At 48.5% G+C, this 136,800-nt stretch overlaps 3 protein-coding genes across 3 annotated transcripts in view; all 3 read left to right on the forward strand.

Moving 5' to 3' along the window:
• DDX56 (DEAD-box helicase 56) overlaps positions 1-11,002 on the forward strand; it is a 13,511-nt gene extending 2,509 nt beyond the window's left edge. Inside the window, exons 6-14 of the mRNA XM_055421099.2 lie at positions 134-378; positions 691-810; positions 1,290-1,403; positions 1,501-1,595; positions 2,013-2,086; positions 2,223-2,312; positions 3,054-3,159; positions 5,681-5,754; positions 6,158-11,002. Coding sequence (XP_055277074.1) covers positions 134-378; positions 691-810; positions 1,290-1,403; positions 1,501-1,595; positions 2,013-2,086; positions 2,223-2,312; positions 3,054-3,159; positions 5,681-5,754; positions 6,158-6,235 — 996 coding nt within the window. The 3' untranslated portion in view covers positions 6,236-11,002. The remainder of the gene's footprint in view (positions 1-133; positions 379-690; positions 811-1,289; positions 1,404-1,500; positions 1,596-2,012; positions 2,087-2,222; positions 2,313-3,053; positions 3,160-5,680; positions 5,755-6,157) is intronic.
• A 13,805-nt stretch (positions 11,003-24,807) lies between these two features.
• NPC1L1 (NPC1 like intracellular cholesterol transporter 1) lies at positions 24,808-47,264 on the forward strand. Its single transcript, XM_055420258.2, has 19 exons — positions 24,808-24,861; positions 25,834-27,365; positions 29,888-29,988; positions 30,398-30,570; positions 30,814-30,942; positions 31,355-31,537; positions 32,622-32,736; positions 32,870-32,997; positions 33,457-33,594; positions 33,879-33,968; positions 40,353-40,543; positions 40,710-40,834; positions 41,426-41,552; positions 41,724-41,779; positions 42,705-42,855; positions 43,029-43,260; positions 43,387-43,500; positions 43,578-43,740; positions 45,924-47,264. The coding sequence occupies exons 1-19, from the start codon at positions 24,808-24,810 to the stop codon at positions 46,121-46,123; spliced, it is 4,002 nt and encodes a 1,333-aa protein (XP_055276233.2). The 3' UTR covers positions 46,124-47,264.
• A 4,019-nt stretch (positions 47,265-51,283) lies between these two features.
• On the forward strand, positions 51,284-120,089 carry NUDCD3 (NudC domain containing 3). The gene is made up of 6 exons (XM_055421102.2): positions 51,284-51,701; positions 57,124-57,434; positions 94,654-94,786; positions 105,418-105,561; positions 115,198-115,386; positions 118,325-120,089. The coding sequence occupies exons 1-6, from the start codon at positions 51,510-51,512 to the stop codon at positions 118,433-118,435; spliced, it is 1,080 nt and encodes a 359-aa protein (XP_055277077.1). The 5' UTR covers positions 51,284-51,509; the 3' UTR covers positions 118,436-120,089.
• The last annotated feature ends 16,711 nt before the right edge of the window (positions 120,090-136,800 follow it).

The following is a 136,800-nucleotide window of genomic DNA, read 5'->3' on the forward strand; positions in this document are numbered from 1 at the left end:
CTGACATTACACGGTTGGAAGGGACCCAGGGCACCCTCCACTAACACATTAGCACTGTGGTTGGCGAGCCAGCGGCTTGCAGTAGCGTTTCTGTCTTCTTTTCTTTCCTGACCACAGGCCTGTCCTCCCCTAGGTTACCCTCAAGTTACAGGAGTCCCAGCTACCAGGGCCAGACCAGTTACAGCAGTTTCAGGTGGTCTGTGACACTGAGGAAGACAAATTTCTGTTGCTGTATGCCCTGCTCAAGCTGTCGTTGATTCGGGGGAAGTCTCTGCTCTTTGTCAACACTCTGGAGCGAAGTTACCGGCTGCGCCTATTCCTGGAGCAATTCAGCATCCCTGCCTGTGTGCTCAATGGAGAACTTCCACTACGCTCCAGGTGTGCTGCTTCCCATGTCTCGGTTGAAGATGAGGATGGGAAAGGGGAGCCACAGTCGCTCTTCCTGTTTCTTAAGTGCTTAGTGGACTGAGGGCTCCGGGCTTGACTGATCCTCAGTGACTGTCTCTCAAAACTGTGCAATACGAACTATAATTCCATCTTCACTTGACGAGGTTGATGCACAAAGATTAAGTTGGGGAAGAATTGAAGAAGAGGGAAGAGTCAGAAAGGATGACCGTTATGACCAGGCGAGGGTGGAGGAGAGGCCTCCAGTGCTCTTAGGTCTGACTTTCGTCTGCTCTTGGGCCACAGGTGCCACATCATCTCGCAGTTCAACCAAGGCTTCTATGACTGCGTCATAGCAACAGATGCTGAAGTCCTGGGGCCTCCAGTCAAGGGCAAGCATCGGGGCAAAGGACCCAAGCGGGACAAGTGAGTTCACTTTTATCTCCTCTCAGCCCTTGCCACGGAGACCCACCTTTCAGAAGGTGCTAGTTAGCATGTGGGGGCAGGGAGTGAAGGGCGCACAGGCCTGTGCTTCATGGGCAGCATGAACGGCCATACTGCCTGACTTGTTGGCGTGCTGTCATCCTTTGAGGAAGGTGGCCCAGCCTCCACTAGCTGTGACTTGCAGGAAGGATCTTTCTTTGGGGGAAAGGAAGCCCCCAGTCTCTGCCTCTTGGGTGGGCTGGCTTGGAGTGGTTCTTGGGTTGCCCTGTGGACAGTGAGTTCCAGGGTTTGGCTGCCCCTACTACCCTAGCTCCTGGAATAGTTATGACGTTTAAGAATCTTACTCAGGGCAGTGTCTTTGTAATTCCATACCAGGCTTTGTTTAGCGATCATGCTAAACATAAGAACATGGCCTCTGAGGAGAGGAGGGCTCAGTCTGAGGTTGGCATGTTTTCTTACAGGGCTTCTGATCCGGAGGCAGGCGTGGCCCGGGGCATAGACTTCCATCACGTATGTGCTGTGCTCAACTTTGATCTCCCCCCCACCTCCGAGGCCTACATACATAGGGCTGGCAGGTAGGAGAACTGAGGCATAGCGGACAGGGCACCTGGACTGTGGGCACACTGTGGGACACACAGCCAGAGACACGGGCTGGGTTGTGTCTCCTTGCAGGACGGCACGTGCCAACAACCCTGGCATAGCCTTGACCTTCGTGCTGCCCACAGAGCAATCTCAGCTGGGCAAGATTGAGGAGCTTCTCAGTGGAGGTAAGAACCCCGCCCTCACTGACCTGAGAAAGGACCAGGCTTCTGTTGTGACACTTTAAACTTCAAGGTCTGGTGTTCCTTAGTGCTCCGTGGCTGTCACTGCACATACTTTGTGGCTAGAGTGGCCTCAGAGTAGGAGAGTAGGCGAGTGGGCAGGTCCCAAGGCTGAGAGCTGTGACAGGACCCGGGACGTGGGCACAGGAAACTGCCCTGGCTGCAGCAGGGTGGATCCCCTGTCGTGAACTCTCCATGAGACCCAGGTTTTTTGCTGCACATCTGCATTGTGGTGAAAGAGTGGGCTGGATCCCCGGCTGCCTCACCCCAGGGAGCAGACGTGGGAGGTTCTGAGCAGAAGGCCTGCATAGACCCTGCCCAAGCCTTCAGTCTGCCGGACGCTCACTGATGTCTTCTCCGCAGACAGTGGGACCCCTGTCCTGCTTCCTTACCAATTCCACATGGAGGAGATTGAGGGCTTCCGCTACCGCTGCAGGGTGAGTGGGGCCCTGTGGGGATGTGGGTTCTTGGGACTCCTCTAGGACCCAGAGTCAGGCCCTTGTTGCTCAGCACCCTGGCAGGAGCGCAGGCTCAGGCAGCCCTGCCATGTTGACCTTTGATGTTTGCCTCCAGGATGCCATGCGCTCAGTGACTAAACAAGCCATCCGCGAGGCAAGGCTGAAGGAGATCAAAGAGGAGCTCCTGCACTCAGAGAAGCTCAAGGTAAGAGGCTGTGTTGGGGGGCGCAAAGGGGAGGCTTCAGGGCATGGCCCTTCCTGGAGGCCCATGGCAAAGCTGTGAGTGTGAGAGGCAGTGAACTGGGCAGCAGACTGTGCCTTTAGCAGTCATGGGGAGGAAGCAGGCCAAGAGTGAGAAAGGATGCCAGCTGTCCTGCTGGGAGGTGAATCGGCCGAGTCTCTGAGGTGGACAGTGGCTGTGTCCATCAGAAGCAAGGCTTCTAGGGTTTATTCTCTTGACACAGTAGTAAGAGTTGTGTGAGCTCACAGCTGTATGGGTGTCTACGTTCTGTTATGATTCCCAAGGTGGAAACACCAGGGAGTCCACCCTGGGGATGCAGTAAACCAAGTCAGGTGCGTTCACACAGTGCACATTACACAGAAAAGGAGGAGGCAGCTGTTTATGTGTCAGTTAGAAGGTGCACGGCCGTGGAGTGATTCCCAGTGAGGAGGGTGTGGCGTGCTCCTAACTGCCCCCACCGAATCAGGAGTGAGAACAGGGACACATGCCTTCCTGCATGTGCAGAGTACTTGAGGGCATATGAGCAACCAGAAACAGAGCTGCCTCTGGGAGGGGGCCCCAGGGACAAGGCAGTGGGAAATCTCAGCCTAAACAGTTGGAACACGGGCTACCTGTTCAAAAACTTCCTCGTTAAAAAAAAAAAAAAAACCATGAAATTACAAAAGGAGGACTGACCATGCAGTGCCTGCTTTTCTCCCCTCCCAGACATACTTTGAAGACAATCCCAGGGACCTCCAGTTGCTGCGGCACGACCTGCCCTTACACCCCGCTGTGGTGAAGCCTCATCTGGGCAACGTCCCTGACTACCTGGGTGAGCAGGGCTGGGGGCGGGCTGTGTATTCATCCCTGGGCTGCCGTGCACTGGGGTGACACAGAACCATGGGAACTGGGCAGCGAGCGTGTGCACAGACATAACTCTGCACAGTTCCCCTGGGTAGGCATTGCTCTCTCTGTTGGAGAGACAGGAAACCAGGGCAGCACTCTGCCTTCAAGGCCAGTGGTGTCACATCTAGAGCCCGGTCCTATGAACTGGCCAAGCAGCCTCCTGTGTGTAGAAGGGAGTGACCAGGTGTGGTGTGGGAGTCGCAGGTAGGAGGCAGTGCTACTCGTGCTGGAGGCGACTTGGGGTTAGTGACCAGGCCAAGCTGGCCCTGGGTGTCTTGAGTCCAGAACATTTGACCGGGGAAACGGGGGGTGGGAGATAGAGAATAGACCTGCTTGAGCCTTGTGGGGATGAGGGCTATCGAGACCACAGTTATGAGGTCAAGGATGGACCACAAGAGGGACTTCCCTGGTGGTCCAGTGGTTAAGACTTTGGGGAACATGGGTTTGATGTTTAATCTCTGGCCAGGGAACTAAGATCCCACATCCCGCATGCTGCATGGCACAGCCAAGAAAAGAATGGATCCTGAAAGTGGTTTCTATGTAGTAGATGAGGCCCAAGCCCAGCTGATGTGTTCAGGAGCCTTGCTCCCTTTGCACCTGGTAATGCTACTCCTCGTTTGTTTGGTAATGGGTATGTGTTACTTCTATGCTGAAGATGCTTCAAGTGGATTAAGGAAGCAGAGGGGTGAATGGAGACCACTTTCCTAGCTACCCCTGTGGATTAGTGTAAGCTGGTGAATGTGGCAAGGAGAACCCCAAGCAAGTGAATGGGAAAGATCCAGGAGAGATGGGAAAATGCCAGAGAGATGGGGCCAGGTTCCCCAGGAAGTGAGCTGTAAGGGATACCAACCAAGGTCCTGGTCAGAGGGGGGCGGGGAGGAGGGAGTGGGTGTGATCTTGGGTGGCTTTTGGGTGGTCTGTGTGGCAGCTTGAAGTGGGATCCCAGTTCCCTGAGTGGGAATTGAACTTAGACCACAGCGGTGAGGGCGCTGTATCCTAACCATATTAGACCACCCAGAGACTTGTGGCTGGGAGCAGGGTCCTGGCTCTTGCCTGGTTTGAAGAAAGAATTTGGGAAAAAGTTAAACAAAAAAAAAAGGTAAGTGAAGTGTTTATTAGGAGAGAAGAGAGATGTGGAGAAAGGATGGGTGGACTGAGAGAGAAGTAGCCATGAGCTTTTTTTTTGTTTGTTTATTTATTCTCAGTTGCTCTGAGTCTTCATTGCGTTTTCTTGGGCTTTCTCTAGTTGCAGCGAGTGGGGGCTACTCTTCGTTTCAGTGTGTGGCCTTCTCGTTGCCATGGCTTCTCTTGTTGTCAAGCACCATGGACTTAGTTGCCTCACGGTCCATGGGATCTTTCAGAACCAGGGATCGAACCTGTGTCCCCTGTATTGGCAGGTGGATTCTAAACCACTGGACCACCAGGGAAGTCCCTTTTGGGATGGTTTAGACCACTTACATGGAGGCAGTTTTGTGATTTTCATCTGGCCAGTCACCTTGCCTTATGTGGCCCCAAATCCACATCAGGTCTGACTCAGGGCCCTCCTGGATGTGCAAGCGCATCTTTTAGACAAGGTGAATTCCAGTGCAAGGCTTTTAGGGAGGTTGGCAGACCTTATGGTCTAGTGCCCCCTCCCCTGAGGAACCTTTTGTGCTTGCATAGTCTGGGAGGTCTGCTTGACCCCATGAGTGAAGAATACGTGGTCTCCTTAAATTTCCCGTAGGCAGGGCTTGCTTAGCTCCCTCCTGTTACTGCTGTTCCCATTGTCTTGAAGCGTCCGCAGGAGACAAAGTCCAGCTACTTACACTGTTCCTGTTGTTATTTTTATTTTCAAAGTGTAAACAGGAAGCTACTTGTAAATGTTTAACTTGGGGCCCATCTGTCTCCTGCCTCAGAAGGGAATCCCATTCTCTCTGTCACACAGGAGGAGAGTCATTGCCCCAAACCTTTGGCCCTTAGGTGTTGGGGTGACGTGGGAGGGTGTGGCGGTACGGTGCTCAGAGGCTTGTCAGGCCCTGTGTGGCCCGGGTGGATGGGACCCTGAGCTATGCCCTGGGTCGGTGAGAGGACAGAGGCCAGGGGTCATGTAGCAGGTCAGAGCAGCGATGGTGGCAGCGACAGATGAGGAAGGGTTTGGGAGGAAGGGCCACATAGGAAGGAATTACGTGAAGGCTGCTTTGCTATTTTAGCAGCATTTTCTTTCCTTTTTGTTTCACACTTACCAGGACACGTACTGTAGAGACATGTTTTAGAGGACATCCCTGGGGACAGTGGTGTGACACTAGATAGTAGTGTGTTCTTAGGATTGCAGTGAGGATCGGAGTGCCAGGCCCTGGGTCAGGCAGGGAGAGCACGCTGGGAGCCACTGGAGGTGGAGCCGGCGGGAGAGGGGGTGGGAGCAGGCACACAGGGCGGCGGGGCAGCCGCTGAGCCGCCGTCTCTTCCAGTTCCTCCTGCTCTGCGCGGCCTCGTCCACCCTCACAAGAAGCGGAAGAAGCCCCCCACCTCTAAGAAGGCCAAGGTATGTCCCCTGGGGCATTGGTGATGGCTGCAGGGCTCCCCCCCCAAATCTGGTTCCCTTGTCACCAGGGTGTGCTTGCCCCTTCTCAGGAGGGAGGAAAGAGACCCGGCCCCAGACCCCCGATCACTGGCCAGAGTTGTAGGGGCCAGGGCTTTCCCTTGGCCACCATGAGCAGCTTCCAGAGCAAAGGAGGACTTGCTGTCCTGTCCCCACCGCCCTCCTCCTCCTCCACGCTGCAGGAGGAGGAAGGTGGGCGCCTGCAGTGCCAGAAGCAGCACCTGTCCTTGGCTCACAGCCTGCAGGGCCTGCCAAATAACAGTACCACCCACTTCTCTGAGTCTGTCTCGTTATGTGCAGACAGACGTCTGCTTCCCACAGTTAATCGGTAACTTTGCCCCCGCAGAAGGCAAAGACACAGAACCCACTGCGAAGCTTCAAGCACAGAGGAGAGAAACACAGACCCACAGCAGCACCCTCCTGAGGTTGTTCAGGCAGCCTTGGCTGCCTTCCCAAGCCTCTCCCAGGGCTGGAGTGTGGATCAGGCCTCCCTGCTGGAGGAAGCTTGATTCTCAGACTGGATGGACTGGATTCGGGGCAGGCAGAACTGTGGCCCTCCAGATGGATGGCCAGGATGGTGCTTTGCCTATAACAACAGAATAAAGATTCTAGCTGCCCTAGTTTGTGCCTCTGGCCTGTAGGAAGGGGCCATTGAAACCTTGGGAATCGGAAACCACTTCCAGGAAGCAGCACCTGGCTGTTTGCCTGCTGTGTGCAGTGCCTCCTTGGCCAGAAGAGGTCAGCCTTGCAGCGCTGCAACCTGGCAGCCTTCAGGCCAGGAGACACCCGCTTGCATCTGGCTCTCTGGCCTTACCTCCAGCTGCTCCTGTGGCCTTCCCCTCTAGGATCAGGCTGACGCCTTCCTTCTCTGAAGCTTGGGAATGACTTTTTGCCTCCTGGAAAGATGAGCCTGCCTGATGACACCTCTTTCTCCATGGCACGTTGTAAATTCAGCCTTCTACTCCCTCAGGCAGCCAGGGACAGCTGTCTCTGCTCCTGAACTGCTCTGCTCTGTTTGGCACATTTTGTGTGTGTGTGTGTGTGTTAATTAATTAATTTGGCTGCAACGAATCTTAGTTGCAGCACGTGTGATCTTTTTTAATTGTGGCATGTGGGACCTAGTTCTTCCTGACCAGGTATCAAACCTGGACCCCCTGCATTGGGAACATGGAGTCTTAGCCACTGGACCACCAGAAAAGTCCCACCTGGGTGTGTTTTAAGTGCATAAGTGACAGTGTGACACACCTATGCCCTGTCCATTTGCTCTCAGCCCACCTGCAAGGTTCTGACAGGGGAGAGTCCCGCCTTATATTTTGGCCTCCCAGCTGCTGTCTGGAGGAGGGGGATGCTGCTGATGACTGTGTCCTTTATTGTGCCTGCTTATCATAGTGTCACGGTCACCCACTTATCAGGCCTCACAAAGCCCAGCTGGTGAGAATACTTAGTGGAAGAGGATCAGCAGGGTTGGCAGGGGAGCTTGGAGAAAATTGGGAAGAGAGTTGAAAGTGCTTGGGTATTCCATTCTGACAGAAAACCAGGTAGTGGTACCAGCACAAGCTGGTCTGCACAGTGAGGGGAGCCTGGGTCTCTGGCTGCTCTTAGGGGCTCTCAGGGTTAGGGTCTCCATGTTTCTGCCATTCTGAGGATTTCTAGGGAGTCAAGGTGCACATGGTGGGGGTTGCTGCTCAGGTGGGATTATCAGTGAGTGAAACAGCAGCCAGTACACTGCCACCGGGTTCCTGAGGCCTGCCGTGACTCGGGCACCTTAGGAGATGAGATAATGGAGCTGAACAAAGATGGCAACTTAGCATTTGTGGGGTCCCAGAACTGCACCAAGAACCTCATGAGTGTCACTGCCTTGTTGAAGGGGCCAAGCTTGGAGAGCTTCCTGTACCCCTGCCTGGCTGCTGGCTGCAGACCTCCCCACCTGCTGCGTGAGGCAGGCCTGGCCCTGGGGACCCAAGAGCCTGGGACATTGAGGTGGCAGTCTGCTCAAATGGTGTGCCAACCTTGTTCCTCTGAGCCTGCCACCTCCAGGCGTCCCAGCCAATGAACTTAACAGACGCAGAAGAGTGGGCACCTTGGGTTTCTCCAGTTTATTTTCAGAGGGGCCTCTGCTGGTGGGGTGCATTCCTGTCTAGGAACAGAGCTGGGGCCTGTTGGCCACATGCTAGATGCAAGCTATGTGCTGAGACCTGCACTGAGTGTTCTACCAACATAGGGGCTACTCCCAAGTTGTGGGTTGGGGGCTGAGGCTCAGAACTCACCTGGCAACAGGTCACAGGGTGGGTGAAGAGGACAGAATTTGGACATCAGCACAGGCCTGCTCTGGTGCCCCAGGCTGGCCCACTGTCCACCCCCGTGAAGGAGTAGCCTGCTCTCACCAGCTTGGGAGCAGGTGCCATCCTAGGCACTTTACGTAACCTTGGGCTGTGCTTATATAACCCATGCTTGGCTGGAACAGGCCCTGGTACTCGGTGGAACCTGAATTGGGCGGGGTCAAGAGAGTGGTGTGTTCCTGTGGCCTGGACCTGCAGAGGGAAGGTATGTAGACGTCTCATACAATTAGCCTTGGGTGGAGGCTCTGCTGTCCACTTACACACAGGGAAACAGGCTCTCAGGAGTTGAACTTGTCTATCTGATACCAAAACCTCTGCCCTTGATAAGTGTGTCCAAAATAGAACGGAACAGGCCCTGAGATGGGCATGCACGCGATAAGTGAACTGGGTTTGGAAGGAAAGAGGTCACTGAACAATAGATAAGCTCTGCAGGTTTCCAGCAGGTTCCAGGCTGGCTGAGGTACAGGGATCATGGCAAAGGGGTCAGCAGAATGCAGGGGAATTCCACACCTCTGGCTGGCACAATCCCACCCACACATAGGCTTGAATGGGTACCCTTGTGTTTCTGACTCTCTGCTCAGACCTAGGGGAGATAGACAGAGCTTAGTCCCTGAATGTGAGAAGCTTCAGAGGGGTTGAAAACCAAACTTTCAGTGCATCCCAACTTCCCCAAGTTGCAGACTCCATGAAGCATCTGTCTGCTCTGCCATCACTTGTTGGGGCTGCCAGGTGTAGGTGCTGGGCTGGAGGCGGGAGGGAGTGGGTAGTGCCCTCTGGCTGGGCGCACTGCTGGCTAGATCATCTCCCTTCTGGGACACCCAGGTGCCAGGAGAGTTACCTGGGGCCTCACTCTATTGGAGGAGTCAGGTGAGACTGGAAGGGGGGTTGGGAACAGAGTGAAAGTGCTCCAGCGGGGAGGGTGCCTGGCACATTTGAGGATAAAAAGAAAACCAACAAGATCATCACTGAAACAGGCAAAAACTGAAAAACTAAACTGATGTCTTTTATTTAAAATTTTTTTATGTTTTGGCTGTGCCATGCAGCACATGGGATCTCAGTTTCCCAGTCAGGAATCGAACCCACATCGCTTGCATTGAAAGTGTGCAGTCTTAACCACTAGACGACTAGACTGAATTATTTTTAAAGAATGATACATCTACATATTAAGCATTCAAAAGGTGCTGGTGGATTTGAAGCAGGGGAGCACCCTGATCAGATAGCTGAGTAACCATGGTGATAACGCACGGGCAACAGAGTGTCCCTAGAAACCTCTGGCTCCAGAGCACAAACCAATTCAAGTGCATTTCCTATTTCAGCTAATTCTCTCCCCCATCTGTTGAGGATCAGTGACTCAGCATTTGGGGAGTTAGTTGGTCTCGGGACTTTGGTCTGTAGGTGCAGTTTCTCCTGGAGGCAATGCCAATTAAGTTGAATTTGTGCCAGGAGGTGCCCCTGCCAAATGCCATCCTCTTTCCCCCAGAAAAAAGCCTTGGGGTGTCCTGGCTGTCAGTGGGGCTGGAGGCTGCTTCTTGTTTGTTTGCCACAGTGATTTTTATGTGGAAAAGGAAGTGATCTTTCTGGGCAGGAACAGGTGCCTCTGCCCATCCTCCCATGGTGTGCCAGGCACCTCGCTGGACAGACTCAACCTCACTGAACCTCAGAACCTCTTCAGAGCTTGAACGACTGTCCATTTGTCCATCCACAAGGCCACTGAGAAGCAGCGAGATTAACATGGCATTACTGAGCTGGAGAGCGTGGTCACATCGAAGGTCTTCAACCTTAAGAACTGCCTTTGCAGCACCTGAGCTGGGCCAGCCTGACCTCCAGGGAGGCATCTTACCTTTCTTGGCCTCTTCTGGGGTCTCAACTGTAAGTGCAGGTAAAAAGTATCCCCTCTGAGTGTCTGTGTGTGTGAGATGTACCAAGGAAGCCAGGCAGCCTGGGAGCCCTCCCCGCACCACTGTGCCTGGCTCTGTGTCAGCCCCTGGGTTCCATGGGGTGGCTCTGCCCACAGTACCCTCAAACTTAAATGCACACCTGGATCACAGAGTCTGCTTCTCAGAAGGCAGGTTTCATCCAGCAGGTTGGGGTAGGGCCAGAGATTCTGTATTTCTAACAACCTCCCTCCTGAGGGAGCCTGATGCTGTGGGATCCAAGACCAGCCCTTCAGAGGAAAGCTTTAATGTCCACACACCCATCCCATTTTACAGATTGGAAAACAGGTTCAGAGAGAATAAGTAGGCAGCCTAGGGGTGCCCAGTTAAGTGGCAGAGTAGGAGGGTGCTCAGATCAGGGGGCTCTACTCTAGAACCCAAGGCTTAGCCCTGCCCTATCCCTTCTCTGAGTCTGACCTTGATCTGTGAGGTGCAGTGATGAAGCCTATAACTTTCTAACCTAAGTATATCCCATGCAATGTTTATGACATACTAAAACATTATTAGCTGCTTCTTTAAAATTTAAATCTCACTGGTCAGGACTTCCCTGGGGGGTCCCAGGACTTCCCTAGGGGTCCAGCTGTTAAGACTCTGTGCTTCCAATGCAGGGATGTAGGGGGCTTGGTTTCTATCCCTGGTCGGGGAACTAAGATTCCACATGCTGTGTGGCCTGGTCGAAGGAAAAAAAAATCTCCCTGGGTGTCTTCCTCCATATTTACTAAATTTGACAGCCCTGGAGTGTGAAACCTTTCTGGCCTGGACACAGCCTCCTCCAGGAAGACTGTCTGACTTCCGGCCTGGGCTGGGCATCTTTTTCTCAGTATGTCTCTAATACTGCCCTTGAGCTCATTAGGGTTTTCTCTGGCCCCTTGTCTCTACCCTGGCCTGGGAGCTCTTGGAGGCAGGCATCATGCTGAGTTGTCAGTGGGTTCCTGGGCTCAGGAACTGGGACTCACAGGTGTTGATAAAAGCTTTCCCCTGAGAGTGTCCCTGGCCCCTTGGGGTCATTCATTTTCATAACCCTCTCTCCTCTCCAACTGAGGCTCTTGAGCACCATTTCCGTTTAAAAGTGAAAGGAAGGATGTGCCAAGCAGGCTGGACTCTGCTCCCTGACCCAAAGGGCTGGACACTCCCTTCGAGTCACCTCTGTGACTCAAGGTGGAGACTGGGCTGTGGGCCCGGGCCATCCTTTGTGTGAACCTGCAGGCCTTCCCTGCCTCAGCAGTGGGCTGTGGTAGCAGGCTCCCAAGATGCTGATGGCTTCCCCACAGGGGATGGGGACAAAGGACCGCAGCCTTGAGCTTTCTGGCTTCCACACCAGTGAATCCAGACTACAACTGAGTTCCAGGGAAAGAGTCTCATATGGTCACTGAAATGCATAGATTGGACCCTTATATGTGCAGTATCTTCCAGGAACCAGGAACTCAGCTTCCAAGAACAAAACACAAACATAAGGCAACAGAGAAGCCAAGTGGTGTGATGGCTGGAGCATGGCGAGCCTGCATGGTCCGGGGATTGTGGGCAAAGTCCTCACTGCGATGGAGAATTCCATGTGAGCTGTGAAGGACAGGCAGGTTTGGGGAGGACTTGGAGGGGGTTTTGCGGCATCACAGCTGAGCTGGGGGAAAGGGACCCACAGCACATTTGCAGAGCAGTGAGCAGGTTAGCTGGCTTGGCAAAGGCTGCATAGGGCCATAGTTCTCAACTGGGGTGATTTGCCTCAACGGGGCCTCTGGCAAGGAGTGGAGACAGTTTAAATCATCAAAGGTGAGAGTGGTGGATGCTCCTGGTGTCTAGGGGGTTGCAGCTAGGAATGCTGCTAAATCCTACAGTGCCCAGGGTAGCTCCTACACTGAAGAGTTATCAGGCTGAAAATGTCAGTGGAGTCTTGGAAGCAACAATAAGGGAGGGCATGCTGAGAACCAGGCGGGAGACAGCAGGGGCTTCCAGGCATGTTACTCAGGAGTGCATGTAGCTGAGGTAAGCGAAACTCCACGATAAGGATGTGAATGAACAGGGAGGGGTCAGAATAACTGAATGACTGCGGACTTAGAGCAACGTCACTGCAGCACCATTAGGGATCCAGATTCTTCCATCATCCTGCCCTGCCATCTTTTTTTTGTAAATTGTGGGAAAGGATACATAACATAAACCTGATCACTTAATCATTTTAAGTGTATGATCCACATTGCTGAAAGGTGAAGTATATGAAGTAAATTCACATTGTTGTGGATTCACTACTATCCATCTCCAGAACTTTTTCACCTCCCCAAAATGAAACTCTATACCCATTAAATGATAACTTTCAACCCACTCTAGGAGCCCCTGGCAACCACCATTCTATTTTTTGTCTCTTGGATTTTGACCACTCTAGGGTCCTCATATATGTGGAATCATACAGTGTTTGTCCTTTTGTGTCTGGCTTATTTCATTTAGCTTAATATCTTTGAGTTTCATCCATGTAGTAGCATGTATCAGAATTTCATTTCTTTTTTGTGGCTGAATCCGTCTAGTCAAGGCAATGGTTTTTCCCGTGGTCATGTATGGATGTGAGAGTTGGACTGTGAAGAAAGCTGATCGCCGAAGAATCGATGCTTTTGAACTGTGGTGTTGGAGAAGACTCTTGAGAGTCCCTTATACTGCAAGGAGATCCAACCAGTCCATTCTAAAGGAGATCAATCCTGGATGTTCATTGGAGGGACTGATGCTAAAGCTGAAACTCCAATACTTTGGCCACCTCATGAGACGAGTTGACTCACTGGAAAAGACTCTGATGCTGGGAAAGGTTGGGGGCGGGAGGAGAAGGGGACGACGGAGAGTGGGATGGCTGGATGGCATCACCGATTCTGTGGACATGAGTTTGAGTGAACTCCGGGAGTTGGTGATGGACAGGGAGGCCTGGCGTGCTGTGATTCATGGGGTCGCGGAGAGTCGGACACGACTGAGCGACTGAACTGAACTGAACTGAACTGAATAATATTCCAAACATGTATGGATGTGAGAGTTGGACTGTGAAGAAAGCTGATGGCCAAAGAATTGATGCTTTTGAACTGTGGTGTTGGAGAAGACTCTTGAGAGTCCCTTGTACTGCAAGGAGATCCAACCAGTCCATTCTAAAGGAGATCAATCCTGGGTGTTCATTGGAAGGACTGATGCTAAAGCTGAAACTCCAATACTTTGGCCACCTCATGTGATGAGTTGACTCACTGGAAAAGACTCTGATGCTGGGAAAGGTTGGGGGCGGGAGGAGAAGGGGACGACCGAGAATGAGATGGCTGGATGGCATCACCGACTCTGTGGACATGAGTTTGAGTGAACTCCGGGAGTTGGTGATGGACAGGGAGGCCTGGAGTGCGTGATTCATGGGGTCGCAGAGAGTCGGACACGACTGAGCGACTGAACTGAACTGAATATTCCAAGCCTGTATATGTCACATTTTATCCATCCATCTGTTGATGGATGGTTGTTTCCACCTTTGGGCTATTGTGAATAGTGCAGCAATGAACATTGGTGTATAGCTATTCCTGCTTTCAATTCTGAGTTGATTTTTTTGTAATGACACATTTTGATTCTGTTCTTGTTTTCTCTTGTTTATAGTGTATAGCTGTGTTTTTTGGTAGGTACCATGGACATTACATATAAATCCTAAAATCAGCCAGTTCAGTCGCTCAGTTGTGTCCGACTTTTTGCGACCCCATGAACTGCAGCATGCCAGGCCTCCCTGTCCATCACCGACTCCTGGAGTCCACCCAAACCCATTTCCATTGAGTCAGTGATGCCATCCAACCATCTCATCCTCTGTCGTCCCTTTCTCCTCCTGCCCTCAATCTTTCCCAGCATCAGGGTCTTTTCAAATGAGTCAGCTCTCAAATCCTAAAATTCAGCTATCTAATCTGAATTGATGATAACAATGTCAAAGAATACAAAACTCTATTCCTATACAACTTCATCTTCACTTTATATTACTGATGTCACAAATAACATCTTCTTACAGTGTTTGACCAATAAAATCAGATTATAATTTTCATGAATTTGTCTTTTAAATCATGTAGCAAATTTAAAAATATAGGTACAAACCAAAGTGGCAATAATACTGGCTTTTATATTTGCACATATATTTACTTTACCAGAGACCTATATTTCTTTAAGTATTTTTGAGTTCTGGCCTGTGTCCTTTTATTTCAACCTGAAGAACTCCCTTTAGTATTTCATGTAGGGCAGATCTAGTGGTAATGAACGCTCTCCGCTTTTGTTTATTTAGGAATTTCTTAATTTCTTCCTTATTATTGAAGGATAATTATGATATATATAAGTATTATCGATGTTCCTTTCCTTCAGGACTTTAAACAAGTAATACCTACTGCCTCTGGCTTCCAAAGTTTCTGATGAGAAATCACTTTATAATCTTATTGAAGCAAATTTATACATGATACGTCACTTCTCTCTTGCTGCTTTCAATGTTATCTCTTTTTTTCTGACCTTTGACAGTTGATTATAATGTGCCCTGGTGTGGGTCTCTTTGTGTTTATTCTACTTGAAGCAATGATTTATATCTTTCAGAAAATCTAGGAAGTTTTTGGCCATTATTTCTTCAAATAATCTTTCTTCCCTTTTCTGTCTCTACTCTTCCTTGGACTCCCATGATGTATATGTTGCTTTGCTTGATAGTGTCCTAAAGTGTCATAGTCTTGTCATTTTTGTTTCATGCTTTTTTATTTCAGCTCTATATTCAAGTTCACTGATTATTTCTTCTGCTTACTCACATCTGCTGTTGAACCCTTCTAGTGGATTTTTCATTTCAGTTATTATACTTCGAGTTCCAGAATTTCCTTTTGGTTTCTTTTTAGATTTTCTCTTTGTTGACATTATAATTTTGTTAATATATTTTTTCCTAATTTCCTTTAATTCTTTGTACCTTCACCTGCCACCCACCACCATTGCCTTCTTGAGTATATTTTTTAAGAAACTAAACATTTAAAAATATTTAATTATTTGGCTGCACTGGATCTTAGTTGTAGGATGCAGGATCTTTGATCTTTGTTGCAGCATGCAAAATGTTTAGTTGCACCATTTGAACTCTTAGTTATGACATGTGGGACCTACTTTCTTGATCAGAGATCGAACCCAGGCTCTCTTCTTTGGGAGCATGGAGTTTTAACTGCAGGTTCACCAGAAATTCCCCAAAATAGACTTTAAATAAAAAAGTTTACAGGAGACAAAGAAGAACCTTGTATATTAATAAAAGATTCAATACAACAAAAATAACTGTATATAAACATTTATGGCAGACCATCAAAATCTATGAAGCAAAACTTGACAGAAATGAGAAACAGAAAGTTCTACAATAATAGCAGGAGAGTTCAATATCTCACTCTCAATAGTAAGGAAATAGAAGACTTGAACAACACATTAAACCAACTATATCTAACAGACAAATACAGCACACTCTGCCCAACAATAACAAAATACACGTTCTTTAAAATATACAGTCTTTTCAAATATAATGGAATTAGGTCACAAAGTCTCAACATTTGAAAAGATAGATATGATGTGATATATATCCTCTGATCAAAACTGAATGAATTTAGAAATAAATAATAGAAGGAAAACTGGAAAATTTGTAAACTTGTGGAAACTATACATTAATTTTTAAACTATTAAACAGTCACTCAAAAAACAAATCACAAGAAATTAGAAAATAATTAGAGATGAATGAAATGAAAACACAATAAACTAAAACCCATGTGATGCAGTGAAAGTGGTGTTAAACAGGTATTTATAGTTGTAAACACTAACATTAAAAAACAAGAGAGATTGCAAATTGATAGTCTAACTTTACAACAGAAAGAATTAGAGAAAGAGGAACAAACTAAACCCAAAGCTAGCAGGAGGGAGGAAATAATGAAGATTAGAGCAGAGATAAATAAAATGAAGAATAGAAAAACTGTATAGAAAATTAATGAAATCATAAATTGGTTCTTTAAAAGCATCAACAAAATTGACAAACCTTAGTTAGAATCAAGAAAAGGAAGAGGGAAGACTCCAGTTACAGAAATAAAGTATTATAAGAGGGTACAGTGAACAACTGCATGCCAACAAATTAGATAAACATAAAATGAACAAATTCCTAGAAACACAAAATTTACCAAGAACTGAATTATAAAGAAACAGATAATCTGAATAGACCTAAAACTAGTAAGCAGATTAAGGCAGAATAAAATATCTCCCAATAAAGAAAAGTTCTGGACCTGGCAGCTTCACTGGTGAATTCTACCAGACATTTTAAGAATGAACACTGCTGCTGCTGTTGCTAAGTCACTTCAGTCGTGGTCCAACTCTGTGCGACCCCACAGACGGCAGCCCACCAGCCTCCCCCGTCCTTGGGATTCTCCAGGCAAGAACACTGGAGTGGGTTGCCATTTCCTTCTCCAATGCATGAAAGTGAAAAGTGAAAGTGAAGTCACTCAGTCATGTCCAACTCTTTGCGACCCCATGGACTGCAGCCTACTAGGCTCCTCCATCCTTGGGATTTTCCAGGCAAGAGTATTAGAGTGGGTTGCCATTGCCTTCTCCAAGTATGAACACTAATACTCCTCAAATTCTTCCAAAAAATCAAAGAGGAAGGAACACTTTCCAATTCATTCTATGAGAACAGCATTGCCCTGACACCAAAGCCAGACAAAGGTACAAGATAAAACTACAGAACAATATCCCTCATGAAAACTTATGCAAAAGTCATCAATGAAATATGAGCAAACAGAATTCAGCAGCATGTTAAAAAAAATTATACAGCATGACCAAGTGAGTTATTTGTTAAATGGAAAAACATTTCAACATACTAAAATCAATCAATTTAATATGCATATCAACAAAATGGAGGGAAATAAACCCACTGTATCATCTCAATTGATGCAGAAAAGGATTTCACAAAATCCAATATGTTTTCACGATTTAAAAAGAAAACACTCAATAAACGAGGACTAGAAGGAATACTTCATCACAGTGAAGTTCATATATGGAAAAACCCACAGCCAACAGGGTACTCAGTGATGAAAGACTGAAAGCTTTTTCTCTAAGATCAGAAACATGGCAAGGATACCCACTTTAATCACTTCTTTTCAACATAGTTCTGGCAGTTCTAATCAAAGTAATTAGGCAAGAAAAAGAAATAAAAGGCATTCAAATTGGAAAGGAAGAAGTAAAATGATCACTGTTTGCAGATAATATGATCTTATATGTAGAAAACCCTAAAGATTCCACAAAAATACTTGTTAGAGCTTAATAAATGAATTCCATAAAGTTGCAGTATACAAATTCAACCCATAATGTCCATACATGACACAATTCTGCACACACAATTCAGAAAACAATTCCATCTACAATGTCATCAAAAAGAATGCAATACCAAGGAATTATCTCCCTTAGTAAAAAGGAGGTGAAAGACTCATACACCGAAAACAACAAAACATCACTGAAAGAAATTGAAGATGATGTAAATAAACTGAAAAACTTCCACTGTTCATGGTTGGAAGACAATATTGTTAAGATGTTGATACTATCCAGAGCAATGTACAGATCCAGTGCAATTTGTATTAAAATCCCAATGATAGCTTTCATAGAAAGAGAAAAATACACCCTAAAATTTATACTGTAACCTCAATAGCTAAAACAATTTTGACAAAGAACAAAGACAGAGCACTCACACTTCCTGATTTAAAGAATTATCTCAAAAATTATGTAAGCAAAACAACATAGTATTGGCATAAAGCCAGAGAATAGAATAGAATAGAAAGCTCAGAAATAAACACCTGCATGTATGGTCAAATGATTTTTTGATAAGAATACCAAGACCATTCAATGGGGGAATGGACAGTCTTTTCAACACGTGCTGGGAAAATTAGATATCCCCTTACAAAAGAAAGACCTCAGACCCATGCTAATACCATACACACAAGAGACCAAAGACCTAAACTTAAGAGCTGAAACTATAAAACTCTTATAATAAAATATAGGACAAAGTTTTTATAACGGATTTGGCAATGATTCCTTGGGTGTGACACCAGCAGCACACTTAGCAAAAGGAAAAGTAAACGAATTTGACTTCATGAAAATTAACTTTTTGCATCAAAAGTCACTGTCAACGTAGTAAAAATACAACCCACAGAATGGGATAAAACATGTGCAAATGATACATCTGACAAAAGATTAATATGCAGAATATAGAAAGAGCTCTTAAAACTCAACATCAAAAAACAAAACCAAAAAACCTATTTAAAAATTGGTGAAGGACTTGAATAGACGTTTCTCCAAAGAAAATATATGAATGACTAATTAGCATATGAAAAGATGCTCATTGGGGAATTGAAAATCAAAACTACAATGGGATACCTCCTCACACCCATTAGGATGGGTGCTATCAAAAAATCAGAAAATCACCTGTGTTGGCAAAGAAATGGAGAAATTAGAACACTTGTGCGCTGTTGGTGGTAACATAAAATGGTATAGCTGCTGTGGAAAAAGTTATGGTGATTCCTCCAAAAATTAAAAATAGAACTGCCATATGGTCCCATAATTCCACACCTAGGTATAGTGTGAACTGAAGCAGAGTCTGGAAGAGATATTGTACATTTGTGTTCATAGTAGCATTATTCACAATAGTCCGAAAAGTGGAAGCAAGTATCCTTTGACGGATGGATAAGCAAAATACGGGTGTATACATACAATGACTGTTATTCAGTCTTCATAGGCAATTTTGCAATATGTTATAAGATAGAAGAATCTTGAGGACATTATGTTAAGTAAAATAGACCAGTAACAAAAAGACCAACACTGTATGATTCTACTTATATAAGGTAGTTAGAGTAGTCAAATTTATAGAGGCAGAAAGAGTGGTGGTTGCCAGAGGCTGGGAGGAGGGGAAGATTGGGTGCCCGTGTTTCATGATATCGAAGTTCAGTTTTACAGGGTGAAATGAGTTAAGAGGATAAATGATGTTGATGGTAGCACTTATTTATATTTAATGTATTTAATACCTCTGAACTGTACACTTAAAAATGGTTAGATGGTAAATTTTGTTATTCGTATTTTATGAACATAAAAACGGTATACCTACTACTTGGCCATGAAAAAAGAAGGAAGTCATGCCATTTGCAGCAACATGGATGCAACTAGAGATTATCATACTAATTGAAGTCAGAAAGACAAATATCATATGCTATCACTTAAATGTGGAATCTAAAATAATGGCACACATGAACCTATGTACAAAATAGAAATAGATTCACAGACATAGAGAACAAACTTGTGGTGGCCAAGGGGGAGAGGGAGAGGGATGGACTGGGAGTTCGGGGTTAGCAGATGCAAACATTTAAAATGGATAAACAACAAGGTTCTAATGTATAGCACAGGGAACCATATCTAATCTCCTGTGATAAGCCATAATGGAGAAGAATATACATATGTGTATAACTGAGTCACTTTGCCATACAGCAGAGATTGTCACAACATTGCAAATCAACTATACTTCAGTAAGAAAAATGTATGCACAAAGAGCTGTGGTTTTCAGCAATTTGGATTTGGGGAGAGGGAAGGATGAATAGCTGGAGCACACCAAGGGGATTTTTAGGCCGAGACACTATTCTGTATAATATTATGATGGTGGATGCATGTCATTATGCATTTGTCAAATCCCATAGAATGTGCAACACCAAGAGGGACCTTGAATGTGAACTATGGACTTCAGTGAATAATAATGTGTCAATATTAGCTCATTGATTGCCACAACTGTGCCATTCATTAATGCTGGATGTTGATAATGAAACTTTTGAAGGGATAAAGGGGCATCTGGGAACTGTATACCTTCTGCTCAGTTAAAAACATTATTTTTTTAATTAAAATATTTACAAGGCATGTTTGCTCAGTTTTTCTGTAAACATAAGACTACTCAAAAATTAATTTTTTTTTTAAAGAAGTCTTCACATTGGGCCAAACAGGATCATGGGACCACTGCTGGTTGCAAAGGAGGCTGGGAGAGCAGGGAAGAGCATCTTTCACCTGGACTGTAAACACAGTCCTTCACCAAATAGAATCAGGATCTGATGGCAAAGATGAAACTTCCACTAGGTGACCAGGCTTGAAATCTTAACCTGCAGGCTTGTTAACCCCCAGGAGCCAGAAATTGCCAGAGGCTGTTCATATTCCTGCTAGTCAGAGCATAGCACACATACCTAGCCAGGTGCCACGGCCTGGACCAGTGACCAGCAGAACATCGCAGTCATACCCTGACCGCTCAGCCCAGACTGCAGACACTCTGCAGGCTCCTGGGGTGAACAGCGGCCAGTCAGGGAGCGGAGCTGAGTCTGCCAGGCATCCCTGATTACAGGCGGGCCCTCCTTGCCACCTCCTGAGCTTAGGGAAGGTGTTCAGTTCCAGTCCTCTCTCTGCTACTGCTTCAGTTCAGTTCAGTCGCTCAGTCGTGTCCGACTCTCTGTGACCCCATGAATCACAGCACGCCAGGCTTCCCTGTCCATCACCAACTCCCGGAGTTCACTCAAACTCATGTCCATCGAGTCGGTGATGCCATCCAGCCATCTCATTCTCTGTCGTCCCCGTCTCCTCCCACCCCCAATCCCTCCCAGCATCAGACTCTTTTCCAGTGAGTCAACTCGTCGCATGAGGTGGCCAAAGTATTGGAGTTTCAGCTTTAGCATCAGTCCTTCCAGTGAACACCCAGGATTGATCTCCTTTAGAATGGACTGGTTAGATCTCCTTGCAGTCCAAGGGACTCTCAAGAGTCTTCTCCAGAACCACAGTTCAAAAGCATCAGTTCTTTGGCACTCAGATTTCTTCACAGTCCAACTCTCACATCCATACATGACCACTGGAAAAACCATAGCCTTGACTAGACGCACCTTTGTTGGCAAAGTAATGTATCTGCTTTTTAATACGCTATCTAGGTTGGTCATAACTTTCCTTCCAAGGAGCAAGCGTCTTTTAATTTCATGGCTGCAATCAGCATCTGCAGTGATTTTGGAGCCCCCAAAAAATAAAGTCTGACACTGTTTCCACTGTTTCCCCATCTATTTCCCACGAAGTGATGGGACCAGGTGCCATGATCTTAGTTTTCTGAATGTTGAGCTTCAAGCCAACCTTTTCACTCTCCTCTTTCACTGTCATCAAGAGGCTTTTTAGTTCCTCTTCACCTTCTGCCATAAGGGTGGTGTCATCTGCATATCTGAGGTTATTTATGTTTCTCCCAGCAATCTTGATTCTAGCTTGTGCTTCTTCCAGCCCAGCGTTCCTCATGATGTACTCTGCATATAAGTTAAATAAGCAGGGTGACAATATACAGCCTTGACGTACTCCTTTTCCTATTTGGAGCCAGTCTGTTGTTCCATGTCCAGTTCTAACTGTTGCTTCCTGACCTGCATACAGGTTTCTCAAGAGGCAGGTCAGGTGGTCTGGTATTCCCATCTCTTTCAGAATGTTCCACAGTTTATTGTGATCCACACAGTCAAAGGCTTCGGCATAGTCAATCAAGCAGAAATAGATGTTTTTCTGGAACAATCAGAGGATGTTGGCAATTTGATCTCTGGTGCCTCTGCCTTTTCTAAAACCTGCTTGAACATCTGGGAGTTCACGGTTCACATATTGCTGAAGCCTGGCTTGGAGAATTTTGAGCATGACTTTACTAGCGTGTGAGATGAGTGCAATTGTGCGGTAGTTTGAGCGTTCTTTGGTATTGCCTTTCTTTGGGATTGGAATGAAGACTGACTTTTTCTAGTCCTGTGGCCACTGCTGAGTTTTCCAAATTTGCTGGCATACTGAGTGCAGCACTTTCACAGCATCATCTTTCAGGATTTGAAATAGCTCAACTGGAATTCCATCACCTCCACTAGCTTTGTTCATAGTGATGCTTTCTAAGGCCCACTTGACTTCACATTCCAGGATGTCTGGCTCTAGGTGAGTGATCACGCCATCAGGATTATCTTGGTCATGAAGATCTTTTTTGTACAGTTCTTCTGTGTATTCTTGCCACCTCTTCTTAAATATCTTATGCTTCTGTTAGGTCCATACCATTTCTGTCCTTTATCGAGCCCATCTTTGCATGAAATGTTCCCTTGGTATCTAATTTTCTTGAAGAGATCTCTAGTCTTTCCCTGCTACTGCTTAAGCATATTCAATCCCATTAGTAATAAAAGAAAATTGAAAATGAGGCATCTTTTTACAGTTATTAAATTTGTAAATCTTGATTACAGATCGAACACACTGTGAAGATGAGGCTAGTGATTTGGCATTTTTGATTTTTGCTGGTGTCAGTGAGAAGAGTCACAGACCTTGGAAAATTCATGGGTGTCTACCATCACCAGACACCAATCAGCACCAATCAGTAATTATCAAGATAATTAGTCAATATATCCTAGATTAGATTAGCCCAAGGAGAGAGTTGATGAACTATGTGAACTTAGGGTTGTAAACCTGGTACTCTTTAACACTCCAATCTCATCTCTAGAATCCTGGGTTAAGAAAGGTAAACATGAAATAGAGGAAACAGAGTTAGGCAAGAAGATAGTAACCAAAAACTTGTTTATTGGAAGCAGCCTGACCTTTGGCACTAGGAAAGCAGACGATCCATCACTTTGTGGGACACAACCCAGTGACACATGTGCTAGTCAGAGAGGAAAGGAAGCGTTGAGTCTGTGTGAAAAGTCAGGAGATAAAGTGGGATACAGGAGTGTACAGAAACTGTAATCACAACCAAAGTCTGTGCCCCAGGGCGTGACCTCAGAGACCCTACATGTGCAGGGAGCCAGGTGGTTAGTCTGTGGATGAGCATCTTCCTCTGTAACTCAGAAGTGGGTGGTACGGCTCTCACCCTGTGTGTGACTCAGAGAAGGCAGCAGACACCATACATCTGAGCTCCGTCTCTATGGGCCTCCCCTGGAAACAAACTGGATCAAGGGGATGTGCCTGGGGGCTCCACACATGGCAGGGGGGCCCTAAGACTGAATCTTCAGGGAGCATTCTCAACCAGCAACCGAAGAAAATGATGGACAAGCCCCCACCCCCTGAGGCAGGCTCCCCACCATTTCCCGGCGGATCTCTGTAGGCATACAGATGCCCACATGGGAACCTATTCTTTTTTTTTTTTTTTTTACTGTAAAGCACAGCATTTGGGATCTTAGTTCCTGATTAGGGATTGAACCTATGGCCCCTGCAATGGATGTGCAGAGTCTTAACCATTGGACCACGAGGGAAGTCTCAAGAGCCTTCAATGTACCCTGGTCGATTCTTTCCATGTCCTGGCTCATCCCTGCTTTCTGGTACTGTCCTCTGGGATTACCTTCCAAATCAACTATTCACACTGGAATCCCTGTCTCAGCATCTGCTTCTCAGGGAAGACATCTAGGAAAGAGAACAGAGCTCATAGCTGTGGGCTGGAGTCCTCAGCATCTGCCAGTCAGGGTGTGTGAGGGCAGGGCCAGGGAGATGCCAGAGGGAAGTCACTGCACAGAGGCAGGCCCTGGGCCACTGACTCTCCTCTCCATTGTGGCTGATTCCAGGTTTAGGGACTGTCTGCTCCTGCCCCGGCATCCCTCCTTGGCGTCTGGTTCCCTTCCTCTTGGCTTCTGTCTTCCCCTATATATGTTGGGTAGCTCCCTCTGAGTCAGGCCAGGGTCCATGAAACAAACACAAGACCAGGGAGACAGAAGGTTCCTTCCTGCAACTGCCTCTGGCAGGTGGCCACAGGGGAGATAGTCTCCATAGGCTGCCCTTATCAGCTCAGCCTTGGCATGGGGGCCAAGGTCTGGCCCATTCTGGTGATAGGGAGCCCAAGGAAGGCTTCAGAGATCCCTATCTGGAGGGAGCAGGGGTGAGTGCAGAGTACCTGGACCCATGGGTGGGTGGAGCTGCTCCCTGGGTCTCCCAGCAACACTCAGTCCCCTCCACGGTGGGTGGGGACAGACCCAGGCAAGGGACATAAGGGAGGGGGCCAGGGCTGAAGAGCGAGGCTGTGGCTCTCAGCCCTAGGGGCTCTGTGCGCTGTCAGACACCAGCGAGCTGGGCCGTCCCCTCTACCGGCAGGAGGAGACTATTGTCCCTGCGTCACTCCACCCCCCCCCCCACTGCCCCCTCTGTTATTGGATTGTTAATATTAATTAACAACAGTTGCTAAGGATGACAGTGCAAGGGTGTGCCCCAGCCAGAGCTGGCCTGGACCCAAGAGGGCACTGGGGAGAGTAGGGGTCTGAGGCTTGGGATCTGGGGGTGGGGGGTAGAGGCAGTAGAGTTTCACAGGGCCCGTGTCCAGACCCACCTGAGTCTCCCTCTTCTCCTGGGCCTGGTAGCTCCTGCAGCCGAGGCTGTGTGGGAAACTCTCGGCAGGTCGCTGGTTGGCCCAGCCCTCCGGCCTTGGTCACTTTGGCAAGTGGGTAAAGGGGACACCCTGAGAGGCTCATCTGAGAGGGTGGGACCAAAGGTGGGAGGGACAAATGATCCATTGATCATTAACTAGCTGAGAGCCCTGGGAGGCACAGGGCTCAGCCCCATTGGTCCCCAACACAGTCAGGTGATGCTGTCCCTGGTAGGGAAGCTGCCCTGTAGTCCGTCCCCAGTTTCAGTATATGTACGGCTGAAGTGGGCTCTGGCATTGTCAGGAGCTGGCCCTTGGCTGTCCCCAAGGCCTGGCCTCACTTACCCTCTGACCCCTGCCCAGTGCCAGGATGGTGGAGACTGGCCTGAAGGGCTGGTTGCTCTGGGCCCTGCTCCTGCACTCGGTGAGTCCCAGTCCCTGTATCCGCTCCGGGCAAGGGCTGCTTGGCAACTGTGAGAGAGGGCAGGGGTCTGCAGATGGGGGCAATTTCTACATAGATGAGGGATGCCAGGCTCCCCAGAGAAGGGGTGCAGGTCGGGGGTCTTGGGCTGCTCAAGTCTCCAGATCATGGGGTCAGATGGACACAAGCATGGGGGATGGGACAGCTGGCTTGGGTGTGACCAAGTTCTTCCCATCCCTGATCCGCTGTGGGTGTCCTGGCCTAAGGTAGCTGGTGGGAGGTTAAAGGAAGATCCAGTCCCGGGGTGCTGATTAGGTGGATTCAAGGGGAGAATCATCCACAGAGGATTTGGCATCCAGGGAGGAGGTCCGAGGTTCTTGCCTTTCAAGTTTCCTGCTCATTTCCACGTCTGAGGAGGTGGGTGAAGGTTTTCAGCCCCCAGCAGGTGAAGGCAGGGGAAGATCTGCTCAGAATCTCTAGGAGGGGCCCCAGCCTCTGGGTGTGGTCCGCAGTTCGGGCATGGTGGTGGCTGACTGCAATGGCAATGATGCCTGAGGCACACAGGGCCTGCATCCACACAGCCCCTGGGAGTCAGCCCCTAGACTTGTCCAGGGGCCACTGTTTCTCAGGAGGACCACACAGCGGTCCAGGGGTCTCCTGGGTGACCCTGTTCTCTCCCAGATATGTCAGGTCACCTCTTTCTTCAGTGACCCTGTCACTCAGGGTCAACCAGGCCTTCCCCCATCTGCTCACCATCCTTAGACACTGCCGAGGGCCCTATGTGCTACTTGGGCACCCCATCTGCCCCAGTGCTCCCCTGGACCCCCTGGCATCCTGGGGCTGCCCGATGTCCACCCCTCACCCGCCCTGTTTGGCATCATTCCCCACGCCCTCCCTGGCTGCCCACTGCCCCATCAGCTACCCAGAGGTGCTGGCCAGCGCTGGGGCTGGTGGTGACACTGCCCTGTTCCACAGGCCCAGAGTGAGGTGTACACACCCATACACCAGCCTGGCTACTGCGCTTTCTACGACGAGTGTGGGAAGAACCCGGAGCTGTCCGGAAGCCTGGCTTCACTGTCCAACGTGTCCTGTCTGGATAACTCGCCTGCTCGCCACATCACAGGGGACCACCTGGCCCTCCTACAAAGCATCTGTCCCCGTCTCTACACTGGCCCCAACACCACCTATGCCTGCTGCTCCTCCAAGCAGCTAGTGGCCCTGGACATGAGCCTGCGGGTCACCAAGGCCCTCCTCACCCGCTGTCCCGCCTGCTCTGACAATTTCGTGAGCCTGCATTGCCACAACACCTGCAGCCCCAACCAGAGCCTCTTCATCAACGTGACCCGAGTGGTCACGCAGGCCGACAACCAGTCCCAGGCCGTGGTGGCCTACGAGGCCTTCTACCAGCGCAGCTTTGCCGAGCAGACCTACAACTCCTGCAGCCGTGTGCGCATCCCTGCAGCTGCCACACTGGCGGTGGGCTCCATGTGTGGCGTCTATGGCTCTGCCCTCTGCAACGCCCAGCGCTGGCTCAATTTCCAGGGGGATACGAGCAATGGCCTGGCACCCCTGGACATCACCTTCCACCTGTGGGAGCCTAGCCAGGCTGAGGGGAGTGTGATACAGCCTCTAAATGATGAGGTCGTGCCCTGCAACCAGTCCCAGGGGGACGGTGCAGCAGCCTGTTCCTGCCAGGACTGTGCCGCCTCCTGCCCCGTGATTGCCCAGCCCCAGGCCCTGGACCCCACCTTCCGCCTGGGCCGGATGGAAGGGAGCCTGGTCCTCATCATCATCCTCTGCTCTCTCTTTGTCTTACTCACGGCCTTCCTCCTGCGGCCCCGCCTGGCCAGGTGGTGCAGGGGCAAGCGCAAGACGCCCAAACCCAAGGCAAGCATCAGCCTGGCCCACAGGCTTAGCCTCTCCACCCACACCCTCCTCAGCCGCTGCTTCCAGTGCTGGGGCACTTGGGTGGCCTCGTGGCCACTGACCATCCTGGCGGTATCTGTGGTCGTGGTGGCGGCCATGGCAGGGGGCCTGGGTTTTATAGAACTGACCACGGAACCTGTGGAGCTGTGGTCAGCTCCCAACAGCCTAGCCCGACGTGAGAAGGCATTCCACGACAAGTATTTCGGCCCCTTCTTCCGAACTAGCCAGGTGTTCATGACGGCACCTCACCGGCCCAGCTATAGGTATGACTCCCTGCTGCTGGGGCCCAAGAACTTCAGCGGGATCCTGTCCTCGGATCTGCTGCTGGAGGTGCTGGAACTGCAGGAGAGGCTGCGGCATCTGCAGGTGTGGTCGCCAGAGGAGCAGCGGAACGTCTCCCTGCAGGACACCTGCTACGCCCCCCTCAACCCACATAATGCCAGTCTGTCCGATTGCTGCGTCAACAGCCTCCTGCAGTACTTCCAGAACAACCGCACTCAGCTGCTGCTCACAGCCAACCAGACGCTGTCAGGGCAGACCGCCCAGGTGGACTGGAGGGACCACTTCCTCTATTGCGCCAAGTGAGTCCTCGTGGGACCAGGCTCTGGGGTCAGCGTGGGCCTCCTGGGGCCCAGGCCGGGTACTCATCTTGTACCTGGTCGAGGTGCTCTGCATCTCGGTCACATGGGCTGTGATGTACCGTGTCTCTCCAAGTTCCTTCTTAGGCTCCCCATCCTCAGTGGAGTGCACGCTCACCAGAGCTGATTCACACTTAACCATCCTGGCCTCCACACGGTCTTTCTGTAGTGCTCCGGATGTAGCTGGACTCATCCTTGCATGCTCTTGGTTTAAGGATCACAGAGCAATCTGAAGGCCCTGCTCACTGGTGTGCTTTGTAGTTTCCCTTTTTTGCTTCTATGGCCGGCCTGGGTGCAGGCCAGTAGGGCCATGGGCAGCCCATGAGGTGCCCCAGGCCTGGGCAGGGGCCTGGGCCTGGGCCAGGTGCCCAGTGCAGGTTGCAGACACACCCCTTCAAGCTGTTTGGGGCTTAGTCCCCAGCTGCGTCCACTTGGCTGTGGTGCAAACAGGAAGCCAGTGAAGTTTATGGGTCTTGGAACCAAGACTGGAGGTTTGAGAGCTCCCAAGCCTGGAAGAGAGCAGGCTGGCTAGCAGCACTGAGGCCCCTGGAGTTGGAGCGGGCAGAGGTCTTCAAATGCCTGGTCTCAGGGTCCCTTCACTCTTGACAAGAGACCGAGCACCCCAGAGATCTGGGGCGAGGGTAGAGGTTATATTCACTGACATTTACCACATGAGAAAGTAAAACTGAGAAATGACAAAATAGTTAACTAATTCTGTGACAGTAGCTATAATAGGCCCATTATATGCTGACACAAACAACATTTTTTATTTATCTATATTTTTAAAGGAAATTATTAATTTTTTTTTCCCTGTGCTGGGTCCTTGTTACAGCACGCAGGCTCTTTGCTGTGGTACCCAAGCTTCTCATTGTGGTGGTTTGTCTCGTTGTGGAGCACAGGCTCAAAGGCACGCAGGCTTCAGTAGTCATGGTTCATGGGCTCATTAGTTGTGGTACGTGCACGGGCCCAGCCGTCCTACAGCATGTTGGATCCTCATGGACCAGGGATTGAACCTGCGTCCCTCACACCAGTAGGCATACTCTCAACCACTGGGCCACCAGGGAAGTCCCACAACATATTTTTATGAAAATAATCGTACTTTCTGTACTGAAAATATCAGGAGTGATCACAGTAACATTGTTTTACATCTTTTGCAAATCTCTTTGGGGTCTGGCTTAGCAGAACATGCTGGATTTTGGGATCTGGTTCTGCATTTGGCCTGTTGGTTGAAGCGCAGCGAGAATGCTTGGCCACACACCCATCCGTGTAGCCAGTGGAGGGAAGTGTGTTGTCAAAGCCTTTCCAGAGAATTGTGGGTTTTCTTTACTACTTCATCAAAATGCAGCAAGTGATGCTTTCTTAAATGTTAGCTGCAATATGAAACTAAAGCCATGTCAGTGAACTGTTTGTATGCCACAGACTTGAGATCAAAGAAGGGTGAAAACAGAATGGCATCTTAGTGTTATTATGGAAATAGTTTTGACTTTGTAGACCTTGAAAGGGTCTCTAGGGCTCCTGAGACCCTGGGTCACCCTGAATACCTCTGGATTAGAGAGTCAGGGCTCCCACCCCTCAGGCGAACCAAGTGTGGGCTGCTTTTTCTGTGCCTCAGCCCCAGGGCTGGCCCTCGGAACTGGCAGGTCAGGGGAGGAAGCTCTGACTCCGGGTTTCCAGTCCTTTGTTGTTGTTCAGTTGCTCAGTCGTGTTTGACTCTTTGAGACCTGATGAACTGCAGCACGCCAGGCTTTCCTGTCCTTCAATATCTCCTGGAGTTGCTCAAACTCATGTCCATTGAGTTGATGATGCCGTCCAACCATCTCATCCATTCCAGTCCTTGAGTTGCCTTTATTTTGATTTTGGATGCTCACAATAACTCTTGGGTGGCCTGATTATCCCCATTTCAGAGACAGGGAAACTGAAGTGCAGAGGGGTATAGTCAACTGCGCGTAGTCACACAGCAACCAGCACTCCCAGCCAGCTGGTGGCTCACAGATGCACTCAAAATGAGTGCTTTGTCCAGGCACCTGTGACCCGTTTACAGAAAGGCCTTGGTGGAAGGCATAGAGACCTGCCCACAGTTACAGGACTGGAACACCTCAGGACCTGGAGCGTTCTGGGCTGGTGGGAGGAGACCGCTGAGGGCAGTGTGAGGCCTGTGTGTCTCTGTTGGTGGTTAGGACTCAGGGAGGGGCTTGTACCAGAATCCAGCCGCCACTGCAGGGGAGTGTGTGTGATGCTTACCCCTCTGCCAGTCTGGAAGGAGATGATGGTGGAACCAGGAGCATGAGGCTGGTGTCAAGGGAAAGAGAACTCGAGGTCCTGCTCAGAGAGCTCCAGTTCACTCTGGATTGGACCAAAAAATGTTCTGATCGGGGGTCAGGTGATTGTGCTGGGGGTCTGGGGTGAGGCACAGGGGCCATAGTGGTCAGAGTGGCATCAGAAAAGGTCCTTTCCTCTCCCACCAGTGCCCCCCTCACCTACAAAGATGGCACGGCCCTGGCCCTGAGCTGCATGGCTGACTATGGGGCACCCATCTTCCCCTTCCTCGCCGTGGGGGGCTACAAAGGTAAGCTCTGACCTCCCCGGGAGGCCAATGAGCGGACATATGGGGCAGGAGTCATGGACAGAAGGATGGGAGTGGCCGTGGGGGCTTCCCGCTGCCTGGCAGTGGCCGGGTTGGTGGGGGGCTCATGGGGACGGCACACCCGCCCATCCTGCATCATTTCTCTGTCACTTACTGCATCTTCTGCCAACCCTGCTCAGGGTCTCTGGTTCTGTGCCTGGAACCACAGGTTTTGCCTTTGACTGAGAGAGGGAAGTGGGATGGAGAATTACACAATGACTTGGATGAGGAGGGTGGGGGAGGAGAGGCAGGGGTGTGGCTACAGTTGGGGGTGGGGAGGCAGGGGTGAGGCTGGAGCAGGAGGAGGAAAGCAGAGGTGTGGTTGGAGGTAGCCGAGCATTTCTCCTTCCAGGAAAGGACTATTCTGAGGCAGAGGCCCTGATCATGACCTTCTCCCTCAACAATTACCCTCCTGGGGACCCCAAACTGGCCCAGGCTAAGCTCTGGGAGGGGGCCTTCTTGGAGGAGATGCGAGCCTTTCAGCGTCGGACGGCTGGTGTGTTCCAGGTCACATTCATGGCGGAGGTAGGGGCTGCAGGGTCCCTGGCTCTGGGGCAGACAGTTCAGGTGGTTTTGGTGGGGTCCTGTATCCCCGCCCTGCCCTTACCCCTCCAGAGTGACCCTGAGCTAATGGGTGCCTGCCCAGGAGGATGGGGTGATGCTACAGCTGTTCTTGCAGCCATGTCAGAGCTCACAGGGGCTCACATACATGGTGCCCTCTGGCCAAGCTCTTGGGTCAGTGGGATCTGGTCGGGTATGTGTCCACAGCGTTCCCTGGAGGATGAGATCAACAGCACCACGGCCGAGGACCTGCCTATCTTTGCAGTTAGCTACCTTGTCATCTTCCTGTACATCTCCCTGGCCCTGGGCAGCTACTCCAGCTGGCGTCGGGTACCGGTGAGAAGTGAGAGGGGAGCTGTGAGGGTGAGCTGGCCCACCATCAGGGTGCCTAGAACCTTCCCAACCTACTTTCTAGAGCACTTCAAAACAGCAAAGTGGACAATCCCAGGGTGGCTCCTCCAAGGGGTGATGCTTCTTGAAGTGTTCTGTTTCGAAAGTCCATGCGAGTTTTCACTCCACTCATGACAACCCTCCCTCAACTTGTGCAAATGCAAAGTTGGTATTTACATTGTCTTACAATGCATGGTCGAGGAAGAAGTGGTCAGGCTCACAGGGCCTGCTCGTGGGAGGACGGTGCTGCAGAGTGGCCAAAGTGCAGAAGCTCAGAGCACGCAGCTCTCCTCTAACTGGGGTTGGGGGCACATCGGGCAGCCCTGAAGCCAGGAGGCTGAGCCTGGTCCCATTGCAGGTGGACTCCAAGGCCACGCTGGGCCTGGGCGGGGTGGCCGTGGTGCTGGGAGCTGTCGTGGCCTCTATGGGCTTCTTCTCCTACCTGGGTGTCCCTTCCTCACTGGTGATCCTTCAAGTGGTGCCCTTCCTGGTGCTTGCTGTGGGGGCTGACAACATCTTCATCTTCGTTCTTGAGTACCAGGTAAGAGGTCAGGAGTTCTGCACACCCTCAGCTGCCCCTACACGTCCAGGCATGGCCCCATGGGTTTGCTGGGCTTATTTCAGCCTCTTCCTAAGCACTGATGTCCATGTGTACAGTTCCTGTAGAAAACAGTGCTCTGTGTTTATCTTTCACATAAATGCATTCATACCTCACATGTCTCCTGAACTTGCTCTCAGTTAGCCCCACATTGTGTCTGGCAAGAGTGTCACACAGCACATATGTTACTGAGTCCAAGCTCATATTGCTCACTGCATGACAGGCCAATAAATCGAGAGATGAGATGCTGGGGAAAGGAATAGTGACTTTCTTTGAAAAGTCAGCAGACTGAGAAGACAGTGAACTAGTGTCCCAAAGAACCACCTTACCTGAGTTAGAATTTAGACTTCTTTTATACAAAAAGGGGAAGTGGTGTGGTTGGTTGTTGCAAACCTTTTGGTGCCAGAATCTTTTGTTCTTGCAGCTGTCAAAGTAGGTCCTAAGCCCCTCCAACAAGGCAAATGTTAGATTCTGTTCTGCAACCTTTTAATCTCTATATGAATGGAAAAGTGTTATACCTTTAAAGGTCAGAGCCTTGGCAATGGGTTATCATGTATATTCCAGGCTCTGGACAACATCCTTTTACAAAAGATCCAGAGACAACAAGACGAAGCACAGGCAACAGAGCACAAAGGTTAGAGGTCCAATATGGAGTCATGTCTGTTCTTCTCTGTCCTACATAGAGCCACCTCTGTCTTTGTAGTGTAGGTAGCATTCCAAGGAAAGACAAGTGGAGTCTTTAGCCTCTCTTGTTAGTGATGAGTCAGAGGAAGGATGCTATGGACATCCCAAAATACACCATGCGTTTCTCTGGGCCAGACCCTGAGAAATGGAAGATGTGGCAGGGCAGAGTGTCACTGCCCCACTGTCCCCACTGGGGAAGGTGTGGGCGGTTCCTTGGGCCTGGCTGCATCTCCAGGCAATGCCCATGCCTTGGGGAGTGAGGGTATGTGGCAGCTCCCTGCTGGCCTGAGAGGGACAGAGCCCTTGGTCAGATCTTGACCCTGTCCCTGCTGTCCCCACGCAGAGGCTACCTCGGAGGCCTGGGGAAGAACGGGAGGCCCATATCGGCCGAGCCCTGGGCAGAGTGGCCCCCAGCATGCTTCTCTGCAGCCTCTCTGAGGCCATCTGCTTCTTCTTAGGTGAGCCCGAGCAACCCCTCCCCACCAGGCACTGGGAGTTCTTGGAGGCTGGTGGCCCTCTTTCCCTCTATTCCCATCTGAGTAGATGCCAGGCCCTGAGATTCACTCTTGACCCCCTCCTCCCATCCCCCAGGAGCCCTGACCCCCATGCCAGCTGTACGGACCTTTGCCCTGACCTCCGGCTTTGCAGTGCTTCTTGACTTCCTGCTACAGATGTCAGCCTTCGTGGCCCTGCTCTCCCTCGACAGCAGGAGGCAAGAGGTAGGGATGGAGGCAAGGCCCAGGGCCTCACCCTTGGTCCCCATCTTGGCCGGGAATGGAGTGGTTTCACTTTGCACAGAAGGCTCAGAGCATGGGGACTGAGTGTGGGAACAGCGTGCTGGAATGTTTAGGCCATGAAGTCCCTGATGTCCCATGGAAAATTAACTTTGTTTTGGTCATTTGGGGGAATATGATCAAACCAGCTAAAGTCCTTGAGGTCGTGAAATAAAATATACGTGAGAGACTGACAGGGAGGGAGCTCTTGTTTTGGTGATGGTGCAAAGTTCAAAGGTATTTTATCAAGGCAGAAAATGAAGATAAAGAAAAGAGCACACTGGTATGTCCCCACCATGCGGTGCTGGCACAGTCCACCTGTGGAAGGTGACTCTCCCACTCCACGGGAGGGAAGTGGTCCCCAGGGTCTGTTTTAGGGCCATCTTGAGTGCCTCCTCCTTCTAGGCCTCCCGGATGGACATCTGCTGTTGCAAGACAGCCCGGAAGCTGCCCCCACCGAGCCAGGATGAGGGGCTCCTGCTCCGATTCTTCCGCAAGTTCTACGTCCCATTCCTGTTGCACTGGCTCACCCGCGTGGTAGTGGTGAGTGGGCGGGAGGGGCAGCAGGGGGAGCTCATGCCACCCAGGGTTGAGGGGGCGCCTGGCATTGTCTGGGGTGGGAGGGTCTGCTTAGACTTGACCCTTGCCCGTGGTCATCAGAGGGGTCTGGAGCTTGCCCAGGTCCAGGGGCTGAAGCCGTGGCAGAGTCGGGAGGGTGCTGAGATTCAAGTTGGCCCAACTCCAGAATGTTTCCTATAAGACCCTGTCCAGACCCAGACTGGGGAACTGCTGAGTGGGAGGCCTTCATGTGACGCTTCCCTTCCCAGGTGATTCTCTTCCTGGCCCTGTTCGGAGCAAGTCTGTATTTCATGTGCTACATTAATGTGGGGCTGGACCAGCAGCTGGCTCTGCCCAAGGTGGGTGCCCTCCCTCCCCTCTCCTCGGTCCCCAGTCAGCAACACAGAGCGGATGGGTTGACCTGAACCAGGGGTGTGGTAGGGGTGGGGAACAATCCATCATACGGAGTTGGGAAGAGAAGCCACATTCTGCATGGAAAGTGCCTGAGTTCGGTCCAGCCCCAGGCCACCAGAGGGAGACAACCAGGCAGCCGAGGGACTGGCCGTGGGATACGATCGTCTGGGCAGAATGACCAACACCTCAGTGAATGCCTGCCTACTGCCAGGCACTCTGTGTCCTCAGGCCTGGGCTCCGCATAGCAAATGTCCCTGGACTGTCCTTGGAAACACAGGGAGGGTTGGGGGTCCTGCGGAAGAAAAGACCTCAATGGGCTTGAGGGTTCTGGATGGAGGAGAGGCTTGAGGGGTGTCTGAGCATGAGTGGGATTTGCCGAGGAAGGAGGCAAGGGTCACAGCACTGACCCATGGGAGGCTGGGGTGCACCGAGGCTCATTTACAGTGTGCAGGGGTGACTGTAGGTGTGGGGAGGAGAGGCAGTAAGGCTGGGAGCCGGAGGCGCTGGAGGTGAGGGGTGGGGAAAGGTGCTGACCAGGACCAGCAAGCATGTGAGATTGACAGGAATCGTACATTGAAGAGGCCAGGGACCTGAGGTTTGTCTGGACATGCAGCCAGAGGTGGGCTGGTAGCTGGGGGAAGCAAGTCTGCATACCTGGGCTCTAGGGGAGAGAGAGCACATCATGAGGGCTTGGACATCCAGGGCCACTGTAGGGGTGGTGAGGAGGGTCTAGGTATGGGCAGGAATCTTGGATCCAGTGGCCTGGTAGCCATCTGCTGGTGGTGCTGGTCTTGGAAGCAAGATGAGGCGGGAGGAGAGCAGACAGGCAGGACAGCACCTTCGAGCGAGAAAGAAGAGGCTGCAAAGCCAGCAAGGGTCCAGAATGACTTTGCCACTCATGGTGGCCCTGGGGGCTGCTCACACAGCTGAAGAGCAGAGGGTCCCCAGTGACCCCAGAATGGGTATCAGTGGCCTGGTAGGCCAAACCAGTGAGAAGGAAGGTGGTACTGGGCTGTAAGACCAGCTGAGGGGTTTTTTTTTTGGCTGCGTTGGCTCTTAGTTGGGGTGTTCAGATCCTTTTAGTCGTGGCATGGGAAATCTTTAGTTGTGGCATATGGGATATAGTTCCCTGACCAGAGATCAAACCCAGGCCTCGTGTACTGGGAGCAGGGAGTCTTAGCCACTGGACCACCAGGGAAGTCCCCCAGTTGAGGTTTTGTTAATGCTGTTTGTTTATTTTTCTTCAGGGGAGATTTGTTTCTTATGGCTATATAAAGTGTATTTCTTTCAATTTTTTTCTGGTAAAATATAATGTAAAATTTGCCATTTAACCATTTTCTAAGTGGCATTAAGGATGTTGTACAATCTTCACCACCATCCATCTCCATAGCGCTTTCATCCTCCAAAGCTGAGACTCTGTCCCTATTAAACGCTAACTCCCCATTCCTCCTCCCCCAGTCCCTGGCACCTCCCCTGCCCCTCTCCTTTGTGTGTCTGCATTTGTCTATTCCAGGTCCCTTACGTATGTGGAATCATACCTGTGTCCTTTTGTGATGGGCTTGTTTCATTTAGCACGATGTCCTCAAGGTTTGGTCATGGTGTAACATGTATCAGAATTTCCTTCCTTTTTAAGCTGAATGATATTCCTGTATGTGTGAGTGCATATATATCACATTTTGCTTAACTATTTTTCTGTTGATGGATATGGGTTTCACCATGTTTTGGCTATTGTGAAATAATGCTGCTGTGCACATGAGTTTACAAATATCTCTTTGAAACCCTGCTTTCAATTATTTTGGGTATAAACCCAGAAGTGGAATTGTTAAATCATATGGCAATTCTATTTTTAATTTTTTGAGGAACCTCATACTGATTTCTATATAGCTGTACCATTTTACATTCCTACCAACACTGCACAGGGTTCTAGTTTCTCCATGTCCTCACCAGCACTTATTTTCTGGGTTTTGTTTGTTTGTTTTTTGACAACAGCCATCATTATAGGTATGAGGTGGTATCTCATTGTGGTTTATCTGTGTTTCCCTAATGATTAGTGAAGTTAAGCATTTACTTATTGGCCATTTGTATATTTCCTTTGGAGAAATGTCTATTTTTGAATTGGGCTGGATTTTGTTGTTGTTTAAAGAGTTCTTTAGATATCTTGTATAATTATTCCTTATCAGATATGTGGGATTAATATCTGATTAATTAATAACAGATATCAGATATGTGATCTGTGAATATTTTCATTTTTGTTGGTTGCTTTTTTACTCTATTGGTAGTATCTTTTGATGCAGTCAAGTTTTTAATCTTCATGAAGTCTAATTTGTCTATTTTTTTGTTGTTAACTGTGCCTTTGGTGTCATATTCAAGATAAATCATTGCTGGGATGTATAATTTTTAAAGCTTTGTGAATTTTTCAATTTTCCTTCTGTCAATAATTTCTAACCATGTAGTCAGGGAATATACATAATATGACATCTATCTTTTTAAATGTTGAGATTTAATATGTGGCCCAATACCTAGTTTATCTTGCAGAAATTTCCATGTGTATTTGAGAGGAATATGTATTTTGTTGTTGTTGGGCAGAGTTTCTGTATAAACTTGCTAGATTTAGTTGGTTTTGTGTTGTTCAAGTCCTCCATTTCCTTACTTATCTTCTGTCTGGGTGTCCTACCCATTACTGACAGTGGAGTATTGAACTCATTGTAGAACTTCCTATTTCTCCCTTCAGTTCTGTCAAGTTTCACTTCATAGCTTTTGATGGTCATTCATTAGGTGTGGAACTGTTTATACACACTTACCCCTGCTATACTGAATCTTTTAATAATATATAATATTCTTCTTTATCTTTTGTAAACTTTTTTTATTTAAAGCCTATTTTACTTGGTAGGATAGCTTACTATTGCATGGAATATCTTTGCATTCTTTGCAAACTATCTACTATTTGCATGGAATATCTTTTTCTATACTTTCATTTTCAACCCGTGGGTGTTTCTGGATCTCAACTGACTCTTATAGCATATTGTTGGATCCTATTTCTCTAACCCATTCTGTCAACTTCTGACTTCTTTTTGGAGAGAGTAGTCTATTTACATGTAAAGTAATTACTGATGAGGAGAGACTTGTTACTGTGCTATTTGTTTTCTATGTACTTTGTAGCTGTTTTGTTTCTCATTTCCTGCATTGCCATCTTCTTTTGTGTTTAGTTGATGGTGAAATGTTTAAGTTATTTTTTCACTTCCTTTTGGGTATACTATATGACTATTTCCTTTGTGGTTACCAGGGAAATTACATTAAATATCCTACAATGTGTTGAATTTATCCTAGGTTATCATGGACTGCCTACAAAAAACATGTTCCTATACTGCTCCTTTCCATTTCCTTTCAGTTATTACTATCACAGAATTACATCTTTATACATTGTGTATTCAAAAATCAATACATTTTTATGTATTAATCTCTTAAGATATGTAGAAATTAAAAATGGAATTACAAACCAAAGTTATAATAAAACTAGCTTTTATAATTTCCCATGTATTTACTTTTACCAGTGATCTTTATTTAATTACATGGCTTTGAGTTATACTTTAGCATCATTTCACTTCAACTTGAAGAACTCACTTTATAGCTTCTTGCAGGACAGGTCTTGTGGCAACAGACTTCTTCTGTAGTTATTCATATGGGAATGCTTTAATTTTTTCTCTCATTTTTGAAGGACAGTTTTGTCAAAAATAGGACTCCTGGTTGAGAGTTTTTTCCCACTTAAGTACTTTTATTTATTTATTTATTTTATTGGAGGCAAATTACCTTACTTTATTATATTGGTTGGTTCTGCCATACATTGACACGAATCTGCCCCGGGTGTACATGAGTTCCCCTTTCTGAACCCCGCTCCCACCTCCCTCTTCCCCATATCCTCCCTCCAGGTCATCCCTGTGCGCCAGCCCCAAGCATCCTGTATCATGCGTCAAACCTGGACTGGTGATTCATTTCACATATGATAATATACATGCCACAATGCCATTCTCCCAAATCATCCCACATTCACCCTCTCCCACAGAGTCCCAAAGACTATTCTATACACCTATGTCTCTTTTGCAGTCTCGTTTACAGGGTTAAGGTTACCATCTTTCTAAATTCCATATATATGCGTTAGTATACTGTATTGATGTTTTTCTTTCTGGCTTACTTCACTCTGTATAATAGGCTCCAATTTCATCCACTTAAGTACTTTAAATATACAAATCCACTGCCTTCTGGCCTCCAAGTTTTCTGATAGGAACTATGCTTATAATCTTTATATATAACAAGCCTCTTCTTTCTTGTTGCTTTCAGAATTCTCTTTTTGTCCTTATTGTTCAACACTTGAATTGTAATGTGCCTTGGTTCTGGGTCTCTTTGAGTTTTCCTACTTAGGGTTTGCTCAGGTTCTATGGATTTTTATACTCATATCTTTCATCAGATTTATGAAATGTTGGCCATTGTTTCTTCAAATAATCTTTTTTCCTCTTTCTCTCTCTTTTCTTTCTGGGATTCTTATGATGTGTGTGTTGGTCTGCTTGGTGATGCCGCACAATCCCTTAGTCTCTGTTCATTTTCTTTATTCTTTTTTCTTTCTGTTCTTTATTTGATAATTTCAGTTGTCCTGTCTTCATGTGTGGCCGTTCTTCTTCTGACTGCTCAAATATGTTTTTGAATCCCTCTAGTTATTTCTTTATTCATTGTACATTTCAGCTCCAGAACTTTTTGGTTCTGTCTTATGTTTTCTCTTTATGATCATTCCACTGTGTGTGTGTTGTGTGTGTTTTGGCTGTGCTGGGTCTTCATTGCGGTGCACAGGCTTAGTTGCCCGAAGGCATGTGGAATCTCAGTTCCCTGACCAGGGACTGAACCTGTGTCCCCTGCATTGGAAGGCAGATTCTTAACCACTGGATCACCAGGGAAGTCCCTCTGTTTTGTTCGTACATTGTTTTATTGACTGTGTCCAGAAAACAATGTTATTTTGGTTCTTTGAGCATCTCTAAGATAGTCGTTTTAAAGTCTCTATCTAATATATCCATTGTCTGATCTTTCTCAAGGATAGTGTTGATTCATTTTTGTCCCCAGGTATGGGCCATATCTTTCTGAGTCATTGCATGCTTTATGATGTTGCTATTTTTGAAAAATGGACATATGAGTCCGAAATAACTCCAGAAATCAGATTCTCTCCCTTCCCCAGAATTTGCTCATTTATTTTAAAAATTTAATTGTTGCGGATGTCTCTGTCCAGGAGATCAGCTTGAGATGTAAAGTCTTTACAGATCTTTTCTGAGTCTCCGCTTTTCCCTGGGCATGTGCAGTGACTATCTACTTTTCCTTGTATTAGTGGTTGCTTTTGAGTGTCATGTTTCTTAAATGTCTGGCTCTCAAGAGGAGAAAAAGGGAAATATGAAGGGGGAAGACAAATTTAGCACTTGCCCTTTAAATATCTTGGCAGTCACTTCAGTTTGAGGTGAAGGTTCTAACGGCACCTGACTTTGTGTCTGCTGTACTGAGATTAGAAGCAGCAATGAGTGATGAGAACACAGATCCTTGATATTTAAGAGATGGGTCTGCAAGCTGTGTGCAGACTGTTCCTGGAATGCACTCGTGGCTGCCTGCCACAGGTCCGGGAGGATAAACGATGACTAGCTAGTAGCATGCTAAGAGCTGAAGTAGATCACATTAACCACAATCTACCATCCAGGCCTTTCTCTGGAAACTTGAAGCCCTCAATAGACCCCAGAGTACCAAAATAGTTACATCAGGCAGATTCTGCACGTGCAGTTATTGTCTAGATGGGGAGGTGGAATCCTGGTACTTCCTACTCCGCCATCACTCCTGATGTCACTTTGAAGTTTTATGTTGCAGGAGAAGGGAATGAGCCATGAAGATGCCTGACATACAGCCTTGAGGGTGTACACGAGGGTGTTTATATGTGTGCATCCATGTGGGCTGTGGTCACAGGCTAACTTGCTAGACTGCGGCTGTGCCAAACAGGGGATAATAGGAAGGGGTAAAATTATGTGTATGTGTTTGTATGTGTGTGTCAGAGAGCGTGGTCATGCAGGGGGGTATGTGATGCCCTGTGCTTGTACCTCTGTGAGTGTGTTCTGTGTAGGTTCCTGTGATTATACATAGATAGGTGTACCTTGGAGTGTGTGTGTGCCTCTGTGGGTATACTTACGACCATGTACCTCTGTAGTGGAACTGTACACATGACCCTGTGAGCCTGTACCTCTGTGTGTATCTCTTGAGTGTATGCTGGAGGTGTGTCTGGCCGTGGGCTCACTGACCGTCTTCCATTACAGGACTCGTACCTGATCGACTATTTCCTCTTTATGAACCGCTACTTTGAGGTGGGGGCCCCGGTCTATTTTGTCACCACTGGCGGCTACAACTTCTCCACTGAGGAAGGAATGAATGCTATCTGCTCCAGTGCAGGCTGCAACAACTTCTCCTTAACCCAGAAGATCCAGTACGCCACCGACTTCCCTGATGTGTGAGTGTCCCAGCCTACCTCTGTCTCTCTCTCTCCCTCCTGCCCTGCTGCCCACCTGCTGCCATGTGCCTGAGGGGAGCCAGCGTGGAGGTTGGACTGTAGGAAGGACCCCACCACAGCCTGCCTTTCCAGTCCTGTCCCGACTTTCCTCTCCCCTGACATTCAGGTCTTACCTGGCCATCCCTGCCTCCTCCTGGGTGGACGACTTCATTGACTGGTTGACTTCATCTTCCTGCTGCCGCCTTTATATCTCTGGTCCCAATAAAGATGAGTTCTGCCCCTCGACTGTCAGTGAGTATGGGGCCTCTAGGAGTTCAGGGTCCACCATAGCTTGGGAAAACTGAGACTAGAAGGACAGGACCAGTGGAGGATTTCTTAACCCTTCCTGCCTCCTACAGGGTCAGTTTGGGGCAGGGGCCCTGTCTAGGAGCACAGGTGGGGGTGCTACACCTATATATATAGGTGTCCAGCTGGCTTGCCATGCAATCGCGCCCTCCTGGCCCTGCTGAGTTGTGCCCACGCCCACTGAGCAGGCTGGTGCTCAAGTGCCATGGGAGTGGAGTGAGAGTTGAGGTTGGTGCATGATCCTGTCTCAGCAGCTGCGTTTGTAGGTGGAGTGGGGAGGCCCTGTGGAGGCTGTTTCTTTGCCCCGAACTTTGCTTCTTCCCCTGCTTGAAGGTACCAGCAGTTTCCATATATGAGAGGGGCACTCCTCCCATCTGCAGAGACAAACACATATCCCTTCAGAGTAACCATGCTTGTTACAGCAATGGGAATGCGTGGGGATCCTGATGGGAAAGGAGCACAAGGTGGGGCAGGGCATTGTCTGCCTGGCCTTGGTGGGGGGGTGCTGCTGCCTAGAGCCCCCCACTCTCTTTGTAGACTCCCTGGCCTGCTTGAAGACCTGTGTGAGCCCCACAGCGGGCTCTGCCCGGCCATCCGTGGAGCAGTTCCACAAATATCTTCCCTGGTTTCTGAGTGACGAGCCCAACATCAAATGTCCCAAAGGGTAGGCAATGGGCGGTGGTGGTGGTAATGCACTGAGGAGGACAGCTGTGTGGGTGCCCACGGTGGGATCACAGGGGGCAGAAGGCAGTCCGGGGCCTCTGGGGGTAGCCATAGGCCAAACTCACGGAGGGGACAGATCCTTGGCTAATCTGTTCTGGTCCTTCACCTGCAGTGGCCTGGCAGCATACAGCACCTCAGTGAATATGAGCTCAGATGGCCGGATTTTAGGTAAGCCTGGTCTCGACTGGAGGGGAAGAGCAGAGTCAGCTGCCTCGGGGGCCCCACGAGTCCCAGGAGACAGATTCTCCATCTTGAACCTTCCCTCCTTCTTCCTTCCTGGGGGACTTCTAACTGTCCTCATAAGTCATGTCACCCAGTTCCATGTCCTCGGACTCCACCCCATGTCTGCCTGCTTCCTTCTCCCCATCCCCTAAATTCATAGTCAGTGTGACATTCGTGGAATTCTCAGTGGCTGATGCTGCACTTGGGAGCCACCTACTTCCTCTTCTCTCAGGCACAAGTCACACCCAGATGTGGGCAGTGGGCAGCTGGTTCAATGAATGACTCTTCTACTTACCCAGGGGGTCCGCCAACCCACAGCTCTGTTAAGTCAACTGCTGCATTTTTTGTCTCCCTTTCTGGTCCTTTCTTATAGGAAAATGTGCATTGGAAAAATAATGAAATTAATGCTAAGAATCCATTGCATGTTTTGAAACCATACAGAGCAGTGTTTGGGTTCATCCAGGATCTCTCTCTCTTTCTTTAAAAAATATATTTATTTATTTGGGTGCATTGGGTCTTAGTTATGGCATGAGGGCTCTTAGTTGTGGCTTGTGGGATCTAGTTCCCCAATTAGGAATTGAACCCAGGCCTCCTGCATTGGGATCCTGGAGTCTTGGCCACTGGACCACCAGTGAAGTCCCTCAGGAGAACTCTTTAAGTTCCATCCATCAGAGGCAGGGCCAGGACTTGAGTCTGGCACAGCGGTAGGACCAGCTGCAGAGCTTGCAGGGCTGGGGGAAAATCAAAATGCAGGGCCCTTTGCTCAGCATGTTTTAAGAGTTCCCAAATGGTGCAGCAGAGCCCTGAACTCAGCTGGGCACTGCCTCTTGGGGGTTCTGAGGGTATCTGACACAGGCTCTGGCTTTCACAGCCTCGCGGTTCATGGCCTACAACAAGCCGCTGAAGAACTCGCAGGATTTCACAGAGGCTCTGCGGGCAACTCGGGCACTGGCAGCCAACATCACCGCCGACCTGCGGAAGGTGCCAGGCACTGACCCAGATTTTGAGGTCTTCCCTTACTCGTGAGTGTGTGTGCTCCAGAGAGGGGTGTGGGTGAGGGTGCTGGGTTGGCGAGGGTGGCCGCGAGGGGGGGGTGGGCTCCAGCAGGCAGACTTCAGCTGAACCTGGACCCAGTGTTCATCTGGAAGTGGGCATGGGAGGCTGCGGAGCGGTGACTGTGCTCTGTGCCCCACAGGGTCACCAACGTGTTCTATGAGCAGTACCTGACCATAGTCCCTGAAGGGCTCTTTATGCTCACCATCTGCCTGGTGCCCACCTTTGTTGTTTGCTGCTTCCTGCTGGGCATGGACGTCCGCTCCGGCCTCCTCAACCTCTTCTCCATCATCATGATCCTGGTGGACACTGTGGGCTTCATGATGCTCTGGGACATCAGCTACAATGCTGTGTCCCTCATCAACCTGGTCACGGTAACCTGCTGGCTGGAGTGTCAGGGCTCTAGTGCAGGAAATGAGGCTCCCAGTTCTTTCTAGAACTGCTGGGTGGAGACCCCTGCCCCTGCCCTTGGGTGGCTGAAGCCCCCTTTCTTCCCTCAGGCGGTGGGCATCTCTGTGGAGTTTGTATCCCACATCACCCGCTCCTTTGCCATCAGTACCAAGCCTACCCGGCTGGAGAGGGCTAAGGAGGCCACCATCTCCATGGGCAGTGCGGTGAGTAGATGGGCTGCCTTGCATGGTCCTTGGCCAGCCACCCTGTGCCCAGTCTGACACTTGCGTGTGACCCCCAGGTGTTTGCAGGAGTGGCCATGACCAACCTGCCTGGCATCCTCGTCCTGGGCCTGGCCAAGGCACAGCTCATCCAGATCTTCTTCTTCCGTCTCAACCTCCTCATCACTGTGCTGGGCCTGCTGCATGGCCTGGTCTTCCTGCCCGTCATCCTCAGCTACCTGGGTGAGTGCCAGGCCCCTCCCGCAAAACTTCAAGCCACAGGCAAAATGCCAGGAACACTCACAGCCCCTCCTAACCTGGGACAGGCACTGCCCCAAATTGTGGGCACACAGTTCCTCCTGGTACAGGAGGAAGCTACAAATTTTTCATTTAGCATATGAAAACATCTTTTTTGGGTCAGATGTGTGTTTTAAACACATTCAGTGGCCATATGGTTCTCTGCTGCATGCCATTGAACTTTTGATCATGAAAAAATAGATTTTCACATTGAGAGGTGATGTGTACAGGTATGGACATGGACATGCAGAATAGAACAGGCCTTTCACAAAATAACACTGCCTAAGAAGCCTCAGGTATTTTCTGTTCTATCATTGATTTTTTAAAAAATTCTGGTGTTATCTGAGAAATTGATTTCATGACTCGTTCATGGGTGACAACTTGCAGTTGAATAATATATCCTTTGTATGGATTGGCCACAGTGCATTTAGCCAACTCCCAGTTGCTGGACATTAGGCTGTTTCTGGCATCACCGACTTGATGGACATGACTTTGAGCAAGCTCTGGGAGTTGGTGATGGACAGGGAAGCCTGGCGTGCTGCGGTCCATGGGGTAGCAAAGAGTCGGACACGACTGAGCGACTGGACTAGAACTAGAACTAGACTATTTCTGACTGTATCTTATTGCCAGTGCTGTGATGACTATCCTTTGTGGCTGAATCTTTGACCTCATTCTCCAATATATCCGAGAGAAAGTTCAGTCCATGAATACTGATTGTTCATTCCAACTGTTAACACCCTCCAAGAAGTTTTACCATTTAAACTCCTACTAGCAACATGCACATTTCTGTTTCCTCACTGGAGAGCATTCAGTTCAGTTTAGTCGCTCAGTCATGTGTGACTCTTTGCTACCCCATGGACTGCAGCATGCCGGGCTTCCCTGTCCATCACCAACTCCCGGAGCTTACTGTAGAGCACAGTTATTCTTTTTTGAAGAATTGTTTATTTATTGGCTGCTCTGGGTCTCTGTTGCTGTGGGCTTTCTCTGGTGCAGCGAGCAGGGGTTCCTCTCCTGTTGTGGTGCGTGGTCTCTTGTGGAGCACAGGCTCTAGAGTACACGGGCTTCAGGGGTTGCGGTGCATGAGCTTAGTTACCCCGAGACGTGTGGGATCTTAGTTCTTGGACCAGGGGTCAAACCTGTGTCCCCAGCATTGTCAGGCTGACTCCCAACCAGTGGACCACTAGAAAAGTCCCCATTGAGCACAGTTATTTACACATCCATCCCTCCACAGAGGTTTAAACGGGTGAAGCATTCCCCCATAGGGTAGGCAAGCTGAGAGCAGTTCAATTTTGCACTATTCCCTGACACCAGGAATAATAATAATGGTAATTTTAGATGGAACATATTAATAGAAAGGTGTGTTTGTGTGCTGTGCTAATAAATATATATTAATTTTGTTATCATCCCTGGAGGTAGGTGATGTTTTCATCCCCATTTCACAGATGAGGAACCTGAGACCCTTCCACCCCCGTAATAGAGCTGGTTACATGCAGTGTATTTGGAGGCCACATAGCACCAGCACCCCTATGCAAGGCACCCCAGTCTTGTAGAAACATCCTGACCCGCTTTGGAAGAGGACAGTGTGGTTGTTGGGGACCTCCCCAGAGGCTACCTGGCTGGGGAGCCACAGGTCCCACAGGTCATGGCCACCCCTTGGAGATTCTGAGTGGCCCGCCCCCTGCAGAGTGGCTGGGATCCTGACAGAGAGGCAAGTGGCAGGCGCAGGGGTCCTGGGTCCCCTCTCTGACCTGAGTCTGATGACAGTGAGGAATGGCTTCTCTCAGTAAGGAATGCTTGCACAGCATGTCCAAGGAAGACAGTAGGGGGAGGAAGTCACTGGCTATGGGTGGCTTGGGACTTCCCCTGCTAGACCCTGGATGGCAGGGACCTGCACGGGAAAGCAGGGGGGACCAGGGGCTGGGTGTGGGTGGCAACTGATGGTCACCAGCTTTTGGGGGGTATGGTGAAATGAGGGCTGGGGTGAAGGGCAGTGATGGCAGGTGGGGGGCTTAGGACTTAGCTCTCCCTCCCTCTCTGGAACTTCCATTTGAGGCTCCCACACACGCCTGCATCCCGCACCCAGCACGCCGCCTCCCTGACCGTGTTGCTCTGTGTCTGTCCCTCTACAGGGCCCGATGTCAACCCAGCTCTGGTGCAGCAGCAGAAGCAGGAGGAGGAGGCAGCTGTGGCCAAGGAGACCTCTTGCTCAAAGCACCCCGCCCCGATGAGCACTGATGATGGTGTCTACGTCAACTACAGCTTTGAACATCCTGTCAAGAGTGCAGGAGGCCTCGAGAGCTCTCCATCAGAGAATAGGCAGAAGTTCTGATGGGGCCAGAGCCACTGTCCAAGCTCATTGGCCATGACCTGAGGGGCCACAAAGGCTCCTCCTGGGGGTCCTTTGACCTATCCTTCCCCAAGCTCCTGAGAGATGCTGTCTCCATAGGACCGCCCACCATCGGTCACCCTCTGGCCACCAGATCTCACCCATAAGGACACCAATTGTGATGGAGGTGGCACGTGATGGCTTGGGTGTGACCTGGTCCAAATCCATCTCTTAAATTTGACACATGTCCTCCTCATGCAAGTTTTAAAACTTTAGTTCCATATATGTGAACAACATATTCATTCACATTTAAAATTTTCCTTGATACCATATGTGACCTATGCTTTTGCAATGAGGTTTTTTTTTTATGCAGCATACATTTTTTCGATTTATTCATGTCGATACATGGAGATCTAGTCCAATCATTTTAACTGCAACACAGCTTTCCATTGTGTGAATGAACAGGATGTTTTTTATCCATTCCCCTGCTAGTGGGCAAGCACATTGTCCTCAATTATTTTTCTGCTATAAGTCCACAGTCACTTATGTGGAATTTCAGAACCACCAGAACTCTGAAAACCTAGTGCGTTTGTCTTTTTCTTTTGTAAGTTTGGGACAAACTCATTTTGTAGCAAAGACTGATCAGACACAATATATCTATTTATACTCTTTATAAATAGGCTTCCCTGGTGCCTCAGATGGTAAAGAATTTGCCTGCAATGCAGGAGATTCAGGTTCTATCCTTGGGATGGGAAGATTCCCTGGAGAAGGAAATGGCAACCCACTCCAGTATTCCTGCCTGGAGAATTCCATGGACAGAGGAGCCTGGCAGGCTATAGCCCATGGGGTTGCAAAGAGTCAGACACAACTGAGCGACTAACACTTCTCTCTCTTTTTTTCATAAATAGGATACTTACACTCTTCAACCAACTTGATGTGAATAGTCATATATTTCAGCACATTAACAAGTTTGATTTCATGTTGCTACCCCAGATCCTGATGAGGTCTAATATCTAATGTACTGTAAGCATCAAATTACCTTTCTAAAAAAATGTTCTAAATTCTGAAATTCAGCTCGCGTATGGGATTTCAGGTATGGAACCATGGACCTGTGTGATGGACAGGTATTTACAAGTCTCCTGTCTATGTGTGGGGAGCTACCATCGCTGTAGCACTGAATGGATACAGACTAGTGCCTTCCAGGGCATCTGCCCTATTCACACCTCCACCAGCAGGGGATAAGGGTGCCTCTTTCCCTGCACCAATACCAACACAACGCTCCACTTGTTTCTGGGAGGGAGGGGAGTGGGGTTATAGATTGTTATCCCTTTTTAAAAAATACTTTTTAAAAAGAAACCTTTTTTATTTTAGAATAGTTTTACAGAAAAATTACAAAGATAATACAGAGAGTTCCTGTATGACCCCTGCCCGCCCCTCAAAATTTACTCGAGTAACACATTAGTGTGATACACTTGTCAGTGTACCATGAATGACCCAGTACTGATAATTACTACTAACCAAAATCCGTATTTTGTTTAGATTTCCATAAATTTTACCCAGGGTCCTTTTTCTGAGCCAGGATCCTGTCCAGGACACTCCACAACACTCAGCTGTTATGTCTACTTAGGCTCCTTTCATTTCTGACAGTGTCTCAGGCTCCCCTTTGTTTTTGGTGACCTGGACAGCTGAAGACTGGTCAGGTGTTTTAAAGAATGTCCTTCAAGTGGGGTTTGTCTAGTGTTTCTCCCGATTAGACAAAGGTGATGGGTTTTTCAGAGGGAGACCACGAGGCAGAGAGCCGGTCTCAGCCCATCGTGTCAAGGGTGCCTGCAGTCACCATAACTTGTCGCTGACATGCTGACCCTGACCATCTGGCTGAGGTTGTCGGCCAGGCGTCTCCTCTGTACACTTATCTTGCACCTGTTTGCATGCTGCACTCTTTGGAGGGAAGTTGCTATGCACAGCCCACACTTAATGGTGAGTGGTTATGCTCTACTTCCTGGAGGGTGGAGTATTTACATAAATTATCTGGAACTCTGCTGAACAGGAAAATTGTTCTCCTCCATTTATTATTTATTCAGTATGCTATCTTTATCAGTATGGAACCAAGGATGCTCATTTTTCACTTTGGGTTTTAATATAGTGACTATTTGCTCCACATTTGGCCATTGGGAACTCTTATAGTTGGCTCCTAGGTCCCTTTGACATATTCTCTTCACTGTGGGTTTTTTCCCCACTTTTGAGCACTTCCGTACTTCCTGGAATTATAAGATGGTACAGGCTCAACTTGTATATTTCTGTCCCAGTCCTAGAGTCAGCCATTTCTCCCAGGAGTTCCAGCCCTTCATCTGGAGATAACATTAGAAATCAGGATCTGGGCGTTCAGTGCGTGTTGCAGCTGGGGCTTTGTTGCTTCTGATCCTCTCAGCTGAGAGAGCAAGGGCATACATATGTGAATACTGACCTGTATATAGACACATTTCTAGAAATATTTCTATGAAAAGCCATCTGTATCTACACTAAGCTAAACAGGAGTTTATGCTAATGCCTCCAGTTCTAACCCATAACCACATGAATCATTCTGGACTGCTTTCTTGCTTCTCTGTAGCCTCTCATGCCACTAAGGAGAAGCCGGGCTCCACCACCCTCACCATTTACTTAGTTGTTGATTACCTTTATACATATGTAGGAGTCTCAGAAATGATAACCTGCACTCCTGTGGAAAACAACTTTAGAATTTAGTATTTATGTGCAATTCCTTTTGCCTTTAGTCTTACAGACACCATTCTTTCCCAAAGTTACTTGGGTTAGCATCTTTCAGATGGGGTCAGTATCCCTTTCAGAGAAGCTGCTTCATACATTACAAAAATATTTATTTATTTATTTTTGGCTGAGCTAGGCCTTTGTTTCTGCCTTCAGGCATTCTCTAGTTGCGGAGATCGGGGGCGAATTTTTAGTTGTGTTGCATGGGCTTCTCATTGCAGTGGCTTCTGTTGTTGTAGAGCACAGGCTCTAGGTGTGTGGGTTCAGTAGTTGTGGGGCACGGGTTTAGTTGTTCTGCAGCATGTGGAATATTCCCAGACCAGGGGTTGAACTCGTTTCTCCTGCACTGGCAGGATTCTTAACCCCTGGACCACTAGGGAAGCCCTTATACATTTTTAATATAGTTAGATTCTTGCATCACATTCTTTATTCCATTCTGATTTTATAAAATCACGTGTGTAAAAGTTTCTTGGGGGTATTCAGGAGAACACGATCCCTGGTTGATCCTCTAGCTAGACCCAGGCGATGGGAGACTCCTCACCCTTTCCTCTATCCTTGTAATGTATGCTCTGCCTACCATCCCCACAGCGAGAATTGTTTTCAACAACATCTTCCTCTCAACACCTTGAGAGAGGAAGGTGCTTTTGAGACCATCTGGACAGTGTATGTGATTGAACCCATTTAAGGTGTTTGTATAAATGTTTAAGATTCTGGCAAAGTGGACGTGAAAATATACTGGTCTTGTGGCTGCCCAGGACAAGTCTTGTAACTTTCCTTGCTTATTAAACCTCCTACCTACCAGTCTGAAGTGACCTGCCTCTTTCTTCCATCTCTCCTTGCTCTGTGTATACAGAGACTAGATTGTGAACAAAGATCCACTCAAAGTATTAGGACAGACCAATGGATATTAATGTGACAAAGTAGGAGACATTTATTGATACAGTTTCAGATTTCACAGTGCAACTAATCTTTAAGAAACTACAATTTGTTGAATGTTGGTGTGTTTCCAAGAATAATATTCACATTTATTTGAAAAGGCAATTAAACAGCTATTTGTATAAGACTGGGTTTCTCATACTTCAATCAAAACACCATACTGCAATGCAGTGAACGCAGCAGATGTGAGAATCTGGCTGCTGTCTTCAATTCAATTAAGCTAGATAGTAAAGAGATTTGCAACAATTTAAAAGGATGCTTTGCTTCTCATAAACTTTTACTGCTCTGAAGAATATTACTTTTTTACAAAAAATGTTAACATGTTTTTATTATGTTAAAATGCATATTTAAACATTTTCTGTTTTTATGTCCAATATGGTAACTATCAATAAACATAATACACATAAAATTTATGGAAGACTCCAAAGAGTCTTTGATATATTTTAAGAATGAAAATGGGTCTTTTTGTTTTTCTCTTTTTGGTCATGGCGACACTTGTGGGATCTTAATTTCCGGACCAGGGATTGAACCTGGGCACTCTGATGTGAGAGTGCAGAGTCCTAACCACTGGACCCTCAGGGAATCCCCTGTAAATAGGTCCTAAGTCCAAAAAGTTTCAGAACTGCTGCTCTAGAGCAATTTATCTGAGTTTGACTTTGTTTACAATTCATCAGAGTCCATACACTATGAAGATACATGTTAACTTGTAGATTTTAGGCCAACAGAGATGCAAATCATTTCTACCCACTAGGAAAGATAATCTACATCATTTTATAGGACACCAGTCAGCTTTGTATCCAATCTAGCCATCTTACTCTGTTTTCTGAAAGAGTTACAAATACCCAGTTTCTCGAAAAGCTTCTCCAAACTAGCTTTATCATATCATTGGTTACTGTTAATTAAAATGGATAAATCTCTTACGTGTTCATTATATATTTGAATAAGTGTTATGTTTTGAGTTTCAGATTATGCTTTGACAGACCCTTAGAACACGTATACATGCTATGTGTATATATACATACACTATACGTACATATGTATATACTACATACACATATATATACGTATATGTATATTTCACAGGATGGCACACCAGATTCTCTATTCTGCATCTAGCTCTTTCCATTTAATACTGGTACATGCACTCACTTGACAATCTTGTCTTCTTTTATTTATGCACATCACTTTGCATTTCACCCAAGCCTACGTTAATAACGGGAAACACACCAACAAAAAGGTCGCATTTTCCTCTTTGGACTCGCAAGCAAAAGGTTCCCGCTGTCCTGCCTTGTTTCTGGACATCCATTCTGGAACACAGCCCACACACCACGTGACAACAGCGTGTCTCACGTAACAGTTGTTGCCCGCGCTACAACTCTTCCGCCAGTTTCCAACATGGCCACTAGGCGCCCTCAATGCCGCAGCCCCGGGCCCTTTTCCGCTTCGGGGCCCACTTCTGCTCCTCAGCGAGACCGCCCGAGAAGCCCGGGGGCAGTAGGGGCGGTACCCGGGTCCAGTCGGCTCCAGCGCAGTCCAGCGCAGCTCCACCGCGGGGGCGAACAAGCCCGGACCGGAAGTTTTCCGGGCGCGCTAGCGGCCGGGGCCGTTACTGCAGAGCACCGGAAGTGGCCATAGGCCAGCGTCCGGGCCGCGCCCGCAGTGAGTGAGCTTTCCTCCGGCCGGCGACGCCATGGAGCCCGGGGCGGCCGAGCTGTACGATCAGGCCCTGCTGGGCATCTTGCAGCACGTGGGCAACGTTCAGGACTTTCTGCGTGTGCTTTTCGGCTTCCTCTACCGCAAAACGGACTTCTACCGCCTGCTGCGCCACCCGTCGGACCGCATGGGCTTTCCCCCGGGGGCCGCGCAGGCGCTGGTGCTGCAGGTAATGCGCGGCGGGGCGGGAAGCTCTGGGTGAGGTGGGGAAAGATCGTGGGAGCCACGACCCCCGCGAGCCCACTCCCGTAGTCCCCGACTCTCTGGGAGCTCAGGCTCCTGCGAGCCCGCCGCTTCCTCCGCTGCCGACCTCAGTTCATCCTCTGGCGCTTTCCCCGACCCGCCTCCTGCGGCCGCGGCTTCTGCCGAGATGCTGGTCTGTTATCAGTTTACTTCTGTGCGAGAGATGCCGGCTCTAGAGCAGCCTGGTCCGATAGGGTGCATTTGGATATCAGAAGCTTAGGGCCTCGGTCAGCTCCAGCAGCGCGTAACCCTTCGAGTGACAGGGCCGGCCAGTCAGAGAATGAAAACAGTGCAGGCTAGACTGAGGAAGGGGCGGCGGCAGCCCGGACACCTGCACACCCCAGAACTGCAACTATTGGACGAGGGGGAGGCTGTGTGATGGGTGTCATTCTCTTATTTGAACTGTGACTTTTCACGTCAAAGACAGTCAGAGTATAATAGTACTTAATAAGTTTACATATGAGCATATATCTGTGCATCCCAGGTTAAGCTTATGTTGGAGGCTATCATTCACTGAAGTTGACGGGGTATTTGAAATGAGTTCACAGTCTCAGCCGCCGCAGGCATTGGAGATATACTGGTTATGCGGATGGTTAAATAACGGTTTCTCTGCTTGGGACACTTACGCTATATTTAAAGAGATGAAATACGGTAGCAGGGACCTTTGCCTGTTACCTGACAGAGCCATTGGAAGGAATGGAATAGAAATGATCTTTTGGAAATGAAGACAAGTTTTGTAGAGTAGGTGGAATTTTGATGGGATCAAAGGAGGATATTCAGTCAAGCATTGAGCCAGGAACCTGAGAAGGTAGAAATGCTGGCGATACCTCTCACTGTCATCTAGCACTTTACAGTTTATGAAGTGATTTCAAAGGTTCACCTCGTGAAGTCTTGCTACTCGCTTCAGGTTGGTCCGATATTACTTTCCTAAGTGCCTGCCTGAAGAAACAAAAGCTTAGAATGTTTGAATAACTACCAGAGATAATATGGTCAAATGAAGAGTGAGGTTGGTATTCATTTTGAAAACTTAAGGCTGTTCCTCATCCTTGTAGTGGTTAAGTACCATTCAAGTGATCAGAGAACTGTGTGTCAGAGATGGTTTTTAGCAAATCCTTTGGCAAATTAATAATTTCACGGAAGTCTGTGAAATAGATAAGGTTGAATTTTATGTGGCAAATGAGGGTGCCAGTTCAAGCAGATCAGGTGGTTTGAGCTCTATGACCTCATCATAGAGCTAGAGCTCTAAACTTCATTTTTCCAATTCCATATCTTTCTGTTCTGTTATTTAACCAGTCCATTGTAGAGTGGCAACACTTTTGTCTAGGGTGATCTTTTGCAGAAAAAAGAAAGGAACATTTACTGAGCACCTAGTATGTACTAGCTGTTATGTAATTTTTTTTCTAGGTTGTCATTTGTTCCTAACCTGAAAAGGTTGATCTTTCTCCTTGTTTTACAGGTGAACAGACAGAGGTAATTCATGAATCTGGTAACAGTATGTAAGACACCTACTATGTTTTAGACACTCTCAAAGGTTAAGACTTGGTGAACAGGTTAATAAAGTGGAGGTGGGGAACAAGGCAGAGAGAGGGGTGGGATGGGCCAGAGGTGACCCAAGGTTTCAGACCAGGGCACTGTAATATCCGTAATACATTCACTGTACTGTCACCTGAGTATAGGGGAAGAAGCTTAGTTTTAGACAAGTTGAATTGGAGATTGCAGACAAAAAGTCTCTGTCCATAGGCTGTTGAATTGTGGGACTGAATCTCATGGGAGGTAGAAGAATCTGAGTGGTTTGAAGGAAAGGAGCTGAAGGTGGAGGAGCAGGCCAGAGAGAAGGTGCCTTTGGAGGGAAGGTCCCCAGAGAAGAAACTGGAGAACCTAGGGGCTGTGGGAGTGGGAGGGGGATGGAGGGAAGTGGGCAGGGCAGTAAGTTCCTTGGAAACGAGAAGGGTCAATTTCTAACAGGTAGTTAAGAGGAGTGTAGTGTTTTTTGAAAGTGGTTCTCAATCGTCAGCATTGCTCAAGGAACTTTAAAAGGGCAGATCAGTTCAGTTCAGTTCAGTCGCTCAGTCGTGTCCGACTCTCCGCGACCCCATGAATCACAGCACGCCAGGCCTCCCTGTCCATCACCAACTCCCGGAGTTCACTCAAACTCATGTCCACAGAGTCCGTGATGCCATCCAGCCATCTCATTCTCCGTCGTCCCCTTCTCCTCCCGCCCCCAACCTTTCCCAGCATCAGAGTCTTTTATCCCCTGGTTATTTTGGTTGAGTAGATCAGGGTAAATCCTGGGGACATGTTCTTTTATTCACAGAGGCATTGGGCAGTGGGGTGCTTGGGGGTCTCTTCAGAACTCAGGCAAAGAGAGTTTGGATGGGAGTATTGTAGTGCTGCATTCTGGAACTCCTGATTTCCCCTGATATTTTGGGGTATGGGATGTTTGTGTGGTTTAAACCTTCTTCAGCTTTTCCCCCCAGTTCTAAAGGCTTGCACAGCCTGGCTGTACAGTTTGAAGGACCTTCAGCAGGAAAGATGCATGTGGAAATTGTATTACACTCCCTTATTTATTAGTATATTTTAAGAAAACAGTAATTTAGACTGACATTTTGTTCATTTCAGTTGAACCTGTGTTTATTCTGGAGTTCAGTTTGGGAAGCCTGCTTAAAAGGTTCCCCCCCACCCCACCACCCCATGAGAGTTAGGAAAACAAGCTCTTTTTGCTCCTCCCTGTGCTTCTTGGGGAGTCTTGGGAGAATCACTCTCCTCTCTGTCAGTTGAGAAGGTTGATTGGAGGTCAGGGACACGTCTTCCAGCTCCGCAATCCAGGATTCTGAAATGAGTGCTGAGGTCAGCGGCGATGTGAGAGGTGAAGCAGGTGTCATCTTAGAGGAGGCGGGGGTGCTGAGTAAGCAAGGGCAGTGGGGGCCACGGTTTCATCAGGAGTATGAGGCCTGGGGTCCAAGCGAGGTCCCCAGCGTTTGGAGAGAGCCCTTGCCGTTATTTCTTTTCTGGAGTTAAGATGGTGTGGTGTGTCAGGAAGACGATCGGCTCTGAGGGCAGTGGGTCTGGTGTCTGGTGTCATCGACATAGGTGTGAGAGGTGTGAGTCGGGCTCAGGTTCTCTGGAGAAGCAGAGATAGGTACTGTTTCTAGTTTTTAACCTTAGGATTTCCCTTGCCTTCCTCTGCCTACATTTCCTTTCAGTGTTTAGTGTGCTTCCTGTATAATTTTTTGCTTTCTTCTTTCATTGGCAGGATCTTGGGCAAGTTACGCTCTGAGTGTAGTTTTCCCTCTTCTTTGAAACATCAGTGCTGTCTTCCTAACAGCATTGTCCCGAGGGTCGTGAGAGAATGTTTATAAAAACACTGACATTGTAACTTCTCTTGTTCTGTCTTCTGGCCCAGTGCACACAGCAGTTATTTAGCCCTTGTCTGCATTCTGCTGCTGCTGCTGCTGAGTCACTTCAGTCGTGTCCGACTCTGTGTGACCCCATAGACGGCAGCCCACCAGGCTCCCCCGTCTCTGGGATTCTCCAGGCAAGAACACTGGAGTGGGTTGCCATTTCCTTCTCCAGTGTGTGAAAGTGAAAAGTGACAGTGAAGTCACTCGGACTCCTACACACTTTATTTTGTTAAGACTACTTTTTAGAGTAGTTTTAGGTTCAGAACAAAATTGAGGGTAAAGTACAGCGATTTCTCGTTTACCCCCTGCCACCCCTACCCCTACAGCTTCCCCTGTTGTCAATATCCCCCACCAGAGTGGTGCATTTCTTACAATGGATGGACCTGCACTGACATATCATAGTCACCCAAACCCAGACTTTACTTTGGAGATCATTCTTAGTGTTGTTCACTTTATGGGCTTTGGACAAATGTATGATGACATGTATCCCTCATTATGACATCACACAGAGTATTTTCACTGCCCTAAAAAAATCCTGTGTAGTCTTACCTGTTGATTCCTTCCTCCCCTCAACCTCTGGCAGTGACTGGTCTTTTTGTTGTCTCTAAAGTTTTGCCTTTTCCACAGTGTCATATAGTTGGAATCACACATTGTGTAGCATTTTCAAATTGGCTTCTTTTACTGATATGCATTTAAATAACCTCCATGTCTCTTCATGGCTGATAGCTCATTCTTTTTATGGCAGAATAATATTCCATTGTCTGGATTTACCAGTTTGTTTATCCCATCATTTATTGAAGGATATCTTGGTTGCTTCCAAGTTTTGGCTATTATGAATAAAGTTGCTATAAACATCCGTGTACAGGTTTTTGTTGGTACATGTTTTCAACTTCTTTGGGTAAATACCAAGGAGCATGGTTGCTGGATTGAATGTAAGGGTCTCCTCCCACCCACTTTTCAAGGTGGATCTTCTGGCTTTCCTGTCTTCAGCTTCCATAAGAGATGTTTCTTGATGAACCCACCTCTTGGCGCTGTGACGTTTCCTCCTGTCATCCCTCTGGAAGAGGTACCTTTCATTCAAGGTCTGATTCAGACCCCCTTCTTCTAAGAGATGTCCTTAGCTCTCTCTCACCAGAATGCTTGTTTGCACCCACATTCCGATGGCATCACACGTATCTATCACAGCCTCTCCTGTCAGACTTGTCACTTATGGGTCTGTCCTGGCCACACTTCAGGGTCATGTGCACCCTTGAATAGTGCATGCAAAATGCTGCTTTCCTGTGCACTTTTTGGATGGACAGTTGCAGCACCTTTTTGGGTGTGACTGTGTCCCAGGGAAGATTAATGACTGATCCACGTGCCAGAAAATTGAGTTCTTCAAGGGTGGGAGCTGTCATTGGATTTTTGGTGCTCCTGGCAAGTTGTAGGCACATTGTGACTATCTTTTGAATTCCCAGGGTAAGACTTGCACTGTCCCTCCTCCCATGCAGTGTAGGAAAATAGCAGCAGTCCAGTGAGCCGGCCTGTATTGTGGATTGAAATTCAGCTAATTCCCCATCTTCCCTTTTTGCATCTGAGTTGTTGGTGCCTTTATAGCTCTCAGCACCAGACAATGGGTTCTGGGTCTGTAGAAGTAATGACGGATGAGACCATTTAGTTATGCATCCTTTTGACGTAATTGTTGGGCTCATAGACGTGTAAATATTGTGAGCCTTGGCTTGTAAGAGTTTCACATTTTCATTGATTTTGGAACTCCCCTGTTAAAGATTGTTTTCCTAGTGGCTTTTGGTGAAGCTGAAGTGCATTTCCATTTTGCCAGTGGGAAGATTTTCTTATCTATTGCTTTCTCATTCTTTTTTTTTTAAACCAGATTTTGCTATATTTCTACAGAATGTGTGATACAGTACTGGCAGATGAACTCAACACTGAATTGCTGTTTGATTTTAGGTATTCAAAACCTTTGACCACATGGCCCGTCAGGATGATGAAAAGAGGAGAAAAGAGCTGGAGGAGAAAATCAGGAGGAAGGAAGAAGAGGAGGCCACGGTGGTGGCAGCTGCCACAGCGGAGCAGGAGCCAGTCCCAGCCCCAGTTCAGGAGGTGGAGGTAGACTCCACCACAGACTCAGGTGGGCCTCAGGAGCCCCTAGGCCCACAGGGCGCCCTGCCGAAAGTGGCTGTTGACTCTGGGGAGGCAGAGCCACCAGGAGCAGATGCTGGCGCTGCTGAAGTCCCCAAGGAACCACCAGCTCTTCCCAAGTAAGAATTTCTACTTGGCTGCTTCTTTCTTTTTCTTTCCCCCCATCATGGTTTATTACGAGATACTGAGTATAGTTCCTTGTGCCATACAGTAGGATCTTGTTGTTCATCCATTTTATACATAGTAGTATGTGTCTGATAATTTAAACTTATAACTTATCTTCCCTTTTCTCTTTGTTAACTGTAAGTTTGTTTTCTGTGTCTGTGGGTCTGTTTCTGCTCCGTGTATAAGTTCATTTGTATCTTTTTTAGGTTTCACATTTGAGTGATATATTTGTTTTTTTCTCTGTCTGGCTTACCTCACTTGGTACAATAATCTCTAGGTCTATCCGTGTTGCTGAAGATGGCACTATTTCCTTCTTTTTTTTTTTAATAGCCCAATAGCATTCCAGTGCGTGTGTGTGTGTGTATCACATCTTCTTTATCCACTCATCTGTTGATGGACACATATTGCTATCATATCTTGGCTATTGTAAACTGGGGTGCATATGTCTCTTCAGATTAGAATTTTCTCTGGGTGTATGCTCTGGATATAGGAGTGGTATTGCTCGATTTTGTGGTAACTCTATTTTTAGTTTTTTAAGAAACCTGCATGGTGGCTGTTCCAATTTACATTTTCACCAACAGTGTAGGAGGCTGGCCTTTTCTCTACATCCTCTCCAGCATGCATTGTTTGTAGGGTTTTTAGTGATGGCCATTCTGACCAGTGTGAGGTGATACTTCATGGCAGTTTTGATTTGCATTTGTCTAATAGTGATTTGATCATCTTTTCATGTGCCTGTTGGCCATCTGTATGTCTTCTTTGGAGAAATGTCTGTTTAGGTCTCCTGTCCATTTTTTGTTTCGGTTCTTTGTTTTTTTGTTACTGAGTTGTATATTATTTGTATATTTTGAAATCTATAGGTCAACTAGTTCAATCTTCTTCCTTTTTCTCTCTGTAAGGTAAGGTAATAGTCTGCCCACAGTCATACAGCCAGTTAAGAGCTTGAGCCAAAGTTAGAGCACTGGGTTCATAGAGTTAATGCTTTCCCATGAGACCTGCTTATCCGTGTGGAAGTTTCTCCTCAGAGTCTTGATTCTTTTCTTCCCCTGCAGAAGTAAGTGCTGAGATGCAGGCCTACGATCCTCTTGGTCTGATGGACACGTGAAGAGGTTGTCTGATATGGGGGACTGTGGACCCAGAGCTCCCCCCAAAGTCTGCCATTTAGTAAATGTATTATCTTGGGCAAGCAGGGTCACTTTTCTGTGTCTCAGTTTTCGCCCTTGCAATGCAAAGGTGGTAATTACAGCACCTGCCTCGCTGGCTGTCGTGACTATTGAATGAGCCAAGGATCATACAGCTACTGAGTGGGAGGGCTTCAGTCAGGCCCTGTGTTGGTACTTGTCTTCACTTCTCAGAGGTTCCGTTTGCTGGTGCTTCCCTGCCCTCGTTTGGGTGAGAAGAGCTGTTACCTCCTTGTGTATGAGCTGAGGCAGTGTCTGAAAGAGCATGCCGCTTCTGGCCTGTTTCTGTTTTTAGGCAAATCTGCTTTCTTCTCTCTTTAATAGGACCACTCCCTCCCCTCTCCTGGGCTGCCTCTCCTGCCTCATCCCTTCTAACTTCCCTTCCCTTCTGTTCTTCCCTCTCCTCGCACTCTGCCTGTGACCTTTTCTGGGGAAAATGAAATTTTTTGGAGACAGGTTGGGGCAAGACAGCAGTCTGAAAGCCTGAGGTCGATTGCATGGAGGATCAGTGCCCGTAACTACCATGTGTTCAAGAAGGGGTTAACTATGTGTGAGAAAAGCCTGGAAGGAAACATTATGAGTGGAATTGTGAGTGGTTTTCATTGCCTTTGTTCTTCCTTACTGTATTTTCTAATTTTTCTACAGTGAGTTGTATACTTCGGTTTACTAATTTTTGGCATTCTTTTTATAATGTCTAAAAACTCTATTAAAAGAGGGGCTTTGTTTTTGATTCATGAGTAATAGATTAGAATAGCTGCCTTGTTGTTTTGCAGAGACCCTATTCTTAGACCAGTGAGTTGTGTTCTGGGTTAGTATCAGTGTTGGTTTTGTGAATCCTACCCTGGTGTAAGTATAGACTGAAGACTTGGGTGTGTTCCAGAAAACCTTAGACTGATGCTACAGGCTCAGTGGTTCCAGAGACTGAACCTTCTTGGCCTTCAGGTACTTGCTGATTTTCTCTGAGCAAAATAAGAAATTGTGGTCCAGATCTCTAGCTCGCTCTGAAAGGCACTGCTGGGGCAGCTCTGAAATGGAACATGAAAGCCATCCTTGTCCCCCAAGTCCCTCCAGTCAGTGCCCAGAATCACTTACCCTGTGAACTGTAGATCTGGAAAGTGAAAGAAAGTGAAAGTCGCTCAGTGGTGTCCGACTCTTTGTGACCCCATGGGCCTGCCAGGCTCCTCTGTCCATGGAATTCTCCAGGCCAGAATACTGAGTGGGTAGCCGTTCCCTTCTCCAGGGAATCTTCTCAACCCAGGGATCGAACCCAGGTCTCCCGCATTGCAGGCAGATTCTTTACCATCTGAGCCATCAAGGAAGCCCCTGTAGATCTAGGGATTCTGTTAATTAAATAACCTAAGACAGTTACTCTTTAGGTAGCCACACAGAAGCACTGCCTTTCTTGGGCACCCTGTCCAAAAACTAGTTAACTGGAGTCTGATTTCCAGTTTAAGATGACTGATTTCTGATTCCTCCTGCTTGCTACCCGTTTGCTGGTGGTTCTGCCCAATTTTGGGTAGTGGTGATGGCAACTTCTCTCAATCTACAGGCAAATCATTCTTTGGAGTCAACTCCTTGTCCCCAGCCTGCCAACCACGGGTTAAAGTTTTTGCAGTGTACATTTTCACTTATACATAAAATAATGTACAGATTTTTAACACGTAAATCCACATGCCACCTCAGTGCTTAAGGTGCCCAGTTTTATTCCTTAGAGAAGAGAGAATTTGGGCACACATTTCCTTGTCCATACAAGATAGCTTTGAGAACATGCTTACTTTCTGCAGAGGAGCTTCACAGTATATGAAGTGTCACAGCTTCACAGTGTCTGAGGTGAAGATACTGTAAAAAGTGCTGCTTAGAGTCCCAGTGTTTCTATTGTACTTGACCCAGCGAACTGTGCTCAAAGGACTTTTAGGGATACTGCTGGGAAACTTTCAGAAATGCTGATGGCATTACTGTTGCTGTGGAAGGAGAGGGATGCAAAACCAGTAGCATCAACATCCTAATCGTTACATCGGACACCTCTCAGAGCAGCTGGTGGATGGGGTTTGCCTGTGTCTGGTCCCACTTTGGTGGCTATAGGTCCTGCAGTTTTGCTCTGGATCTGCAGGTGTCGCTGTAGGCAAAACAGTGATAACGGCACTTGCTGGTGCTGGAGTGCTGACAAAGATGTCCGAAAGGCTGTACTACCTCTGGCTTTTGCCTTTATAAAATCATGAACAGAATTTTTTAAGAAGAAGAAAAAGGAAAGAAAGCATTATTGGCCCTTCCACAATGTAACCTTGAACTGTGCAGGTTCACCTATACATGGATTTTTTTCAGTAGCAAATACTACAGTGCTACAGAATTCCTGAGTCCCTCCTGAGCTACCCATCTTCCTGCACAGGGAAGCAGACAGAAAAGCCTCATGAGAAGCGGGGTGTCATGGAACTGCTTGATGTGTTGACCTGTCTGGTAAAGTCCTGGTAGAAAAAGGGTGTGTTAGAAAGCTGCTCAGTGCTTCTCTTATTTTGGGTGGCATGGCCTTTGTGTTCAGTTATTCCAAGGATCCAGATGCTTCTTGGGAAGGGGATGGTGTAATTTGGAAGAGAAGTTTCAGATTTCCGATAGTATCCTCAGCAGATGTTTCATCTTCATCACGCCTGGTGCGTTTGCCCCAAGCACAGCACGTTCTTCCGTGATTTTGTCCACTCGGCAAGGTCTTGCAGTACTTCTGTTCTGCTGCCTGCCACAGGTAATCGCGTCTCCGTGGAGCGTGTGTTTCATCTTACTATTGGTTTATGATTGGTTCTCACATCTTTCAGCATTGGACAGAGACTTACTCAGCCTGTCTCTGGTCCTAGCTCCATGTTAGGTGAGTGTCCGATGCGTCTGAGTTCATTCCTTAGTGCCTCTCCTTTGGTTCTGCTAACCCACAACCTGTGACATCTCTGCCTGAGAGATGTAGAGGGCATCTCTGCGTGGGCTGTCACAAGAGCAGAAAGGTGAAGTTTTCTGCTGGAGCATCCTCCCTGCGTGCAGTCACGCTGCCTGAGAGCTGGCTTCCTGGGTTTGTCTCTAAACAGGGTCCTTCCTTTGTTGGTCCCTGCTTTTTCAGGTGCCCATTGCAGGAGGCCCTTTGATAGAGTCACGTGGACATATCGGAATGCCACCCCAAGTACCCGCCCTGTCGGCTTATGGTGAAGATTGACTGAGGTCAGTGTGTAAGACCTGATGAGCAGGAGTCCTGCACATAGTGAGCCCTCAAGTAGGTACTGTTCTCAGTATTGCTTTTCTTTACTTAAACAAGAACAGACTGTTTTTCTTCTTCATTATAATCAATGTAGGCTATTTGGATAACAAAGTTAAGGGTAAAAGGACAAGAAAACATCCTACCATTTCCCCTTAATTTTATGGGATATTTCTATAATTTTTTTCTATGCATATAAACATGTGCATGCGTGTGTTTGAACACACACACACACACACACAGTATGCTTATAATATAGTTGTCTTACACTTGGCTTCTGTTTTGCTGAACATTGTATGCTGAGCATTTCCTGCATCCCTTTTGCTGATTTTGATTTCATGTTGTGTGTGCTGTTGAGTGTCGTGTGTCCAAGAGGTTCGTTTGCTCATATTAGGGTGCTGGCTGTAAGCATACATTTTGAGAATAGTAAGTGGAAAGCCAGAGGTCCAGGGATGTCTGCCTGCTTTCCCCATAAACACAACTCTCAGACCTCATTGGGGCTGTGCTGGGCCCGCCTGCCTCAGGGTCTGTTTTCAGTCTCATCCAGTATAGAAGCTGCTGTCCCACCCAGTGATTCACCCTGAAACTGCCCCTTATCTAAGGAACCTCAGGTGTAAGAGACCTCAAGGATTTGATTTAAATCACAAGTCAAGAAAGCATGATATAGGTTGTTTCCTAGAAGTATTTTTTTTCCTCTAGAAACAGTATATTCCTGTTTTCATTTTGGAATTTGTTTCTAGCTTCTAGGCTTCATTTAGAAGAGGTTAGCCTGTATATCTTACAGCAGTGACTTAGGTTTATTGGAAACTGAAGCCGTATCATAAAAATGACCTGGTGTCCTAGCCTGTGAGAGTGAACATGAGTGTATGGGGAAGGAGGGGGCCAGTGAGACTCCCCCAGGGAGCTCTTCCCTCGCCGGAAATGTGTACTTCAAGATGCCAGAGCCTGACGCTCTTCTTTTCCACCGACAGGGAATGGAGAGAGCATTGTGAAGTGCTTTGCTTGAAGCCACAGTTAGAAGGCAAGGCCAGAGTCAAGGGGAATTGAAGCAGTACCCAGTGTGCTTTGGGGCCCAGATGTTCTCTTTGTTGTGTTAAGAAAAAAAAGAAAACAGCTATTACCAGAACTGTCTGAGAGATACTTTTCAAAAGTAACACGGTCGGTTTCTATTTGAGTATTTTTTGGTAGCACTAAAGAAACATAACTTTTTATGCTTCCTTTTTTTTTCTGTTAAAAAAAAGTATATGCACCTTGTGAAAAATGTATTAAGTTGAATTTAAGTACAAAGGGGAGAAGATGGAAGAATGTCGTGGATCTGTGTGTACTCATTGCCAACCCTGGCACCTGGCCATTTCTCCCCTTCCTGTATTATTTAGAAGTGAGTTTTACCTCATCTTTTCATCCATAAATGTTTTCAACCAGTGTTTAAACTTCCAGTTTTTCATAGTGTCATAATTTTTAAAAAAAAGTTTAAATCTATAAATTAAAGGCTCCAACCACATATTGCTTATAGTTGACCCTCTGCTTTTATATTCTCAAAATTTATTTGTTTAAAAATAAAAAATCAGGTTGTTGATATGTTGAGTTTCCCACTCCCTGATTATTATGTAGTAGAGTAAATTAGCAGTTGGATTTAGGGTAAATACTTTTGAAAGTTATGTGAGTGTGTACTGAAAATGAGTTCTCCCCAAAGTCAGCCATTGTCCATACTTTTGTAAAAACTTTTTGAATTTATTTATTTTTAATTGGAGGATAATTAAATAACCAATGTTGTTTGGTGTCTGCCACACATCAACACGAATCAGCCATGGGTATACCCCTGCCTCCTGCCTCCCACCAGTCCCACCCCTCTGGGTTGTCACAGAGCATCGGGTTGGGGTCCCTGCATCATACAGCAAGTTCCCGCTGGCTGTCTCCTTTCCATGTGGAAACCTTGGTTTCAGTGCTGCTGTCTCAGTTTGTCCAGTCCTCTCCTTCCCCCGCTGTGTCCACAAGTCTCTTCTCTATGTCTGTACAAATAGGTTCATTAGGACCATCTTTCTAGATTCCATGTATATACATTTATATGCGATATTTGTTTTTCTCTTTCTGACTTACTTCATTCTGTATTACAGACTCTAGGTTCATCCATCTCACTGGATGTAAAATTTTTCTGTCTTATAAACTTTTTATTTTTCATATTTATATTTTCCCTGTTATATATGATGTACTGTGTGGACTTTTAGTTACATCCCTGAGCAGCTGACAAGGACTGAGTCTTCCTGTTGCCAGGTGCCCTTTTTCCTGATATGCATCGTCACTGTCTTCACAACTATGGACTTTTAAGATGCTGATTCCTGGACCCACCTCTCGAGATTGAATTTATCCGGCCTGAGTGCCGCCATGTGTCAGAATTTTCAGAAGCATTCTGGGTGAGTCTGCCTGTAGCTAAGGGTCAGACTTGACTACAGCCTTTCAACTGTCTCAAAGTATTCTACCCTGTGGCATAGTGTCATTATTTAGTGAGTCTCCACAGGGAGTGTAATTAGGTTGTTTCCAGTCTACCGCCATCACAAATGATGCTGCAGTGAATGTGCTGCACCTGTACACGTTTCTTGCAACTTGTGTATGAATATCTGTTGGATGAATTCCCAGAACAGGAATTACTGAGTTAGAGGGTATGAAGTGTGTAATTTTGAAGGATATTGCTAGAGTGGTCTCAGAGAGGTTGTAACAGTTTGTTCTGTCTATCCCAGAATGTCTGATGGTGGGTACCTGACCCAACCCCAGGTGCCAGCCAGCAGCCCTAACACATTTCTTGACTGCTCTTACCTTTGCTCTGTTGGTTTTACTTAAAATGTGTTTTTTCCTTTTCTGTTCCATTTATTCATAAAGTCTAAACCATTTGTTCTATTTGTTTGTTAGTACAGAGCTGTTTTATTTACGATGGCTTTATTGTGACACATTTTAATACTTGGTTTAATCCCTTGCCCACGGACTTTTCTGGAAAATTTTTCCATGTGAAAAATTCTGTTGAAATTTTTATTGGTAATACATTAAATACGTGTTTGTAATTAGAGAGAAATGACAGCTTTACCTTATTGAGTCTTTCTGTCTAAGAGCTGGGTATATTTTGTTTATTCACGTCTTGTTTTATGTTCTTCTGTAGAATTTTAATGTTTTTATTCAATAAGTCCTGTGCACTGGTACTGAATTCTCTCTCTGTTTTGTAATAGTGTCTCAGTTGATTTTCTCCGATTTTCTAGGAATATAAACTCGTTAGTTTTATTATAGTGTTTTAGTGACAACTGTGTTTAGTAATACATTATATACATTTTTAATATTTTTGTAAATTCTTTATTTTCCTCTCCCTTAAAATTTGTTGCTCTGAGCACCTGGAAGGGTGGAGCTGACATTTGCTTGAAGGGACGGGGTAGGGGATGGCTAGTTCTGAGGGTGATAGGTTAGGCTTTGGCTGCAGCCATGTGCGTGATGTCTGTGAGTGATGCGGGTAAAGTCTGAGGACGCTGGTGATCTCGGGTCTGGAGCTCAGGGGGTGGGACGGAGGCGGGGCTGGAGTTGGGAGTTTGAAAAGCGTCAGCGTATGAACGGGTCTGAAGCCACTGAGTGGATGAGGTCACAGGCCGGATGAGGCATGAGTGTAGATGGAGGAGAGGTCCAGGGTTGAGAGCTGGGGCACTGAGCGTGAGGTGAGGGGGCGCCTGCCTCGGGGTCGGGGGGGGGTGCGGTCAGGGGGCAGAGCAGGGCAGCCACGAGTGCCCTGTCACGAGGGCGGGAGGCAGTGGTGGCACGTGCTGCACCCTCCCCTGTCCCCCTCGCTGCTGCTCCAGCCTTTGCTTGCTCTCCGCTGCATCTGCGCATGCTTGGCCTGCTCTTGTCCGTCGTCACTCCTTTCCCTCAGGACTCACTCCTGACCTCCCCCCTGGCCTGTCTCTGTGGTGGGCTCTCCTTGTGGCAGTGCTTCTCTGGCCTCTGGCTCAGACCCCTGTCTCTGGGCCCTGGTGGCGGCTCCTATGTGTGTCCCCATGTAAACTGCCTTTTTTATACCTTTAGCCCCCTATGTTAGTTTTCTCACCAGGGAAAGCAGGAGAAGGGCAGTTGGCAGAAAGTGATGGAGGGACAGAGCCCCGCTTTTCTGTTCCTGTGTGCACCTTGGCGCTATTTATCCTGTCCACCGTGTGTCCAGTGCCTGCGACATCCCTGGCACATAGCTGGCACTTCAGAACCAGCCTAGTGAGTGAGTGACGCAAAGTCATATTCAAAAGTGATAAACTTTTCAATTTTAACATATCTAAATCCATTATCTAGTACCATTCCGGTTTCCTTGAATTTTCATAGAGTTACAAAAATTTTCATAGAGCTTTCACATCTGTCTATGTTCTGTTCATCCCTGTCTTCTTTTATGGCAACTCAGCGTTCTGTAAACTCCCTGGTTGAGTCCTGTGTGACCACAGAGCCTTGAGTCCCTGTCTCTGTACAGAGAGGCCAGGCACTTAGCTTTCCTGCTGGTGAAGAACCCTTGAGGGACAGGCCCGGGATTGGGAATCCAGAGCCCTGGTCTGAGTGGGCCTTGGGCTCTGTAGGCTATACTGCAAGGAGGCTGAAGCAGGCCCGAGGTTTTAGTCTTTTTCTCTTAAGCCAGGGACTCTGTCCTCCTGTGGGTAAGAGAAATCCTTCTGGGAACGCCACCATGTATGACAGGTGGGGGCTCAGCAGTTGGCTGAGATAGGGCTCTACCTCCAAGTTCACTGGGAGAAGCCCTGGAATAGGTCATCTCGGATGACTCAGCTTTGAATCCTGTGTGTCTGGTTGGTTGTGAGCTTGAATTCTGAGTTTCTCTTGAGGCTCAAGTCCCTGTCCCGATCTCGATGATGCGGTGGACTGGGGTCAGTTGTTTCTTAGCTAAACAAGGGCCAGCATGTGCTTTTGCATATAACTCTAAAGGTCTATTTATTTTGTGGTCTTCAAAAACAACTTTGTTTTAGATGATTAAGACCTGCCCAAAAGAGAAAAGTTGAAAAAACCAAGCAAAGGATCCCATAGACCCTTCTGTCAGCATACCAGGTGTTTGCACCTCCTGTGACCAGGGGCTGCTGTGAGCACATCTGAAGACCTTGTTCCAGTTTCACCCGTTGTTCCACTGGGGTCCTTTCTCCGTGGCCGGCGTTGCATTTGTTGTCGTTACTGCATTAGGGGCACGTCTGCTCAGTCTCCGCTCTCTGGCACAGTTTCTTAGTCTTGTCTCTCATGACCTTAACACTGCTGAAGAGTACTGACTTCTTTTTTTTTTGCTTGGTAGAATGTCTCTCAGTGTGGTTTTTGTCTAATGTTTCATTTTGACCAGCGAAGGCCGTGTCAGTGACTCCTTTTTTTCTGCGCTAGAGTTACTATTTTCCCCTTTGTAATTAATAAGTGTCTTGTGCAAGAGATACTTTGAGACTCTGTAAATATCTTTGTTTCTTCTCATACATTGCCCACTAATCTTAGCAACCATTGATTATTCTCTCCTGAAACAGTTACTGCTGTGGTGTCTGCCAGATTGCGATTTCCCGTTTATATCCTTCTTTCCACATTTATTAGTTGGGATTATGTTGCTGGGGATGGCTTTTCTTCCTCCTCCTCTCACTCATTCATTCATGCACTTGTTTCTGTGTGTTGGAGTGCCTTACGGATATTGGCTCTGTAGTTATGACCCCCATGTCTTGTGTTGTTCCTCAGGAAGCCCGTCAGATGGACTTATCCTTTTGACATCTTCACATAATTTTCTGAGCACTTCTCTACATGCTTGCTCCGCAAGATGTTCCATGTCATCCTATTGTGAAGTCGACTTTTTCTCCAAGAGGCCTTGGGGTTTGTTTTTTTTTTTGCCATGCTACATGTGGGAACTTAGTTCCCCAACCAGGAATTGAACCCGCTCTCCCTACATTAGAACGTGAAGTCTTAATCACTGGACCACCAGGGAAGTCCTGGGCCTCGTGTTTTGATTGGAGAATGGTCTGAAATTGAGGATCTGGGCACCAGGTGTATTGTCACTGCTGGTGTCCTGGCTACTAGGCCTGGTTTATGCCCGTTTCCCGGTTTCTTTACCTCTGAAACTATCCTGCCCAACTTTTCACTTCCAGTGTTCTTCTCTGTGCCCCCTTTTAAAAAAAACTCATGGTATGGATTAAGAGTGTGCATCTTGGGAGTCAGAAACCCTGCATTCAGATGCCAGCTCAGACCTTGTTAAGCTGTCTGGCCTTCGGGCCTTGGTTTCCCCATATGTCAGGTAGGGGTGATGATTCTCATCTTAAAGGGTTGTTGTGAGAGTGAAGAGAGAGTAAAATGAGAGTGTTAGTTCAGGTGGAGGGCTCAGTTGGATTCTTTCATCCAGCAAGTGTTTATGGAATGACTACATGTATAGGTTTGTTTCAGGATCTGGAGCACATGGTGTTCAGCAGCGCCAGGCCCAGTGGGGCCTCTGGCCGGCTGGTGCAGGGGCAGCGCCTTCGACGCCTCCTCCTTCCCGAGCTGCTCTGAGCTGGAGGAGGAGTGGGCGCTTGGCTGTCCCCAGCTAAATGAGCAGTCCTGGTTCTGTCAGTACGTTCTGCTTCCGACAGCAAGCCCCACGCTGGGCTGTGGGTGGCACTGTCATGTGTGGAGTTGGAAGGAACTACTCCTCTCCTCCGGCATAACCTTTCTGCCTTCCTTGGCCGGTTCTTCCGTGGGGTGGGGTGGAGTGGGGTCGAGTATGACTCGCACTGAGTGCAGCATGGGGGCCGGTGAGGGGGATGGAGTCAGTGCCCCTCAGGTTTCCATGAGCCCCCAGGTGCTTAGGCGGAATCTTTTCTGTGGGGCAGATCAGCAGGAAGTGCCGGTTCCCCTGGCCCCTGCAAAGCCCTGTGCCTCGGGCAGCCACTCCACCCCCGCCAGCGTCCCCGGGCAGGCAGGCTCGCTCCCTGGGAGCTTTCTGTTCTGCTGCTACCAGAGTGTCACAGTAAGTGGGTAGGTAGGACTAGCTGTGACCTAAAAACACTTGAGCATTTTCTGGGCGTCCCTGGGGAAAGCTGAATAAAGTAGGAGGAATGTCATTTCAAATGCTCATGTTCTCCCAGGAGAACAAACTTCCAGGTCTTTTCTGGCCTCTTGTTTCTGAAGGCAGTGCCGCTGACTCTGTGACCCTGGTGCCCACAGGCTGGCCCGGTGACCTTGGTACCTATGGGGTGACCCCATGACCCCAGTACCTGCGTGTGGACTCCATGACGCTAGTGCCCACGTGCTTGGCAGAATGGGTGCTGCACAAAGCGATGTCTTGACGACTGGTTTCTTAACTTGCTTTGTGGGACCGCCCACCCCAGCCCACTCTGTTGGGTCCTGAATAAGAGAACAGAGAGAAGTCTGTTCTCCATCCCAAGAAAAACAAGTCCCCAACTCTCCAAAGAGCAAAGGCAGCAAAACACAAAGGGAGCACCTCCCAGAGCTCAGGGTTGGGAAGGAGGGGGATGGTTGCCACACAGCGAGGGTACGTGGGGTTGGGTGTGGTCCCTGTCCTCTGGCAGGTTGGCAGTGCCCTCTTCACGACCAGAGTAGATCTCACTTTAACAGCAGTGTTCGGGTTTCTGCCAAGGATACTGGGGAGAGCCCTGACGAGGGTGGCCCAGGGGCTGGATTCTCACTTGACCTGGTTGGCAGTTTCAGTTGGCTGCAGGGTAGAGGCTGTGCCCCTGGGTCCAGTGGTCATTTCTTTACAGACTGCCTCCTTGTGCTCCTCTCTTTCCCACTTTGTGGTCTTGTGGCCAAGGACCTGTGATTTTGCTGCTGCAATGTCTACTTAGATCTGCCCTGCTTTATCTCTAGCCCTGATGCTCGTGCTTAGTTGCTCAGTCGTGTCTGACTCTTTGTGATCCCATGGACTGTAGCTGGCCAGGCTCCTCTGTCCTTGGGATTCTCCAGGCAAGAATCTGGAGTGGGTTGCCACGCTCTCCTCCAGGGGATCTTCCCAGTCCAGGGGTTGAACCCTGGTCTCCAGCATTGTAGGCAGATTCTTTACTGTCTGAGCCACCAGGGAAGCCCCCCTCTAGCACTAGAACTTCCTTTTTCCTTAAAACTATTTTTTTACTGACGTTTTGAAAAATGCTATTTGCAGATATTTAAAGGGATTGCAGCAGCAGAAGGGGAGCCATGGAACATCAGTCCTCTTCTCTTCATGACCCCGCCTCCTGTTCTTTCCGCAGAGAGGTGTCTCTCCCCCGACCCCACCTCCAGGCATGAGCCAGTCAGCACGGAAGAAGTCTGTGAGGATCCGTAGATGTTTATTTATGCCTCTCCCCTACTTTTTAGAAAACAGACTATTTTTTAGAGGAGTTTTAGGTTCACAGCAAAGTGAGCAGAGTACAGAGTTCCCACGCACCCCTGCTCCCACAGGCACAGCCTCCCCCATGTCACCATCCTGCCTTTCAGATTGAATTTTTGCGGGAATGACAGCATGCTGTGTACACTGCTCTTCCCTTGCTTTTTTCACACAGTCATTCTTGCAAGTGTGTCCTCACCGGCCTCATCGTGCTGTGTGTTCTTTGGAGCTGCCACTTGGCGTGTTCCGCTGTATAAACTGTGCTCTGCTCTGTCAGCCTGGCTTCTCATGGAGTTAGAGAACGGTGACCAAACGGACTGAGATTCTGAAAGTCCTCAGAGTGTCTTCAGAGGACATATTCCTCAATACATATTCATTGAGGAAAATGAGACAGCTCAAAAGCCTCAGAGTAGGGGTTGTCCGTTTTCATAAGGTTTTTGGTCCACAGAATAAAAAAAGACAGATTTGGGTGTCAGTGGAGGTATATGTTTCTGTGACTGGCGTGTTCTTGAGACGTCTGTGTATCTTTGGTCTGTGCCATGTCACTGTCCCCGGGAGGTCGCTCTGGAATAGAGAAACATGTGATTTAACCAGCATTTAGTCCATGGGGCCTTTTCCTTTCTAGATGCTCTGCCCCTTAAGGGACTGTTTTAGAAGCACTGAGTTCTCATTTATTTCATCCAGAAAATATGTTCCTTTGAAATTTTTCATTAATTTTTATTTACACAGATAACTGAAGAGTATACTCAGAAACATAGATAAATCTCAGGCCCCATTTGACCACCCCAATTGCATTTCCTGGAGTTCACCTTTTGTGTTTCCTTTTTTTTTAATTTCAGTGACCACCAGTTTTAGTTTCTCAGCTGGCTGATGGATTTTCTAGAGTGCGGTATCCCTCCCATCACTTGAAAGGGTGATCGTGTCTGTTGTGGGATCCTGGTGTCCTGTTCCCTCTGGGGCTCGCAGCAACACTTCTTTCCCTGTAGAATTTGGTGGCCCCCATCCTGGGAAGCTGGCTTGTCTCAGGGCTTGGTGATTCCTGATTTTGTGTTCCTTTTTTTGCTCCAGACTCTAATTACCCTGTCTGTGAAGTCTGTCATTGATTTACAGCTGGTCTCTAGCAGTGATCAGCAGGGCACGGGTGGCCTCAGCTGTACTGTGCCAGTCGCTGTTCTGCAGGAATGGAGCGCCACTTCATACGTGTCCCCGGACGTGTCCCCACACTCCCTGGGTTTAGTACCACTTGGTTCATATTTTGCGTGTGCTGGGAAGAGGGCAGGAGGTTAACCTGTAGTCCTTCTGTTGTCCTGCCCTCAGCACACTGGCCCTTCTTGTTAGAGCTGGGTCTGTCTCAGCATCTTTGACCCTTCCACACAGACTGGGGCTTGAAGCCTCCTATTTGGTTTGTTGGCTTTCTCCATTCCCTTTAGTCTCACGCATACCCAGGCAGGTGTGTAAGATACTTCCCCGAAACTGGTGGCCTCCTCTCTCTCTCTCTCCCCACCTAAGGCTTCTGGTCGCTCAGCCCAGCTCGTTGACACTCACTTTCTCTCCATTCCTTTTGTCCTGCAAACCTCACACTCTGTACCATTTTACGTCAGACTTCTCTCCAGGGAGCCGTCTCCCGCTCTCCCTGCCTGCCTGCATCCCTGGCTCATTCCCTGCTCATCCCCTGATCCTACCAGAATGTTCCCCTTCTTGGGAGGACACTCCCCTCTGTGCCCTGGCTCCTTTTCTGTCCTCCCCGCTCTCTGACTGTGCCACTGGTTCTAGGTTCAGCCTGCCTGAGGTTAGTCACGTGTCCTTTTTGCATCTGCATAAGTACAACTTAGGCTTGAGGGGTACACCCCACATCTAATTATCCTAAGCAGGTTGTAAGTGAGAAACTGGAAAGATTATCTGCCTGAACTGCCCCCTCCACATGCCCAGGATGCCCTCCTGGGTTCTGGGGAGACACGTGCTCTCGGGCATCAGCACCAGCTGGCTCAGCAAGGTGCCCTCTCAGTACAGGACTTGTCCCTGGCTCTGCTGAGGGGACAAGGCCACCCCTGCTGAGGGCCCCCTGGCCCCGTCACCTTCCCACTGTCCCTAGTCACTGGATTACCTGGCTCCAGACTTGGATGGCCCCTGGAATACTTGGTAAATTTAGCCACATCCTGCTTAGTCGTGGTTCTTGTAGGCCTGACGGTGGTCTGTTCAGCCACCAGCTGGAAACCTGATTAGCTGTAAGTGATGAGGTTGAGCTGGAGCCCACCAGACACCCCAGGCCTGTGTCTTGTGAGTCTAACAGTTGAGGCTGCTGCCCCTGTGAAACTTTCACTTCGATCCACAGGCAACTTCTGGCCGACTTGAATTCAGAATCTTCCAGGGAAGGGAGTTAGCGAAGATGGGTGCCCTTAGGCAGAGTGACACACCACACACATCTGTTGTGGGTGCAGTTTTCAAGTATAGTCTGATGTATTTTTACAAGCGAGCATTGCCATGAATCACCACCCAGAACAAGATATTCCCAAATGAGAAATAACCGGAAACTTGCCCACGTGCTCCCTCCACCCCCTCCCTTACAGTTGCTAGTGTGTCCGTGGTTTTGTTAGATCAGCCATGGACACTCCCCTGTGGAAGGCTGAGCTGTCTGCATTTCTACAAGTGTCTACGAGCTTGTCCCCACAGCTTGGCCAGCGGAGGGTGTGCTGAGCTTTTGAATTTTTTACTCTTTGAAAGATGAGATACATTCATATTTTTAATGTTTATTTCTTTTATCATGTGTAAAGTTGTGCATAGTGTCACGCAGCTAAGGCTAATTGTATATCTTTTTTCTGAGAATAGTCTGTCTTTTGCTCATTTTTCTGTTAGGGTTTGTTATTTTTTTACTTTGACTTTTAAGAGCTTGCTCTCTATTTTGGAGAAATTAGGCTTTTATCTGTAATATATTATAAATATTTTCCTCCAGTTTGTCTCTTGACTTTGTTTATGTTAGGTTTTGCTCCAAGCAAAAGCATTTTTAAATATTCATAATGTTTATGTTATAAAATTTATCAATTTTGGGGGGAGAGTTCTGGAGTTTGAATTAGAAAGCTTTTCCTGTGCTCAATTCGGGAAGGATTTCAGCCATTTTCCTCAAGTACATGTATGCGTTTTTTCTATAGTTCTGTGAAAATACCCCTTCTGTGGTCTCATTTTTTTACATTTATAAAAGATCCATTTGCTCTCTATGTGTGAGATGTGGATGCAGTGTTACCATTTCCGAAATGTCTCTTCAGGTGTCCTTATGACATCTGTGATACACTGCAGGGACCGCGTTTTGCAAGAGGCCTCTGACAGGTCTGGGCCCCTGGGTGGGAGCCTTTGGCTCAGCCTTGGCCCTCCCTGAGGCAGTGGTGACACTGAGGGGCCACACATCGTCCTGGAGTGTCCTGTGGTCTGAAAGACACCTGTCGAGCAGCGCCCCTGCTGGGGTAAAGCTCCCTCACCTCCCTGTTCTAGGGAGTCTCTGAGGCCCTGCTTAGCGCTTACTCCCCAAAAGTGTCTTGAGTGGACTTGACCTCTCAGCCTGGGTCAGGACGAGGTTGCAGCAGAGCTGTGGACAGTGCCTGTGGACAAGTCACAGTTCTGTCCTGGGCAAATGCGGGGATTGTGCTGGATCACCTCTGAGGTCCCTTCAGCCCTCTGTCCTGCATGTGCCTGGAGCAGTTGTTTGCGTGGAGCCACAGCATCCCCTGAGTGTGGCTGGAGGCCTGTGCACACTGTTCTTCGTGGGCACAGAGGCTGGCAGGTGGCTTTGTCTGTGGGGATAAGCTGTGTGGCTTGGTGAGGATGGTTTTGGGGATGATTCAGGCACATTACATTTATTATGCACTTTGTTTCTAATCTAATGCCGATACTGATCTGATTGGAGGTACTGGTCCGTAACCGGAAGGTTGGGGATCCCTACTTTAGATCCTGTTTTGCTTTTCTGTAAGTTTATATCAAGAGGTGATTCTCCAAAGAGTTGCTAAGCGTTCATTTATTCCTCCTAAACTTCTTAATCTTACCGGACCGTGCTCCCTTTTTCTAAGAAATATTTCGTGTCATTGCACTTTACTACCCTAGGTGAAGTCTACCAGTGCAAGTCACTTCAGTGCTGTGCTAGTCAAGCGTTTTCAAAGAGGTGACTGACTTTCAGGAGAGCCCAGAATCAAACAGATTCATACACGGTTGTACACCTGGAAAATTCACAGTGTGATAAGACAGACAAAGGATTGTTAGGGTTTTTTTCTAAAATTAAGTTCTATTTCAGGCTCAGATTAGTTGTAAATAGGCTGCCTGAAGTCTAGAGGGAAGTATGGGGGCTTGTGGGGCAGAGGACAGTGTATAGGCACAGAGTCACCTGCTTCCTCCAGGCCCCCAGCACTTCATGGCATATCTCCCTTTGGTGGCTATCAGCCAGGTAGGACTTTGCTGTTTTCATGCACATTTGAACAGGTAGAATGAGTTGCTTTTGGATTTCTTTATTCCATGAGAAGTTAAGCTTATACACACACACACACATTTCTATGTTTTAAAATATTTACTTATTTGGTGGCTTCGGGTCTTAGTTGCAGCACTCGGTATCTTCGTGGCATCATGCGGGAGTCTCTTGTGGCGCATGGGCTGCAAAGCTCACAGTAGCTGCAGTGTGAGCTTAGTTGCTCTGCAGCCTGTGGGTTATTAATTCCCCAGTTCAGTTCAGTCGCTCAGTCATGTCCGACTCCTTGCGACCCCATGGACTGCAGCACGCCTGGCCTCCCTGTCCATCACCAACTGCTGGAGCCTACTCAAACTCATGTCCATTGCGTCAGTGATACCATCCAACCATCTCATCCTCTGTTGTCCCCTTCTCCTCCCGCCTTCAATCTTTCCCAGCATCAGAGTCTTTTCCAGTGAGTCAGTTCTTTGCATTAGGTGGCCAAAGTATTGGAGTTTCAGATTCAGCATCAGTTCTTCCAATGAATATTCAGGACTGATTTCCTTTAAGATGGAGTGGTTAGATCTCCTTGCAGTCCAAGGGACTCTTGATTCTTCTCCAACACCACAGTTCAAAAGCATCAATTCTTTGGCTTTCAATTTTGTTTGTAGTCCAACTCTCACATCCATACATGACTGTTGGAAAAACCATTGCTTTGACTAGACGGACCCAGCCTGGGATCAAACCTTAGTTCTCTGCATTGCAAGGCAGATTCTTAACCACTGGACCACCAAGAAAGTCCCAAATTTATATACTGATCAATTTTTTATACTTATTCTCATCCTGGAGACATAATTGTTAGAGGATTTTGGCATCTGAATTGCATGTGTGTTGATTTATTTATATAGTGAACATGTTAACAACACACTGAAGGGTTGCATTTGTTCGGTAGCTGTGACTAAAACCCTGGAAATTAGTTTCTGTTGAAATTTCAGGGCAAAATGTATCCAATTCTTTTACTGTTACTTGAAATATTTTCAAGGATCTAGAGGTAACACACATTTCTCTTTGTCTTTCCTTCTCTCCCAGGGAGTGTGTGTCTGGCTTTATTTTTACAATGCTACAGATAGTCTCCTAGGGAGGCCACCTGTTCTTGGACATCTGCCTGCACAGCTGACTGGTCTGAGCACTCATGTTGTTTGCTGTAGAAGTTGTCCTGTCATCACCTGTTCATCACAAGTGTGGACAGCTTCCATGTGGTCACGAGTTTGGGCTAGCTGCTGAGGAGGGTGGCGGCGTCCCCAGGGACTGCCATGTCACACCTGCCTGGGCTTGGCTCCCAGGTTTCCCTTTTCCTCAGTTTCCTCAGTTTTGGCCACTGGGGCTGAAGGCATGGCCGCACTCCATTCATAGGATGGCCCAGCCTGCACTCAGCAGCTGTGGGTGTGGGGTCCTGACCCTCAGCAATGGGGGTGGGTTGTTCTCTGCCCTTCCACTCTCTCAAATGTGGGACTCCATCAGTCCAGTGGTAGGAAACTCTGATTATTTGAAGTTTCTTCTTTTCACAGGCCACTCTGATGTTAGAGGAAGTGTCTCTTTATGGTCCTGCCCTTCTACCCTCTCATCACCTGTGTTGTGTCTCCTGTGTCCCGTGCCAGGCCCTGCCGTTGGAGCTGGAGGGACAGGAGGTGCTTGCAGGCTCATGGTGTGGGGATGGCAACAGACAGCTGTAGTCCAGGGTGATGAGTGTCAGAAAGAGGTCAGACAACCCACTTAGACATCTGAAATGCTTCCTGGAGAAGGTGTGCTGGACAGGGCCCCAGGAGCTAGGAGTGGGGGCTTCCTGGTATTCCAGCTCATGTTGTGGCAGGAGGCAGGCAGTTGAAGGCCCTGCTTGTGCTCAGGAACTCGTAAGATGGGCAGGGTTGTGGCCAGGCAAGTCTTTGGGTCTGCTGTCTAGGGCCACCTTGAATTGGTGGGTGTGGAAATGAATCATCTTGCAGTTCAGGTAGGCTTTAACAGAGACTTCAGATTTTTTCAAGAAAGCCAAAATCTCTTTCTGCAAATTTTGTGAAAAGCATAACAATCACTTCTTCATGTGGAGTGTCTTGTGGTATTTGTGATGGAAAAACCCGAACAAACATTTTGGGCAACTCAGTGTGTTATCAAGTAAACTCCCATTAAATTTAAAAAAAAAATCTTGTTAAAAACAGATGTATCATTGCATTGTTCATGGCTTCCTTTCCTTCTCTCATTAAATTCAGTTATAGAAGGTTGTCCTGGAGAACTGTATGCAAGTTTCATGTACTCTGAGCGCAGTTAATACCCAGTGTTTGTATTGCGTTTAGGAATGGCGTATTCGTTGCCACTCTGTGTTACAGCTTGTGGCAGTTAGGAAAGCAGTTCCTTTGCAATGGAAGTGCAGAGTCTTAACTGCTGGACTGCCAGGAAAGTCCGTGGAGTGTAAGTTTTGTCATTTTTTTGTGAAATTTATTCCTAAGCATTTTATTCTTTTTGGTGCTGTCGTGAGTGAAATTATCTTCATTTCTTTTTCATATTGTTCACTGCTACTGTTATGAAATGCAATTGATTTTTTTTTCATATTGATTTTTTGTCCCACAGCTTTGCTTAACTCATAATTTTTAGTGAATTCTTAAGGATCTATCTGTTATCTGTCTACAAGATCATGTCCTCAGCAAATAGAGATATTTTCACTTCTTCCTTCCCTTCTGGGTGCATTTTATTTATTTTCTTGCCCAATTGCCCTGGCTGGCACCTTCAGTATTACATTGACTAGAGTGGTAAGAGTGGACATCCTTTCTTGTTCCTAGACGTGGGGAAAGCATTCAGACTTTTACCATTAAATGTGATGTGAACTGTGGACCTTAGTCTTCCTTTACTCTTACGTTTTGGTTGAGAACACCTGCTAGTAACTTCCTGAGAAAGTGTCCATGAGAGATTGTTTTTGGCATGTCACCAGGCTTCCTAATTTTCCTGGGATTAAGGGGTTCTTGGGATAAGGAACTTTTGTTTTGTGGGCAGACGATTGCCCATGACTGAGTGGGTTCCCAGGATGTGAGAATCCAGTGCTGAAGCCAAGAAAGTCCTGGGCAAACCAGAGCAAGCTGATCACTCTCCCAAATTCCTGAACATGTCTGTGTTGCCTTTATACTGGATTGGTGGTTCGGCTCTATACTGAGTGTTAGGCTGGCAGTGTGCCCTGCATTCCCTGTTTTCTTCTGGCTCACAGTGCACTCCTGAGAGTCAGAGGGCATTCTGATTCTTGCTTTTACTAAGCTTACTCTTCCCTGTGTTCCTGCTGTTCCAAAAGTGTGTTCTGCTTCTCTGGGTTTGGCTCTAGTTCAGTTCAGTGTGCTTTGCACCTGGTGGGCCAGTCAGACTGTAGATTGATATTCTTCATCTCTTCAAAATGTCTTTAAATTCTTTCTGGTTATCTTCTCCCCTTTATTTTCTCTGTTCATCTAATTTTTCTGTTATTAGGAAATTGGATCTCTTGTTCCAATACTCTTTTTTTTTTTTTTTGGCTACAGGCACACCCTGCAGATACAGTGGTTGGTTCCAAACCACTGCAATAATGCAAATGTGAAAGTGGTATGAATATTTTTGTTTCCTAGTGCATATAAAAGTTTTTTACACTATAAGCCTATTAGGTGTGCAGTAACCCACTCCAGTGTTCTTGCTTGGAGAATCCCAGGGATGGGGGAGCCTGGTGGGCTTCCGTCTATGGGGTCACACAGAGTCGGACATGACTGAAGTGACTTAGCAGCAGCAGCAGCAGCATTATATATCAAAAACTGATATACACACCTTAATTAAATAATTTTTTTTTTTTTTTTGCTAAAAAACGCTAATCCTTACCTGGTAGTGAATGCAAGGTTGTCATAAAGCTTCAATTTGTTTTTTTTTTTTTTAAAAAGAAAGCAGTGTCTGCAAAACGCAGTAAAAATGTGATAATGCCTTACTCTTTACATTTAAAGACAGATTTTGAAGCCCAGCATCTTGATGTGGAACATTAACCCTAACATCCCAGTATTAACTCTAGGCATGCCTGGGATGTGATGGGGCCTGTGTGTGCGGGTGGCTGGTGACACCAGGCACGTGGTAAAACTGAGTCCCATCCACTTCTTTCTTGGGCCTGACCATGGACAATGATGGCCTGTCTTGGTGGGGCGTGTGTGGGTCTGGTCTCAAGGATGGCAGGATGCCCATTGGGAACCATGTTCTGGTGTCTGAGGACAGGTTCTCCAGCTCCTCCATCCCTTGGGAGGTGAGGGTGTGACTGCAGAGTCAGTGTCAGCTCCCTTGTCAGGGCCTTGACCTGTGCACCCTCAGGTTCCCTGCCAGGGCCTGTCCCCGAGGAAGGCAGAGTGTCCCCTCTGTGAAAGGAGGAGTGGTTTTCCATCAGTAGCCTGAGTAGACATGCTGTATTTGAAAGACTGCCTGTCAGAGGTGCCTTTCTGATGCTGGTTTTGTTTGTGACTCTTCCGATAGTAAAGAAAGATCTTTCTCTGTAAACCTCTACATAGAACTCTCCAATCTGCATTGCCAGAAACTGGGCTGTGTTCCTCAGGCATTGTTAGTCCAATGAGGTAATTACATTCGACAGAGTATCTAGTTCTGCTACTTTAAAGGGTAAATGTATGGGAGTTGCAAATATACACAGTAGTCTAAGAGGCTCCTCCAAAGCACTTTTTTTGGGACGCAATAAAATTAACAGTGCTGTGTGGGGACAGGCAGCGGGAGCCAAACAGCACAATAGCTCGGCGAGGCCGAGTGGCATCGCGCTACTGCTCGTGACCCGGGGCTGCAGGGGCACCCAGCCAGCCCGTGGCCTAGGTCTTGTCCATCCATCCATTCAGCCCGCCTCAGAGCCGCGCTGGCTGGAGGGGCTCAGCTCGAATACATGCAGGAGGAGGGGGCTGTCAGGGAGGATTGTGTCCCTGACACAGAGCTTTATAAATAGTAGGAGTGTTTCTCCAGCCTGTCTTCATTCTGTTCGCAGCTAAAATTCCCTGGCAGCCTGTAACTAATGAGAACGGAAAGTACTATTTGCAGAGACTGAAATCCAGCAGGCGTTAGTGTTCCCATGGCACGTTGTTGCTTTGGCTGAACTCTTGGGCCACCATCTCTTCCATGTTGAGCTGTAGTCAGGCTGTGAAAACAGCTACACTCTGATCAAGACCCTGGATGTGTGTGGAGAAGTGTGTTTTGTCAGTGTGAGAGCCTGACCACACACTCTCAGAGCTTAGGGTCATGTGCGTGGGCAGGTGGATAGCACCCAGAGGTCACAATTAGTGTGGATTTGGACCTGAATTGTGCAATCTCACGTGTGTAAATTGGGGCTAAGGACCAACACAACTTGTGGGTGGATTCTGGGGGTCAGCTACTGCCAGTCTGTTAGCTCACAAGCCCGTGCTGTTTCCTCAGTGAGGGGTTACACTTCCCATTGCACTAGTGAGCACATCGAGACTTGGAGAACTGGGCCAGCTTGTCCATGGTTCCATCGCTGGTCGGTGGCCCAGCAGGGACCTTGACTCCAGAGTCTGTGTCCTTGAGCACTAAATTATTCTGCTTAAAAAAAAAAAAAATCTGAATTCCTTCGAAGATGTTCCTTGTCCTGGCTGAATCAGACATGTGAACCCCTTTGCCTGGCCTTCCACTTTCTATCTAGGGTCGGGTGCTCATTGCTTCTCAGTGTTACATAAGCTCAGAGCTGCCGACTCTGGTCCTCACACTGTGAGTCCATCGATGCTGTGTCGGAGTCTGGAATGCACCTTCTACTGTGCACATGTGTGTGTACACACACACATCCCAACAGCCCTCCTCCCTTCCAAAACACGGCGGACAGAAACACCAGGCACAGTTAGTGGGGGGCTCAGCCAGACTCCCAGGGAGATGGCGTGCGAGGTCAGCAGGTTGAAAAGGGTAGGCAGCCCTGTCAGGGGGAATTCCAGTACTGGTGTGCTGGTGTTCTCGTGGTCCTGTGGGAGGTCAGAGGAGAGAGGGCCTTTCTGTACCTGGGGACTGGGATGACCTGGTGAAGGACCCTGACTGTCATGCTGAAGAAGTGGGTCTATCTTGTAGGAAATTGCCAGTGGTTTCTAACTCAAGAGTTTGGTACTATGGCTTGTTTGCAAGTTAACAGGGAGCAGACACAGCCAGGGGTGCAAACAGGATACCTTACTGGCAGTGTTTCCAGAGAAACACTGTGTGCGGAAGATGCAGGGTTAGTGCTGTGACCCTTGGAGCTTATGGGGAGGACGGGGCAGAGGAAAGGTTGGATTGGAGACCAGGTGGTGATGGGTGTGATGGTGGAGGAGAGAGTTGGGGACTGGGTGCTGATGAGTGTGATGATGGAGGAGAGAGAAGCAGGGCCCAGGTCTCAGGCAGAAAGTTGATGTCAGATACTGTAGGGGGAATGTAGGCTCTGAAACTGCAAAAGCCCTGCTTGGCTATGACACTTGGAAGGTGCTGGGCTTGCCAGAATTTCACAATGGGGTGCTCTGGAGGGTTAGGTGGAGAGGAAGTGACTTCCTGAAGGGAATGCTGATTGGGAACGGGGGTTTTGTAAATCCTTGTTTGTTTTTAAGGTCTGCTGAGGGGTGAGGTGGGTAGCAGTAGTTGAGAAGAGCTGGAGGCTGTGAAAGACAGTATATCCATGGGAAGGGTCAGGCAGGAGGCAGCCAGGGGGCCTGGCAACGTTGACCTTGGCAGTAGGAAGCAAGAGCAACATCCCAGGTCCCTAGGGCTCAGCATCTCTAGTTAACATTGAAATTCTGTGTTCCATAGCATTGTTAGGAGTGGAACTTTGCTATGTCAAATGAATGCTTCACTTTGTGTGTGTGAGTCACTCAGAGTCATGTCCAACTCTTTGTGACCCTATGGACTGTGGCCTGCAAGGCTTCTCTGTCCATGGGGATTCTCCAGGCAAGAATAGTGGAGTGGGTTCCATTCTCTTCTCCAGGGAGTCTTCCTGAGCCAGGGATCGAACCCAGGTCTCCCAAATTGTGGGCAAATTCTTTACCATCTGAGCCACCAGGGAAGCCCATTAACTAGCACCTTAGTTTACTGGAGTTGTTCTCTTTGCACGTATATTCGTGCCACACCAGCATGAAGGTCTTCAGGGTTGGTGTACCTCTTCCTGGCCTGGCAGAGGGTGGAGAGGGTGTGGAGGGAGTCAAGATGGTGATTGGGCGAGAAAAGGGCTAATTCCCCTGCCTTGACTTTCTCTGTTTGAAATTACACAGAAGTGGTGGATGAGAGCCAGGCAGTAGGAACCTGAGGTGAGAATGGAGGAGGCAAGCCGGTTCCATCTCAGAAACTTGGAGAGCAGAGAGGATAGACGTGGCTGGATGGGGCTGGGGCCTGGGCCTGCGGCTGCCCCCATGCTGGTCAACCAGCCTTATGCCAGGCCCTGTCTCAGGTCATCGGCCTGCAGTTTGTGATCGATTTTCACTTATTGGAATTTAGTGGATTCTGTTCAGTTCAGTCACTCAATCGTGTCTGACTCTTTGCGACCCCATGGACTGCAGCACACCAGGCCTCCCTGTCCATCACCAATTCTCCGAGCTTACTCAAACTCATGTCCATTGAGTCAGTGATGCCATCCAACCATCTCATCCTCTGTCGTCCCCTTCTCCTCCCACCTTCAGTCTTTCCCAGCATCGGGGTCTTTTCCAGTGCGTCATTTCTTCATATCAGGTGGCCAAAATATTGGACTGTCAGCTTCAACATCAGTCCTTCCAGTGAATATTCAGGACTGATTTCCTTTAGGATTGACTGGTTTGATCTCCTTGCAGTCTAAGGGACTCTTGTATTCCAGGTGCGAGTTTTTGTCTACTGAAAAGGCATTCTAGAGTTTACCGAGAGGAAGCTGGTGCACACGCAGAAGGCTGACGTGAGGCTGACCTGGAACAGGACAACTTCAGGTCAGGCCTAAGGCTGCTTCAGTGGACAGCCCTCCCCACCCCTGATGGCTCCGGGCCTTCACAGCTGAGGAGATGGGCTCCCTCTCTGCTCAGAGTTCCTGGGCATTCTTCTCAGATGGAAAATAATGCTCAGATATTGGTAACTTGAAGCTTTTTGGATGGATTTAAAAGACAGTGTGAGAATGTCTTCTTTAAGATTATGATGAATGTATTTTATAAGTTCTGTGGTTTACATTTAGTGTCTTCAGAGCTTGTCCAGCTGTATAGCAGACCCCGTGTTAGGTGTGGTTTTTCTTCTAGAAGATTGTGATTTCACGTGGGATCCCATGACAGCGGTGCATTTTGCTGCCCAAGTGTAAGTGTGAGATGCGCAGATAACACCACGCCTGCTCTGTGTGTGTCTGCAGTGTTGTCTGAGTCCTGGTGTTGAGTGTGAAGGGGGAAATTCATCCCTCTTATCATCAGGGATGAAGCTTGGTAAGGACTTGGTGGGAAAGGAAAGGATGGATGAGCAGGCTGAGGAAAACGGATGGGTGAGGTGAGACTTGCCTCGAGTGTGGTTGGGTCACCCAGTCCCCGACTCTCAGCCCCCAAGTTCTGAGTAGATATCTGGGCTCTGCCAGCCCTCCAGGTGCTTGCCCTCCTGCTACTCCCACCGCCCCTTTAGGCTCCCATGCCACCTGCTGGCTGGTGCCCCCAGCACCCTCTCCTCCAACTTCTTCTTGTCCCTGCTGACCCCCCCACCAGCTTCCTTTCCCACACTGGGAGCGTCCTGCCGTCTGATCACCTCCACATGGCAGCCTTGCAGGGACCTTTTAAAGCAATCAAATGATATCACTCCTGGTTCCAACCCTGTTGTGGCCACCCATCACTTTTTGATTAAATTTCATACCCTGGTTTTAAAAGCCCAGGTCTTACCTGGCACGACTGCTTCTTGTCTTTGACAAAACAGTGACGACGGTGTTTATAGAATTGATGATCCAGGTGAATAATGATGTTGATGATGGTGACACTTCCTCTCGGCCAGGCTCTGCTCTCAGCGCTTTGTATGTCTTGACTCATTTAATCCTCATATCTCTGAGGTTGGTACTGATAGGTCCCCGTTTTACTGGTGAGAAGCTTGAGGCTTCAGCCCGGGGTCACATGGCAAGTCGCTGGCAGAGCTGGCTTGGGGCTGGGTGCTTGCCTCCCCTGCTTGCCGGGGTCATAGGCACCCTTCTGCCTGTCAAGCCTCTGAGTGACTCCCTTGACCAGAGATGTAGCTCTGTGACCTTTCTGAGCAGCCTGTCCTGTCGTTTAGCAGATCTAATCAGGAGGCCCTGGAGGCTCTGCAGGGGACACCCAGTCACATTTATTAACTTGGCCCACCACTGGCCCTCGTGGTCTGAGCCCCAGTCAAGTGGGCCTTGCCCTTGATGCCCCCTCTCTGGCCCTGGTGCCCAGAATGGTGCAGGCATAGTGCTGCTCAACTGGTACTTCCTGAGCAGCAAGTCTGTGGATGCTGCAGTCACGGGTTTGGCTCTGGCACTGCTGGTGGCCAGGCCTGGACGGAGCTGAATGTAGGGGCCTGAGGAGAGGGTGGCACAGGGAGGCCAGTGCAGGGCAGATACCAGGCAGCAGGGCTGGGGGTCAGGCAGGGTGTGCCAAGAACTTGGGCTATTTGATGTGGGTGACCCTTTTACTCAGGACGGGGCAGGTTGATGCTGACGCTGTGGGGCTTGTTTCCCAGCAGATTGCTTAGCTCTTGTGCTGGAATTCCTCCCAGGAGTTGGTGCATGCAGGAAAACAAAGGACCATCTTTCTGAGTCTAGATTGGAGTAATTCAGCCTAAAATCCCTTAGGTCCATTGTCGCCAAGCTGCGGTTCAAGTTAGGAAGCCATCTCAACGGTGCCCTCCACGGACTAACTGTTGTGCAGACACACCTCGCTATTTGTGGATCCCTGGCATTGTCACCCCCCAAAACAGCAGGAGCAGTAAATAACCACTCTCCAGATAAGGCAAATGGGAAAACATTGCCAGAATTTGCTATATCAAGTGCTATGAACAATGGCAGTCGGCAGGGAAATTATGCAAGGGAAATTATGCAGAGGGAAAAAGCCCTTTTATTTCCTTTTCAAAATCGGTGGGACTGGAGAAGTTTGGGAGATAGGGAGGAAAGTGGGGGGCGGGGAGTAAATACAGTAATCTTGAATTGGAGATGATGCCAAGCCTCAGTGCCTGGGCTTTGGTTCAGCAGCACGGGCCGGAAATGTTAGCGAATGTCTGTTACTAACAACCCTGCATCGTGGAGAGCTGCTGCACATGGAGTACTGGGTGGGGTCTTGTGAATATTGTTTGATGTAAGTCTGTCAGCAGCCGTGTGAGTAAGCAGGTGAGGAAATCAGGCTTTAAGGGGGTTGAGACGTGATCAGATAACACCCTTGCCCCAGTGAAAGTCAGGATTCAGACTTTGTGGTGGCTTGAGTCTCAGGGCCTGAGTTCATGGCTGTAGAGTGAGCCTAAGAGTGGAGTCGCCCTTCTGCCCCTAAAGCGAGGTGGTGCACTTGTCTTTTGGGGGTTTTTCTGTTTTTGGCCCCATCACCACCAGCCTTTCGCTGGCTAGTGTTCCCTTTCTGTTCCGGAAAGGAGCAGAACGCCACCTTGCGTGTTGTTATGTTTCTTTAGTCGCTTTCAGCCCGGGACAGTTTCTCTGTCTTTTTGGTTTTTGTGACTGTCAAACTTTTGAAGACATCAGGTGTGTTTCTCCGTCTTTTTGGTTTTTGTGACTGTCAAACTTTTGAAGACATCAGGTGTGTTGTAGACACTCAGTTTGGGTTGGTCTGGTCTTTTCTCATGATCCAATTAGGATATGGATTTTGGGATGAAGGCCACAGAGGTGATGTGTCCCTCCCCTCACATCCTATGAGTGTCCGTGATATGAACATGACTTAAGACTGTGATGTTAGCTTGGTCACCTGGTTAAGGATAAGTCTGCAGGTGTCCTCACCTAATGTCATTGCTGTTCCCTTTCTGTTCTCTGGTCACTGAGTCCATCTCCACCTCCTAGGAGGGTAGAGGAGTTGCTGAGAATTTGTTAAATTCTCAACATAGATTAAAACCACATTATTAATTGATGAATGTTTGGGGGGAGATACTGTGAGGTTATGCAAATATCCCATTTCCCCTTAAATATCTCACCCACTATTTTTAGCATCATCAGTGAATCTTGCTTATAGCAGTTATCACTGTGGTATTAACACTGGTTTTACAGTTCCCTCATTCCTTCTGTTTATTAATCAGTTGTTTGTTTATTCAGTCATTCATTTGTATCAGAGCGACTCACGGGTATCACTGTATTCTCTGCCTTATAGTCCAACACTGTGTTATATATGTGGCCGCTCGCATCAGTTCCAGCTCTGCCCCATTGGTTGCTCTCTGGTTCGCTTCTTTGTCGTCTTGACGTTCTGCGTCCTGTGGTTTTTTGAGCACTTCCTTACTTTCTGGCATTGCCTGGTTCCAGGCTCATCTTATCGTATTTTCTCTTCCACCTGTTCTCCAAGGAGCCTGATTGCTTTCCTTACAGGCAATATTTAGAAACCATATATGGCAGTGAATGAGCTCACTGCTTCTGGAAACCTCTGCTGCTGGGCCCCCCTACCACTGCCCTGTCAGTGTATGTGCTTATTATCTTTTTTTCTGGAAATACATTGAAATCTTTGTACCTTTCTCTGAAAGGGAGAACAGGGCTCCTATCACCTATAACCTGGGATGGAATAAGCCAATCCTTCTAGTAGGTGAATTCTGTGTCCCAGCTTGGATGCGTTCTGGAGGACGTGTTCCTGCTTTTGTGATTGACTGGTTGACTGTGAGCCCTGAGGTGCTTCTCTCTCTGTCTTGTGTTGATGGATATATCCATCCCCCAACACAAGCACCACTCAGTCATCATCCTTTGTCTTTAAAGTGTTTCCGGTTGTTCAGCCTCATACACTGGACCACTGATTGAACCTGCTGTCACATTTACCCCCACTGGATATTAGATAAATCTCTGATACGATGTCCTGCCTACTCTGTGACACCCTTTCTGCCCCAGGGCCCTCCTTCTGGCCCCGTGACCCTCTTTTGACTCCATGACCTCTCCTGGCCATGGTGCAGCTCCTTTCCTGCATGTGTGATGGGTTCTCTTGGGCAGCAGCGTGCAGACTCTTGGCTGCACCCTCAGATGCCCAGTGCAAACGTGGGGCAGCTCCGCAAAGCTGCGCTGGCTCTTCCTCTGCAGTGCAGCTTCCCTTTTTCTGTTCCCTGTTGTGTTCTGTTCCGCACGTAGGTTTTATGGCCCGTGCTCTGAGCAGTGCTGTTGTAGGGCGTGCTCTCTCCAGGGCTGCGTGGAAGCTTATATTCCGCTCACCCTGCTTTCTTACTATCTCAGTGGTTTATTTATTTTTTTGTCAGTCGATGGGTGAGTCCATCATTTTGCTCACGATTGCGGTTACTCGCAGGCCATGTCGTCTGGTGTTCAGTGGCAGTTCGGGTTCCTCCTCTCTAAATGTCTTCTTGATGGCCCTTGTCGACTTTCCTATTTTTGTTATTGATTTGTAGAAATCCTTTATATATTTCAGTTCTTTGTTGGTTATGTGTCATAGATCTTCCTCCTCACTCTGGCCTACCTTTTAATTGTTTGTAATTTAAAAAATTTCTATTTATTTATTTTTGGTTGCTGCAGTTGTGGCGAGTAGGGGCTGCTCTTGGTTGTGGTGCTTGGGCTTCTCACTGTGGCGGCTTCTCTTGTTGCCGAGCACGGGCTCTCGAGTGTGGGCTCAGTAGTTGTGGTGCATGGGCTTAGTTACCCCGAGGCATGTGGAGTCTTTCTGGACTAGGGATTGAACCTGTGTCCCCTGCATTGGCCAGCGGATTCCTCACCGCTGGACCACCAGGGAAATCCTTAACTTTGTGTGTTTTTGGGGCCTTCTCATCCAGAAGTATTACATTTAATTTAGATGTAAATTTTATTTACATCTAATGTATTTTCTTGTTAATACTTTTCTACTTGGATGTAGGAAAAATATTTCCTACAAAATGTTTAAAGGCTTAAGGGTGCTTTTCACTTCTAGGTTTAGTTTTGTGCGTTGGCGCCCTTTGTCAGACAGCCATTCTTCCTCACCTGTGTGCCACCCAAGTCCACGAGGGAGGCACTGGTTCAGGGCTGGGTGGTCGTCCTGCTCACCGTTTGCTCCCTGAGTGCCAGGGCCACAGTCAACATGTGCAGGGGCTGTGTCCGTCCCCCGTTCCCACCCCTGCCCCGGTTTGTCCTCTTCAGAATCATTTTGGTGATTCTTGATATCCCTTTTGGTCTCTGTTTTAATTCGCCTCCCTCTGGTTTTTCCAAGCCTCATCCTCATCCCTCTAAGGTCTGGACTAGAGAGGTGGAGGCCCGAAGCCTGAGTGTGCCCACCTCACTTGGTGGGTCAAGGGGACAGTCAGGAAGGTGTTGAGAGGACAGCAGACAGCTTCCAGAATGGAAGACCATTTGCTGTCTTCCTTGGGACCGGGGCAGGGATGGGGTGTTGGGAGGGTGTATGGGCAGGAAGCACTGGACAAAATCCCACAAAATGTGTGTTGCCAGGTGCACTGTGTGCATGCACTTCCACGTGACTGTCACCCGAGAGTCCTGGGAGGCGATGGGATGAAGAGCCTGCAGCCCGAGTGGGTGTTAGTGGTCTAGCTCATCATCCTGAACCCCTGGCGTGTCTGCTGTCCATGCGGACCCTTCCTAGGTTGGAGCCACCAGGAGCGGGGGGGGAAGCCCCATCTAGCCACGTGTCCCAGTGATTGGAGTCCTTTCATTTCGGATGCTTTCTTATTGATTAAAATTGTTGCCTTTTAAAAGTTTTCTTGAAACATGGCTTCTCAAAAATAACAAAAACAAAAAGCCCAAATGAACCACACCTCATTAAAAACTAACCCCCAAATTCCAAAATTGCATAAACTAATTTAAAGGGCCAGCTGGTAAATATTTCAGGCTTTGCAGATCACGCATTCTGGAACCCAAAGCAGCCAGAGATGCTTTGTAAATGGATTACTGTATCTCCTTCCAGTGAAACTTTACCAAACAGGTGCTGGGTTGTCATTTACCAACCCCTGACCTGTCGTATCTCAGACAGTGTCTTAGTAAAACACTTTGAGAATAGAACAAAATAAAGTTTACGTTAGCCTTCTCAGTACTAATGATGGGGCGTTTCTGACATGGGGCTGTGTTGCTGGTTGCATCCCCAATGATATGCAGCTTGAAAGTTGGAGTGTTGTTTTCCTCTGGTCCCATTATACACATAGCTTATTTTATCTCACTTTGCTTTATCGTGCCTCACGGATACCATGTTGTGTACCAGTTGAAGGTCAGTGGCAATCCTGTGTCAAGCAGGTCTCTCAGCCCCATTTTCCCAGCAGCGTTTGCTCACTTCTTGTCTCTGTGTCACAATTTGGTGATTCTCCTAGTATTTCAAATCTTTTCATTATTATTATGTATGTTATAAATATAAATCTTTAATGGATGAGGAGTTGCTTCTTATGGATATGCAAAGAAAGTGATTTCTTGAAATGGAATCTACTGGTGATGATGCTGTGAAGATTATTGGTGAAATGACAGCAGAGCATTGAAATGTTACATAAACTTAGCAGTAGGATTTGAGAGGATTGACTCCAATTTTGAGAGAAGATCTCCTGTGGGTAAAATGCTGTTGAACAGCATTGTCTGCTCAAGAAATCCTTCATGAAAGGAGGAGTCTGGCCATGGGGCAGACTTCACTGTTGCCTCCTTTCAGGAAATCGCCACAGCCACCCCATCCTTCAGCAGCTATCACCTGGATCAGTCCATAGCCACCACATCAAGGCAAGACCCCCCACCAGCAAAAAAATTGGCTCACTAAAAGCTCAGATGATGGTCAGCAGTGTTTAGCAATAAAGTAATTTTAATTAAAGTATGTACATTGTCTTTTTAGACATAATGCTGTTGCACACTTAACACAGAATAATTGTATGGTATAGTGTAGACTACACGTAACTTCTGCATGCACTAGGAAACCAGAAAATTCTCTTGACTCACTTTTTTGGGGTGTGTGGTGGTCTGGGACAGAACCCACCATATCTCTGAGGTACATTTGTATCCCTCAGTTGGGAAGTCTGTTGGAACTTGAAATGGTAAAGCTGGTCATAAGTGTCCTGATTTTGGATGACTAGGAATAGAAAATTGATTTAAAAGACTAAGAATTCAGCATATTTATGGAGTAAATTATCTTTTTGTTTTAAAATGTATATTTCACATTTATGCACTTGTAAAAAAAATTGGGATGTCTTTTTCCCTTGTTAAAGTAATTAACATGATTTAAGAAAATGTCTCACTATAACCAACTTATATCTTTTGTTAATTAGAAGAGTTTGTAGTAAATATTGATTATGTTTTTCTTGGCTGACCATCTGATACAGATTGTCAAAGACGTTCCCTAAATTTGCATTAACACCTGTCAAGTGATTCATGGACATATCATGAGACTCCAATCACCTTGTCTCATTTATTTTAGGTAAATATAGAATCAGCTCGTATTTTTAACCGTACTGCAAAATTAATTTTAAAACATTAAAAGTACATTTTCAAAATATACTTGTTGTAAGAATTTTTTTTTTTATTAAACTGAGCCTTATTTAAGGTGGTGAGTGGGCGCTAAGGACCAGAAGGTATCCCAGAGGGGCTGGGCTGGTGCACGCAGTGACTGTAGGCGAGTCCTGTTCCCGGCTGGCCCCTGTGTTCCTCAGCTGGACTTTCTGTTTAGACAAGCTCCTGGTCCAAGTGGTCAAGAGAAGGAAAGACTACGCAGGGAAGCCAGGTTGAATGCAAAGGGCATGATAACTCCAAAAGTAGAGATTAAAATGTTAGAGTATTCCTGTTAGAAAATAGATGTGATGCTCTTCAGACTTCAGGGAGGGAAGGAGCTGAGATTGTTTGATGATAGTGATAGTGCTTGAGTTAATCAAACATCTGGAAGGAAATAGGAAGACAACTTATCAGCCAGGAGAAGGCGTTTGTATACTTGGAAACCAACAAAGAATTTTATCAAAAATTTGTGGAGAACTTCTTCAAACCAGGGAAAGCACAAACACAAAAGCACAAAAATTCCATGGCAGGAATTTTGCAGAAATGAGTCGCATATTGCAAGTTAACATTATATGCAGGGAAATGTGAATCAAGACCGATCGGAAACACTATGTTTTGTGTGTATTTACTTGATAAAACTTGAAAAAGTGTTCCATTGTTGAGCAGGACCCTGTGCACACCACTCTTGAGTGAGAATTGGGGCAGCTCTTGGAAATGAGTTTCCTACTGTCTCTTAAGGGTGAGATGCTTTCTTTTATACCCTTGACTTAGCAGATCCACTCCTGGGTGAATAGCCAAGACAGATCCTTCAGGTTTGGTGACACAAAAAGGAGAGGATAGCATAATGAATGTCCATGAGGTTCCCCCACTTTCTCATTAACAATATGTCAGAATTCATGTTTCCTTTCTCTCCCTAATCCCCCCCTTTTTTTTTGATGTGGCAGAGCCCAGAAATCACAAACTTTCTTTCACCCATGCGTACTTCAGTAAAAAAGAAAAGTGGACTAAATGAATATCACAACTTAACAAATTTATGATTCCCTATAATCATCTAATGTCCAGACTGTCTTCACTTTTCCTTCATTGTCTCAAAATGTCTTTTTACAGTTGGTTTTTTCAAAATAGCAGTCCAGCAAGTCCAAACATTATATTTGGTTGCTGTATCTTCTAAGTCTCTTAATTTAGAATAATTCCTCTTCTGTTTTTTTTTTTTTTCATTTTATGATGCCCTTTGTAATCATTTGTTTGTAAAGAAACTTAGAATTTTGTCTATTGTAATTTCCCAGTTGCTGGACTTGGCAGGTTTTATATTGGTGGTTTTGATGGATACGTTCTCTGCCGCTTCTGCTCTCTGTAGTCTGGTGATTAGACCTATGGTGTGGAGCAGATTTAAGGCCAGCATTAGCGCAGGACTGCCACAGAGGTGAGGTTCTCTCAGAAGGTGCCTGGTATCTTGCTGTTGTGGACACAGCGAGATTTTCCGGTCCTGCTGTGAGCAGACTCCCACCCACCTCTCACCTAGTGCTCAGCATCTGTCAGGGGATGCTGCCCAGACCCAGCGTTTCCATTGTAGCTTACACAGTGGCGATTATCTCATTCTGTCATACCTTTATTTATTATTTTTGGCTGCACGGGCTTTTCTCTGGTGGCAGCGATTGGAGGCTACTCTCTAGTTATGGTGTGTAGGCTTCTCATTGTGGTGGCTTCTCTTGTTGCAGAGCACGAGCTCCAGGTGTGGGCTATGGTCGGATCAGTGAGAAGAGCAGGAAATCGATGCGAGATGGAGCTGCCCTGTGAAGGGAGAGGATGAGCCACTGTCTGCTCATGTACATATACGTGTACTGTGTACACCATGTACATCCCCCCCACAGGCTTGCACGTGCACACAGCATGAACATGCTCACCACATGTTCACATCACGCACCCAAGGGAAAACATGCTCACACACTGTGTACTCCATACACGCGTACACACCACACACATGATCACAGGGCATACTCACTCACATGTGCACACGCACACCACATTCCTTATGCACACGCCCTGGCCTCTCCCCCAGGTACATGGACAGTGGCATCTACAGGTGGGTGGGGAGCTGTCACACCTGTGTACCATTGGACACCCAGGAGAGGTGGCCTTTGCTTTAGAGCATGAGGGAAGGTGTGAGTGAGTGGAGGCAGGATGTTCCAGTGTGGAAGCAGCTCTTTTCTGGCTCCGGGAACCTGGTGAGTGCTGGCCAGCACCTGTCTCCACATAGTGGGGAGTCCACCTCCACCCCCACCCCAACCCTGGGAACCTGGAAAGGGGCTTGAGAGTGCTCCCTGCTGAATTATAACCTGTTCCCTATATGGGCTCCAGCCTCCTGCACAGAAGCCTTTATTTGGGGGCTGTGACCCCTTTTACCCACAACTTCTCCCACTTGCCACTGGCTGTTCTGATCCCCACGCTACCACCCCTACAGTGCAGGGGCTTGGAGGGAGGGAGGGGGAGGCGGCCTGAATTCCTTTCCCACCTTGCAGGTGACGCTGGCTGTGGGCACCTGCCCAGCAGAGCCTCTCCCTTGGAGAAGGGCTTTTTCTTTAACACAGTCACAACCCTGTTATCTGGGCTGATCCGGCTCATCAGGCGTGGGTGCTGCAGTGAGGCCTGCTCCCTGTCTGCACCCTGGCTGCTGACTCATGCTCCTCCTCCCACCCTTTCCACTCCCACCACCCTTTTCCCCCTCCCACCCCAGTTCTGGCCAGCAGCTGCAGGGGTGTGGCTGTAGGCTGGTCTGAGAGGACAGGGTGAGGGCGGGGGCCCAGAGCACCTGCACATGACAGGAGACTTATTTTTTGCTCACTGTCGGCTGGAAATAATCAACTTTATTTAACGAGAATGTGGATTTAGAGTGTTAAAAACCCCAACAGCTTGCTGATCTGTGCTGGGGAAAAGCTGCAGGTCCATACGGGGTTGCGGCGGGTGGGGAGGGGCATATGCCTGCTGAGCTGCCCACCCTGTGATGCTACGTGGCCAGCACCCTCCACAAACACCAGCTCCACCTTGCTCGCCTCTGCCACATGGCTGTCTTCTCTCCGAGGTTCTTCACGTTGTCCCTCTGTGTGTGTGTCTGTGTCCAGAGCCCCCTCCCTATAAGGACACAGTCACATTGGGTCAGGACCTACCCTAATGACCTCATTCTAACTGAATTACATCTGTATAGACCGTGTCTCCGCATGAGGTGCCGAGGGTTAGGACTTTAACACATTCATTTTGGGGGACACAGTCCAGCCCGTAGCAGCCACCAGTTTACCAGCCCAGAGACCCTGGACTGTGACAGAGGCCCGGCCTCAGATTTAAGGTGTGGAAGGCATACCCACCGGAGGTAAACATGTTCTTGGCTTACAGCATTCACCTGAAAAGTGGTTCTCATTAACCACCTCTTGCAGCCCCTCCTGACCAGAGGTGAGAGGCTGATGGGGTACAGCCCTCGACTCTCTTGTGTGTTTTCCTCTGCAGACATGTAGGCGTGCACGGTAAGTGTGGCAGCCCATCCATCAGCCTCTCCCTCCAGGCACATCAGTTGGGCTCCGCACATGCAGGAGAAGGGGGCTGCATGCATCTGTTGTTGGGATGGACGTGCTCATAGGTGTTGTCTCCTCCTCGACTAGTTTTCTGGCTTTTAATTTAGATCAAAAACTTACTATGATGGACTCTCAACTTATTTTTATGTGGTGTTTTTACTATTATTAGCACTTAAATTTTGTGACAGTTGTTTTATTGTGTTTTATTTTTGATATCAGCTTCTCGGCCATGCCTGTTTGCATCTGTGCTGGGTTAGTAATGCACGTACAAGAAGATTCAGCTGACGGAGTCTCTTTCCTAGGCTGTCTCATAAGTGCACTGCTCACATCTGAAGAAAGCCTGCAGTTCAGTGCAGTGCCTTGGCTTTGCTTTATTTACCAGGGGAAGATGGAGGCTGGGGTTGGATTAGAATTGAAGTTGAGTAGCTACAGGCTGAAGTTGTTTTTTGGCCACCACCCCCCCTCTTTTTTTTTAAAAGATATGCCCTGCCAAGCAGTTTATGGGAAACCAGGCACCCACAAGCCCCAGGGTGTTATTAATGAGGCTGTTTAGCTTGTGGACTGGTCTGGTTTCTAAGCTTAGTGAAGACCAGGAGTGCCAGGCTGTGCCATGGGCCGCATTGACATATTGTTCCTAACCTTGAGGGTGCTACACAGGGTCTTCTTGGCTTTTCCCTTTGTTCCTGTGATTTCCCAGGAGGCCCGAGTTGGGTGGTCAGAAAGGAGATCAGCCAGAGGGAAGGGGAGTTTTAGATGCAGAACCCAAGCAAGGTTAGGTGAACGTTGTCAGGACCTGGAGACAGTATGTTCCTGGTACCCTGTGGGCTTCCTGCCCTGCTTGTGGGCCTGGGCTGTCGTCTTACTTCTTGTTCTTTCTCAGGAGACAGGAGCAGTTCCAGAGAAACCCTGACAGCTACAACGGTGCTGTGCGTGAGAACTACACCTGGTCCCAGGACTACACCGACCTAGAGGTCAAGGTGCCAGTGCCCAGGCACGTGGTGAAGGGCAAGCAGGTAACTGCCAGGTTCTTCAGCTTCGTCCGCTCAGCTTCTTTCCTGAAGCAAAGACTTCAGGCTGTGGGCTGCACTGGAGCTGCTTAGCCACCAGCACAAGACTGCTTCTTGTCTTCAGTCACAAGCATGCCAGTCTCCACCCTCTTTAACCACGTCAAATATGAGACCCAACTTAGCCTCCTATGTGAATAGCACCTGAGCTTTTTTTTTTTTCTTTTTAATTATAGTATTCTCATATCATTTATTGTCTTTAGTCTCTGCAAAAGCACTGCAGAGTAGGCAAGGCAGTTGTTGTTACACCCATTTCACACTGGAGAAGGTGGAGTCCTGAGCGGCAAAGCAGAGCACCACAGGTTCTGTCATGATAAGTAGACAGTCCTGTGCTCTGTGGAGCTGTAACATTTATAGCTTGAGTGGATTTCTCCATCTTAATGAGCTTGAGTGAGTGGAAATTTAATCTTTTAGTGAGAGAGAGATGTTTACTTGGGGACCTTGCTGAGAATAACATTATTATAGCTCGTTGTAAGTAGGCAGGCTTCACATTAAAGAAGAAAACTTTCATGTGAAATGGGACATTGTTACTATAATCCAGTGTAAAAAATTCTTATATATGCTAGAAACTGTTTTCTTATTTCATTCGTCATCAGAAACTACAATCTGCAAAGTAAGTGGTATCTTTCATGTTTTATAGATGAGAAATTGAGGCCGAGAGAAGTTACTCAGTTATCCAAGTTGACATGGAAAAAGCACTATGTGTCTCCTTCACTCTTGTTATGCCAGGAACAGTGAGCGCTGTCTGAATGTTTTAGAAGGAGCGAGTGACTGAGTGGGTGCCCTGATATAGCCATGGTTTGATTCAGGTGTGTCTGCTTCTAAAGCTCATACCATTTTCCCTGTGTCCCACTCCTCACTTTATAAACAGAAATAACTGCAGCCTTCTTTAAAAGGGACGGTCCCAGAGCATGTGAAACGGAAGTTGAGTTTCATGTATGTTTCTGAGAAACGACCACTGTGTGAAGTGGCTACTGCTGGTCTGGATACTTGTCAGATCCAGGCTCTAGGCAGTGAGCAAGCCCTTCCAGACCTTCCCTTTAGCCCACTTCCATCCTGAGGTCCCTCCTGGTCCCTTTGTGGTTACCCAGGCTCTACCTAAAATAAGCCTGCCCTCTGTAGCAGTCTGGGTGGCTCTGGGGAAGCCTCTAGAAGACTGCAACTTCCTACCAGTGTCAGATAAATGCAGTTCATCCTGCAGCATGGAAAACAGGAGCAGGACTGGAGTCCCTGGGTCTTCACAGCTCCTTGTGGGTGTGTGTCAGGGCGCCGAGGGGATGGTGTCAGCTGTGGCAGCACTGTCTACCCATCTCTCCCTTTCTCTCCTCCCCGTGCCCCCAGCCCAGGGCATCTCACTAGAGCTCAGTGACCTCCTGACCCGATGGACTTTAGGATCCAGGTCATACTGGGTACCTAGGGGTCATCCCCACAGAATTCTACCTTTGATGACCGTGTCCCCTCTGACGTGGTAGGTCAGAGCCGGTGCAGGCTGACCATCCTGTCAGGGTGAGTTGCCTAGCATGCTTTAGAGTTTTAGTCGGTCAGGTGTTGATTATCATTTTGTTTTTTTGGTAGGATTACCTTCTATGTAGGCAAATAAATTATGAAAAATGTTGGTTAGAAACTTAATTACTTGGCTAAAAACGTTAGAGCTTCCTGGTCTAGCATGTCTTCTAATTTCTCCATGAACTTCGGGAACTTTCTCTGGAAGGACTTTTGTTAGGCCCAACCTAAAACTAGTTATTTTGGGGAATTCCCTGGCAGTCCAGTGGTTAGGACTCTAATGTTTTTACTGCTGACGACTCAGGTTTGATCCCTGATTGCGGAACTGAGATTCCGCAAGCTGCACAGCATGGCCTCCCCCCAAAAGGCAAAAACCACCCCCCCAAAACCCCAAACTAGTTATTTTCCCTTTCTTTGACTTAAGAGATCTAGGTCACCTGACAGCTCTTGCTGAGCTTCCCATGGCTACCTGGGAAGCCTACTCATTGAAAACAGCATCTCAGATGTGCCCACTAGTCACTGGGGTGTCAGTCACATGATTACAAGCTTTGCCGCCAGCAGTGTGTTGTAAGGGGCCTGCCCTTCATCCCATTGTGCTAAGGGATGGACCGTCATGCCCCCGTCACATCCTTGCCTCTCAGATCCACTTGTCTTGGCCTCTGGGGTGAGATGGCCTTGCTTTCACTGAGGATGGCCCTGGGTTTTGCTCATTTCTGCATTAGACATTTACTGAGCACGTGATGGTCCCCGAGACTGGTATGAGATGACTGCACTGGAGCTGACATGTGGGGCTCAGGTAACAAGGCAGGTGCGCCAGCACAGTTCCAGGCTGCGTGGAGCGTAAACAGGCTGTTTGTTTAACCTGCACTGTGCAGCCAGGCACCCCTCGCGAGGGCCCTTCCTCCAGCAGCCCTTTGAGGCTTTGCGGTTGTTCACAGGAGGAAACATAGAGAGGGTCAGGGTCTCCAGGCTGGCTTTTTTGGAGCTAGTGCTCCCTGCACTCAGGGGTGTGTGGATGAACCTGAGTGTTTGTGATGTTGGGACTGGAAGAGGTGCGTTCTTTGTAAGGCAGTTATTTGTCTAGTGTTGGCACGTTGTGATACCTGCTGATTTAATTTGCACTAATCTCCTGTGTGGTTAGATTTTCTTTTCTCTTTCAGTAGTATTTTTTTCCCCGTGACATTAAAAAAAATGTATGATTGATACACAGTGTTAGTTTCAGGTGTACAGCATAATGGTTTGATATCTGTGTGTTTTGTGGAATGTCTGGTTAACATCCTCACCATATTATAGAACTTCATGTGTGTGTGTGTGTGTGTGCGCTGAGAACTTTTAAGATACTCTCCTCAGCAACTTTCAAATTCTGTTTTTCTTTTAAAAATTCGTGATCTCTCTAGTTTTTAGTGATCTAAGAGACTTAGTTACGCCTAACTTAAAATTTGAGAGTAAGTTTATTTTGTCCCTCTTGGCTTTTGCTGGCCTAAGGGTTTTTCTGAGTTGCCAGTTTCTTTCTGGACGGGCTCCTTTCCAGTTGTTCCCTGCAGTACCTGTCACAGCTGCCTGTCAGCAGTGTTTATTTTTGGTTTTTGTCTGTGGCACCTTTCAGATACCATCATGATGGTAGTTGTGACGGTAGCAGCTCAGCTGATGAAGTCGCAGTGGTTCTGGGTTTGTAAGTAGCTCTGTGTGAGGCGGGCAGGCATGTTGGGCATAACGGGTAGATGTGGGAGGCACCGAGTGTTAATGGAGGGCGGTCCTGGGCCCCCTCTTCAACTGTAGCTTGGTGCTTGAAGCCTCAGAACATTGCCTCTCCTTTACTCCTTGTTGATTTTTTTTTCTGTGGAAATAGGTTTGCCTCTCAGGTGTAGTGGGGGACAGCTAAATGCATGTGGGTTATGCTTTATGTTGAAGTACTGTTATTTTACATGCAACCATTTTTAAATTTTTGTTATTTCTATTGTTTTGCTGGTGAATCTAAAGAAAAATTTCTCAAAATGAAGCTTTGGTCTCATTCATTCGTGAGATATAGTTAAGTCTTTGCTCTGCACAGGAAAAGCAGCCAAGTTCCCCATTCTTTGCTCAGCGCAGCCATGAAGTTGGGAGACGGAACTTTGCAGTCAGGACGGAGATCTTTGTGTGATCACGAGGGGCTGGTTATAAACATGGCCTTTTATTGAATCATAGGATTTTAATGCTGCAAAGTTGAACTCCAGAGATTTTTAGTCTAACCTCTCACTTGGCACACAAGAAAACTTTGCTGGAGATGTGAACTGCTGAGGCCCCACGCTGTCTGGTGAGATGGTGGTGGAGCAGAGAGCAGGATGCAGCTCCCACCCCCTTCTCTGTTTGATCAGTCATCTTCTGAGTGGAAAATACCATGATACTGTTGTGCACAGTCCTGACTGGATGACAGTGGGTGACAAGTGAATTAATTTCCTTTGCAATATTCTCTTTCTTCTCGGAGATGGTGCGTGATCTCTACTGACTAATGAGGTCCTGCGGGCTGGTGGGCTCATGGCCATGCTGCATGCCATCTCTAGCCTCATCATGCAAACCTCCCAGAAGAGCACCAAGACCCCTGGGCATGTCTTGTACAGTGATGCTGTCTGTGCCCCAGAGCTCAATGCAGCTGTTGGAATTTGTGCTAAAAAGCTCTGCAACACAATGTTCCCTTCTTAGAAGGCGTTTAGAAAAAAATGTAGGAAGACTTTTATTATAGGAAACTTCCATAGCAGAAAAGGCTAATAGGTTGCATTTATCTATGAAAAAAATTTTTTTTGGCTTGAATGCATAGGACATTTACCTGTTCAAAACCATAAAAATGTACAATGAAAAGTTTCTCTCCTGCCTCTGTCTTTTTATCCTATTCCAGCCCCCACCCCAACCTCAGAAATCACATAACTAGTTTCTGGGATCTTTTGGCAGGTGTTTTCTTTCTTTCTTTCCTTTTTTTTTTTTCTTTTTAAGATTTTTGATGTGGGCCATTTAAAAATTTTTTATTGTATTTGTTACAGTGTTGCTTCTGTTTTTATATTTTGGTTTTTTGGTCACAAGACATGTGGGATCTTGGTTCCCTGACCAGGAATATAACCTGCATCCCCTCCATTGGAAGGGGAAACCTTAACCACCGAACGAGCAGGGAAGTCCTGCCAGATGTTTTCTATATGTATCTTGTCAAATATGACTTGATACCATCATGGCCCTACAGATGATAGACTCCCATTCCCCACATTGGCCCTAACAGGGCGGCTCTGCTCTCTTAGGTTTGTTGCCCTGCTCCCTGCGTCTCAGGTGTGCCTGCCAGTGAGCAGTGGCTGCCCTGGAAAGTCTCAGGGGACCTGGAATTTCCCCTGATGTCCAGCTTCATCTGTCAGGACCCCGAGCGTGTATGTGCCTGAGCCCACTGCCCCTTCCACTCATGGCTCCAGTCTCTGGTTTTACTCTGGCCAGGCTGTTTTGGAGGTCCTCACTCCACTTTCACTACATCCCTTTGGATCAGGAGTTTGTTGTATAGCTTTTTGTTTTTCTGGAGTTTCTTGATGTCTTGCTTTTTCTTCTTGTCAAAAATAGTACAACTATCATCATAAACTCAGAATTACCCAGATTCTCACTGGTACTCTGTACTGTCTAGAAATCACTGTCTCCAGACCATTTCACCCATGACTTCCATTAGCTTGCATCCTAGAACTTTTTTACCTCACTTCTAGATTAAATTCACTGTGTTTTAGATCCCTTCTGGGCCTTCCTCCTTTTATTTATTTTTTACTTTTTTAATTTAATTTTATTCCCCCCCCCTTTTATTTTTATTGAGTTGTAATTGGCATATATCACTGTAGTAGGTTCAGGTGTGCAGCGTAATTATTGAAATGTGTATGTGTGTGTATGTATACATATATGTAGCAAAATAATTTCCACCATGTTTAGTTAACATTACCACCTCACATAGTCACAGTTTTTTTCTTGCGATGAGAACTTTTAGTTCTCCTCTCTTCAGTTCAGTTCAGTTCAGTTCAGTCGCTCAGTCGTGTCCGACTCTCCGCGACCCCATGAATCACAGCACGCCAGGCCTCCCTGTCCATCACCAACTCCCGGAGTACACTCAAACTCATGTCCACAGAGTCGGTGATGCCATCCAGCCATCTCATTCTCTGTCGTCCCCTTCTCCTCCCGCCCCCAACCTTTCCCAGCATCAGAGTCTTTTCCAGTGAGTCAACTCGTCGCATGAGGTGGCCAAAGTATTGCAGTTTCAGCTTTAGCATCAGTCCCTCCAATGAACATCCAGGATTGATCTCCTTTAGAATGGACTGGTTGGATCTCCTTGCAGTATAAGGGACTCTCAAGAGTCTTCTCCAACACCACAGTTCAAAAGCATCGATTCTTCGGCGATCAGCCTTCTTCACAGTCCAACTCTCACAACCATACATGACCACGGGAAAAACCATTGCCTTGACTAGACGGACCTTGGTTGGCAAAGTAATGTCTCTGCTTTTTAATATACTATCAAGGTTGGTCATAACTTTCCTTCCAAGGAGCAAGCGTCTTTTAATTTCATGGCTGCAATCAGCATCTGCAGTGATTTTGGAGCCCAAAAAAACAAAGTCTGACACTGTTTCCACTGTTTTTCCCTCTATTTCCCATGAAGTGATGGGACCAGATGCCATGATCTTTGTTTTCTGAATGTTGAGCTTCAAACCAACCTTTTCACTCTCCTCTTTCACTTTCATCAAGAGGCTTTTGAGTTCCTCTTCACTTTCTGCCATAAGGGTAGTGTCATCTGCATATCTGAGGTTATTGATATTTCTCCCAGCAATCTTGACTCCAGCTTGTGCTTCTTCCAGCCCAGCGTTCCTCATGATGTACTCTGCATATAAGTTAAATAAGCAAGGTGACAATATACAGCCTTGACGTACACCTTTTCCTATTTGGAACCAGTCTGTTGTTCCATGTCCAGTTCTAACTGTTGCTTCCTGACCTGCATACAGGTTTCTCAAGAGGCAGGTCAGGTGGTCTGGGATTCCCATCTCTTTCAGAATGTTCCACAGTTTATTGTGATCCACACAGTCAAAGGCTTTTAAATATACAGGTATTGTGAATTATAATCAGGATGCTATACTTTAGATTCCCAGAACTTACTCATTTTATAAGTAGAAGTTTGTCCTCTTTGACCTTCCCTCACCCAGGGTCTTCCTCTGTTTTAGTCTCATCCTCATTTTGTTATGTTACAGCCTCAAGTAACTTTCTCAAAATGATGGTGTGGTAATAAATACAGTGCTCCTGAATGTCTTCAGTTCAGTCACTCAGTCGTGTCCGACTCTTTGCGACCCCGTTGACTGCAGCATGCCAGGCTTCCCTGTCCATCACCAACTCCCGGAGCATACTCAAACTCATGTCCATCGAGTTGGTGATGCTGTCTAACCATCTCGTCCTCTGTCGTCCCCTTCTCCTCCCGCCTTCAATCTTTCCTAGCATCAGGATCTTTTTCAGTGAGTCAGTTCTTCGCATGAGGTGGCCAAAGTATTAGAATTTCAGCTGCAGCATCAGTCCTTCCAATGAATATTCAGGACTGATTTCCTTTAGGATGGACTGGTTGGATCTCCTTGCAGTCCAAGGGACTCTCAAGAGTCTTCTCTAGCACCACAGTTCAAAAGCATCAATTCTTTGGTGCTCCGCTTTCTTTATGGTCCAATTTCTCACATCCATACATCACTACTGGAAAAACCATAGCTTTGACTAGATGGACCTTTGTTGGCAAAGTAATGTCTCTGCTTTTTAATATGCTGTCTAGGTTGGGCATGGCTTTTCTTCCAAGGAGCAGATGTCTTTTAATTTCATGGCTGCAGTCACCATCTGCAGTGATTTTGGGGCCCCTCCCCCCAGATAGTCTCTCACTGTTTGTATTGTTTCCCCATCTATTTGACATGAAGTGATGGGACTTTAATCTTTCACTTTAATCAAGCGGCTCTTTAGTTCTTCACTTTCTGCCATAAGTATGGTGACATCTGCATATCTGAGGTTATTGATATTTCTCCCAGCAATCTTGATTCCAGCTTGTGCTTCATCCAGCCCGGCATTTTGCATGATGTACCCTGCATATAAGTTAAATAAGCAGGGTGACAATATACAGCCTTGACATACTCCTTTTCCTATTTGGAACCAGTCTGTTGTTCCATGTCCAGTTCTAACTGTTGCTTCTTGACCTGCATGCAGATTTCTTAGGAGGTAGGTCAAATGGTCTGGTATTCCCATCTCTTGAAGAATTTTCCACACAGTCAAAGGCTTTGGCATAGTCAATAAAGCAGAAGAAATGCAGTTATTTTAACCTTTCACTTATTTTGTGATTTGAGTTTATATGGAATTCTAACTTTAAAAAGTACTTTCTTGGGAGTTCGCTGGTCACCTAGTATTCTGGGCTTTTGCTGCTGTGGCCCAGGTTCAGTCCCTGGGAGGGGAACTGAGATCCAGCAGACTGCATTGTATGGCAAAAACAAACAGGCAGACTCCCCCAATGTGATTGTAAGTGTCATTCTTTTGTTTTCTTACATCCACTGTTACTGATTCTAGTAATCTCTTCCATTCCGGTTCTTTGTGCGTAAACTTTTCCCCTGTTATTTAGAACTTTCTGGAACTTATTCTAAATACTCGGTGATATGAATTGTCATCTTTCGTTCCTTCTGTTCAGCCCTCAGTGGGTTCTTTCAAACTGAAGGCATGTTTTTCTTAAGCACTAGTTGTTTTCTTGTCATAGTTTCTGGGATGCCAAACTGATTGCCTGGATTGGTTTCTTACTCTGCCTTGAGTTTTTTGATTTTATCTTCCAGCCTTTCTATTGAAAATTTTATTTTCACTCTATTTTTTTCCTAAGTGTCTTTTGTTTGTTTTGTCTGGTTCTGTTTTCATGTTTTATTCTGGTTCTACAGATGCAGTATCTTCTCAGGTCTCTCAGAATATAAATTGGACATATTTTAAAACTGCCTTTTTTCTTAGGTAGCTCTGTGATCTTCACCTTTTTTGTTGTCGTTAACCTGAGTCTGTCCTTAGGGGCTGCTGCTTTTTCTCGTAGGATACAATCCTTAGTTCCCTATTAGTTTTTTTATTTAAAAAATATATCTTCCTCATTCTTTTGAGTGTGGAATGATGTTGATGGTTTTCTCCTTTACATGTATGAGGTCTGTTCCTCCCATCGCTGCTCACAGCTGAGGGGTTGACTGGTGGTTGGCTTTGCCTTACGGTGTACTGGGCCAGTGTCCACCCAGTCCCCTCAACTGCTGGCCAGGTTTTCTGGAGCAGGGCCGCCTGTTGCTCAGTGGCACACAGTGGGTTCCAGTCTCTCCTGATAGGGCTTTGCTGGCCCAGCTGCCCTGTGGACTGACTCAGCTGCTCTGCCTCCACGCTCCGTACTTGCTGACTGCCAGCCGGAGGCCCCACGCAGCTGTGCTTGTGCCTGTTCTGTGGTGTCTGTCCCCACACACTTCTCCTTCCTCTCCATAGAGCTGTCAAAACCTTGTCTGTCCCGGCCTCTCCCTACTTACCTTGTGTTTTGTGGGATTTTTCTGCCTGTGTTTTGTTCCTATCATCTCTGTGGGTCAGAAGATGACCACCTGTTCTCAGAGTGACACCTTGGACTGGAGCTCTTGGAAGCATCTCCTGCCTAGTTTCCCCTTGGTGTCTGGGTGCATCCCCTTTGTACAAGAGACAAGTGTTGTGGAAGCTCACACAGATTTGGAAATTATCCTGTTAGGTAAAGCTAGCTGGAGAACTTTTTTTGTTAAAGTGAGCTTGTTCTTGGGAGGCCAACTGATGGAGCCTTGGTTCACTCTGTCAAGATGTTCTTTGCACATCTGAGTTCATGGTCAGGGACAGGATTTGGCCAACGATTGTCTGGATCCATCTAGGAGTGAGCTGGGCTGCTGTTGGGCAGCTGGGAGTGAAGTGAGTTGTGCCTGTGCCTTAGCAGAATCAGTTGAGAAAGTGGTAGTTCCCAGAAGTTGAGTGTAAGTGGAGCTGGGGCTTACAGTACCCCACTGGGGCCCCCCTGTGGGCATGGTGTGTGCAGCCATTGTTTTCCATCACTCACTTATGGTCATTTAAAATTCAGGTAGGTTATAGTATCAGATTCCATCAACGTGTGTATAAACTCCAGTTCAAAAATTCGATGACACTGAGGGAATCTTTTCAAGTGCTTTATAAGCATTTAATAAGCACTTACCAAGTGACATGGGAGGGCAACCTCCGAGCTGTTTTGACACCTTGACTGACCCCACACTCCGGTGAGAAAGGTCTAAGTTAGCCAGCCTCTGTTCATGTAATGAATACATTGTGTAAATACTATTATAAAAAGACTTTTGCATTGTAAAACACCGAATTTAGAATTTTAAAGAGAAGGGGGTTGTGGTGGTGGTGGGGAATCCCTGTAGTTCTGTTTTCTTTCCTAGACTGTTTACTGATCTGAATGTACTTGGGCTGCTGCTTGCTGGGATCCACGCATGAAGCAAAGCCCCTCCTCCAGCAGCTCCAGCGCAGGTGTGAAGACAGACATGTGAGAGCAGAGATCCAGCGAATGAGGATATGGGAGAACAGAGTCCAGGTGTAAAACCAGAGGACCTGGCCTCACCCTCCTGGGAGAGCCGAGCTGTGGCTGTAGCCGGCACAGCAGCTCCTGGAGGGAAGAGGAGCTGGCTGCTCTGGCCCCCGGGCATGTCCTCTGGCATGGGACTGCTGCAGACCCCAGACAGCAAGGTGGGCGTGGGGAGAGTAGCCCCCTGCTACACCGGCCCTGCTTGCCTTCCATCCAGGGAGTTGGTCTCCCCTAACTGGAGAAGAGATTCTGCTCCCACAAAGCAGCCCCTGTTACTACTGTTAGGCGTAGCGAAACTGTGAGTGCATGCTCTTGAAGGAGACGGCGACACAGTCTCCTTCATGTGTGAATTGGTTGGTCTTATTTTCTTGGTTCAGTGGACCTGGCGACGCTTGGCATGGTCTTGCATCCTGTTCTCCTGCCGTGTGCGGCCAGGCGCCTTGGAAACCGCTGTTCCCTCCTGTCTTGGCGCACAAGGCGATTCTCTTTTTCTCTATTTCAGGTCTCGGTGACCCTGAGCAGCAGCTCCATCCGGGTGGCTGTCCTGGAGGAAGATGGGGAGCGTGTCCTCATGGAAGGGAAGTTCACCCACAAGATCAACACCGAGAGCTCCCTCTGGAGCCTCGAACCCGGGAAGTGCGTCTTGGTAAGTGTGGGCTGTGAGGCAGGGAGCGTGTTGATTCCTGCCAGCGGGGGAGTTGCCTCGTTGTTTCCCACGTAGCTCAGAAGGCACCTTTGTGGGCCTCTGCTGACTCACTGCTGCATCTGCAGCCTTAGCCCCTGGGGGTCCCAGTGCTTGGCTCCTTGAGGTGGAGCCCCTGTCAGTGAAACTCGGGCTCTTGAGTGCAGTCTGTCCTCCTGCCCACACGCAGACCACACACAGTGACCACGGAGGGGCTCCTGGCGGGGCATCATCCCCAGAGTGCAGCTGTGCTCACACTGGATGTGTCTCTGCAGTCTCAGAGGCCTCTTTCTCCAGGGATTTAGTTATACCTAAAAGGCAAAACCAAATAAGTTAAAAATTAAAAGGCAGATCATTTACATGAATGCCAGTCTGGAGGATGCAGGGTTAGTAAACTCAGACAGCCTTATTTGATAAAGGAGGTCTCAACTGGCTAAGCTAACCAAGGGTGCGGGATCCAAACTAAGGGGAATGTGTTGCAGTTACTACATTCTTCCTTCATAAGAGCCTTGCGCCTGTTCAGTGAGCAGCATGCAGGGAAGCTTCCTCCAGCAAAGGGAGACTGTGTATTTGGGTTCATTCTTTTCCCTCCTCCTGGGGTGCTTAACCTGGGGCATGGTGAAAGGGGTAAAGATGAAAAGAAAAATATTAAGTCTTTGGATAAAGAAAAGCCTCGGAATTTTATACAGAAATGTTCTTTCTGTACAGTTTCATCAAGATCTACTTGTCTCTGGAAAATAGATGCCCATGGGCCTGCCTGTTTGGTCCTAACCGGCAAGGCCCATGGGGTTCTGTTTGGCTTCTCTCAGCTCTCGGACACCCATGCCAGATGGAACAGAGAGGATTCCACCAGTGCTGGGTTGGCTGGAGGTCTCAGCACACTCGGGACCCATGAGCACACAGCGACCCCTCTGTGTGACACGTATACCGGTGACACAGTGCTGGCCAGGTCTGCCAGAATCTTGTTTAGACCTCGCTCTGTTGCACATGCCCTGTCCTCACCGTGAGCGTGTGACGGTTGTGGTGATTGCCCCCCTCATTGCCCTGGGGTTCAGTCCCTTATCTGTTCTCCCCTGTGCTTCCCAACTTGCAGTGCGTTCCCCAAACTGTGGCCCATGTCCGTATCACCGGTTCCTCCATTTGCAGAATGCCTTCATGGTCATGGTCTCATCTGGACTTGGCATGGTTGCAGGAGGTAGAAAGCCAGGCTTTCATTATCCCTCTGCCTACCGAGGTCATGCCAGGGGCCAATGGGAGCCAGCGGCTGGCAGGCTACCCTCTGCAGGTGCTGCTGTGATGGCTCAAGTGGTCCCAGAAATATGGACTCGTGATCTTGGGTGCCCTGTTGTCCACGGACTCCAGGCCTCACACCACCTATGTGGGGTTGATGGACCGTCCAGAGCAGTCGCAGCAGGCAGCTGCTGTGCTGGTCTCCCTCTGTGGGGCACTTCTGCTGTCTTCAGCCCTGTAAACCTGAGCCCGTGCCTGGGATGGAAAGACTGACCTCGTTGCTGGACCCTGAAGGTTCACAGCCTCTGTTTACAGCCCACTTGGTCTGTCAGGGTTATAATCAGGATACTGAGGATTCCCTTTACTTGATGTTACTTCCGTGAAAATGAGGTTACCAGGTAGCTCCCTCTTTAGGGTGTTTGTCACAAGAGGTGACACAGACTTCCTCACACCTGTTCCAGAGGCATGTCATCTTGTGTGTTTTGTACAGTTGACATCTGAACACAGATGTGGCTTGTGGCCAGGGCATTAACTCCTTGTAATTCAGGCCTCCATCTGTTGCATACATGCACTCTGGCCTGGCTCTCTGAGGTGCCTGGCAATGCTATTTCATCTCTGCAAGTCTGTTTTACAAACCAGGATGCTGACACCCAGAGAGGGTGAAGGGCTTTCTCAGGGTGGAGCCAGACCCCAGACCCGGAGGCCTCCTGTTCCCTCCTTCTCTGACTTTCAACAGAAGGGTACCCTGGAGGGGGCAGGCAGGGGAGGAGAGCTGGTAGCAGTGTGATGGTGTTTGTGAGAGGCTGCACTGGGCCAGCAGGGAGACCGGGGTTTTGCCATCTCTGCCAGCCTTGCTGAGGTGGCCCAAGTGGCCGATCATGTGCCCAGGTCCTGTGTTCACCCCAGGTCCTCCTCTGGTCCATGAGGAAGCTTGTGCCCTGGCCACCTTTTAGTTTTCCAGTTTGTTTTTGCCAAACACCTGCTACTCAAGGAGTTATAAAGGAGCAGCCCCGGCTGTGGACCGAGGGACACCTGTCACTGCCCGTAAGTGTGGCTCAGTTCTGCTCCTCCTTGCCGCGCAGGGTCCATGTAGAAACCTCCGGGGTTGCAGGTGCTGCACTGGTTCTTTCCCTGGGTTCCTTTGAGTGGCTTTCATCATCCGTGGATGGTGTCACATTTCTAATGCTGCTTCACCACTTGTAGAAGGGAAAGGGGACTTGTTTAGAGCATCATATCCTCCTCTGGAGCTTTCTTGACAGCACAGCCCCCTGCTCACCTGGTGTGCACTTTCTGCTGAGATGCAGGGCTCTGCCTATCTCTGCCTTCCTCCTGACCATTGGTACAGCCAACGCCTGTGTGTTGTGTAGACACTGTTACTCGTGGAGCTGGAGGTTTAGTGTGTTTTCAGTGTAGTTACTTGTTTTATTGATGACGCCGAGTGCCATGTGTCTGAGATGATACTGTAGTGCAGTGAACACGTTGTTTGGACGTGTGAAGACCCTGGTGCATCTGCTGCGAAGAGCCAGTGCCACTCCCTCAAGCCTCTGGAGGAACCAGCGCGGCTGCCGCGGTCACCAGGCCTGCTCTCTGCCTCAGTCCCACTAGCCACCTGAGCCCCATGGTACCTCTGTTCTTTGGTCTTAGAGTGAGGCTCAGAGCCTTGTGTGCTTATCACTAAGTGCCAGACCCTGTGCTAGGCACTGGGGCAATTGAGGGAAATCATCAAGGGCCCACCTCCTAATGTTTGAGTGGACTGGAAAGGGCCCCCAGATGTCCTCGCCAAACCCCAGAACCTGCTAGATAGGGCCTGTTCGGAGGAAGGGTCTTTGTAGATGACGAGATGATCCTGAATTATCCAGGTGGGTCCTAAATCCAGTGACAAGTGTCCTTAGAAGAAGAAAAGACACAGATACACAGAGTGACATGACAGCCAGGCAAGGTTCCCTAGAAGCTCCAGAGGGAGTTCAGGCCTGCAGCGCCTCGATGTCAGCCTTCCAGCCTCCAGACAGAGAGGATAGATGTCTTGTTGTCAGCCTACCATATGTGGGCTTTGTTATGGCTGCCCTGGAACACTCACACAAGCTGTGTCACAAGGCATGGTTTCTGTGGGGGCCACTTGGGACCAGAGGGGTCCCCCCAGGGATGCCTGTCACCTCGCCAGAGCCCATGGCTTGAGTCCTCACCTCCCAGGCAGGCTGATGCAGACATGCCCCTTGATTCCCAGCCACCGCTCTCTGCTCGCCTGAGCCGGGATCCGCATCAGACACGCCCGAGCAGCCTTTCAGAGCAGGCAGGGGTGGCAGCTAAAACCGGATGACAGTTCTTGCCTCCCTCCCTCCCACACTTGAGAATGTTAAACGAGGCTGCTTGATTCTCAAGCAAGCTCCTTTCTTGGTTATGGAGACGTGAAACCAGGGCCTCCCCCTGTGCCTTGTTCTGTCCCAGAACCCACGTCGGCTCACTGCCCTGATGTCTCCCCGCAGTCGGGGCTAATGGCAGGGCTCTGGGCACCTGCAGGCCAAGGCCTCATGCCTGTGATGCTCCATGTCTCTTGATTCATAGCCATTTGTGAGGCGAAGCCCGTTCACATGCCGGCATGACCCACTCTCGAGTCATTTAAAGTCAGTGCAGGAGCTGCAGTGTTTGCAGACCTTTGTCCACATGCCTTAAAGCTCACACTGCTGTGTGTCTGGTGCCTGAGCCTGGGAGTGTTTTAATGCATGCTGCACCCCCATATTTAGATGATTTCTTTAAATTACAGTTCTCAGAAGTGGGGTTACAGGCTGACTGTCGTCCTTGGCCATTGCCATGGCTCTCCCCGGAATGATGTCGGATTTCTGTGACGTCACCAGGCCCCTTTGCACCCCAGTGCTGAGCTTGTTAATTTTAACTTGTCTTTGTTGACTTATCTGCATTTCTCCCATTGCTTTCCATTTTTCTAGGGAGGATATGTGTTTCTCTGTGAAATGGTTCACCATCTTTGTTTTGTCGTGGGTGGCCACCTGCCCCTTTCCTGGCCCTGAGGGACCATTGTTCAGCTTAAAATACAGGTTAAGTTATGTTAGTGTTTTGGCAAGAGCCCAAGCCTGGAAATTAGTCCAGGGAGTGAAATGCAAGTTCTTGGCTTTCAGTACCCATGTCTCCCGGGATCTGTCATGTTTCTCAGGCTGGTCACATTTTTGGCATCATTGCCAATCCCCAGGTCCCAGCCAGGAAGAGCTGAGGCCTGGTGTTGAGAAGTAGGTGGCTTAAGGCATCATGTTCCAGCAGCGTTCTGGAGAAGTTGCCCAGTGAACAGGAGGTATGTGCCAAGCCGAACCAGAGGACCATGCTCCCGGTGGACAGAGCAGGCACCCACTCCGTTCCACGTGGGAGGAGAGAGTAGAGGAAGGTCCGCAACACGTGGTCACTGCCTCCCAGCCACACCCCCATCATAGCCAGCTTCTCTCTGTCCCTCAGTGCTTTAATGTTAAAACTTAAAAAATTTGTTGACATCAAAGACTGGGAGATTCCCCACAATGGTACTGCCTCTGGCAAAGCCCTGAGAGGTCAGTGGTCTGGCTGGGGATCACGTCCTCCCCGCAGAAGTGCCTGGAGCTGAGCAGGCCCCCTGTCATCTCTGCCTGTCCTCTGTCCCGGTTTCAAGACAACCCCCTGAAACATCACCCGCAACTTTCACGCACATCTCCTTGGCCCAAACTTGATCCCACGTACGGGCAGCTGCGAGGAGCCGTCTTCCTTGCCGGGCACACTGCCTCCCTGAATAGAAACAGGGTTCTGTGAGAAGGGGAGGGGAGGGAGATGAGTGTCGGTGAGTCACCAGCACAGATTGGGGTGCTGAGGTAAGCTCATCCACGTGGAGTTGGAAGTTTCTGCAAGGACATTTTGGGAAAACTGTTCAGCCAACACTCTGGGGGTTCCCCTGAGAAACTGATTCTCGATCTGGGACCGGTTGCCACAAGGAACCTGGAGGAAGGCCGAGGGATGAGAGTGAGTTATCAGGTCACAGCAGCCACCGCTGACCAGCCAGGCTGGGCCACTCCGAGTGCTGCATGGTCAGGAACTGGAGCAAGTGAGAGCTGTTGAAATGCTGGACATCCAGGAACTGGTGCTGAGAGAAGGCCCCTGCTGGCCTCCTACAGCTTCTGTTGGGGCTGGAAGCGTAGTCTCCCCACCACTGCGGGGGGAGAAGGGGGTCAGGGAGGAACCCCTAGGCACTGCAGCCACGTGACGTCTGTGCCTGCAGGTGGGACATCACAGAAGAGACACAGCATCACTTGTGCAGGGTTCTTCTGGGGGCACATCCCTGAGTTTAATCAGGAGGAAGCACCAGACAAACCCCAGATAAAGAATGGATTTTAACAACAAAAGACAGCAGCGGCGGAATGTTCTAGGTTAAAGGGGACAGGCCCACTAAGACGTTGTCGGGACCCTGGATTGGATCTTGTGCTGGAGGGAAGGGGAGCTGAACTCTACTGGGTTGTCCAAAAAGTTCAGGTTTTTCCTTAAGATGTTACAGAAAAATCCAAATGAACTTTTTGGCCAACCCAGGAGTGAAGAACTTTCATATCTTAAGGAAGAGGCACTCACTGAAGTATTACGGGTAAAGGGCCAAGATTCTGAAACAAGTGTCATGTAATTTACCCCATATTATATATAAACTTACACAGGATGAGAGTGTGTGCAGACACACACATGTGATAAAAGGGGCAGTGTGTTAACAGTGGGTGAATCTAGGAAAAGGGTGTGTGGCTATTCTTTGTACTTGAACAATTCTAGTAACTTGTGAGATTGAAATTATTACAGATAAAATGTTTTTGAAGAAATGAGATGGCATATAAGTCCATGAAAGATGCTCAGCATTGTTAGTTGTTAAGGAAGTGCCAATTAAAACCACGGTGACATGTCACTTCATATTTATTTGATTGGCTTCTGAGGAGAATCAACAGTAGCAGGTGCTGGCAAGAGTGTGGAGCCCCTGGAGCTCCCCTGCACTACGGATGGGAAGGCCATAAAGTTACACATACACACCGTAGGACCCAGCAGCCCCACCACTGGGTGTCTACGAAGGGAAAGGGAGACACACGTTCACACACAGCCCTGCAGGCAGCCTGGTAGGTGACTGCTGAACCCTGGAAATGCCCACCTGGCCACCCACAGGTACATCATCCCACTGTGTCAAGGGGTTACCCCTCCATGCGTGCACAGCGTGGCTGAACCCAAGACCGCTATGCTAAGAGCAGAGCAGACCAAGACACAGGCCAGCAAGGCGGCAAAGCAAGTGTCGGGCTGAGGGGATCACCGACCAAGGGGACCAGGAGCTTTAGGGTGTGGCTTGATAGTGGTGGCTACGTGGCTGCATTTGTCACAACTCATAGGACAGACGTGCTCTCAAAAGTGAGTTTTGCTATGTGCCAGCTTACGCCTCCACAAACCCAATTAAAAAAAATAAGTGTTAAAAAATCAAAACCAAATGTTAAACCATCAGACTGCTTTATCAAAGATACTATTTTTAGACTTGAACCCTTGAGCCCTACTCCAAGAACATTGTCCCCGTGTCCTCTGGGTGCCGCGTCTCGCATTGCTCAACCTGGAGAAGGAATAAAGTTCCGCCCCACTAGCTCAGGAATATGAGGACATCGCATTGAGTGAAAGAAGCCAGGCCTGCGACACACAGCCTTTGGGTCCATTTCTGGGAAGTGTCCAGAAAAGGCGAATCAGTGATTTGTTGCCAGGGCTGGGGGAGGGCAAGTCTCTGGGCAGAGTGGGGAGTGACCGCTCATGGGTACGGGTTCTCTTTTTGTGATGACGAGAGTATTCTGGAACTAGACACAGCTTCTGTGAATGTGCTGAATGCATTGAATTGTTCACCTGAAAATGGTTAATTCTACATTGATGTGACTTTCACCTTAAAGGTGGTGCTAGGCTCATCTTGGGCTTCCCTGGTGGCTCAGAGGTTAAAGCATCTGCCTGCAATGCGGGAGACCTGGGTTCGATCCCTGGGTCGGAAAGATCCCCTGGAGAAGGAAATGGCAACCCACTCCAGTATTCTTGCCTGGAGAATCCCATGGACGGGAGGAGCCTAGGGGCTACAGTCCACGGGGTCGCCTTTTGGGTGTGCCGAGTGCCCATGCAGACATGTTCTGTGGAGGCAGAAGGCACAGGTAGTGAGGCCCACCAAACTCTTTGTCAGGATCAGTCCCGTGGTGCCCCTGAGCCATGTTAGGCCTGGGTGTGCGTGGACCTGACTGGGACGCCCCACGTGTGGTTTGTGTGAGAAGGACCAGCAGCAAAGCGCTGGGGTGGGGTTCACGCTGCCCCCCCTCAGTGCCATCGAGGGCTGTTGGCCCGAGCACAGCTCTGCTCTGCCTGTGGCATTGGGCGATCCAGGTGACGTGCTGACTTCCAGGTAGAGGTAACAGTGTGTATTTTACAGGGCTTGTATTAATTCTGATGATACATGTTAAGAGAGATCTCAGCAGTGATAATGAGATCACTGCTGAGATTAGTGATCACTAACAAAGACACAAACAAATCTGAAGGGTTTGTTCTCTTTGGAGATTTATATTCTGTAAGTACAGTTGTCTCTCAGTATCCTCAGGGGCTTGGTTGCAGGACCCCCAGAGGACACCCACATCCAAGGATGCGCTCATCTCTTATATCGATGGTGTTGTGTCTGCACATAACCTGTATACATCCTCTCTCATACTTCATGGCATGTACCTAATGCAACGCAAATGCTATGGAAACAGTTGTTGCTGAAGGAGACAAGTTCAAGTCTTACTTCTGAAAACTTTCTGTAAATTTCTTTCCCAGTTACTTGTGATCTGAAGTTGGTTGAGTCAGTGGACGGAGGTCTGACTGTTCCTCAGAGGCTCTCCTGGAATAGTATGAAAAGAGTGGATTTCCCCCTCAAGCCTTTCACTGCCCTGCCCCAAAGATCTGCAGTTCCGTGAAGATGGGGCTCAGAGCTTGGCACTGGGGTCTTGGAGGGCCAGGTCAGGTCCACACATGCAAGCAGGAGAGTAAGTTGGCAGAAAGCTGCCTGAGCAGCTGGGCAGAGCATCTGGACACAGAGACTTAACTCTGACCAGAAACTGTGGAATTGGCAGGGTAGAGGTCATTCATCTGATCAGGAGGGCAGGACCCCTGCCATCTGCACGGCCATGTCCACCCATGACGGTCAGAAGTGCGGCAGCCTCGTTGCGCACTGGGCTGAGATACTGATGTTGATGCCGTGCTCACAGTTTTCTGGAGCTGTCTCCGCTGCGCGACCTGCCCATCAGTGCCCACACCTCAGCGGCTCTCAGCACCTGGGGCTGAGCTCTGCTGGACCTGGGCTCCGTAGGGACTCTTGGTGCACCGGGGCAGAGGGCCGAGCTGGCAGCATTGCCCCCGCAGCCTGTGAGCTCTGGGGCGGGCCGACTGATGACCTGTGAGCACGCAGTATCTTCACAGATGTCACTTGTCAGGATTGCCCACTAACCAGCCACACTGTCCTCATGGCACTCCTCTGAGTAAGAGCTGCTCTTGCTGTGGGCTCATCATCTCTATAGCCTCCACGCCACTTTGGGCATAACTGGGGGTTTCATCCTGTCTGATAGTGGACACCGTGAGGTAGGTTCGCAGCTCACCTGTCGATTCTTGGTCAGCTGGTAGAGAGTTTCCCAGAACCCAGCGCTGGGTGTAGGAAGGGGTGTGGCCTGGACCTTCCCTGTGTGGACCCTGGGAGGCGTGTACTTGGCTTCACCTTCAGGCCAAGCCCTGCTATTCCGCCATCCTTGTCTCTGAGTTCTCATGCCCCCCTGACTCTTCTGTCTCCTCCCTGGGCTATACTATGAGGCTGGGCAGGAAGTGAGTCACCTTGGCCAGGCCAGGGAGGACAGTGGGACAAAGAAGCCTGGGCGTCTGGTTGTGGGGGAGTCTGTCAGGCTGAATCCTTAGTCCCTTGGGTTCCAAGTGCCCCCAGCAGGCAGGAGACTGGCTGCTGCACTTGGAAGCAGGAAAAGTTATTGAGGGGTGGTGAGCTAGTGGGGGCTCAACAGGAGGATGTTGAAAGAAGCTCCTGTTTGGGCTCAAGCTTCCCTTGGCAGCTCAGGAGGCTGTGACAGGGGCCAGTTACCATGGGTGGTGCAGCTCAGAGCAGCTGAAAACGTCCCATCTGATGAGCAGGCTGGGCTCCTGGTGGCTGAGCAGGTGGGGTTGCTGATGCCCGTGGGGGGGCACTTTTTCTTGGAGGACCTGGGGACAAGGACCATGGGCACCACTCAGGCCTAGTTCTGGAGAGTGGAAGCCCCAGTGCCCCCACAGTCCCCGGGTCCCCAGTGCCGCCTCCCCAGCCCTGACCCTGTCTCTGCCCTCGTGTGCCAGGTGAGCCTGAACAAGGTGGGCGAGTACTGGTGGAGCGCCATCCTGGAGGGCGAGGAACAGATCGACATCGACAAGATCAACAAGGAGCGCTCCATGGCCACGGTGGACGAGGAGGAGCACGCCGTCCTGGATAGGCTCACCTTCGACTACCACCAGAAGCTGCAGGGCAAGCCGCAGAGCCACGAGCTGGTATGGGCACGCACACTTCCTGGGCCTTCCTGGGGCTCGAGCTGGGGTGGGCGGGGCGTGCTGCTGTCTGTGCAGCTGCCTCCTGGGTCCTGACACGGCAGCCCGGGCCTGGTCACTGCCTGGGATAGGGCTCTGGTTCTGTGCCTGGACCGAGAGCCCAGGTGGCAGGGCCCAGAGGTGCCTCTCCAGGGTCCTGGTAGTGCTGCGTGTTCCCAGCACCTGGGGCCGTCCCTCCCCTCAGCCCCTCCGAGACCCTCAGTACAGGAGGGACAGCCTGGCCCCGCCCTGCCTCAGGTCCAGTGCAGGTTTGACCACAAAGGACCAGGGGGAAGAAAATTCTTCCAAGTCACTTTTGAAGTCAGAGGCCTGAGTAGTGTGGCTGGCCGGGAAGGGCAGGAGGACATCAGTGACTAGAGAGGAGGCTCGTCTGGAGCTTGTGGTGGCAGAGAAGAGGATTAGACGCATGCTATCTTTCTCCTGTCCGATACTCCCAAGAGTGGCTGTTTAGAGAAGAGAGTTCCTTTCTCAGTGTCCCAAGTGAACCGCGCGGGGATTTGAGAGGAGGGTCGAGGTGTAGAGATCACAGCATGTGTTTGAGGTCCTGTAGCTGGTCTGGCAGAAGGGTGGGGTTGGAACCCTGAGCTGGTGTCAGGCTTGTCTGTCATCTCTCCCTGAGTCTCTGAATCGTCTCTTGATCTGGTTCACCAACCTTACCTGGCCTTATGGGACTGGAGGCCAGGACTGTGGTTGACCATTGGCTCCCAGGCACCTGGCGGTCTCATCTGTGGAAAGTGGCCTCAGGCTGTAATCCCCGAGCTGGCCTAACACAGGACATGGGATGCAACCACCTCTGTGCACGTTTAGGTGGCAGTTTTATCCAGTTAATGCTGCATTTGCCTGCAGCCGCCAGATGAAAGAGCAGTCTGAATACCGACCTGATGGAAGAGGGCCCTGGGCAGCTGTTGAAAGTTTGGATGTCCGGCCCCAGACTGGACAGGCACTTGGCCGTGAGGTCTAAATAAGAAGCAAGAGGTCCCTGCTGATGAGCTCAGGGCTGGGATCCACCGATCCAAGAAGCATCTGAAGAAGAAACCTGAAGACACTGGTCTGATGAAAAGACTTCCGTGGTTTGAGTTGGAAGTGGTGGTTCTGGCAGGACTTGCCATGGGCCCGGCAGTGCTGACCGTGATGGCATGAGTGCCTGGCTGAGTGCAGTGCCCTGTGGAGACCTTCAGTGGACACACGGGAGCCCTTAGATGGTGGTGCAGGCGGTGGGACTCAGTGGTGACCCCTTGTCCAGCTGACCTGCTCCTGGACGGCCTGATCTCTCAGGGCCGTGTTAGGAGAGGCAGGGGCACCAGCATTGCTGTCTGGGACTCCTCTGGGCTCAGCACAGGTTGGGAACGAACGTCTGTATATGGGGCCTGGCCTCCTAGGCTTCCCTCTGGACTGTCTTCGGTGCACAGGGCCTTGAGGGACGTGCAGTGTGGGGAACAGGTTTGGAACCGAGAAAAAAGCTTGGAGGCATGAGGAGCCGGCAGAGCTGGCATGGCCTGGTGGTGAGGCAGTGGGCCTCTGTGGTGTTGAAGCCCTGCACTGTCACTGTGGTCCCCGGAGGAAAGTGTCCCAAGGAGAAGAGAGTCAGCATGGCTGCAGGTGGCTTTGGATGAGGGTGGTGGGAGGAGTGGCGGCTTTAGAAAGCAGGAGGTGGCGGTGAGGGGCCTGGGGCAGGACCAGCATGGGGAGAGGGCTGAGGACCCTGTGGGGCTGGAGCAGGAGGGCCCGTCAGACTGCCCACGACGAGGCTGCGGCACAGGAACATCACCGTGGGCCGAGCTCAGAGGGTGTGTCTCAAGTCAGGGCTCACTGGAGAGGGTTTGTCTCAAGATGCTCAGATGAGGGGCGTGGAGTGAGAGACTGCGAAGGAGGAGGCTCAGAGGGGGCGGTGGGCACGAGCTGGACGGGGAGGGATGGGCTGCAGGCTGCCCTGGGGCTGCTGGCACCCGGAGCCACGTGGCTGGGCGGGGCCTGGGCCTCTAGTCCCATCTCAGAGCGGCCTGCGGGCAGCAGTGCGGGCTGTGCCAGGTGCTCTTTCTAAGGTCCTTGGTGTGTGTCAGGTGTGCCGAGTCAAGAGCAGTACGTACTGCGTGTCTGACATGTTTGCTGCTGCACCACTTAGGTGTAATAAAGGAAGAGAAGGCCCCATCAGGAGCCCTGCAGTCTTGTCAGACTCCAGGAGTTTTCCCCTCAGCTCAGTCTGTCGACCTAGAGGTTAAGAGGTGGCTGGTGCTTTCTGGCTCTATGGCCGTGAGTCTCTTCGTTTCTCCTGGTCGGAAGGCAGGGAAGAGGGTTTGCAGCCCAGTGTGTTTGGGGGCGGACATGGGGGGCAGGTGTGGGGACCTTGGGGAACAGGGCCTCCCTCACGGTGCAGCCTCTTGCTGCCTCCCCGAAGGCTGGTGGGCCAGACTGGGATGAGGGAGCCCACCTTCGATAACAGCTTTGGCCCCTGCTCCCAGTGGCTATGGGATCAGTGATTGGTGGGTGCACAGACATCCTGAGGTCTTCCCTTTGAGTCACAACCTAGGTCATTCCCAGACTGTCTGAGAGCACAGGCCTGGAGACCACCAACCTTGTCCCTGTGAAAGGAGAGTAGAGACCCTCTCTTTACAGCTCAGTCGGCTCTCTGGGCTGTGGCCCTCAGGCCATTTGGGGCTTGGACAGATACTCCTGGTGAGCATGGACGGCATCCAAACCAGGAAGATGGCTGGTGTTGCGCTGGGGACAGTATGGGGTGGAACCCGAATGTGGGGAGCACAGGCTTGCGGAGGGTCTGCTGTCACCCCAGGCAAGTCCTCTTCTGGAGGAAGCAGAGCAGAGTTCTGCTCTGGGACGTGCAGGCCTGGGGACTACAGTTAACCTCTCTATTTTCTGTTTGTAGAAAGTCCATGAGATGCTGAAGAAGGGGTGGGATGCTGAAGGCTCTCCCTTCCGAGGCCAGCGATTCGACCCGGCCATGTTCAACATCTCCCCGGGGGCTGTGCAGTTTTAATGACCGGAGGAGAGGACGCCCTCGCCGGCAGGGCAGTGGGGCCTCGGCCGCGCCCCTCAGCTCCCTCCTGCCGGGGACTCGCTGTCTAGTTCACCTTTGCCATCCTTTCTTTCAAGGGTGAACCTGGCCTCCTCCCTGGCCCTGCGTCTCCAGACTGTTTCTGAGCAGGGTGGGGCTGTGTGGCCCATGCCGAGGGGGTGTGGGGGAGCAGGGGTGTCTCAGCGGGCGGGTATGCTCTGGGCCCTGCTCTGGGGCGCCGCTCCCGCTCCCTCCCTCCCCTCGCAGCTCTGCTCACTGCTCTCTGCTTGCTGTTCTCGGAGGGCGTGGGTGCCCCTCAGCTGGGGAAGCGCAGGCAGGGATGTGCAGACTGAGGGCCGGGCTCAGGGCCAGTTTGGGGAAACTGCCGCCTTGCCCTCTTGCTGGGTGTGTTCTTGTGTAGTCTCGCCCGTCTGCTTGTATGTGTCCACTGCCTTCCTCAGCCTCGTTGAGGAGCCACGGAAACCAGGGTGCTGGTCTCTGGTTCTGGATGCTGGAAGAGTCTCTGGGGGCCTCAGGCCCTGCACAGCAGGATCTGATTGGCCTGTCGTGCTGACACCCAGCCTAGCACTTTCCCCTTGGGGAACTGGTTCTTGTCAGAGCGAGCTGAGCCAGGCACCCTCAGGAGACCCTATGGTGTGTCACTGCTCACTGCAGCCCTGAGTCCTCTTGGCTGAAGCCAGACCGTGTTGCCCAGAGCTTGGGGCCCTGCTCCTGCGGCTCTCCCAGGACCCAGAGCCCTTGCCCTTCTCCAGGACCGCGCGGCTGCCCTGTTGGTCTGTTACCTTGCAGGCCTCTGCACCCTGGAACCTGCCCTCGAGCTCTGTGTGCTGGGCTGGGGGAGGAGGAGCCCTGGGGGTGGGGACGTTCCTTCTAGAAACTTCCCCCTTCAGCTGCATGGGTGGGAGCTGGTTCATTGCCGTGTGTGGGGGCAGGTTTCTGGCTCACAGGGCCCTGTAGACACATCTCTGGGAAGCAGTTGCTTGCTCCGATGCCATCACGGGAGGTGTGTACACCTGGTGACTGGGGGAGCACCACCAAAGGGCACGGAGCACTGTTGTTGGCTGTCGTCACCAAGGCTGGTTAAGGAGCTGCTGAGGCCCCCCTTCAGCGTCCTCTGGATCACACCTGTCCCACACACTGAGCGGTCTCACTGGTCTGTGTGAGAACCGTTCTGGCACCATGCCTCTGTCTCCTCCCCTCCGCCACCCCCGGGGGTCCTCTGCCGTCACCAGGTGGGGTATGAGGCCTGCGCCTTGGCTCTTTGGGAGCTGTGGACTCCATGGTCAGTTGTCTTCCTTTTGCCTGATTTTATTTTCAAGTGTGTGCGTTTTCCCCACCCCACTAAGGGTAATAGCAGCTTGCCGGCATCTGGAAGTGGCAGGCTAGGGGGGCTCACCCTCTTGTGGGCTGCCTGCGCCCCTCGCTGCTGGCCTGCTCCCCTCGCTGCTGGCCTGCTCCCTGGAGCCTGTACACTCTGCCTGTTTTCTCTCTTCAGACACGACAGGAGCAGTTTGGCCACTGAGCTCCATCAGCTGAGGTCCAAGGAAAATGGGGTGCCCGCCTGCAAAATCACCCTGTCTCCGGTGTTGGTTTGCAATAAATCTGTATTTAAGCACTTCTGGGTCTGTGTGTGATATTTTCTGCCAAGACAGTTTTCACTGTGTGGTCATTACCCGAATCCTGGCCATCAGGCCCATGTATACAGCAAACACCAAAATGGGAATTCCTAAATAGCTCCCAAAGCTGTTTCTTATCCAGCCTGCATCCTGGCGAGACTTCATGCAGCTTTCAGAAACATAATAAGCTTTCGATCATGAAAAAAGATTGTAGCTCTAGAGCTCACATCCATTTCCAAGCAGGATTCAAAAGACTTCAGCCAGAGGGTCCTTGGTGCCCCATTTACCTGCAGTGGCCCCAGAATGCTGGGCTCATGCTTGTGCCTGCAGCCCTCCAGGCATAACAGGCTTGTAGCACGTCCTATGCCTCAGTCACATCCCAGGCTCTCCAGTGTGGCCTCCCCGCCACCCCCACCCCCATTTCAGGGGCCGAGCTCAATAGGCAGAACCTGGTGGGTATTTCTTGAATGAATGAAGAATATAGACAGTCCAACAGTGAAATTACCAAGCAAACTCCCAGGGCAGAAATAATCTGCTAGGAGGGACAGCACCGTCTTCAACAGTTTGTCTCCGAAGTGTGCAGGAGGGAGAAGTCAGGAGTGTTTTGTGTGCAAATGTGTCCAGGAGGTGGCAGCTGCCTTACAGAGACCTGACCACTCAGCACAGTCTGGGGAACAGACCCAAACCCACCTCCAATCTGCTCCCCAGGCGGCTAGCTGGCAGCAATCTCAACCCAGGGCGGACAAGTTGTTTCCGTGAATAAAGAGTGGAGTGTGGGCGTGGAAGCAGTCCTCGGTAAGCACTCTCTCCCTCTTGGACAGAGGGCAGGCGCCAGAGCAGAGCTCCTGACCTGAACAGTGGCACCCACATGGGACTGGTCCCCCATGGCCTGGGAATCAGGTTGTCCAAGCCTGGCTGCTCCCAGGCACAGCTCTCCTGGACGCGAGGTTGGCACACTGTGGCTCGGCTCGCTGATGCCCCCTAGACATGGTTAGGGATCCCAAGGCCTCTCCTTCAGTCCCTATGACAACTTCAGGGGTGAGGAAAAAGTACTAATCTGGGATTTCAGGCTCAGCTCACCCCTCTGCTTGTCCACACAAGCTTGGTTTTATCTGCTCTATCTACATCCTTGGTTTTATTCTTTAAAACTCAAGGTTGACTCACTGGTCTGCTTTCAAAGGGAAAAAAGGAGCGTCAGATGCCAGGTGGGGCCTTAGATCTCCCTGCCCCTGGAACCTTGAGCTGGACGCCACTCCCTGCTCTCCCAGCCCTGTTCTGTGGAATCTGGCATCTACTGCCATTGGCGTGGGGAGGGGAGGGCTGGAATCACACCCTCCAGCCCCCGCTGGGAGAGTCTGGCTACTATGACTCAGACTTGGTGGTGCTGAGAGGGGTCAACCTGGTGGAGCAGGGTGACACCACCTGTTTACAGGGCACCCGTGGGCCTGAGGTGGCCATCCTCCTGCAGAGCAGACCCAGGCCTGTCCTTTCTGGAGGAGGCCTTTGCAAAAGAGGTATCTGGACCCGAGGGTGAGTCAGGGCTTCTCCAGGGAGCTCAGGCCAGAGCTTCCATCACCTCTGTCCTGGTTCCTCCTTGGAGGGATCCTAGGCTTTTGGTCAGTGCTGGCTGGGGCATTAGAGACATTTTGGGCTCAAACTCCCTGTGTACAATGGCCACAGGGGAAGTGTCACCACAGGCCTGAACTGGGCCCCACTCTTGCCCCCATTCCCAGTGGAACTTCCTGCCTCTGCTCTCGCATCGCCCCAGAGATGGTCTGGCTCTGCATATAGATGCTGAAGGGAAGCAAAACATCCCTCAGCACCATTTACCCACTGAAACCCTGATAGCCCAGACACTCCGAGAGAGGCCCCAGAGGCACTTAAGAGGCCACAGCGGAGCAATGGTGGGGTGTGGGTGGTTGGCAGAGGTCCCTCCTGCAGGGATGGTGAGCCTGCTGCCTGAGGGACAGGATCATTGGGAAGCTACTCAGGTTATGACCTTGCAGGGACCAGGGTCAGGAACGTTGTGTTAGGGTTAGAGTGTACCCTGGTGGGTCCGGGCTGCAGAGGTGTGGTGTGGGGAGTCAGTAGCCCCCAAAGAGGGTGTGTCTGGCCTACAGAGTGCCCACAGAGGGTTTGGGGTTAACAGAGGCCAGGGAGGGGGTGCAGAGCGGGGCCTCTGGTGGAGAAGATGCCAGCATTCTCAATGACCACCCATCAGGGCTGGGCTGGTGCAGAAGACCCAGGGTGGGAGACCACAGTCCAAGGTGCAAGGTGCCAGCAGAGGTCAGAGGACAGCAAAGGGAAGCGGAGGCAGGGGCAGGAAGGAGGAGAAGGGCCTGCCGAGCCCCACACAAGCTGTGTTCTTAAACAGTTCCATCCATTGAGCACAAAGCATCCACAGGAGCCACGCTGAGTGTGCAGGGTTTGCGCCAGCTCCTTCCGGGGGTGTCAGCACACACATCGGTGGTTCATAGCAGCATCAGTACCAGCACCTGGGAGGACTTAAGATGTGACCTACAGGGCCGGAAACTAGGTGGGAATCCAGATGCTTCCCAGAGTCTGAGCAGTGCTGTCCACCCACCCTGGCAGAGCACCCTGAATCCAACTGTTGGGTTAGCAGTGCGTTCGGGTCCCACTGGCAACATGTTGGCCCTCACCTGCCTTCAGGAGAGGGCTGGCGGTGCTTGCTAGAGACGGAGGGTGCGTTCTTGTGCTCCAGATTCCTTCTACCTCATTTCAGGACACTCACGGCCCGAGAGCGAGGAAGAAGGGAGAGCAAGCACCAGGCAGGTGGGGATTTTGTGCCCCCTCCCAGTCTCTGGACCACTTTCCGGTCAGGAGGGTGGGTACGGGGTTCCTCAGGACACCGTCAGAGGCTTCCTCTAGTGGAGAGGGTAGCAGGGCTCACCCCTCCCCACGGGAACTCTGATTCCGCTGGCCTGTTCCACCTACTGCGACACCTCCCCTGGGGTTCCTGCCCAACCCGACTACCCCGGGGGCTACAGTGCACCCAGGCTCTGTCTGAGGGCGTCAACCCAGCGACAGGAGAGGGCTCTTGTGTTCAAATCTTTGGTTGGGGGAAGCAGGTGGTGTTTCTGGAACATTCTATCGCATTCTGTTGGACTGGACACCATCAGGACATCCTGGGTTCCTGCTGGGACTCTAGATCAGCGTCTCCCAGGGCCAGTCACAAGAGCACATCCTGTGTTTATGGTCAGTAACAAGCAACAAGGTCTCTGGGACCCCCCACTCCCTGGGTTAGTGGCTCACATGAAGCCCAGAGATCCGGGGCAGGCCAGGGTGTGGGCAGGCACCCCACACACCCCTGGGCCTGGGGCCAGGGATGTGGCAGTGAAAGCCTGTGCAGGGTGGCAGGTCCTGAAAAGGCACCTGTTGACCCCTCCAGTGGCATTGCGACCCCAAGCTTGCCCACCTCTCACCATCGCCTTCACAGCTGGAGAGGTGGGTGCCCCTGTGCGTCTACCCAACCGGCCCCTGGCCTCCGCTCCCCGCCCCGCTCCGGCCCCCTCTCCCCTCTGCTTGCTTACTGCCCTCCCTTCCCCCTCCCACTCCCCACCTCCACTTTTCTCTCCCGTCTTCTCCTCTCCCCGCTGCTTTCATCTCCCCTCCGTTCCCACCCTTTCCCTCCTCCCACCACTCTCCTCCTCACCTCCTCAGGCCTTGCTCCCCTGACCCCAAGGCAGGAAGATGGCCACACCTTTTAACATGTTTATTATGGTACCATATGCATGATACAGAATTTAGCGTCTTAGCCATGCTGAAGCGTGCAGTTCAGTGGCATTAAGTGCATTCACGTGGGTCTGCAGTGGTGGGTCATCACCACTGTCCACGTCCAGAACTTACCTTCCCAAAGCGAAATTCCGTATCGGTTAAAATTTTTAAAAATTCATTGCAGGTGTTGGAAGTGAGATTTAGCAGAAGTCTCAGCCTCTGGGCTCTGTTGACAGCTTGGGAACCCAGACAGGTGGCCTCCGGGCAGCTGTGGCCATAGCAGGTGGGCAGAGCCAGCCACCGCAACCCCCTTCGCTCCACACTGCCCACCGACGCTCCCTCAGGCATTGGAAGTGGGGCAGGAGGGTTCCCATCAGAGTGCTGTAGTGACGGGAAGACATGACCAGTCATTGCTTCCTATGAGGGTGGTGGGGGCCTGGGGGCCAAAAAGTGCAGGCGGGCTCTCCAAGCTGGAAAAGGCCAGAAAAGGATTCTCTCCCAGAGCCTCAAAAGAACACAGCCCTGCCAACATTGATTCTCACCCCACAAGACCCATCTGGGGCTGCTGACTTCCAGTACTCTGAGAAAATAACTATGCTTTTTTTTAAAAAAAGTTAATTTATTTTTGACTGCACTGTCTTCGTTGCTGCCTGTGGGCTTTCTCTAGTTGCGGCGAGCAGGGGCTTCTCTAGTTGCAGTGTGCAAGCTTCCTGTGATGGCTTCTCATTTTGGAGCACAGGATCTAGGGTGCACAGGCTTCAACAGTCGTGCCTCACAGGCTCAGCTGCCCTGTGACATGTGATATCCTAGTTCCTAGACTAGGGGTTGAACCCATGTACCCTGTGTTGGCAACAAATCCTTGACTATTGGACCACCAGAAAATTCCTAAATGTGTTCTTTTAAGCTACTAAATTTGTGTTAGTTTGTTAAAAGCAGCAGTAGGAAATTAACATGCATGAGTGATAGACACTGTCAATATTTTATATTTTTACTGGTCTAATAGGTGGGTGCTGGTTTCTCATTGTGATTTAATTTGTATTTTTCCAATGGCTGACTGTGGTAAACGTCTTTTCATGTGCCTTTTCTCATCCATATATCTTTTTTGGTGAAATGTTTGTCAAATGTTTTGCTTGTTTCCTAATTGGACTCATTGTTTTTAAAAGTTTTAAATTTTTAAAATATATTCTAGGTAAAAGTCCTTTGTTGGATATGTGATTTGAAAATATTTTCTCCCTGTCTGTGATTAAATCTTTTTAATCGTTTAGCACAGACTTTCTCAGAGTTTTTAATGTTGGCAAGGTCCAATTTATTAAAATTGTTTTACAATTCATGCTTTCGGTATCATTCTGTTTTGAGCTAAGGTTCTTGTAGATAGTGTATAGTTGGGTCATGGTTTTTTAAATCCATTCTACCAATCTCTGTCTTTTAATTGGTGTATTTAGACCATATATATTTAAAGTAATTATTGGTATATTAGGGTTTTGTTTGTCATTTTAATATTTCTTTTCTGTTTTTGTTCCTTTTTTCATTCCTGTTTCTTTTTCATTGGCTTTCTTTTCATTTCTTGAAACTTTTTAATAAGTCTACTCTGATTTATTTGTAACATTTTTTTGGTATTTTGCCTTGTATAGTTTTATTTGTTGCCCTAAGTATCTCATACACATATATAACTGGTCATAGTCCAGTGGTGTTGACATTTTCTCACTTTGAGTGAGTCTAGCCATTTTACTTTTGTTAATGTCTCTTTATTCTTCTAAGTTTTAAAATACATTTGTCTTCAGTATTTCCTCTACATTGAGAAACCACATCAGATGGTATTAGGATTTTTACTTTAGCTATGAAATGTTATTAAAGAAATTCATGAAGTGAAGTAGTCTATTGTGTTTATTTATTTTTGGGCCACCTCACATGGCTTGTAGGATCTTGGTTCCCTAGCCAGGGATCAAAAGCAGCCCCTGGCAGTGGAAACACAGAGTCCTAACCACGGGGTCACCAGGGATTCCCTGTTTTCTTTATATTTGCCCTCTCCATTGTTGTTTTCTTGAAAAAGGTCCTTGCCTTCTTTCGTCATTATATCTGGAGAGCTTCCTTTAGCCATTCTTTAAAGTTAGGTCTGATAGCAACAAATTCTCTTAGTTTTTCTTCATCTTGGAATACTTTTATTTCCCCTGCATTCTTGAAGGGTAATTTCACTGGATCTTGCAATTGACTATTCTCTTTTTTTCAGCACATGAAAAATAATATGATATTGCGCCACTCAATTCTGAGCCACCAGGGTTTTGGGTGAGAAATTTGCTGTCATTTGAATGATATTCCTCTATTAGAAATTTATTATTTCTGACTGTTTTGAAGATTTCTTATTCTTTGTTTTCAGAAGTTTAGTCATGATGTCTTGGTGTGGATCTCTTTAGGTTTTTCGTATTTGGGGTATGCTCAGCTTCTTGAATCTGTACATTTATCTCTTTTGTAAAAATTGGGATTTTTAAAAAGACGCCATTTATTAAATTACTTTTTCAGCCCCATATTCTTTCTTCCTGCCTTCTTAGATAATAAGAATGATACAATATGAACGTTGGATCTTGTGTCCTTGTTCCATAGATCAGTTCATTTTATTTTTCAGTCTATTTTCTGCCTGTTGTTCAGAATGAGTAAATTCTATTGATCTTTCTTTAAGTTTACTGATTCTATTCTCTGTCATCTCCAATCTACTGGAGAGTTTATTCAGAAAAGCTTTTAATTTGGTTAGTGTATTTTTCAGTTCTATAATTTATACTTTATAGAAAATGTTAATTTTTTTAAATTAAAAAAAATGTTTCCTACCGCTAACCCCACCTCTGTCAACCACCAATCTGTTCTCTGTATCCTTGAGCTTTTTTTTTGTTAAGTTTCACTTATAAGAGACATTATATGGTATTTGGCTTTCTCTCTCTGACTTATTTCACTTAGTATAATGCTCTTGAGGTCCATCCATGTTGTCAACAGGTGGCAGGATTTCATTCTTTTTTATAACTGAATAATGTTCCGTCAGGTGTATATATCACAATTTCTTTATCCATTCATCTATCAGGGGACCCCTAGGTTGTTTTTATGTCTTGGCTACTGTAAGTGATTCTGCAGTGAGCATGAGGGAATATATACCTTTTTGCAGATTGTCAGCAATGGAGAAAGGTTCTTCAACAGCCCCCCTCAGGCAGAGCAAGAAGCAATAGGCCTGGGTGCTCTGCCTTGCTATGAAGAAACCTGTTAGCTAATCATTGTGACTGAGGCCTAAGGGGGAGGTTTCCAATTAGATATGCATTTAGGGGCTAACTGTAATCTTTTCTAGAGACCTTGGAGGGTGGATGTTACCTTTCTGCTTGCCCCCTGCCATGCTCCAGCGGCCGTGTCTTCTGGTGGCAGGGAGTGGGGGGAACTTCACCTGCATTAGTGCCCTTGTTTTTATGTTTGGTGCCCGTTTTTCTGTGACTGACCCACCCAGGAAGGACCTCTTGATCACCCGGTTCGGATGACCAGGAGGGCTTTTATTCCTGGGTCCCACAGGATTGTGGCAGTTGGAGAGATGGTTCCTGTGAGGCCGCTACTCCCAGGACACTGCACAGACTGTGAACTGAGGCACATCCTCCAGTCTTGCCGTGAAAAGGGCTTCTTTGCTTCTCTTAGAGCGTCAGCTTGAGGGGCAGACTTCAGGTCTGGCACACATTTAGTGGCTTTCGGAGCTGCTCTCAAGGAATGTAGGCTGTTGTCGCCGTCTTGACACTCTCCATCTGCCTTGCTTCAGCTCACTGGAGTCACCAAGAAAAGAGCCACAGTCATCTGGAGCCCTGATTTTTGTGGCTGTGGCCCAGGGGATAACTCCAGATCACTTAACTCTGGTGGCCAGTAGGGCTTACCCTTGCCGTTCCACAGGACTGTGTATATTCGTGTACTTAAAAAGCTGTTACCTGACAGTCTGGCTTCCAGCCAGCATGAACCTAGATACAGAGATCCTCTTCTTTGGGACATTGACTTGTCTTGGCACATTCTCAACTACTGGGAGCTATTAAAATGTAATAGGCTGTTTGGACAAGCACAAAATTTTAGAGACAATAAAAGGTTGGGGCAGGGTTGAACAAGATTTCTCATCTATACAAGGTAGCTCTTTTCAAGACTAGGAGAAGTGGTTGTTTTATCTATTGGATAGAAGCTTACCCATAGAGTTAAGCAAAATGAAGCAATAGAGAAATAGTTTTCAAATGAAAGAAGAAGGCAAAAACCTCAGAAGAAAAAACTTTAATTAAATAATTAAAAGAGTTCAAAGTAATTGTCATAAAGATGATCACTGAACTGGGGAGAAGAATGGATGGACACAGTGAGAACTTCAACAAAGAGATGGAACATATAAGAAAGTACCAAACAGTAATAATAGAGCTGAAGCATACAATAATTGAACTTAAAAAGTACATCAGAAGTGTTCAACAGCAGACTATATGAAGCAGAAAAAAGAAAGAATAAACTTGACAATGCAGAGTAGCAAAAAGAAAAAAGAGTGAGAAGACTGAAGGTAACTGAAGGGAATTATGGGACAACATCAAATGGACTAACAGTCACGTTACAGGAGTCCCACGGGTGAAGAGAGAGAGAGAAAAGGGCAGAAATCTTATTTGAAGAACTAATGACTGAAACTTCCCTAACTTGGGGAAGGAAACAGCATCCAGATCCAAGAAGCCCAGAGACTACCAAAAAAGAGGACTCCCAAGAGCTGCACAGCAAGGCACATGATAATTAAAGGGTCAAAAGTTAAAGACAAGGAGAGAATTTTAAAAGCAGCAAGAGAAAAACAGCTTAGTATATACAAGGAAACTCCTATAAGACCATCATTAGATTTTTTCAGCATATACTTTGCGGGCCAGAAGGGAGTGGCATGATATATTCCAAGTGATGAAAGGAAAAAAATCTCCAACCAGGAATACTTTACCCAACCAGGAATACTTTATCATTCAGAATTGAAGGAGAAATGAAGAGTTTTATGGACAAACAAAGCTAAAGGAGTTCATTACCACTAAACGAGAAATGTTAGAGGACCTTATTTAGGCTGAAAGAGAGGCTGCTAAGTCGTAAAAGGACACATATGAAAGTATAAATCTCATTGGTAAGGGTAAATAGATAGTAGTGTTTTAATTACTTATAAAACTAGTATGATGATGAAAAGACAAAAGTAGTAAAACTGAGTTTAGTAATTAGCTAAGGGATATGTTCAAAGTGAAAGTCGCTCAGTTGTGTCTGACTCTTTGCGACCCCATGGACTATACACTTTGTGGAATTCTCCAGGCCAGAATACTCGAGTGGGTAACATTTTCCTTCTCCAGGGGATGTTCCCAACCCAGGGATCAAACCCAGGTCTCCCACATTGCAGGCAGATTCTTTTCCAGCCGAGCCTCAAGGTAAAACATGACATCAGCCAAGGGTGACAAAGTGGAAAAATGTTGAGTTTTAGAATGGGCTCAAACATAAGTTGTTAATCCACTTGAAACAGACTGTTAAGGATATAAGTTGTTATATGTAAGCCACATGGTAACCAGAAAGCAAAAACTTACAGTAAATACACAAGATAAAGAGAAAGGAATATAAGCATGCTGCTGCTGCTGCTGCTAAGTCACTTCAGTCGTGTCCGACTCTGTGTGACCCCATAGACGGAAGCCCACCAGGCTCCCCCGTCCCTGGGATTCTCCAGGCAAGAACACTGGAGTGGGTTGCCATTTCCTTCTCCAATGTGTGAAAGTGAAAAGTGAAAGTGAAGTCGCTCAGTCGTGTCCGACCCTTAGCGACCCCACGGACTGCAGCCTACCAGGCTCCTCCATCCATGGGATTTTCTAGGCAAGAGTACTGGAGTGGCTTGCCATTGCCTTACTACTTAAGAAATAGGACTTCCCTGGTGGCTCAGACAGTAAAGTGTCTGTCTTCAATTCAGGAGACCTAGGTTCGAGCCCTGGGTTGGGAAGATCCCCTGGAGAAGGAAATGGCAATCCACTCCAGTACTATTGCCTGGAAAATCCCATGGACAGAGGAACCTGGTAGGCTATAGTCTGTGGGGTCGCAAAGAGTCGGACACGACTGAGCGACTTCACTTTTACTTTAAGAAATAAAATCACAAAAGAAGAGGACTTTTTTTGAGTCCTCTCAAAGAGAAGAACAGAGGAACCACAAAAGCAGCCAGAAAACAGTTAACAAAATGACAATAAGCACATGTCTGTCAATAAAAAGTATAAGTGGGCTAAATTCTCCAAAGACATAGAGTGGCTGAAAAATGAGCAGCAACAACAAAAACCAATACCCATCTATCGGCTTCCTACGAGAGACTCACTTTAAATGTAAGGACACACAGGCTGAAAGTGAAGAGATGTGAAAAAGATATTTCCACGCAAGTGGAAACCAAAAGAAAATTGGAACAGCTATACTTATGTCAGACAAAGAGACATTAAAGCAAAGGCTGTAATGAGAGACAAACAAAGGCATTATGTAATGATAAAGGAGTCAGTCCAACAAAAGGATATAACAATTGTATGCGCACTGAACATGGGAGCACCTGAATATGTAAAGTGAATATTAACAGGCCTAAAAGGAGGAGGTGACGGCAACGCAATAGTACTAGGGGATCTTAATACCCCACTTACTTCCACACAGAAAATCAGTAAGGGAACATGGGTTTTAAGCAACATGTTCAGCAGATGGACTTAACAGATATTTTTAGAACAATCCATCCAAAAGCAACAGAATACACATTCTTCTGAAGTGCACATGGAACATTTTCCAAGATAGCTTGTATGTTAGACTATAAAATAAGACTTAATCAATGTAAGAGGATTGAAATCACACCAAGCACCTTTTCTAAGCACAAAGGTATGAAGCTAGAAATTAATTACCCCATGAAGAAAACTGGAAAATTCATAAATATGTGGAGATTAAATAACATGCTACTGAACAACCAATGGATTGAAGAAGAAATTAAAAAAATACTTGAGACAAGCGAAAATAAAAATGTCTGAATAGCATACCAAAATTAATGGGATACAGCAAAAGCAGTTCTAAGAGGGAAGTGTTTCTTTTAATATGTTTAATTGAACAAATGTTTACTAAGCACCTACTTTGTGCCAGGCACTGTGTTAGGCACCCTCACTGTGTAGTGTCCCCACAGCATTGTAATCTGCTCAGAAATGAAACCAAGATCAAGAAAATTGTCACAACCCTACAAACTAGAGGCGGGTGGAAGTGGGCAGCGTGAATGCAGGCGATTCCTGTGCCAAAAACACACCCACCAGAAACTTGTTTTCTTTCTTGGGACAAATCTCTACTAAGTGGTTGTTTTGAAACATCTCCATGTATACTGAGAGGGAAGTTGCTGTCACCACATCCCCACGCACTGGTGCCTGATGGACATTCGAATACTCTGAACACTACTCAGAAAAAGGAAGTGGCAAAGGAAGGTATTCATATTTGGGTTAGAAGAGACTTCTTTTTTCAGTTCATGTGGTTGCAACAACCCTTAAGAAAGATATAAACATCCCTGCCTTGACAGCATAAATGTTTTAGGTAGACCCAGTTTTAGATTCCTGAGTCAGTTATCTACAACCTCCTAAGGCCAGAGAAGCGAAGGGAGATTTCTATCTGAGGAGGAGAGAGTGGCCAGCACCTCTGGTTTGGAAGCATGACACACTGCAGCTGCATTTACAGAAGCAACACAAATGAGAGGACATCCTAGAGCTACTACTAGAGACACCCTCTCTCACACACACACGGGGGACTCAGGAGCAGCCCTAGTCGCTGGCACCCAGCTTGGAGAGGCCCTGGTGGAAGTCTTGCAGGGCATAGATCTTCCCATCCAGCACCTCCAAGAAGCTCTTCAGCTCCACCTTCAGGTGATGGTGTCAGTACTTGCTCTCCTCAATGTCTATCTTCAGAGAACACACCTTATCTTCCAGGTTCCCACTGTCTCTCTCTGCTGCCTGTAACTTCTCAGAGATGTGTTCACACTCTGACACAAGTGGAGGTGTGATTTCACTTTGTTTTCAGAGGCCCTTCAGCTTCATCTCTTTTTCTTGGACTCCAGATCCTCAACTCTTCAACTGGATATTCTCCTTCTCTCTGTTTATCTCATTGCACTGATGTCCAGCTCATCAGATCTTGTTCGGAGCCAGTCATTCTCATTGTGGTCTCTTCTATTGCTCTGTGCTGGCTGCCGACACTTGTAGTGCTGCAATCAGCTGAGCATTACTAGGAAGGAAGTTTATAGCAATAAATATCTATCTCAAGGGGAAAAAAACATCCTGAACAACCTAACTTTACACCTCAAGGAACAACAAAAAGAAGAAGAAAGCTCAAAGTTTGTAGAAGGAAGGCAATAACAAAACTTAGAGTAGAAATAAGTGAAATAGAGGTTAAAAAGACAATAGAAAAGATCAATGAAACTAAGATCTGGTTCTCTGAAAAGGTAAACGAAATTTACCAACATTTAGCTAGGCTTGCCAAGAAAAACAGAGAGAATATATAAATAAGATCAGAATTTCATGAAAAAGGAGGTATCACAGAAATACAAAAGATCATAAGAGACTGCTCTGAACAATTAATTATACACCAACAAATTGGACAACCTAGAAAAAAATTGATGAATTCCTAACATAGGACCTGTGCTATGCTGTGCTTAGTCGCTCAGTCATGTCTAACTTTTTGTGACCCCATGGACCGTAGCCTGCCAGGCTCCTCTGTCCATGGGGATTCTCCAGGCAAGAATACTAGAGTGGATTGCCATCTCCTCCTCGAGGGGATTTTCCTAACCCAAGGATTGAACCCAGGTCTCCTGCATTGCAGGCAGATTCTTTACTGTCTGAGCCACCAGGGAAGCCCATACCAGGACTTAGTCATGATGAAATATTAATAGAAGATCTGAACAGACTGATTACTAGTAAGGAGATTGAATCCATAATCAAAAATCTCCCAACAAACAAAAGTCCAGACCTGATGGCTTCACTGGTGAATTTTACCAAATATTCAAAGAATTGATTCCAAACCTCCTAAAACTCTTCCAAATAACAGAATAGGAGAGACTTCTCCCAAACTCATGGGCTAGCAATATCCTGATACCAGAACCAGACAGGGATGCCACAAGAAAAGAAAATTACAGGCCAATATTCCTCATGAACATAGATGCAAAAATTCTTAACAAAATATGAACAAATTGAATTCAACAATTCGTTAGAAGAGTCCTACACTGTGGTCATGTGGGGTTTGTTCCAGGGATGCAAGGATGGTTCAACATCTACAAATCTGTTACTGTAATACATGGGAAAGAACAAAATGAAGGGTAAGAACCATATGATCATCTCAATAGATTCAGAAAAAACATTTGACAAGATTCAATATCCATTTATGATTAAAAAAAAACAACAATTGGGGGTATATTTTTACTTTGTAGAAAATACTTTTCTTTATAGAAAAATTTTTATTAAAAAACTTACAAAACTTCTTAGAGATTTTTCCATTTCTTTGTTTCTTGAAGAAAACTTGTAATTGCTTATTGAAGCATTTTCATGATGGCTGCTCTAAAATTCTTGCCTGATAATTCTAACAGCCAATTTAGCTTGGCGTTGGCATTAGTTGATTGTCTTTTCTCATTCAAATTGTGGTTTTCCTGGTTCTTGGTATGACGAAGGATTATTTTTTTTTTGTTATATCCTGGATATTTTGGTTATTGAGTCTTGATCTTATTTAACTCCTCTATATAGCAGGTAGCCACCCTTCTCAGGTTTAGTGTATACTTTCTGGCTTACTTTTATAGATTGTGGCAAACAGTGTTTACCACATGTACAGATGTAAGAGTTGGACTATAAAGAAAGCTGAGTGCCAAAGCACTGATGCTTTTGAACTGCGGTATTAGAGAGAACTCTTGAGAGTCTCTTGAATTGCAAGCAGATCAAACCAGGCAATCTTAAAGGAAATCCACCCTGAATATTCATTGGAAGGACTGATGCTGAAGGTGAAACTCCAATACTTTGGCCACCTGATGTGAAGAACTGACTCACTGGAAAAGACCCTGATGCTGGGAAAGATTGAAGGCAGGAGAAGGGGACGACAGAGGATGAGATGGCTGGATGGCATCACCGACTTGATGGACATGAGTTTGAGTAAGCTCCGGGAGTTGGTAATGGACAGGGAAGCCTGGTGTGCTGCAGTCCATGGGGTCACAAAGAGTCGGACATGACTGAGTGACTGAACTGAACTGAACTAAACAGTGTTTGATTTTCAGAGTTTTTGCATGGTGGCACAGCCTGTGAGGCCAGGCACACTTCTATTGGGCCTGGGGCTCTGCATGGCACTGGATGGAGGTGGGGAGATGCAGGGCTCCATGATGCTTGTTGCCTTGACATCTGATGGAAGAGCACAGAGCACCAGCTTTGTTGGGCCTCCCCTCTCCCATCCTTTGGCCTAAGAGTAGCTTTTCCTGTTGCTTGTCTGTTTTGTCAATGTCTGGTGTCAATCCAGATTGCATGCCGCTGTGCTCAATCCTGGGTATGTATGAGAGATAAAAAAACCCAGGGACACACAGCGTGTTGTTCTCAAGTCCTGTGGCCCCAGGCTGCCTGCCTTCTCTTTTCCAACTTTCAGGGTCCTTTTATGGGTGTCTGCTGGATTATGTCCAGGCAGGAGGAACTGGAAAAGGGAGTCCACACCATCCATCCTGTTCTGGAACTGAAAGTCCAGTTCCGGGAGGTTTTACCATCACAATATTTTTTCTCTAAAACAAGGAGCCATGATGACTCCTAGATGACAGCTTGGCAGATGGCAGCCCACACAAACAGCACTAGGGCTTTAGGCTGCCGGAAGGTTCCAATCATTGTGGGGGGGCTGAGAGAAGGCAAGCAGAGAGGAGCTGGGAGTGGGGGGCGAGGAAGTGGTCCAGAGCATCCTACAGCTGCCCAGCCCACTGTGACGCTGACCCCACAGATCCCCCGGCTGATGGGACAGAATGCAGCACAACATGGAAAGTATCAGTGATCTGGGCTGTGGAGACAGAGGGATGAGGAAAAGAAAGAGGGAGGCAGTGAGTGAGGACGGGAGGACAGGTCACTGTGGGAGCCTCAGCATCTATTCAGCATTTCCTCACGGACCGAGGGACTGACATTCCTCTCTGGGGGCTGTCACGATCCTCCCCCCTACCTCCCAGAACTCAGGGACCCCTACAAGCGAGAAGGGAAGGCAGAGCCAGGCATGGGGCCAGGACGAGCGTCTGGGGAGGCGGGGTCCCCAGGTGGTGCAGGAGGAGGCCACTTTTCTGAGCCGTTCCAGTCCCAGGGATAAAAATACCAGTTTGCAAAATCAGCTGCTAATCTTGTTGCTAGGTAGAGTTCAACCCCAGAATTGCCATTCTGTGCTAAGTTTGGCTGAATAGCTTTTTCTGGGAATTAAGATTCTCAGACTCAGGCCCAGGTCTTAGAGGAGGCACAGGGAGACAGGTGCTTTGCTTGTAGCCTTGTGAGGGGACAGACAGACAGAGAGACAAACGGGGTGCTTGTCACACCCGAACTGTGGTGGTGTGGTGGCTCTGTGGAAGAGGTCCCCACTCTACAGATTCTGTGAAGAGGAAGCACTTGGAGCCCAGGGGTCCCACTAGGGAGGGGCTAGGGGCTGGCTGGCTGGGCTGGGAGCAGGGGACACCACAGTGAACTCCTTTGGGCAGAGCTCCCAGTGCCAGAGGGACAAGGCAGACAGTGGTCTGGACACTGTTGAGGACCCTTCTGTGGGAAAGTATTTCCACCCTCACCCAGTCACCGTGGCCTCTGCCCAGGGCCTGACCTGATGGCCAGTGTGAATGGGGTGGCAGTGGTAGGGGGGCAGGAGATGCTGCCTAAAACCCTGCCCATCCAGCTGGGGAGGTGGGACCTGGGGGGCCAGAAGCCCCAGGGGACTGTGAGCCCTGGAGGGACAGGGGAGAGCATTAGCAGCCAGGCGGAGGGGTTGAGGCTGAGGTGCTCCACACGGAAAGGCCTGGAAATGCTGACAGGGCCGCAGTGGCAGGAGGCATCTTAATGACTGTAATTAAAATGCCAAGGCAGCTCTGTAGCGGCCAGGTGGTTCCTGAATCCTGCTGAAGAGCCGCAAGAGCCTGACACCAGAGGCAGCAGGCCAGCCAGGCCCCTCGGGCCTTCAGGCCAGGAGAGGGGAGGGCTGTGTCCTCCTGGCACTGTACCCTCTGGTCCTTCTCCTTCCTGGCCTTGCAGACTTCACAGGGAGAATCAGAGGACCTTCCTCTCAAGCCTGTTTTTTGCACCCAGAGTCCCACACTCTGCTTCACCTGGGCCCCGGCCCTGTTGGGAGGCAGGAAAATCAAGAGAGGGCTCAGGGCCCCCAAGGCCTGCTTGAGGGACCCCAAGCTTCCCAGGCAGAGGCCTACTGGGGGCCACACAGCAATGGCACCAACTAGACTGGTTCCAGCCCCCCTGCTCCCAACCTAGAGCCTTGGTCATACTGAGGGGGCTGGGAGTGGCCCAGGGACCCATCCATGGTCGTTCAGCCACAGTCCTCACGCCTTGCCTGCCGCCTTCTCCTTTCTATCCCAGGTTGTCAACAGCCTTTGCTTAGGAAGGCTGCCAAGACTGCATCTCCAAAGTCCCTGGGAGGATGCTGACAGCCCTGCCCCAAGCTCCTACCCCTCCAAGTTCAGGAAGGGTTTCTCAAGCCCAGGAGCCATGAGAGAATTTCCCATCCCCTCAATCCACAAAAGGTCCCACAAAGCAGCCTCGTGCAAAGGGCCAGTGCAAATCAGGCCTCCTGAGAGGCTGTCCATGAATTCAAGTGCTCCAGTCCCAGGTGGAACCCGGGCTGGCTCTGCAGCAGGAAGACCCCCAAACGCCTTGCCAGATTCTTTCATGCCAGAGGACAGGTCGAGTCCCAGCCCCTCTCCGCACAGAGGGAACTCAGGGCAGAGCTCAATCTTGGCCTCACCCA

This window comes from Moschus berezovskii, chromosome 3 (genome assembly GCF_049115385.1).
Source record: "Moschus berezovskii isolate FMDL1 chromosome 3, NW_MosBer_1.0, whole genome shotgun sequence".
In the NCBI taxonomy this organism is placed as follows: Eukaryota; Metazoa; Chordata; class Mammalia; order Artiodactyla; family Moschidae; genus Moschus; species Moschus berezovskii.

Excerpts from the sequence above, each read along its gene's own strand:
- NPC1L1 (XM_055420258.2), top strand. The coding sequence starts at position 24,808 with ATGGTGGAGACTGGCCTGAAGGGCTGGTTGCTCTGGGCCCTGCTCCTG. Across the intron at positions 29,989-30,397 it reads CGCCGTGGGGGGCTACAAAG|GAAAGGACTATTCTGAGGCA; the intron begins GTAAGCTCTGAC and ends TTCTCCTTCCAG. Across the intron at positions 32,737-32,869 it reads GGCCATCTGCTTCTTCTTAG|GAGCCCTGACCCCCATGCCA; the intron begins GTGAGCCCGAGC and ends CCCATCCCCCAG.
- NUDCD3 (XM_055421102.2), top strand. The coding sequence starts at position 51,510 with ATGGAGCCCGGGGCGGCCGAGCTGTACGATCAGGCCCTGCTGGGCATC. Across the intron at positions 57,435-94,653 it reads GAACCACCAGCTCTTCCCAA|GAGACAGGAGCAGTTCCAGA; the intron begins GTAAGAATTTCT and ends GTTCTTTCTCAG. Across the intron at positions 115,387-118,324 it reads AGCCGCAGAGCCACGAGCTG|AAAGTCCATGAGATGCTGAA; the intron begins GTATGGGCACGC and ends TTCTGTTTGTAG.